The sequence below is a fragment of the Staurois parvus genome, unplaced genomic scaffold (genome assembly GCF_062004578.1).
Source record: "Staurois parvus isolate SC_StPar_1 unplaced genomic scaffold, SC_StPar_1.0 ptg002288l, whole genome shotgun sequence".
Lineage (NCBI taxonomy): Eukaryota > Metazoa > Chordata > Amphibia > Anura > Ranidae > Staurois > Staurois parvus.
Window position 1 is genome coordinate 11,748 of NW_028320084.1, and position 122,609 is coordinate 134,356.

Here is a 122,609-nt window from a genome sequence, read left to right on the forward strand (position 1 = left end):
CAGGAACAGGTCCACCAGGAACTCCGGGATCAGCCGGGCAATAATACTGAGCAGCATGATGGTGGAGAGAACCCCGAATACAGGACTGACCTGGAGCGAGCCACAGGGACTGAGAGAGACCTGATACCCACCAGGAGGGGGGCCAAGGGGGCCGGGGGGGGGGGGCCGAGAGTGACACCCGGCATCCAGGACAGGGGAAGTGGGACTGTGCAGAGTCCATCCAGGACAGGGGAAGTGGGACTGTGCAGAGTCCATCCAGGACAGGGGAAGTGGGACTGTGCAGAGTCCATCCAGGACAGGGGAAGTGGGACTGTGCAGAGTCCATCCAGGACAGGGGAAGTGGGACTGTGCAGAGTCCATCCAGGACAGGGGAAGTGGGACTGTGCAGAGTCCATCCAGGACAGGGGAAGTGGGACTGTGCAGAGTCCATCCAGGACAGGGGAAGTGGGACTGTGCAGTCCATCCAGGACAAGAGAAGTGGGACTGTGCAGAGTCCATCCAGGACAGGGGAAGTGGGACTGTGCAGAGTCTATCCAGGACAGGGGAAGTGGGACGTACAGTCCATCCAGGACAGGAGAAGTGGGACTGTGCAGATTCCATCCAGGACAGGAGAAGTGGGACTGTGCAGAGTCCATCCAGGACAGGAGAAGTGGGACTGTGTAGAGTCCATCCAGGACAGGAGAAGTGGGACTGTGCAGTCCATCCAGGACAGGAGAAGTGGGACTGTGCAGAGTCCATCCAGGACAGGGGAAGTGGGACTGTGCAGAGTCCATCCAGGACAGGAGAAGTGGGACTGTGCAGAGTCCATCCAGGACAGGGGAAGTGGGACTGTGCAGAGTCCATCCAGGACAGGGGAAGTGGGACTGTGCAGAGTCCATCCAGGACAGGGGAAGTGGGACTGTGCAGAGTCCATCCAGGACAGGGGAAGTGGGACTGTGCAGAGTCCATCCAGGACAGGGGAAGTGGGACTGTGCAGAGTCCATCCAGGACAGGGGAAGTGGGACTGTGCAGTCCATCCAGGACAAGAGAAGTGGGACTGTGCAGAGTCCATCCAGGACAGGGGAAGTGGGACTGTGCAGAGTCTATCCAGGACAGGGGAAGTGGGACGTACAGTCCATCCAGGACAGGAGAAGTGGGACTGTGCAGATTCCATCCAGGACAGGAGAAGTGGGACTGTGCAGAGTCCATCCAGGACAGGAGAAGTGGGACTGTGCAGAGTCCATCCAGGACAGGGGAAGTGGGACTGTGCAGAGTCCATCCAGGACAGGGGAAGTGGGACTGTGCAGAGTCCATCCAGGACAGGGGAAGTGGGACTGTGCAGAGTCCATCCAGGACAGGGGAAGTGGGACTGTGCAGAGTCCATCCAGGACAGGAGAAGTGGGACTGTGCAGAGTCCATCCAGGACAGGGGAAGTGGGACTGTGCAGAGTCCATCCAGGACAGGGGAAGTGGGACTGTACAGAGTCCATCCAGGACAGGAGAAGTGGGACTGTGCAGTCCATCCAGGACAAGAGAAGTGGGACTGTGCAGAGTCCATCCAGGACAGGGGAAGTGGGACTGTGCAGAGTCTATCCAGGACAGGGGAAGTGGGACGTACAGTCCATCCAGGACAGGAGAAGTGGGACTGTGCAGAGTCCATCCAGGACAGGAGAAGTGGGACTGTGCAGAGTCCATCCAGGACAGGAGAAGTGGGACTGTGCAGTCCATCCAGGACAGAAGTGGGACTGTGCAGTCCATCCAGGACAGGGGAAGTGGGACTGTGCAGAGTCCATCCAGGACAGGGGAAGTGGGACTGTGCAGAGTCCATCCAGGACAGGAGAAGTGGGACTGTGCAGAGTCCATCCAGGACAGGGGAAGTGGGACTGTGCAGAGTCCATCCAGGACAGGAGAAGTGGGACTGTGCAGAGTCCATCCAGGACAGGAGAAGTGGGACTGTGCAGAGTCCATCCAGGACAGGAGAAGTGGGACTGTGCAGAGTCCATCCAGGACAGGGGAAGTGGGACTGTGCAGAGTCCATCCAGGACAGGGGAAGTGGGACTGTGCAGAGTCCATCCAGGACAGGGGAAGTGGGACTGTGCAGAGTCCATCCAGGACAGGGGAAGTGGGACTGTGCAGAGTCTATCCAGGACAGGGGAAGTGGGACGTACAGTCCATCCAGGACAGGAGAAGTGGGACTGTGCAGAGTCCATCCAGGACAGGAGAAGTGGGACTGTGCAGAGTCCATCCAGGACAGGAGAAGTGGGACTGTGCAGAGTCCATCCAGGACAGGAGAAGTGGGACTGTGCAGAGTCCATCCAGGACAGGAGAAGTGGGACTGTGCAGAGTCCATCCAGGACAGGAGAAGTGGGACTGTGCAGTCCATCCAGGACAGGAGAAGTGGGACTGTGCAGTCCATCCAGGACAGGGGAAGTGGGACTGTGCAGAGTCCATCCAGGACAGGGGAAGTGGGACTGTGCAGAGTCCATCCAGGACAGGGGAAGTGGGACTGTGCAGAGTCCATCCAGGACAGGAGAAGTGGGACTGTGCAGTCCATCCAGGACAAGAGAAGTGGGACTGTGCAGAGTCCATCCAGGACAGGGGAAGTGGGACTGTGCAGAGTCTATCCAGGACAGGGGAAGTGGGACGTACAGTCCATCCAGGACAGGAGAAGTGGGACTGTGCAGAGTCCATCCAGGACAGGAGAAGTGGGACTGTGCAGAGTCCATCCAGGACAGGAGAAGTGGGACTGTGCAGTCCATCCAGGACAGAAGTGGGACTGTGCAGTCCATCCAGGACAGGGGAAGTGGGACTGTGCAGAGTCCATCCAGGACAGGGGAAGTGGGACTGTGCAGAGTCCATCCAGGACAGGAGAAGTGGGACTGTGCAGAGTCCATCCAGGACAGGGGAAGTGGGACTGTGCAGAGTCCATCCAGGACAGGAGAAGTGGGACTGTGCAGAGTCCATCCAGGACAGGGGAAGTGGGACTGTGCAGAGTCCATACATACAGAATAAGGACAGATACCGGAGTGGGGTGGGCGGGGACACATTTGGGTGGAGTTGGCAGGAGAGAAGTCATGGGGCCCCTCTGATTGGTCTGCAGGCTCTCCTGGGCGGAGTCATACATTGGGCAGCGATAATAAATGTATCATGTTTGGTGTCTAATGAATCGTCATTTCTGTCCAATGAGATTGATGGTAATATAAATGTATTGAGAACAGTTGGGTGCACCCTCCCCCGCATTACCCGCCCCCCACCTGATCGCCTGCCCCCCCCCCGATCCAAACTCTGAGCTGCCCCGAGGCCGGTGACTCCGCCCCGATCCAAACGCTGAGCCGCCCTGAGGCCAGTGACTCCGCCCCGATCCAAACTCTGAGCCGCCCCAAGGTCGGGGGAACTCCGCCCCGATCCAAACTCTGAGCCGCCCCGAGGCCGGGGGAACTCCGCCCCGATCCAAACTCTGAGCCGCCCCAAGGTCGGGGGAACTCCACCCCAATCCAAACTCTGAGCCGCCCCAAGGCCAGTGACTCCGCCCCGATCCAGACTCTGAGCCGCCCCGAGGCCGGGGGAACTCCTCCCCGATCCAAACTCTGAGCCGCCCCGAGGCCGGGGGAACTCCACCCCGATCCAAACTCTGAGCCGCCCCGAGGCCGGGGGAACTCCTCCCCGATCCAAACTCTGAGCCGCCCCGAGGCCGGGGGAACTCCGCCCCGATCCAGACTCTGAGCCGCCCCGAGGCCGGGGGAACTCCACCCCAATCCAAACTCTGAGCCGCCCCGAGGCCCGGGGGAACTCCGCCCCGATCCAAACTCTGAGCCGCCCCAAGGTCGGGGGAACTCCACCCCAATCCAAACTCTGAGCCGCCCCGAGGTTGGGGGAACTCCGCCCCGATCCAAACTCTGAGCCGCCCCAAGGTCGGGGGAACTCCACCCCAATCCAAACTCTGAGCCGCCCCGAGGCCGGTGACTCCGCCCCGATCCAGACTCTGAGCCGCCCCGAGGCCGGTGACTCCGCCCCGATCCAGACTCTGAGCCGCCCCGAGGCCGGTGACTCCGCCCCGATCCAAACTCTGAGCCGCCCCGAGGCCGGTGACTCCGCCCCGATCCAGACTCTGAGCCGCCCCGAGGCCGGTGACTCCGCCCCGATCCAAACTCTGAGCCGCCCCGAGGCCCGGGGGAACTCCGCCCCGATCCAAACTCTGAGCCGCCCCAAGGTCGGGGGAACTCCGCCCCGATCCAAACTCTGAGCCGCCCCGAGGCCGGGGGAACTCCGCCCCGATCCAAACTCTGAGCCGCCCCGAGGCCGGGGGAACTCCTCCCCGATCCAGACTCTGAGCCGCCCCGAGGTCGGTGACTCCGCCCCGATCCAAACTCTGAGCCGCCCCAAGGTTGGGGGAACTCCGCCCCGATCCAAACTCTGAGCCGCCCCAAGGCCGGGGGAACTCCGCCCCGATCCAAACTCTGAGCCGCCCCGAGGCCGGGGGAACTCCACTCACAATTTTTCACTTTTATTTTGTTTCTTTTCTATGTTCAGTATAAATCGTTCCCCTCCAAAGGCTGCGACCAGGAGAGACGCAGAGCCGATCGACTTCTAAGAAGCAGAACAATCTCCGCTACAATCACAGCGATTTATTGTACAATCAGACAAAACGAGACGTCATAAAAGAGGAAAGCAGCAAAATTCACATCGGTCAGAAGTCGTGTATGACGCCCGCAAGGGGCGTGTCCTGGCAGAGCCACACCCACATTTCCTAAAGGTGAAGATGACAATAAAGGGTGTAAATGGGGCTTGGTGGGGACGACCCCCCGAGACTTCCACCCTCAGTCCTGCAAGCTGGAAATTCTCTGCCCCGGCTGGGAGTGTAATGCGTCCCCTTCTGAGAGTCATAGTCACCCAGATCAGTACGTGTCAGTATGTACAGTCCCTTGAAGAGGTCCCCCTCCCCCCCTGAAATGCCCCCGTGTTGTCAGGTGACAACCAGAACTGTCAATGTAACTATTGGGATTGGATGTGATGGACCGACACAAAGCGGGTCATAGAGAGAACTCGGTGTAGTCACCCTGAGGTCATCCCAGAGGTCACACAGGATGGATGGATGGAGACATTGAGGGATGGATGGAGACATGGAAGGATGGAGACATGGATGGATGGAGACATGGATGGATGGAGACATGGATGGATGGAGACATGGATGGATGGAGACATGGATGGAGACATGGATGGATGGATGGAGACATGGAGGGATGGATGGAGACATGGATGGATGGAGACATGGATGGATGGATGGAGACATGGATGGATGGAGACATGGATGGATGGAGACATGGATGGATGGAGACATGGATGGATGGAGACATGGATGGAGACATGGATGGAGACATGGAAGGATGGAGACATGGATGGATGGAGACATGGATGGATGGAGACATGGATGGATGGAGACATGGATGGAGACATGGATGGATGGATGGAGACATGGAGGGATGGATGGAGACATGGATGGATGGAGACATGGATGGATGGATGGAGACATGGATGGATGGAGACATGGATGGATGGAGACATGGATGGATGGAGACATGGATGGATGGAGACATGGAAGGATGGATGGAGACATGGATGGATGGAGACATGGATGGATGGATGGAGACATGGATGGATGGAGACATGGATGGATGGAGACATGGATGGATGTAGACATGGAAGGATGGATGGAGACATGGATGGATGGAGACATGGAAGGATGGATGGAGACATGGATGGATGGAGACATGGAAGGATGGATGGAGACATGGATGGATGGAGACATGGATGGATGGATGGATGGATGGAGACATGGAAGGATGGATGGAGACATGGATGGATGGTGACATGGATGGATGGAAATATGGATGGATGGATGGATGGAGACATGGAAGGATGGATGGATGGAGACATGGAAGGATGGAGACATGGATGGATGGAGACATGGAAGGATGGATGGATGGAGACATGGATGGATGGATGGATGGAGACATGGATGGATGGATGGAGACATGGAAGGATGGAGACATGGATGGATGGAGACATGGAAGGATGGATGGATGGAGACATGGATGGATGGATGGAGACATGGAAGGATGGAGACATGGAAGGATGGATGGAGACATGGATGGATGGAGACATGGATGGATGGATGGATGGAGGGATGGAGACATGGAAGGATGGATGGAGACATGGATGGATGGAGACATGGAAGGATGGATGGAGACATGGATGGATGGATGGATGGATGGAGACATGGAAGGATGGATGGAGACATGGATGGATGGAGACATGGATGGATGGATGGAGACATGGAAGGATGGAGATATGGATGGATGGATGGATGGATGGAGACATGGAAGGATGGAGACATGGATGGATGGAGACATGGAAGGATGGATGGATGGAGACATGGATGGATGGAGACATGGAAGGATGGAGATATGGATGGATGGAGACATGGATGGATGGATGGAGACATGGATGGAAGGATGGAGACATGGATGGATGGATGGAGACATGGATGGATGGATGGAGACATGGATGGATGGATGGATGGAGACATGGATGGATGGATGGAGACATGGATGGATGGATGGAGACATGGATGGATGGATGGATGGAGACATGGATGGATGGAGACATGGATGGATGGACACCCTGATGTCATCACAGAGGACAAGGGGGCTCTCTTTATGTCTGGAGGAAAAGAAATGTCATCTCCAAACATGGAAAGGTTTCTTTACAGTAAGAGCTGAGAATGTGGAATAGACTCCCTCCAGAGGTGGGTGTGGCCAATCAGTGGGTTGCTGTAGGAAAGTCCTGGATCCTTTCTTGGATACACAGAATATAACTGGATATAACATTTATAGGGAAAGGTGATCCCGGGAATATCCGATTGCCTCTCGGGGGGTCAGGAAGGAACGTCTCCCCTGCAGGAACCATGTATCACCATGTATCACCATGTATCACCGTCTATCACCATGTATCACCGTCTATCACCATGTATCACCATGTATCACCGTCTATCACCATGTATCACCGTCTATCACCATGTATCACCGTCTATCACCATGTATTACCGTCTATCACCATGTATCACCGTCTATCACCATGTATCACCATGTATCACCATGTATCACCGTCTATCACCATGTATCACCGTCTATCACCATGTATCACCGTCTATCACCATGTATCACCGTCTATCACCATGTATCACCATGTATCACCGTCTATCACCATGTATCACCGTCTATCACCATGTATCACCGTCTATCACCATGTATCACCGTCTATCACCATGTATCACCGTCTATCACCATGTATCACCATGTATCACCGTCTATCACCATGTATCACCATGTATCACCATGTATCACCGTCTATCACCATGTATCACCATGTATCACCGTCTATCACCGTCTATCACCATGTATCACCGTCTATCACCATGTATCACCATGTATCACCATGCATCACCATCTATCACCATGTATCACCGTCTATCACCATCTATCACCATGCATCACCATCTATCACCATGTATCACCGTCTATCACCATCTATCACCATGCATCACCATCTATCACCATGTATCACCGTCTATCACTATGTGTCGATATGTATCCGTGTCTGTCAGTCGATGTCGGTCTGTGTGATTTTGTATCAGTTTGTATTATGAATTGTCAGATTTGGGTGGAGGAATTTCTTTATTGTGGAGTCTGAAGGACAAAGATGATGATCATTCCGGAATATTTGCTGACTGGGGGATTCCTGAGGATCGGGATATCACCGGCACTGGATTTCTTCTTCTTCATCTTAAAACGTCAATGAAAGTCACCCCGCTATGGGAGAGCTCCGCCCCCAATAATCTCCAATCCATATCATGGCCCATCCAGAATCCCCTTCTTCCCGGTTGGGTCTCCCACTGGCCACTCATGAGGTAGGTGAAGTTGTGTGACAGGTTCAGAGTAGGGCGGAGCTTAGTGATAAGTTCAGAGTAGGGCGGAGCTTATAGAATGAGAGGGGCAGAGTTATGTGATAGGTTCATAGAGGGTGGAGCTGTGTGACAGGTTCAGAGTAGGGCGGAGCTTAGTTATAGAATCAAGAGGGGCAGAGTTATTTGATGGCTCCACCCATCTCTGAACCAATCACATAGTTCTGCCCCTCCATGATTCTAAACTGAGCTCCGCCCTACTCTGAACCTGTCACACAGCTCCACCCCTCTATGTGATAAGTTCAGAGTGGGGCGGAGCTGAGTGATAGGTTAAAAGGGGGTGGAGCTATGTGCCAGATTCAGAGTAGGGCAGAGCTTAGTGATAAAATCAGAGAGGGGCGGAGCTATCACATATCACCATACTGCCCCTCTCTGATTCTATAACGAAGCTCCGCCCTACTCTGAAGCTGGCACATAGCTCCACCCCCTTTTAACCTATCACTCAGCTCCGCCCCACTCTGAACCTATCACATAACTCTGCCCCTCTCTGATTCTATAACTAAGCTCCGCCCTACTCTGAACCTGTCACACAGCTCCACCCCTCTCCGAACCTATGTGATAAGGTCAGAGTAGGGCAGAGTTGAGTGATAGGATCCGAGGGGGTGGGGCTAAGTGCTAGGTTCAGTGTGGGGCGGAGATGAGTGATATGCTCCGAGGGGGTGGGGCTAGGTTCAGCGTAGGGCGGAGCGGAGTGATAGGATCCGAGGGGGTGGGGCTAAGTGCTAGGTTCAGTGTGGGGCGGAGCTGAGAGAATTACAGATCAATGAATATATAACAGTAATGATTCCTTGGTCATGTGACCATATTATGGGAGGACTCCGCAGAGGATCCCAGAGCGCCATCACTGCGTCACTGACTCCACCTCCTTCATCAGGCGGAGACATTGTTCTTCCTGCCACGGGAGCGCCACACACTGCACAGCCACCGGGAGCCCCACGCCGTCCGCCACCGCCTGCAGGAGCCAATCACAGCACGTGTTAGAAGATGGAGCACAGAACTGGGTGGAGGCACTCCGGATATAAACTCTGGGGAATACCATCCCCCGCACCTCCACCCTGAATCACAAAACTTTTTCGGTTGAACAGATTAAACTTTTTTACATAAAAAATTGCTGCCACACCCGGAACAAGGCTCCGCCCACATACACAATATTCAGGTGGAAGATTTATTATTCTGTCCAGCCAGTCCTGCGATGTGCACAGCTCTGCCAGGCAGGGAGCTCCCTCAGGGGCCGGCTTATAGAGATGATGCTGCCTCTCTGTCCAGTGAGGGGGGGTGGAGAGGTGACACAGGATGGAGAATTCTTCATTCAGGAGCCGCGGGTGTCACCTCTCCGGCTGAACATCGCAGGACTGGCCGTACCAGACGATGGACATTCACCTTCTTCAGGAGTCGGTCCCAGAAGTCTCTGTGGTGACCCTTGTAGCTCCTCAGCTCCTCCTCATCTTCTCTGGTCACCGTGGTAACTGGAAGGACGCCGACTGGAAAGTCCAGCAGATTATACAAGATGGTGTATGAGGTGGCGGCTGGAAGAGAAAGTCAGGTGATCAGGAATGTGATGTCATCGGTCAGTCACACAAGACAACGGGTGGGAGGAACAGGGGGTCTGTGCGTGGGCGGGACCTTCCTCACCCCATGACCAGGGTATGTGCGTGGGCGGGACCTTCCTCACCCCATGACCAGGGTATGTGCGTGGGCGGGACCTTCCTCACCCCATGACCAGGGTATGTGCGTGGGCGGGACCTTCCTCACCCCATGAGTCTTTGTGCGTGGGCGGGACCTTCCTCACCCCATGACCAGGGTATGTGTGTGGGAGGGACCTTCCTCACCCCATGAGTCTTTGTGCGTGGGCGGGACCTTCCTCACCCCATGACCAGGGTATGTGCGTGGGCGGGACCTTCCTCACCCCATGACCAGGGTATGTGTGTGGGAGGGACCTTCCTCATCTCACAACTTCCATAACAATCCCCAGACACAGACAATCAGCTGTAAAAAATTCTACTCCTCCACTCCTGTGTGCTCTGGCCCCTCCTCTGTGGTACCTCTCTGGCCCCTCCTCTGCAGAGGAGGGACTAAGGTACCACAGTCTACTAACCCCTCCTCTGTGGTACCTCTCTGGCCCCTCCTCTGTGGTACCTCTCTGGCCCCTCCTCTGTGGTACCTCTCTGGCCCCTCCTCTGCAGAGGAGGGACTGAGGTACCACAGTCTACTAACCCCTCCTCTGTGGTACCTCTCTGGCCCCTCCTCTGGGGTACCTCAGTCCCTCCTCTGCAGTTTACTAATCCCTCCTCTGTGGTACCTCTCTGGCCCCTCCTCTGTGGTACCTCTCTGGCCCCTCCTCTGTTGTACCTCTCTGGCCCCTCCTCTCTGGCCCCTCCTCTGTGGTACCTCTCTGGCCCCTCCTCTGTGGTACCTCTCTGGCCCCTCCTCTCTGGCCCCTCCTCTGTGGTACCTCTCTGGCCCCTCCTCTGTGGTGCCCCTGGCCCCTCCTGGCTGTTCCCTTGTTGGGTGTTATGTACAGAGCTGTTCTGGGGGGTGGATCTGTTGGCGGGTGAACATGGCGCTCCCCAGTGATCAGATGGATCCGGAATATAGTGGGGGCACTTCCATTCACAGGTGTCACTGTCTCTTAAATGTGGGGGGTGCAGGGGGAGGAGTCCTGAAAGGGGCGGGGCACAGCACACTATACAGCTGGTGTGGCCGGCGCCTGCACTGTATGAGGAAGGGCAGCTGAGGACAGGCAGTAATACCACATACTTGTCAGCTTTCCAGGAGATCCGATGGACAGAGCCGGACCCAGAATAGGACAGATGAGCGAATCCAACTCCTCCGCCCTCCACAGGGCGACGAATTCCTGGCGGTACGCCTGCAACACACAGCCAGAGGAGCCGCCGTGACACACCCCATAATAGACACCCCGTAATATACACCCCATAATACATCTCCTAATACACCCCATAATATACACCCCATAATATACACCCCATAATACACACCCCATAATATACACCCCATAATATACACCCTGTAATATACATCCCATAATACATCCCATAATATACACCCCGTAATAGACACCCCATAATATACACCCCATAATATACACCCCATAATATACACCCCATAATACACATCCCATAATATACACCCCATAATACATCTCCTAATACACCCCATAATATACACCCCATAGTATACACCCCATAATATACACCCCATAATACACATCCCATAATATACACCCCGTAATATACACCCCGTAATATACACCCCGTAATAGACACCCCATAATACATCTCCTAATACACCCCATAATATACACCCCATAATACACATCCCATAATAGACACCCCATAATAGACACACCGTAATAGACACCCCATAGTATACACCCCATAATATACACCCCATAATATACACCCCATAATACACATCCCATAATATACACCCCGTAATATACACCCCGTAATATACACCCCATAATATACACCCCATAATACACCCCATAATATACACCCCATAATATACACCCCATAATACACATCCCATAATATACACCCCATAATACACCCCATAATATACACCCCATAATATACACCCCATAATATACACCTCATAATACACCCCGTAATATACACCCCATAATATACACCCCATAATATACACCCCATAATATACACCCCATAATACACATCCCATAATATACACCCCATAATACACCCCATAATATACACCCCATAATATACACCCCATAATACACATCCCATAATATACACCCCATAATACACCCCATAATATACACCCCATAATATACACCCCATAATATACACCTCATAATACACCCCGTAATATACACCCCATAATATACACCCCGTAATATACACCCCGTAATAGACACCCCATAATACATCTCCTAATACACCCCATAATATACACCCCATAATACACATCCCATAATAGACACCCCATAATAGACACCCCGTAATAGACACCCCATAGTATACACCCCATAATAGACACCCCATAGTATACACCCCATAATACATCTCCTAATACACCCCATAATATACACCCCATAATATACACCCTGTAATATACATCCCATAATACATCCCATAATATACACCCCGTAATATACACCCCGTAATATACACCCCATAATATACACCCCGTAATACATCCCATAATATACACCCCATAATACACCCCATAATATACACCCCGTAATATACACCCCATAATATACACCCCATAATATACACCCCGTAATATACACCCTGTAATATACATCCCATAATAAATCCCATAATATACACCCCATAATATACACCCCGTAATATACACCCTGTAATATACATCCCATAATACATCCCATAATATACACCCCGTAATATACACCCCGTAATATACACCCCATAATATACACCCCATAATATACACCCCGTAATATACACCCCATAATATACACCCCGTAATATACACCCCATAATATACACCCCGTAATATACACCCCGTAATATACACCCCGTAATATACACCCCATAATATACATCCCATAATATACACCCCGTAATATACACCCCGTAATATACACCACGTAATATACACCCCGTAATATACACCCCGTAATATACACCCCATAATACATCCCATAATATACACCCCGTAATATACACCCCGTAATATACACCCCGTAATATACACCCCATAATACATCTCCTAATACACCCCATAATATACACCCCATAATATACACCCCATAATATACACCCCGTAATATACACCCCATAATACATCTCCTAATACACCCCATAATATACACCCCGTAATATACACCCCGTAATATACACCCCATAATATACACCCCGTAATATACACCCCGTAATATACATCCCATAATATACACCCCGTAATATACACCCCGTAATATACATCCCATAATATACACCCCGTAATATACACCCCATAATATACACCCCGTAATATACACCCCGTAATATACATCCCATAATATACACCCCGTAATATACACCCCGTAATATACATCCCATAATATACACCCCGTAATATACACCCCATAATATACACCCCATAATATACACCCCATAATATACACCTCATAATACACCCCATAATATACACCCCATAATATACACCCCATAATATACACCCCGTAATATACACCCCATAATATACACCCCATAATATACACCCCATAATATACACCTCATAATACACACCCCGTAATATACATCCCATAATATACACCCCGTAATATACACCCCGTAATATACATCCCATAATATACACCCCGTAATATACACCCCATATTATACACCCCATAATATACACCCCATAATATACACCCCGTAATATACACCCCGTAATATACATCCCATAATATACACCCCGTAATATACACCCCATATTATACACCCCATAATATACACCCCGTAATATACACCCCGTAATATACACCCCATAATACATCCCATAATATACACCCCATAATATACACCCCGTAATATACACCCCGTAATATACACCCCATAGTATACACCCCGTAATATACACCCCATAGTATACACCCCGTAATATACACCCCATAGTATACACCCCATAGTATACACCCCACAGTATACACCCCGTAATATACACCCCATAATATACACCCCGTAATATACACCCCGTAATATACACCCCATAGTATACACCCCGTAATATACACCCCATAGTATACACCCCGTAATATACACCCCATAGTATACACCCCATAGTATACACCCCACAGTATACACCCCGTAATATACACCCCGTAATATACACCCCATAATATACACCCCGTAATATACACCCCATAATATACACCCCGTAATATACACCCCGTAATATACACCCCATAATATACACCCCATAATATACACCCCATAATATACACCTCATAATACACCCCATAATATACACCCCGTAATATACACCCCATAATATACACCCCGTAATATACACCCCATAATATACACCCGGTAATATACACCCGGTAATATACACCCTGTAATATACACCCTGTAATATACACCCCGTAATATACACCCCATAATATACACCCCGTAATATACACCCCATAATATACACCCCGTAATATACACCCCATAATATACACCCCCTAATATACACCCCATAATATACACCCCATAATATATCCCATAATATACACCCCATAATATACACCCCATAATACACCCCGTAATATACACCCCGTAATATACACCCCATAATATACACCCCATAATATACACCCCGTAATATACACCCCGTAATATACACCCCATAATATACACCCCATAATATACACCCCGTAATATACACCCCATAATATACACCCCATAATATACACCCCGTAATATATCTCCTAATATACACCCCATAATATACACCCCGTAATATACACCCCGTAATATACACCCCGTAATATACACCCCGTAATATACACCCCATAATATACACCCCATAACATACATCCCATAATATATCTCCTAATATACACCCCATAATATACACCCCATAATATACATCCCATAATATACACCCCATAATATGCACCCCATAATATACATCCCATAATATACACCCCATAATATACACCCCATAATATACATCCCATAATATATCTCCTAATATACACCCCATAATATACATCCCATAATATACACCCCATAATATACACCCCATAATATACACCCCGTAATATACACCCCATAATATACACCCCGTAATATACACCCCATAATATACACCCCATAATATACACCCCATAATATACATCCCATAATATACACCCCATAATATACATCCCATAATATACACCCCATAATATACACCCCATATTATATATCTCCTAATATACACCCCGTAATATACACCCCGTAATATACACCCCTTAGTATACACCCCGTAATATACACCCCATAATATACACCCCATAATATACACCCCATAATACATCTCCTAATATACACCCCATAATATACACCCCATAATATACACCCCATAATATACACCCCATAATATACACCCCATAATACATCTCCTAATATACACCCCATAATATACACCCCATAATATACACCCCATAATACACATCCCATAATATACACCCCATAATATACACCCCGTAATATACACCCCGTAATATACACCCCATAATATACACCCCGTAATATACACCCCATAATATACACCCCATAATATACACCCCGTAATATATCTCCTAATATACACCCCATAATATACACCCCGTAATATACACCCCGTAATATACACCCCGTAATATACACCCCATAATATACACCCCATAACATACATCCCATAATATATCTCCTAATATACACCCCATAATATACACCCCATAATATGCACCCCATAATATACACCCCATAATATACATCCCATAATATATCTCCTAATATACACCCCATAATATACATCCCATAATATACACCCCATAATATACACCCCATAATATACACCCCGTAATATACACCCCATAATATACACCCCGTAATATACACCCCATAATATACACCCCATAATATACACCCCATAATATACACCCCATAATATACATCCCATAATATACACCCCATAATATACACCCCATATTATATATCTCATAATATACACCCCGTAATATACACCCCGTAATATACACCCCTTAGTATACACCCCGTAATATACACCCCATAATATACACCCCATAATATACACCCCATAATATACACCCCATAATACATCTAATATACACCCCATAATATACACCCCATAATATACACCCCATAATATACACCCCATAATATACACCCCATAATACATCTCCTAATATACACCCCATAATATACACCCCATAATATACACCCCATAATACATCTCCTAATATACACCCTGTAATATACACCCCGTAATATACACCCTGTAATATACACCCCATAATATATCCCATAATATACACCCCATAATATATCCCATAATATACACCCCATAATATACACCCCGTAATATACACCCCATAATATACATCCCATAATATACATCCCATAATATACACCCCATAATATACACCCCATAATATATCCCATAATATACACCCCATAATATACACCCCGTAATATACACCCCATAATATACACCCCATAATATACATCCCATAAAATACACCCCATAATATACACCCCATAATATACATCCCATAATATACATCCCATAATATACACCCCATAATATACACCCCGTAATATACACCCCATAATATACACCCCATAATATACATCCCATAATATACACCCCATAATATACACCCCATAATATACATCCCATAATATACACCCCATAATATACACCCCATAATATACACCCCGTAATATACACCCCATAATATACACCCCATAATATACATCCCATAATATACACCCCATAATATACACCCCATAATACATCTCCTAATATACACCCCATAATATACATCCCATAATATACACCCCATAAAATACAGTGAAGGAAATGTGTATTTGCCCCCCCTGATGCTGAATGTTCGCCCCTCACACAGAAATGATCGGTCTAACAATGGAATGTTCGCCCCTCACACAGAAATGATCGGTCTAACAATGGAATGTTCCCCCTCACACAGAAATGATCGGTCTAACAATGGAATGTTCGCCCCTCACACAGAAACGATCGGTCTAACAATGGAATGTTCGCCCCTCACACAGAAATGATCGGTCTAACAATGGAATGTTCGCCCCTCACACAGAAACGATCGGTCTAACAATGGAATGTTCGCTCCTCACACAGAAACGATCGGTCTAACAATGGAATGTTCCCCCTCACACAGAAATGATCGGTCTAACAATGGAATGTTCCCCCCTCACACAGAAATGATCGGTCTAACAATGGAATGTTCGCCCCTCACACAGAAATGATCGGTCTAACAATGGAATGTTCCCCCTCACACAGAAATGATCGGTCTAACAATGGAATGTTCGCCCCTCACACAGAAACGATCGGTCTAACAATGGAATGTTCGCCCCTCACACAGAAATGATCGGTCTAACAATGGAATGTTCGCCCCTCACACAGAAACGATCGGTCTAACAATGGAATGTTCGCCCCTCACACAGAAACGATCGGTCTAACAATGGAATGTTCCCCCTCACACAGAAACGATCAGTCTAACAATGGAATGTTCGCTCCTCACACAGAAACGATCGGTCTAACAATGGAATGTTCGCCCCTCACACAGAAACGATCGGTCTAACAATGGAATGTTCTCCCCTCACACAGAAACGATCGGTCTAACAATGGAATGTTCTCCCCTCACACAGAAATGATCGGTCTAACAATGGAATGTTCGCTCCTCACACAGAAACGATCGGTCTAACAATGGAATGTTCGCCCCTCACACAGAAACGATCGGTCTAACAATGGAATGTTCGCCCCTCACACAGAAACGATCGTCTAACAATGGAATGTTCGCCCCTCACACAGAAACGATCGGTCTAACAATGGAATGTTCGCCCCTCACACAGAAACGATCGGTCTAACAATGGAATGTTCGCCCCTCACACAGAAACGATCGGTCTAACAATGGAATGTTCGCCCCTCACACAGAAACGATCGGTCTAACAATGGAATGTTCGCCCCTCACACAGAAATGATCGGTCTAACAATGGAATGTTCGCCCCTCACACAGAAATGATCGGTCTAACAATGGAATGTTCGCCCCTCACACAGAAATGATCGGTCTAACAATGGAATGTTCGCCCCTCACACAGAAATGATCGGTCTAACAATGGGAATGTTTCCCCCTCACACAGAAATGATCGGTCTAACAATGGAATGTTCGCCCCTCACACAGAAATGATCGGTCTAACAATGGAATGTTCGCCCCTCACACAGAAATGATCGGTCTAACAATGGAATGTTCCCCCTCACACAGAAACGATCGGTCTAACAATGGAATGTTCGCCCCTCACACAGAAATGATCAGTCTAACAATGGAATGTTCGCCCCTCACACAGAAACGATCGGTCTAACAATGGAATGTTCGCCCTCACACAGAAACGATCGGTCTAACAATGGAATGTTCCCCCTCACACAGAAACGATCAGTCTAACAATGGAATGTTCGCTCCTCACACAGAAACGATCGGTCTAACAATGGAATGTTCGCCCCTCACACAGAAACGATCGGTCTAACAATGGAATGTTCGCCCCTCACACAGAAACGATCGGTCTAACAATGGAATGTTCTCCCCTCACACAGAAATGATCGGTCTAACAATGGAATGTTCGCTCCTCACACAGAAACGATCGGTCTAACAATGGAATGTTCGCCCCTCACACAGAAATGATCGGTCTAACAATGGAACGTTCGCCCCTCACACAGAAACGATCGGTCTAACAATGGAATGTTCGCCCCTCACACAGAAATGATCGGTCTAACAATGGAATGTTCGCCCCTCACACAGAAACGATCGGTCTAACAATGGAATGTTCGGTGTAACACTGAGAGACAGAATACAACAACAAATTCAGCAGAAATGCGTCTAACAAATGATGACGGATCTGCATGTTCATGAGGGAAAGAAGGATTTGATCCCCTATCATTCAGCAGGATTTCTGGCTCCCAGGTGTCTCTCATACAGGTAACAAGCTGAGATTAGAAGCAGTCTCTTAAAGGGAGTGCTGCTAATCTCATTGTGTTACCTGTATAAAAGACACCTGTCCACAGGAGCCATCAAACCATCAGATTCCAAACTCTCCACCATGGCAAAGACCAAAGAGCTGTCCAAGGATGTCAGGGACAAGATGGTAGACCTACACAAGGCTGGACTGGGCTACCAAACTATGGCCAAGCAGCTTGGTGAGAAGGTGACAACAGTTGGTGCAATCATTCACAAATGGAAGAAACACAAAACAAGTGTCAGTCTCCCTAGGTCTGGTGCACCATGCAAGATCTCACCTCGTGGAGTGTCAATGATCATGAGAACAGTGAGGAATCATCCCAGAACTACACGTGAGGATCTTGTCAATGATCTCCAGGCAGCTGGGACCACAGTCACCAAGAAAACAATTGGTAACACACTACGCCGACAAGGACTGAAATCCTGCAGTGCCCCCGCACGGTCCCTCTGCTCAAGAAAGCCCATGTCCAGGCCCGTCTGAAGTCTGCCACTGAACATCTGAATGATACAGAGGAGGACTGGTGGGAAGTGTTGTGGTCAGAGGAGACCAAAATCCAGCTCTTTGGCATCAACTCAACTCGGCCGTGTTTGGAGGAGGAGGAATGCTGCCTATGACCCCAAGAACACCATCCCAACTGTGAAACATGGTGGTGGAAACATTCTGCTTTGGGGGGGGTTCTGCTAAGGGGACAGGACAACTGCACCGCATCAAAGGGACGATGGACGGGGCAATGTACCCTCAAATCTTGGGTGAGAACCTTCTTCCCTCAGCCAGGGCATTGGAAATGGGTGGTGGATGGGTGTTCCAGCATGACAATGACCCAAAAACACACGGCCAAGGCAACAAAGGAGCGGCTCAAGAAGAAGCACATTAAGGTCCTGGAGTGGCCTAGCCAGTCTCCGGACCTTCATCCGATGGAAAATCTGTGGAGGAGCTGAAAGTTCGAGTTGCCAAATGTCAGCCACCAAACCTTAATGACTTGGAGAGGATCTGCCAAGAGGAGTGGGCCAAAATCCCTCCTGAGATGTGTGCGAACCTGGGGGCCAACTCCAGGAAACGTCTGACCTCTGTGATTGCCAACAAGGGATTGGCCACCAAGTACTAAGTCATGTTTTGTGAAGGGGATCCAATCCTTCTTTCCCTCATGAACATGCAGATCCGTCATCATTTGTTAGACGCATTTCTGCTGAATTTGTTGTTGTATTCTGTCTCTCAGTGTTACACCGAACATTCCATTGTTAGACCGATCGTTTCTGTGTGAGGAGCGAACATTCCATTGTTAGACCGATCATTTCTGTGTGAGGGGCGAACATTCCATTGTTAGACCGATCGTTTCTGTGTGAGGGGCGAACATTCCATTGTTAGATCGATCATTTCTGTGTGAGGGGCGAACATTCCATTGTTAGACCGATCGTTTCTGTGTGAGGGGCCAACATTCCATTGTTAGACCGATCATTTCTGTGTGAGGGGCGAACATTCCATTGTTAGACCGATCATTTCTGTGTGAGGGGCGAACATTCCATTGTTAGACCGATCATTTCTGTGTGAGGGGCCAACATTCCATTGTTAGACCGATCGTTTCTGTGTGAGGGGGGAACATTCCATTGTTAGACCGATCATTTCTGTGTGAGGGGCCAACATTCCATTGTTAGACCGATCATTTCTGTGTGAGGGGCGAACATTCCATTGTTAGACCGATCATTTCTGTGTGAGGGGCGAACATTCCATTGTTAGACCGATCATTTCTGTGTGAGGGGCGAACATTCCATTGTTAGACCGATCGTTTCTGTGTGAGGGGGGAACATTCCATTGTTAGACCGATCGTTTCTGTGTGAGGGGAGAACATTCCATTGTTAGACCGATCATTTCTGTGTGAGGGGCGAACATTCCATTGTTAGACCGATCATTTCTGTGTGAGGGGCGAACATTCCATTGTTAGACCGATCGTTTCTGTGTGAGGGGGGAACATTCCATTGTTAGACCGATCATTTCTGTGTGAGGGGCCAACATTCCATTGTTAGACCGATCATTTCTGTGTGAGGGGCGAACATTCCATTGTTAGACCGATCATTTCTGTGTGAGGGGCGAACATTCCATTGTTAGACCGATCATTTCTGTGTGAGGGGCGAACATTCCATTGTTAGACCGATCGTTTCTGTGTGAGGGGGGAACATTCCATTGTTAGACCGATCGTTTCTGTGTGAGGGGAGAACATTCCATTGTTAGACCGATCATTTCTGTGTGAGGGGCGAACATTCCATTGTTAGACCGATCATTTCTGTGTGAGGGGCGAACATTCCATTGTTAGACCGATCATTTCTGTGTGAGGGGCGAACATTCCATTGTTAGACCGATCGTTTCTGTGTGAGGGGGGAACATTCCATTGTTAGACCGATCGTTTCTGTGTGAGGGGAGAACATTCCATTGTTAGACCGATCATTTCTGTGTGAGGGGCGAACATTCCATTGTTAGACCGATCATTTCTGTGTGAGGGGAGAACATTCACCATCAGGGGGGAGAGAATACACATTTCCTGCACTGTACATCCCATAATATCCAACACACAGGCAGAGGAGCCGCCATGACACCTCCCATCATACATCAGAAACCCCACCACCACTGTGACCATGTGACCTGTGTGACCCCTCCCCCTCATTGGTATAGCGGAGCTCCTCACAGTGACTGTAGGGGTGTATACTGCTGGGTGGGGGATGGGGTCTGTGGGGTGGCGGCTCTTCTCTGTGGGGGATGGGGTAATATATGATGACTTACCTCCACCGCTCGATGCTGCCTCCAGAGATCCTTCACAGAACTGCAGGGAAAAGAAAGATGAACTGTCAGTGTTCCCCCAGAAACCTCCCCCTCCCCCACATCATTGTACACAATACTATGTGGAAGACGCAGGATCCCCCTTATACTCCCCCTGAATCCTTGACCTTCAGGTTTTACTGCCCCCTACAGGAGGATTGGAAGCTGGAAAACAAATTGTGAGCCAGCCCAGGATAGCCCTTCCTACTCCCAGCATGCCTCAGTACTGGAAGCATGAGGAGGGGACCCGTGGCCCTCAATGGACTCCAAGAACACAAGAACAGAAATCCAATTTTCTTCCTCGTCCACTGAGAGAAACAGGAAGTCGGAGACGGTCAGGGTATCCAATTGTGGGGTGGGGGAAAAACAGCAAACCGGGCGAGAGAGCCGCATGAACACCTATCCTGGCATCAGAAGAGGCCACAATGCCCACCCGGTGGACCCTGCAGGACGTGTGAACAGAGGAGGCCACAATGCTCACCTGGTGGACCCTGCAGGACGTGGGAACAGAAGAGGCCACAATGCCCACCTGGTGGACCCTGCAGGACGTGGGAACAGAAGAGGCCACAATGCCCACCTGGTGGACCCTGCAGGACGTGGGAACAGAAGAGGCCACAATGCCCACCCGGTGGACCCTGCAGGACGTGGGAACAGAAGAGGCCACAATGCCCACCTAATGGACCCTGCAGGACGTGGGAACAGAAGAGACCATGATGCCCACTAGGTGGACCCTGCAGGACGTGGGAACAGAAGAGGCCACAATGCTCACCTGGTGGACCCTGCAGGACGTGGGAACAGAAGAGGCCACAATGCCCACCTAATGGACCCTGCAGGACGTGGGAACAGAAGAGGCCACAATGCCCACCCGGTGGACCCTGCAGGACGTGTGAACAGAAGAGGCCACAATGCCCACCCGGTGGACCCTGCAGGACGTGTGAACAGAAGAGGCCACAATGCCCACCTAATGGACCCTGCAGGACGTGGGAACAGAAGAGGCCACAATGCCCACCTAATGGACCCTGCAGGACGTGGGAACAGAAGAGGCCACAATGCCCACCTAATGGACCCTGCAGGACGTGTGAACAGAAGAGGCCACAATGCCCACCCGGTGGACCCTGCAGGACGTGGGAACAGAAGAGGCCACAATGCTCACCTGGTGGACCCTGCAGGACGTGGGAACAGAAGAGGCCACAATGCCCACCTAATGGACCCTGCAGGACGTGTGAACAGAAGAGGCCACAATGCCCACCTGGTGGACCCTGCAGGACGTGGGAACAGAAGAGGCCACAATGCTCACCTGGTGGACCCTGCAGGACGTGTGAACAGAAGAGGCCACAATGCTCACCTGGTGGACCCTGCAGGACGTGGGAACAGAAGAGGCCACAATGCCCACGTGGTGGACCCTGCAGGACGTGGGAACAGAGGAGGCCACAATGCTCACCCGGTGGACCCTGCAGGACGTGGGAACAGAGGAGGCCACAATGCTCACCTGGTGGACCCTGCAGGACGTGGGAACAGAGGAGGCCACAATGCTCACCCGGTGGACCCTGCAGGACGTGTGAACAGAGGATGCCACAATGCCCACCTGGTGGACCCTGGAGGATGTGTGAACAGAAGAGACCACAATGCTCACCTTGTGGACCCTGGAGGATGTGTGAACAGAAGAGACCACAATGCCCACGTGGTGGACCCTGGAGGACGTGTGAACAGAAGAGACCACAAAGCCCACCTGGTGGACCCTGGAGAACGTGTGAACAGAAGAGGCCACAATGCCCACCTGGTGGACCCTGCAGGACGTGGGAACAGAAGAGGCCACAATGCTCACCTGGTGGACCCTGCAGGACGTGTGAACAGAAGAGGCCACAATGCTCACCTGGTGGACCCTGCAGGACGTGGGAACAGAAGAGGCCACAATGCCCACGTGGTGGACCCTGCAGGACGTGGGAACAGAGGAGGCCACAATGCTCACCCGGTGGACCCTGCAGGACGTGGGAACAGAGGAGGCCACAATGCTCACCTGGTGGACCCTGCAGGACGTGGGAACAGAGGAGGCCACAATGCTCACCCGGTGGACCCTGCAGGACGTGTGAACAGAGGATGCCACAATGCCCACCTGGTGGACCCTGGAGGATGTGTGAACAGAAGAGACCACAATGCTCACCTTGTGGACCCTGGAGGATGTGTGAACAGAAGAGACCACAATGCCCACGTGGTGGACCCTGGAGGACGTGTGAACAGAAGAGACCACAAAGCCCACCTGGTGGACCCTGGAGAACGTGTGAACAGAAGAGGCCACAATGCTCACCTGGTGGACCCTGCAGGATGTGTGAACAGAAGAGGCCACAATGCCCAACTGGTGGACCTTGGAAGATGTGTGAACAAAAGAGGCCACAATGCCCACCTAATGAACCCTGGAGGACATGTGAACAGAAGAGGCCACAATGCCCACCTGGTGGACCTTGGAGGACGTGTGAACAGAAGAGACCACGATGCCCACGTGGTGGACCTTGGAGGATGTGTGAACAGAAGAGGCCACAATGCTCACCTGGTGGACCTTGGAGAACATGTGAACAGAGGAGGCCACAATGCTCACCTGGTGGACCTTGGAGAACATGTAAACAGAGGAGGCCACAATGCCCACCTAATGGACCCTGGAGGACATGTGAACAGAAGAGACCACAATGCCCACCTGGTGGACCTTGGAGGATGCGTGAACAGAAGAGACCATGATGCCCACCTGGTGGACCCTGGAGGACGTGTGAACAGAAGAGACCACAATGCTCACTTAGTGGACCTTAGAGGATGTGTGAACAGAAGAGACCACGATGCCCACGTGGTGGACCTTGGAAACATGTGAACAGAGGAGGCTACAATGTTCACCTGGTGGACTTTGGAGAACATGTGAACAGAGGAGGCCACAATGCTCACCTGGTGGACCTTGGAGAACATGTGAACAGAAGAGGCCACAATGCTCACCTGGTGGACCCTGGAGGATGTGTGAACAAAAGAGGCCACAATGCCCAACTGGTGGACCTTGGAAGATGTGTGAACAAAAGAGGCCACAATGCCCACCTAGTGGACCCTGGAGAACGTGTGAACAGACGCGGCCACAATCCCCACATAATGGACCTTGGAGAACATGTGAACAGAAGAGGCCACAATGCCCACCTAGTGGACCTTGGAGAACGTGTGAACAGAAGAGGCCACAATGCCCAACTGGTGGACCTTGGAAGATGTGTGAACAGAAGAGGCCACAATGTCCAACTGGTGGACCTTGGAAGACGTGTGAACAGAAGAGACCACAATGCCCACCTGGTGGACCTTGGAGAATGTATGAACAGAAGAAGCCACAATGCCACCTAGTAGACCTTGGAAGATGTGTGAACAGAAGAGGCCACAATGCCCACCTAGTGGACCTTGGAGAACGTGTGAACAGAAGAGGCCACAATGCCCACCTAGTAGACCTTGGAGAACGTGTGAACAGAAGAGGCCACAATGCTCACCTGGTGGACCCTGGAGGATGTGTGAACAAAAGAGGCCACAATGCCCAACTGGTGGACCTTGGAAGATGTGTGAACAAAAGAGGCCACAATGCCCACCTAGTGGACCCTGGAGAACGTGTGAACAGACCCGGCCACAATCCCCACCTAATGGACCTTGAAGAACATGTGAACAGAAGAGGCCACAATGCCCACCTAGTGGACCTTGGAGAACGTGTGAACAGAAGAGGCCACAATGCTCACCTTGTGGACCCTGGAGGATGTGTGAACAGAAGAGACCACAATGCCCACGTGGTGGACCCTGGAGGACGTGTGAACAGAAGAGACCACAAAGCCCACCTGGTGGACCCTGGAGAACGTGTGAACAGAAGAGGCCACAATGCTCACCTGGTGGACCCTGCAGGATGTGTGAACAGAAGAGGCCACAATGCCCAACTGGTGGACCTTGGAAGATGTGTGAACAAAAGAGGCCACAATGCCCACCTAATGAACCCTGGAGGACATGTGAACAGAAGAGGCCACAATGCCCACCTGGTGGACCTTGGAGGACGTGTGAACAGAAGAGACCATGATGCCCACCTGGTGGACCCTGGAGGACGTGTGAACAGAAGAGACCACGATGCCCACGTGGTGGACCTTGGAGGATATGTGAACAGAAGAGGCCACAATGCTCACCTGGTGGACCTTGGAGAACATGTGAACAGAGGAGGCCACAATGCTCACCTGGTGGACCTTGGAGAACATGTAAACAGAGGAGGCCACAATGCCCACCTAGTGGACCCTGGAGGACATGTGAACAGAAGAGACCACAATGCCCACCTGGTGGACCTTGGAGGATGCGTGAACAGAAGAGACCATGATGCCCACCTGGTGGACCCTGGAGGACGTGTGAACAGAAGAGACCACAATGCTCACTTAGTGGACCTTAGAGGATGTGTGAACAGAAGAGACCACGATGCCCACGTGGTGGACCTTGGAAACATGTGAACAGAGGAGGCTACAATGCTCACCTGGTGGACCTTGGAGAACATGTGAACAGAGGAGGCCACAATGCTCACCTGGTGGACCTTGGAGAACATGTGAACAGAAGAGGCCACAATGCTCACCTGGTGGACCCTGGAGGATGTGTGAACAAAAGAGGCCACAATGCCCAACTGGTGGACCTTGGAAGATGTGTGAACAAAAGAGGCCACAATGCCCACCTAGTGGACCCTGGAGAACGTGTGAACAGACGCGGCCACAATCCCCACATAATGGACCTTGGAGAACATGTGAACAGAAGAGGCCACAATGCCCACCTAGTGGACCTTGGAGAACGTGTGAACAGAAGAGGCCACAATGCCCAACTGGTGGACCTTGGAAGATGTGTGAACAGAAGAGGCCACAATGTCCAACTGGTGGACCTTGGAAGACGTGTGAACAGAAGAGACCACAATGCCCACCTGGTGGACCTTGGAGAATGTATGAACAGAAGAAGCCACAATGCCACCTAGTAGACCTTGGAAGATGTGTGAACAGAAGAGGCCACAATGCCCACCTAGTGGACCTTGGAGAACGTGTGAACAGAAGAGGCCACAATGCCCACCTAGTAGACCTTGGAGAACGTGTGAACAGAAGAGGCCACAATGCTCACCTGGTGGACCCTGGAGGATGTGTGAACAAAAGAGGCCACAATGCCCAACTGGTGGACCTTGGAAGATGTGTGAACAAAAGAGGCCACAATGCCCACCTAGTGGACCCTGGAGAACGTGTGAACAGACCCGGCCACAATCCCCACCTAATGGACCTTGAAGAACATGTGAACAGAAGAGGCCACAATGCCCACCTAGTGGACCTTGGAGAACGTGTGAACAGAAGAGGCCACAATGCCCACCTAGTGGACCTTGGAGAACGTGTGAACAGAAGAGGCCACAATGCCCAACTGGTGGACCTTGGAAGATGTGTGAACAGAAGAGACCACAATGCCCACCTGGTGGACCTTGGAGAATGTATGAACAGAAGAAGCCACAATGCTCACCTAGTAGACCTTGGAGAACGTGTGAACAGAAGAGGCCACAATGCCCACCTAGTGGACCTTGGAGAACGTGTGAACAGAGGAGGCCACAATGCCCACCTAGTGGACCTTGGAGAATGTGTGAACAGAAGAGACCATAATGGTCAACTAGTAGACCTTGGAAGATGTGTGAACAGAAGAGGCCACAATGCCCAACTGGTGGACCTTGGAAGATGTGTGAACAGAAGAGACCACAATGCCCACCTAGTGGACCCTGCAGGATGTGTGAACAGAAGAGACCACAATGCCCACCTAATGGACCTTGGAGAACGTGTGAACAGAAGAGGCCACAATGCCCACCTAGTGGACCCTGCAGGATGTGTGAACAGAAGAGGCCACAATGCCCACCTAGTGGACCTTGGAGAACGTGTGAACAGAAGAGGCCACAATGCCCACCTAGTGGACCTTGGAGAACGTGTGAACAAAGAACCAGGCAGCAGCATCATCTGGGAAACATAAGCTGGGTCCCATTTACCTCAACTGTCCTCACTAATGGTTAATGTACACCCTGCTATGGCACTGTCTGATGGATCGTGATTGGATGATATTTCAGATGTCCAGCTTTCCAGAACGTTGATTGGAAGACAATGAGTGGGCTGAGAATCGCACTGCGCTGAGTCAGACAGGAAAGTGGTCCCTGTGCGATCCTGACCAGCCCTGACTCCAGAGACGGATTCTTCAGCCACCAAACTATGGACATCCTGGTCTTTACTGCCAGAAGAACTGCACTGACTTGTCCCATGATGGGAGGAAGTTGTGTTGTAAGGGTAGGGGCAAACTGGACCTCCTGAAAGGGGACTTGCTCCTAGGGGACCACCATTAGACCCAAAACTCTCATGCAGAAGCAAAGTCGGCTGATTTCGGAAGAGTCCAGTCTTGGGACTTGGCAGTTTAATGTTCCTCCTGGAGAAGAAAGTCTCTGGTTTGAGCTGTGTCTAGGATCAGATCTTCCAACGCTGACTTCTGAAGGTTCAGGACCCAGCTGGACCTCTGCAAGGTCTGGACAGTCAGGGCTATGTTGTCCACCAGAGCCAGCAGGAGGTCATTGAGATCCCATGTGAGATGCACCTTGAGAAGCACAGGGCCCAGAACCTTGCTGACCACCCGAGGTGCAGAAGACTGGAAGAGCAAAGCGAAGAAATGGCCAATGAGCTTGATGCCCACAGAGGCCAGAGAGTCTCCCTGATGGAAGAATGCTGACACACCGGGTGCATTCATGCAGAATTTCTTGGCCCAGAAGGAAGACATTTAGTTTCTTGAGATCCAAGATGAGGCAGATGCCGTCTGGGGCCTAGGGACCGGTTGGATCAGAACCTCTGAAACCATTCTGCCAGAGGGACTGGAACGATAAGGCTCCGTTCACACTAGCTTTGTAAGCAGGCATTTTGCAGGCGTTTGAGGGGCATTTTTAATGCTCCACATTGCAGCACAGAGAGCTGTTCACACTGAAGCGTTAGCACGGCGTTGCGGCAAAATTGTCGCCTCATGTCGTCAGGAGGAGGTGAAGCCTTTCAACGCCTCGGATTCAAGGCTCTGGTGACGCTCCTCAAATGCCTGGCCGGTATCTGTGGGGCGGTAATACCATTACCTTCATTATGGGTGTCTATGGGGCGGTAATACCATTACCTTCATTATGGGTGTCTGTGGGGCGGTAATACCATTACCTTCATTATGGGCGTCTGGGGGGTGGTAATACCATTACCTTCATTATGGGCATCTGTGGGGCGGTCTAAACGCCTATCAAATGCCCATTATCAGTGATCAGTACACCCCCTGTACCCCATTATCAGTGATCAGTACACCCCCTGTACCCCATTATCAGTGATCAGTACACCCCCTGTACCCCCATTATCAGTGATCAGTACACCCCCCTGTACCCCCATTATCAGTGATCAGTACACCCCCTGTACCCCAATTATCAGTGATCAGTACACCCCCCTGTACCCCCATTATCAGTGATCAGTACACCCCCTGTACCCCCATTATCAGTGATCAGTACACCCCCCTGTACCCCAATTATCAGTAATTAGTACACCCCCTGTACCCCCATTATCAGTGATCAGTACACCCCCTGTACCCCATTATCAGTGATCAGTACACCCCCTGTACTCCATTATCAGTGATCAGTACACCCCCCTGTACCCCAATTATTGGTGATCAGTACACCCCCTGTACCCCAATTATCAGTGATCAGTACACCCCCTGTACCCCATTATCAGTGATCAGTACACCTTCCTGTACCCCCATTATCAGTGATCCATACACCCCCCTGTACCCCATTATCAGTGATCCATACCCCCCTGTACCCCAATTATTGGTGATCCATACATCTCCCCCTGTACCCCATTATCAGTGATCCATACACCCCCCTGTACCCCATTATCAGTGATCCATACACCCCCCTGTACCCCATTATCAGTGATCCATACCCCCCTGTACCCCAATTATCAGTGATCCATACACCCCCCTGTACCCCATTATCAGTGATCCATACCCCCCTGTACCCCAATTATCAGTGATCCATACACCCCCCTGTACCCCAATTATTGGTGATCCATACTCCCCCCTGTACCCCATTATCAGTGATCCATACCCCCCCTGTACCCCATTATCAGTGATCCATACCCCCCCTGTACCCCAATATTCTCCTGCGGAGATCTGACCTGACACCTCGTGTGCTCTTCAGGGCATTTGCCAATCGGGGAAACTAGACAGATGGATATCAGAGAGATGATTGGTCGGAGAATTCCCAGAAACACCCAAACAGTACAAATCCCACCACATACCATAGCGCAGTCCACCCCCCAGACTCACCAATGGCCGCACCACAATAGAGAGTAAGCTCTTCAGCCAAGACGGGATGGCGTAGGTGGTAACCTGAGGCTGCAGATTGGCGTCCACCAGATTTCCTTTACTGAGGATGAGGAGACGATGATGTCACATGTACAGCGATGATGTCACACATACAACGATGATGTCACATGTACAGCGATGATGTCACAAGTACAGGGATGATGTCACACATACAACGATGATGTCACATGTACAGCGATGATGTCACAAGTACAGGGATGATGTTACAAGTACAGGGATGATGTCACATGTACAGCGATGATGTCACAAGTACAGAGATGATGTTACAAGTACAGGGATGATGTCACACATACAACGATGATGTCACATGTACAACGATGATGTCACAAGTACAGGGATGATGTCACAAGTACAGGGATGATGTCACAAGTACAGGGATGATGTCACACATACAACGATGATGTCACATGTACAGCGATGATGTCACAAGTACAGGGATGATGTTACAAGTACAGGGATGATGTCACACATACAACGATGATGTCACATGTACAACGATGATGTCACAAGTACAGGGATGATGTCACAAGTACAGGGATGATGTCACAAGTACAGGGATGATGTCACACATACAACGATGATGTCACATGTACAACGATGATGTCACATGTACAACGATGATGTCACATGTACAGGGATGATGTCACATGTACAACGATGATGTCACACATACAACGATGATGTCACAAGTACAGGGATGATGTCACATGTACTGGGATGATGTCACAAGTACAGGGATGATGTCACATGTACAACGATGATGTCACACATACAACGATGATGTCACACGTACAGGGATGATGTCACACGTACAGGGATGATGTCACACGTACAGGGATGTTGTCACACGTACAACGATGATGTCACATGTACAGCAATGATGTCACACATACAACGATGATGTCACATGTACAGGGATGATGTCACATGTACAGGAATGATGTCACACATACAACGATGATGTCACATATACAATGATGATGTCACATGTACAGGAATGATGTCACAAGTACAGGGATGATGACACACATACAACGATGATGTCACATGTACAGGGATGATGTCACACGTACAACGATGATGTCACATGTACAGGGATGATGTCACAAGTACAACGATGATGTCACATGTACAGGGATGATGTCACAAGTACAACGATGATGTCACATGTACAACAATGATTTCACAAGTACAACGATGATGTTATACACTCCTCTTTCTCTCACACACAGTGATGATGTCACTCCTCTCTCACACAGTGATGATGTCACTCCTCTCTCTCTCACACAGTGATGATGTCACTCCTCTCTCTCACACACAGTGATGATGTCACTCCTCTCTCACACAGTGATGATGTCACTCCTCTCTCTCTCACACAGTGATGATGTCACTCCTCTCTCTCACACACAGTGATGATGTCACTCCTCTCTCTCTCACACAGTGATGATGTCACTCCTCTCTCTCACGCACAGTGATGATGTCACTCCTCTCTCACGCACAGTGATGATGTCACTCCTCTCTCACGCACAGTGATGATGTCACTCCTCTCTCACGCACAGTGATGATGTCACTCCTCTCTCTCACGCACAGTGATGATGTCACTCCTCTCTCTCACACACAGTGATGATGTCACTCCTCTCTCACACACAGTGATGATGTCACTCCTCTCTCACACACAGTGATGATGTCACTCCTCTCTCTCTCACACAGTGATGATGTCACTCCTCTCTCTCTCACACAGTGATGATGTCACTCCTCTCTCTCTCACACAGTGATGATGTCACTCCTCTCTCTCTCACACAGTGATGATGTCACTCCTCTCTCTCTCACACACTGACACTGCACTCCAGGAAGGGTGGGGCCATACATGGGCTATACATACAAGTTCTCCAGGAAGGTGGCTCCTCCGTCTGCCAGTAACCCTTTCATCACCAGATCATACATGGCGCTCTCTATGGAGGGAGGGGAGAACGGAACCAACTGAAAGAAAACCGCAGCAAACATCAGACTCCGCCCCCACATCATACCCCTCCCCCAGAGCACACCCTGCCCCCTCCAGACACTGAGCACAGGACGGACATGACACCACCCCTCCCCCATAGCCCACCCTGCCCCCTTCAAACACTAAGCACAGGATGGACATGACATCACCCCTCCCCCATAGCCCACCCTGCCCCCTTCAAACACTAAGCACAGGATGGACATGACATCACCCCTCCCCCATAGCCCACCCTGCCCCCTTCAAACACTAAGCACAGGATGGACATGACATCACCCCTCCCCCATAGCCCACCCTGCCCTCTCCAGACACTAAGCACAGGATGGACATGACATCACCCCTCCCCCAAAGCACACCCCGCCCCCTCCAGACACTGAGCACAGGACGGACATGACATCACCCCTGTCACCCTTTCTGTATAATGCCGACATCTCTGGACGTGTGAAGTTAGTTTCCATTTTATAACTTCTCTCTCGTTTCCTCAGATTTGTGTCATTTCTGTATAAGGACCTCATATGGAATCCCTCAACTATTCGCAGTTTCTGTTCTTCACGTAACTATATTGATAAGAATGGAACGTTTCATTGGTCATCATGAGATTAAGCCACGCCCACTGAGTTCTGTATAATCGTTCTTGTCATGCATTCGACTTTCAGAGATGACACTTCCGTGTCGGGGATTTACTTCTCCCAGGCCTGAGGGTGAAAATAACGAGGACAAGGGGGGCTACAGACATAGGTGGAATCCTTGCAATCTGGTGTCAGAAGTGGGATTAAAGGCGTGGCCGGTCAGGTAAGCTGAGGCAGTCTTAGTTTTACCTGGATTGTCCCCCTTTAAAGACCCCGGGATAGTAGCCCAAGTTTCCGTTTGAGATTGTTGGATCTCACGGAGGGTCTTTGAGGTGGGTCCCCAAAGGAATTCAGAGGTTTTTGGAACCTCTGGGGAAAACTTTGCCTAGGCAGGTAGAATTGTGAATTCACAGGAGTCCTCCTGCCATTGTAGAAGTAGAAGTGCCTATTTGCTGCGTGTTAAGAAACTGTTAGGTAGTCATTTGTGTTCCGGAGAGAGTACAAAGTCCGCACTGTGAGTGTTAGACTCCTGAAATGTTGAGAAGGATTTGTCTGTGTTAGAGCCTCTGCAGAGTAGGAGCTAGAGAACCTCCATTTTGTACCGACACGTCATATTTATTGCTTTGCCTCACAGAGGATTTCTGCTCTAAGTGGGGATCTCTAAGGTGAGGGATCTCTAAGGTGGGGGATCTCTAAGGTGAGGGATCTCTAAGGTGGGGGATCTCTAAGGTGAGGGATCTCTAAGGTGGGGGATCTCTAAGGTGGGGGATCTCTAAGGTGGGGGATCTCTAAGGTGGGGGATCTCTAAGGTGAGGGATCTCTAAGGTGGGGGATCTCTAAGGTGAGGGATCTCTAAGGTGGGGGATCTCTAAGGTGAGGGATCTCTAAGGTGGGGGATCTCTAAGGCGAGGGATCTCTAAGGCGGGGGATCTCTAAGGTGAGGGATCTCTAAGGTGGGGGATCTCTAAGGTGAGGGATCTCTAAGGTGGGGGATCTCTAAGGTGAGGGATCTCTAAGGTGGGGGATCTCTAAGGTGAGGGATCTCTAAGGTGGGGGATCTCTAAGGTGGGGGATCTCTAAGGTGAGGGATCTCTAAGGTGGGGGATCTCTAAGGTGAGGGATCTCTAAGGTGGGGGATCTCTAAGGTGAGGGATCTCTAAGGTGGGGGATCTCTAAGGTGGGGGATCTCTAAGGCGAGGGATCTCTAAGGCGGGGGATCTCTAAGGTGAGGGATCTCTAAGGTGGGGGATCTCTAAGGTGGGGGATCTCTAAGGTGGGGGATCTCTAAGGTGAGGGATCTCTAAGGTGGGGGATCTCTAAGGTGAGGGATCTCTAAGGTGAGGGATCTCTAAGGTGGGGGATCTCTAAGGTGGGGGATCTCTAAGGTGAGGGATCTCTAAGGTGGGGGATCTCTAAGGTGGGGGATCTCTAAGGTGGGGGGTCTCTAAGGTGGGGTGTCTCTAAGGTGGGGGATCTCTAAGGTGAGGGAACTCTAAGGTGAGGGATCTCTAAGGTGAGGGATCTCTAAGGTGGGGGATCTCTAAGGCGAGGGATCTCTAAGGCGAGGGATCTCTAAGGCGAGGGATCTCTAAGGCGAGGGATCTCTAAGGGGATGGATCTCTAAGGTGAGGGATCTCTAAGGCGAGGGATCTTTAAGGCGGGGGATCTCTAAGGCGAGGGATCTCTAAGGCGAGGGATCTCTAAGGGGATGGATCTCTAAGGTGAGGGATCTCTAAGGGGATGGATCTCTAAGGTGGGGGATCTTTAAGGCGAGGGATCTCTAAGGCGAGGGATCTCTAAGGCGGGGGATCTCTAAGGCGGGGGATCTCTAAGGCGGGGGATCTCTAAGGCGGGGGATCTCTAAGGCGAGGGATCTCTAAGGCGAGGGATCTCTAAGGCCGGGGATCTCTAAGGCGAGGGATCTCTAAGGCGAGGGAACTCTAAGGCGAGGGATCTCTAAGGCGAGGGATCTCTAAGGCGAGGGATCTCTAAGGTGAGGGATCTCTAAGGTGAGGGATCTCTAAGGTGGGGGATCTCTAAGGTGGGGGATCTCTAAGGTGGGGGATCTCTAAGGTGAGGGATCTCTAAGGTGGGGGATCTCTAAGGTGAGGGATCTCTAAGGTGGGGGATCTCTAAGGTGGGGGATCTCTAAGGTGAGGGATCTCTAAGGTGGGGGATCTCTAAGGTGAGGGATCTCTAAGGTGGGGGATCTCTAAGGTGAGGGATCTCTAAGGTGGGGGATCTCTAAGGTGAGGGATCTCTAAGGTGAGGGATCTCTAAGGTGGGGGATCTCTAAGGTGGGGGATCTCTAAGGTGGGGGATCTCTGCCAAACATGAAGCTCCTATGTAACGTGTTCAGTGATATTACTGAAAACAAAGAGACAATATATCCTGAACTGTCCAGGTATTGTCACAGGATGAAGGATCTGGAAGCAGCAGGTCCTCAGCGGCTGAAATATGTGTCTGGTTACATGGCAGAGCACAGTAGCTTAAATCTCCACTTTTACCCCCCCCCCCCCCCCCACAAGTTATACAAAAGTATATCCAGCTTTGCCTAAAAGAGAGGAAGATTTTTGTTTCTCCTCAGACCTTCAAGGACAGACAGACCATCACAATCCCCCTTAGTCCTGATAGTACAGAAGGGAAGAGGGAGGACAGCCATGAGACAGACCGTGTTCACAGCAGAACATGAAATTAATCCTTGACGGGATTGTGGGATATGACATGGACTCCGGGTGTGACTGGACCGAGGTGTCTACAATCAATGTTCTAGTGGATCCTGGAACCCCGGCAGCCACCCATGTATGGCTGAAGGAAGACATTCAGAGAAAGGTGGGAGAGGAGCTGAGCGCCGAGATGGAGAGAATATGGAAGAGGAGGAAATCGGCAGCAACTCCTGTTGTTTGTAAGCGAGGAACAAAAGAGGCCGTGACAGAGCATGTGACAGAACATGTGACAGAACATGTGACAGAACATGTGACAGAGCATGTGACAGAACATGTGACAGAGCATGTGACAGAACATGTGACAGAGCATGTGACAGAACATGTGACGGAGCATGTGACAGAACATGTGACGGAGCATGTGACAGAACATGTGACGGAGCATGTGACAGAACATGTGACGGAGCATGTGACAGAACATGTGACGGAGCATGTGACAGAACATGTGACGGAGCATGTGACAGAACATGTGACGGAGCATGTGACAGAACATGTGACGGAGCATGTGATGGAGCATGTGACGGAGCATGTGACGGAGCATGTGACGGAGCATGTGACAGAACATGTGACGGAGCATGTGACGGATCATGTGACGGAGCATGTGACGGAGCATGTGACAGAACATGTGACAGAACATGTGACAGAGCATGTGACAGAGCATGTGACAGAACATGTGACAGAACATGTGAAAAGATTGAGGAAAGTTTGGAAGGAAGAAGCTGGGATGGATATGGTTGGTGCAGAAATGGGCCCTATATATATATACATCCAAACCTTGATGGCGGGATACAGATTTGAAATGTTGCTGTTGGTAAGGCAGCCTATCTCAGACTGGACAGAGATGGACGCAGGTGAGATGGACGCAGGAGAGATGGACGCAGGTGAGATGGACGCAGGAGAGATGGACGCAGGTGAGATGGACGCAGGAGAGATGGACGCAGGAGAGATGGACGCAGGTGAGATGGACGCAGGTGAGATGGACGCAGGTGAGATGGACGCAGGTGAGATGGACGCAGGTGAGATGGACGCAGGTGAGATGGACGCAGGAGAGATGGACGCAGGTGAGATGGACGCAGGTGAATTGGATGCAGGAGAGATGGATGCAGGTGAATTGGATGCAGGAGAGATGGATGCAGGTGAGATGGATGCAGGTGAGATGGATGCAGGAGAGATGGATGCAGGTGAGATGGACGCAGGTGAGATGGACGCAGGAGAGATGGACGCAGGTGAGATGGACGCAGGAGAGATGGACGCAGGTGAGATGGACGCAGGTGAGATGGACGCAGGTGAGATGGACGCAGGTGAGATGGACGCAGGAGAGATGGACGCAGGTGAGATGGACGCAGGTGAGATGGACGCAGGAGAGATGGACGCAGGTGAGATGGACGCAGGTGAGATGGACGCAGGTGAGATGGACGCAGGTGAGATGGACGCAGGTGAGATGGACGCAGGTGAGATGGACGCAGGTGAGATGGACGCAGGAGAGATGGACGCAGGTGAGATGGACGCAGGTGAGATGGACGCAGGTGAGATGGACGCAGGAGAGATGGACGCAGGTGAGATGGACGCAGGTGAGATGGACGCAGGTGAGATGGACGCAGGTGAGATGGACGCAGGTGAGATGGACGCAGGTGAGATGGACGCAGGAGAGATGGACGCAGGTGAGATGGACGCAGGTGAGATGGACGCAGGTGAGATGGACGCAGTTACGGATGAAAAACAAGTGATGGAGGAAGACACCGCTGGATGTGTTGAGGTCTCCAAATTTACCAAAAAAGCACATTTTCAGGGTTACAACATAGTTATAATTGTACAGAAATCTGATTGTCGCCCGTTCTGTGTGCCGACATCTCTGGACGTGTGAAGTTAGTTTCGGTTTTAGAACTTCTCTCTCGTTTCCTCAGATTTGTGTCATTTCTGTATAAGGACCTCATATGGAATCCCTCAACTATTCCCAGTTTCTGTTCTTCACGTAACTATATTGATAAGAATGGAACGTTTCATTGGTCATCCTGAGATTAAGCCACGCCCACCGAGTTCTGTATAATCGTTCTTGTCATGCATTAGACTGTCAGAGATGTATTGTGCACACTTCGGTGTCGGGGATTTACTTCTCCCAGGCCTGAGGGTGAAAATAACGAGGACAAGGGGGGCTACAAACATAGGTGGAATCCTTGCACCTCCCCCATAGGGAGTTATGACCTCAGTGTTCCACACGGAACTCCGGGATCATGCCCAGTGTGTGCAGTATGTCCGGTGTGTGCAGTATGTCCGGTGTGTGCAGTGTGTCCAGTGTGTCCAGTGTGTCCGGTGTGTCCAGTATGTCCAGTATGTCCGGTGTGTGCAGTATGTCCGGTGTGTGCAGTATGTCCAGTGTGTCCGGTGTGTCCGGTATGTCCGGTGTGTCCGGTGTGTGCAGTGTGTCCAGTGTGTCCAGTGTGTCCGGTGTGTCCGGTGTGTCCGGTGTGTGCAGTGTGTCCGGTGTGTCCGGTGTGTCCGGTGTGTCCGGTATGTCCGGTATGTTCGGTGTGTCCAGTATGTCCGGTATGTTCGGTGTGTCCAGTATGTCCGGTGTGTCCAGTATGTCCGGTGTGTCCGGTGTGTCCGGTGTGTCCGGTGTGTCCGGTGTGTCCGGTGTGTCCAGTGTGTCCGGTATGTCCAGTGTGTCCGGTATGTCCGGTATGTCCAGTGTGTCCGGTATGTCCGGTATGTCCAGTGTGTCCGGTATGTCCAGTGTGTCCGGTATGTTCAGTATGCCTGGTGTGTCCAGTATGTCCAGTGTGTCCAGTGTGTCCAGTGTGTCCAGTGTGTCCGGTGTGTCCAGTGTGTCCGGTGTGTCCGGTATGTCCGGTATGTCCAGTGTGTCCGGTATGTCCAGTGTGTCCGGTATGTTCAGTATGCCTGGTGTGTCCAGTATGTCCAGTGTGTCCGGTGTGTCCAGTGTGTCCAGTGTGTCCGGTATGTTCAGTATGCCTGGTGTGTCCAGTATGTCCAGTGTGTCCGGTGTGTCCGGTGTGTCCAGTGTGTCCGGTGTGTCCGGTGTGTCCGGTGTGTCCGGTATGTCCGGTATGTCCAGTGTGTCCGGTATGTTCAGTATGCCTGGTGTGTCCAGTATGTCCGGTGTGTCCAGTGTGTCCGGTGTGTCCAGTGTGTCCAGTGTGTCCGGTGTGTCCGGTGTGTCCGATATGTCCAGTGTGTCCGGTGTGTCCGGTATGTCCGGTGTGTCCAGTGTGTCCGGTGTGTCCGGTATGTCCGGCATGTCCGGCATGTTCAGTATGCCTGGTGTGTCCGGTGTTCCCGGTATATCCGGTGTGTGCAGTGTGTCCGGTATGCCCGGTATGTTCAGTATGCCTGGTGTGTCCGGTATGTCCGGTGTGTCCAGTGTGTCCGGTGTGTCCGGTGTGTCCGATATGTCCAGTGTGTCCGGTGTGTCCAGTGTGTCCGGTGTGTCCGGTGTGTCCGATATGTCCAGTGTGTCCGGTGTGTCCGGTATGTCCGGTGTGTCCAGTGTGTCCGGTGTGTCCGGTATGTCCGGCATGTTCAGTATGCCTGGTGTGTCCGGTGTTCCCGGTATATCCGGTGTGTGCAGTATGCCTGGTGTGTCCGGTATGCCCGGTATGTTCAGTATGCCTGGTGTGTCCGGTATGTCCGGTGTGTCCAGTGTGTGCAGTGTGTCCGGTATGCCCGGTGTGTGCAGTATGTCCGGTGTGTCCGGTATGTTCAGTATGCCTGGTGTGTCCGGTATGTCCGGTGTGTCCGGTATGTCCGGTGTGTCCGGTGTGTGCAGTATGTCCAGTGTGTCCGGTGTGTCCGGTGTGTCCAGTGTGTCCGGTGTGTCCGGTGTGTGCAGTATGTCCGGTGTGTCCGGTGTGTGCAGTATGTCCAGTGTGTCCGGTGTGTCCGGTGTGTCCGGTGTGTCCGGTGTGTCCAGTGTGTCCGGTGTGTCCGGTGTGTGCAGTATGTCCGGTGTGTCCGGTGTGTGCAGTATGTCCAGTGTGTCCGGTGTGTCCGGTGTGTCCGGTGTGTCCAGTGTGTCCGGTGTGTCCGGTGTGTCCGGTGTTCCCGGTATATCCGGTGTGTGCAGTGTGCCCGGTATGCCCGGTACGAGGTACGGGACGAGGAGAATTGTTCCTATTACTGATTTCATCACTTCCTGTCACTGGAGACAGAACAACGCAAAGTGCTCCGCCCATCTCCACCCTCATTGACCTCATAATCAGCCGCCAGCTCCGCCTCCTCATGTGGACCCACCTGATGTCCGGCCTCCTCCAGGAGCTCCTTCGTCTGCAGAATGGCCCGTCTCATCGATGGAGTCGCCATGGTGGTGCCGTCATCCTCGTAGTATCCGATACGAAGGGGCCGCGTGCCGGAGTACACCTGAAAAATGACACCAGAGTGACCCCTTAGCAGAGATGGCGGCAACAAACACACCGCATCGTCCTGACACCGTGTCGTCCTGACACCGCATCGTCCTGACACCGCATCGTCCTGACACCGCATCGTCCTGACACCGCATCGTCCTGACACCTGGCAGTGCTATGCTCTATCACAGCCTGAAGGTGGCGCCTCATCAGAGACTCCCATCCCCCCCCCGTGGCTGAAGTATTCCCCAGAATATTACCCATAATGCTCAGTGGTTGCTGTCTGCATTACCTTCTCATTGAAGGGGATGGGGGGGATGGTGGGATCCAGCTGAAACATGTCGTCACACAGCAGGGCCCTCATGGCGATCACCAGACTCTCCACATCTCGGGCGATCGGACCCACCATCCCTGTAACTGTAAAGTGAGAGAACAGAAACAACAAACAGTCATCAGATGATACAAAGGGGTTCCGGTACTTACAGTCAACTCCATTCTTGGGGTTCACTGAGGGACACAGGAACTCTGAGACTTTGGGGTTACACTGCCCCCCCCCCCCCCCCCCCCACAGGAAGATTGGACACTATGAAAACTATAGGCCCACCCAGGATAACCCCAAAGTTCCCAGCAAAGAGAACCAAAAGCATGATCATTAACACAGAGGAGGGGGCCCGTGTCCCCCAATGTTCCTCGATGTCCCCCAATAGACTCCAAAGTCCCCCAATGTCCCTCCATATCCCCCAATAGACTCCAAAGTCCCCCAATATCCACCAATGTCCCTCAATGTCCCCCAATGTCCTCCAATATCCCCCAATGTCCCTCAATGTCCCTCAATGTCCCTCAATATCCCCCAATATTCCCCAACAGACTCCAATGTCCCTCAATGTCCCTAAATATCCCCCAATGTCCCTCAATGTCCCTCAATGTCCCTCAATATCCCCCAATATTCCCCAACAGACTCCAATGTCCCTCAATGTCCCTAAATATCCCCCAATGTCCCTCAATGTCTCCCAATGTCCCTCAATGTCCCTCAATGTCCCTCAATGTCCCCCAATATCCCCCAATATCCCCCAATGTCCCTTAATATCCCCCAATGTCCCTCAATGTCCCCCAATGTCCCCCAATGTCCCTCAATGTCCCCCAATGTCCCTCAATGTCCCCCAATGTCCCTCAATGTCCCCCAATATCCCCCAATAGACTCCAAAGTCCCCCAATATCCCCCAATGTCCCTCAATGTCCCCCAATGTCCCCCAATGTCCCTCAATGTCCCCCAATGTCCCCCAATATCCCCCAATAGACTCCAAGGAATGGTTTTAATGATTATAATATTGTTTTTCTCGTCTATTGGGGGGGTCACAGGAGTTCAGAGACTGTTGGGGTGTCCAAAACCAATCCAACTGAGGGGGGAGGGGGTCACCAGCACCAACAGAATCCAGAATGGCCTAAAGTATAAAGAGACACATGAAGGACCTTATACCTGAACCATAAGATGAGGTCTGAACACCCACCTGGTCTCCTCCCACACTGCAGCAGAGAGGACAGAACTCCTCCACCTCTCCATGCAGTCGCAGCACCTCCTCATGTCCACTTCCCCTGGTGTCAACATTCAGCAGACTCCAGTCCTCTTCTGGTCCTCCTCCAGACCCTGCACTTTCTGCATCCCAGCTCTGCCTCCAGCGTCTTCCCAGCAGCAGTACAAGCTAAGGGGGTGCACTGGGATGTAGGGGGGGCGTCTGGACTTGTGATGGTAGGGGTGCTCTTTGACATCTGATGTAAGGGGGGTGGGGTGCTCTGGGCATCTAGTCTAACAGATACAACTGGCCCTGTGAGGGCAACCATAATGCTGATGTGGCCTGCAATGGAAGGTGACCTGTGTGAGCCATTGGGAAATGGTGGGACCAGAAACCAGCACCATCAGGGATGACAAAGAGCCCTCCTGACAGACGCCACAGCTGCAAGGTGGACACACAACACGAGCTCCATCCAGGCAATGGATCTCCTGCTGCTGGACTGGAGCTGGAGGGACAGAAGAACAAAGTCCTGCTGGGGTGAAAGGCACAACCTGTCCCGGGTAGGAAGGAAACACCAACGTGTTCATGTGAGGACCAGAAAGGGCAAGCAGATCCGGCACTCACCTCACAGGGGTGGTGACAACAAGATACAAAGACAGTGGAATGGGGAATATCCTTCAAAGGTTCAAAATCCTTCAAAGGTTCAAAACTTGGTTTCTGAGTTGCCAAGAGAACAAAATTCCGATCTCACGGAGACACCCAGTACAAGGATCTTCATCAAGACTAGGAAGCCAATGGTCCTGGAGGAAGACCACCAACACTGAGGCCTTCATGGGACTATCGGCCAAATGTTGGTCCAGGTCCATCTGCACAAAGGCCCGGATCCACCACACAGACAATTTCCTGGGATGGAAGTTTCTTTCCCTACAAGTGAAGAGTTCCATGGGTGATGATAGTCCTTGCAGGACACGGCCTGCCTTTCAGTTTCCTGGAGATCACCGATTCAGGACCATGAAGAGGCAGGATGGTGAACTGGTCTTCACAGGGGGACTAAACCCATCGATTTAACAAAACATGGAATGCCGGGATTGCTGGCACATTTGCCTTCAACTGACTGTCAAACCATCCAATGGCTGAAGTCATCGCTGATCACATGTGCAGGACCTTGGCAACTGCAGATCATACAGAAGCCAAGATGGCGGCTTCCTTGGTTGGAAAGGACAGGAGGGTCCACCTTAGGACAGGAGATCCGGACGATTGGGTGCAGATGAATCGGATGGGTTTAGGGGTCAGGAATAGAATTGGGAGCGGAGAGTCTGACATTTCCTCTGAGGAGTATCTAGGCCCAGATGTCCCAGGTGATGAGTCGGCTCCACTGCTGACCCAACCGGACCTGTGCATGATCTGGACAGTCAGGGCCATGCTGTTCTCCAGAACCTGACCCAGCTGTCCATGAAGCAGAAGGGCCTCTAGGTATCCCACAATGACGATGGCCTGGGAGCCCAACATGGCTACCACAGGGGCCACCACCATGGCGACCACCCGAGGTGCAGAAGACAAGACACAGACGGGAAGTGCAGAGAAGCCCGGTCATGGCCGGTGTGCTGGAACAACAGGGACAGGGATGAAGGACAGACCCGGGGTGGTCCATGGGAAATCCTCGGCCTGAACTGAGACATGGATGGCCGGATGTCTCCTTCTAGTTTGGGAACTGGGAACACCCTACTGCCAACTCCGGGGCCAGGCTGAGGTCACATGGAGATCTGCTAATGTGGGCGGGGCTGGGAGCAGCTTGTGGCCGCTGGGGACCCTCTCCTGTACCAGACGTCTGAAATGTTGGTTCCAGAAAATGGGGGCACCCCCTAATGGAAATCTGATGGAAGGCGCCCAACAGTCCTAATCATGAGGAACTCTTAGTGCTCAGCCTGCAAAATGAGCCTTCAGAGACAAAGTCAGGCCTGGGACTGCGTGACAGTGAATATTCCACTAAGACCATGCTGTAACTGCAGAGAATCTCCCGGGAACAAGCTGTAACTGCAGAGAATGTCCCAGGAACGAGCTGTAACTGCAGAGAATCTCCCAGGAACATGCTGTAACTGCAGAGAATCTCCCAGGAACATGCTGTAACTGCAGAGAGTCTCCCAGGAACATGCTGTAACTGCAGAGAATCTCCCAGGAACATGCTGTAACTGCAGAGAATCTCCCAGGAACATGCTGTAACTGCAGAGAATCTCCCAGGAACGAGCTGTAACTGCAGAGAATCTCCCGGGAACAAGCTGTAACTGCAGAGAGTCTCCCAGGAACATGCTGTAACTGCAGAGAATCTCCCAGGAACATGCTGTAACTGCAGAGAATCTCCCAGGAACGAGCTGTAACTGCAGGGAATCTCCCAGGAACATGCTGTAACTGCAGAGAATCTCCCGGGAACATGCTGTAACTGCAGAGAATCTCCCAGGAACATGCTGTAACTGCAGAGAATCTCCCAGGAACATGCTGTAACTGCAGAGAATCTCCCGGGAACAAGCTGTAACTGCAGAGAGTCTCCCAGGAACATGCTGTAACTGCAGAGAATCTCCCAGGAACATGCTGTAACTGCAGAGAATCTCCCAGGAACGAGCTGTAACTGCAGGGAATCTCCCAGGAACGAGCTGTAACTGCAGAGAATGTCCCAAGAACATGCTGTACCTGCAGAGAATCTCCCAGGAACGAGCTGTAACTGCAGAGAATGTCCCAGGAACGAACTGTAACTGCAGAGAATGTCCCAGGAACATGCTGTAACTGCAGAGAATCTCCCGGGAACATGCTGTAACTGCAGAGAATCTCCCGGGAACGAGCTGTAACTGCAGAGAATGTCCCAAGAACATGCTGTAACTGCAGAGAATGTCCCAAGAACATGCTGTAACTGCAGAGAATCTCCCAAGAACATGCTGTAACTGCAGAGAATCTCCCAGGAACATGCTGTAACTGCAGAGAATCTCCCGGGAATGAGCTGTAACTGCAGAGAATCTCCCAGGAACATGCTGTAACTGCAGAGAATCTCCCGGGAATGAGCTGTAACTGCAGAGAATCTCCCAGGAACAAGCTGTAACTGCAGAGAATCTCCCAGGAACATGCTGTAACTGCAGAGAATCTCCCGGGAATGAGCTGTAACTGCAGAGAATCTCCCAGGAACATGCTGTAACTGCAGAGAATCTCCCGGGAACGAGCTGTAACTGCAGAGAATCTCCCGGGAACAAGCTGTAACTGCAGAGAATCTCCCGGGAACGAGCTGTAACTGCAGGGAATGTACCAGGAACATGCTAAACAGACATCAAAGACTCCGCCCTGAACAGACATCGGAGGCTCCAGCCTGAACAGACATGGGAGGCTCCACCCTGAACAGACATGGGAGGCTCCACCCTGAACAGACATGGGAGGCTCCGCCCTGAACAGACATGAGAGGCTCCGCCCTGAACAGACATGGGAGGCTCTGCCCTGAACAGGCATGGGAGGCTCCGCCCTGAACAGGCATGGGAGGCTCCGCCCTGAACAGGCATGGGAGGCTCCGCCCTGAACAGACATGGGAGGCTCCACCCTGAACAGACATGGGAGGCTCCACCCTGAACAGACATGGGAGGCTCCACCCTGAACAGACATGGGAGGCTCCACCCTGAACAGACATGGGAGGCTCCGCCCTGAACAGACATGGGAGGCTCCGCCCTGAACAGACATGGGAGGCTCCGCCCTGAACAGACATGGGAGGCTCCGCCCTGAACAGACATGGGAGGCTCTGCCCTGAACAGACATGAGAGGCTCCGCCCTGAACAGACATGAGAGGCTCCGCCCCGCACATACATGGGATGACACAGAGGACTCACCTGACTTCTGCCCGGGGGAGCTGGACTGAACCCCGACTTTACTGCAAAACAAAGAGACCTCATCAGTGTGGAGACCCGCCCCCCGCCCCGCCCTACGTCTCATTGGCTGAGCGCGGTGTCACCCTCATATGTATCTGTGTCCGGGGTCACTGCTATTGGCTAAGGTGATATCTTCATGTCTCCCCCCACCCTTCCCCGGTGTCCCTTCCCCCAGAGTCCCCCTCCCCCTATGTCCCCTCCCCCAGTGTATATGGTGATCTGTATACAGAGGGTATGTAATGTACAGCGCAGTGTATATGATCTGTATACAGAGGGTATGTAATGTACAGGGCAGTGTATATGATCTGTATACAGAGGGTATGTAATGTACAGCGCAGTGTATATGATCTGTATACAGAGGGTATGTAATGTACAGCGCAGTGTATATGGTGATCTGTATACAGAGGGTATGTAATGTACAGCACAGTGTATATGATCTGTATACAGAGGGTATGTAATGTACAGCGCAGTGTATATGGTGATCTGTATACAGAGGGTATGTAATGTACAGCACAGTGTATATGATCTGTATACAGAGGGTATGTAATGTACAGCGCAGTATATATGGAGATCTGTATACAGAGGGTATGTAACGTACAGTGCAGTGTATATGGAGATCTGTATACAGAGGGTATGTAACGTACAGCGCAGTGTATATGATCTGTATACAGAGGGTATGTAATGTACAGTGCAGTGTATATGATCTGTATACAGAGGGTATGTAATGTACAGCACAGTGTATATGGTGATCTGTATACAGAGGGTATGTAATGTACAGCGCAGTGTATATGGTGATCTGTATACAGAGGGTATGTAACGTACAGCGCAGTGTATATGGTGATCTGTATACAGAGGGTATGTAATGTACAGCACAGTGTATATGATCTGTATACAGAGGGTATGTAATGTACAGCACAGTGTATATGGTGATCTGTATACAGAGGGTATGTAATGTACAGCGCAGTGTATATGGTGATCTGTATACAGAGGGTATGTAATGTACAGCGCAGTGTATATGGAGATCTGTATACAGAGGGTATGTAATGTACAGCGCAGTGTATATGGAGATCTGTATACAGAGGGTATGTAATGTACAGCGCAGTGTATATGGTGATCTGTATACAGAGGGTATGTAATGTACAGCGCAGTGTATATGGTGATCTGTATACAGAGGGTATGTAATGTACAGCACAGTGTATATGGTGATCTGTATACAGAGGGTATGTAATGTACAGCGCAGTGTATATGGTGATCTGTATACAGAGGGTATGTAATGTACAGCACAGTGTATATGGTGATCTGTGTACAGAGGGTATGTAATGTACAGCACAGTGTATATGGTGATCTGTATACAGAGGGTATGTAATGTACAGCGCAGTGTATATGGTGATCTGTATACAGAGGGTATGTAATGTACAGCACAGTGTATATGATCTGTATACAGAGGGTATGTAATGTACAGCGCAGTATATATGGAGATCTGTATACAGAGGGTATGTAACGTACAGTGCAGTGTATATGGAGATCTGTATACAGAGGGTATGTAACGTACAGCGCAGTGTATATGATCTGTATACAGAGGGTATGTAACGTACAGTGCAGTGTATATGGAGATCTGTATACAGAGGGTATGTAATGTACAGCGCAGTGTATAGATCTGTATACAGAGGGTATGTAATGTACAGCGCAGTATATATGATCTGTATACAGAGGGTATGTAATGTACAGCGCAGTGTATATGGAGATCTGTATACAGAGGGTATGTAACGTACAGCGCAGTGTATATGATCTGTATACAGAGGGTATGTAATGTACAGTGCAGTGTATATGATCTGTATACAGAGGGTATGTAATGTACAGCACAGTGTATATGGTGATCTGTATACAGAGGGTATGTAACGTACAGCGCAGTGTATATGGTGATCTGTATACAGAGGGTATGTAACGTACAGCGCAGTGTATATGGAGATCTGTATACAGAGGGTATGTAATGTACAGCGCAGTGTATATGGTGATCTGTATACAGAGGGTATGTAACGTACAGCACAGTGTATATGGTGATCTGTATACAGAGGGTATGTAATGTACAGCACAGTGTATATGGTGATCTGTATACAGAGGGTATGTAATGTACAGCACAGTGTATATGGTGATCTGTATACAGAGGGTATGTAACGTGCAGCACAGTGTATATGGTGATCTGTATACAGAGGGTATGTAACGTACAGCACAGTGTATATGGTGATCTGTATACAGAGGGTATGTAACGTACAGCACAGTGTATATGGTGATCTGTATACAGAGGGTATGTAATGTACAGCGCAGTGTATATGATCTGTATACAGAGGGTATGTAATGTACAGCGCAGTGTATATGGTGATCTGTATACAGAGGGTATGTAATGTACAGCACAGTGTATATGGTGATCTGTATACAGAGGGTATGTAACGTACAGCACAGTGTATATGGTGATCTGTATACAGAGGGTATATAATGTACAGCACAGTGTATATGGAGATCTGTATACAGAGGGTATGTAACGTACAGCGCAGTGTATATGATCTGTATACAGAGGGTATGTAATGTACAGCGCAGTGTATATGATCTGTATACAGAGGGTATGTAACGTACAGCGCAGTGTATATGGTGATCTGTATACAGAGGGTATGTAACGTACAGCACAGTGTATATGGAGATCTGTATACAGAGGGTATGTAATGTACAGCACAGTGTATATGGTGATCTGTATACAGAGGGTATGTAATGTACAGCGCAGTGTATATGATCTGTATACAGAGGGTATGTAATGTACAGCGCAGTGTATATGATCTGTATACAGAGGGTATGTAATGTACAGCACAGTGTATATGATCTGTATACAGAGGGTATGTAATGTACAGCGCAGTGTATATGGTGATCTGTATACAGAGGGTATGTAATGTACAGGGCAGTGTATATGGTGATCTGTATACAGAGAGTATGTAATGTAAAGCGCAGTGTATATGGAGATCTGTATACAGAGGGTATGTAATGTACAGCGCAGTGTATATGGTGATCTGTATACAGAGGGTATGTAATGTACAGCACAGTGTATATGGTGATCTGTATACAGAGGGTATGTAATGTACAGCACAGTGTATATGGTGATCTGTATACAGAGGGTATGTAATGTACAGCACAGTGTATATGGTGATCTGTATACAGAGGGTATGTAATGTACAGCGCAGTGTATATGATCTGTATACAGAGGGTATGTAATGTACAGCGCAGTGTATATGATCTGTATACAGAGGGTATGTAATGTACAGCACAGTGTATATGATCTGTATACAGAGGGTATGTAATGTACAGCGCAGTGTATATGGTGATCTGTATACAGAGGGTATGTAACGTACAGCGCAGTGTATATGGAGATCTGTATACAGAGGGTATGTAATGTACAGCACAGTGTATATGGTGATCTGTATACAGAGGGTATGTAATGTACAGCACAGTGTATATGATCTGTATACAGAGGGTATGTAACGTACAGCGCAGTGTATATGGTGATCTGTATACAGAGGGTATGTAATGTACAGCGCAGTGTATATGGAGATCTGTATACAGAGGGTATGTAATGTACAGCGCAGTGTATATGGTGATCTGTATACAGAGGGTATGTAATGTACAGCACAGTGTATATGGTGATCTGTATACAGAGGGTATGTAATGTACAGCACAGTGTATATGGTGATCTGTATACAGAGGGTATGTAATGTACAGCGCAGTGTATATGATCTGTATACAGAGGGTATGTAATGTACAGCGCAGTGTATATGATCTGTATACAGAGGGTATGTAATGTACAGCACAGTGTATATGGTGATCTGTATACAGAGGGTATGTAATGTACAGCACAGTGTATATGATCTGTATACAGAGGGTATGTAACGTACAGCGCAGTGTATATGGAGATCTGTATACAGAGGGTATGTAATGTACAGTACAGTGTATTTGGTGATCTGTATACAGAGGGTATGTAATGTACAGCACAGTGTATATGGTGATCTGTATACAGAGGGTATGTAATGTACAGCACAGTGTATACGGTGATCTGTATACAGAGGGTATGTAATGTACAGCACAGTATATATGGTGATCTGTATACAGAGGGTATGTAATGTACAGCACAGTGTATATGATCTGTATACAGAGGGTATGTAATGTACAGCACAGTGTATATGATCTGTATACAGAGGGTATGTAATGTACAGCACAGTGTATATGATCTGTATACAGAGGGTATGTAATGTACAGCGCAGTGTATATGGTGATCTGTACACAAAGGGTATGTAATGTACAGCGCAGTGTATATGGTGATCTGTATACAGAGGTTATGTAATGTACAGCGCAGTGTATATGGTGATCTGTATACAGAGGGTATGTAATGTACAGCACAGTGTATATGGAGATCTGTAAACAGAGGGTATGTAATGTACAGCGCAGTGTATATGATCTGTATACAGAGGGTATGTAATGTACAGCACAGTGTATATGGTGATCTGTATACAGAGGGTATGTAACGTGCAGCACAGTGTATATGGTGATCTGTATACAGAGGGTATGTAACGTACAGCACAGTGTATATGGTGATCTGTATACAGAGGGTATGTAACGTACAGTGCAGTGTATATGGTGATCTGTATACAGAGGGTATGTAACGTACAGCACAGTGTATATGGTGATCTGTATACAGAGGGTATGTAATGTACAGCACAGTGTATATGGAGATCTGTATACAGAGGGTATGTAACGTACAGCGCAGTGTATATGATCTGTATACAGAGGGTATGTAATGTACAGCGCAGTGTATATGATCTGTATACAGAGGGTATGTAACGTACAGCGCAGTGTATATGGTGATCTGTATACAGAGGGTATGTAACGTACAGCACAGTGTATATGGTGATCTGTGTACAGAGGGTATGTAATGTACAGCACAGTGTATATGGTGATCTGTATACAGAGGGTATGTAATGTACAGCGCAGTGTATATGATCTGTATACAGAGGGTATGTAATGTACAGCGCAGTGTATATGGAGATCTGTATACAGAGGGTATGTAATGTACAGCGCAGTGTATATGGAGATCTGTATACAGAGGGTATGTAATGTACAGCGCAGTGTATATGGAGATCTGTATACAGAGGGTATGTAATGTACAGCGCAGTGTATATGATCTGTATACAGAGGGTATGTAATGTACAGCACAGTGTATATGATCTGTATACAGAGGGTATGTAATGTACAGCGCAGTGTATATGGTGATCTGTATACAGAGGGTATGTAATGTACAGGGCAGTGTATATGGTGATCTGTATACAGAGAGTATGTAACGTACAGCGCAGTGTATATGGTGATCTGTATACAGAGGGTATGTAATGTACAGCGCAGTGTATATGGAGATCTGTATACAGAGGGTATGTAATGTACAGCACAGTGTATATGGTGATCTGTATACAGAGGGTATGTAATGTACAGCGCAGTGTATATGGAGATCTGTATACAGAGGGTATGTAATGTACAGTGCAGTGTATATGGTGATCTGTATACAGAGGGTATGTAACGTACAGCGCAGTGTATATGATCTGTATACAGAGGGTATGTAATGTACAGCACAGTGTATATGATCTGTATACAGAGGGTATGTAATGTACAGCGCAGTGTATATGATCTGTATACAGAGGGTATGTAATGTACAGCGCAGTGTATATGGAGATCTGTATACAGAGGGTATGTAATGTACAGCGCAGTGTATATGGAGATCTGTATACAGAGGGTATGTAATGTACAGCGCAGTGTATATGGTGATCTGTATACAGAGGGTATGTAACGTACAGCGCAGTGTATATGATCTGTATACAGAGGGTATGTAATGTACAGCGCAGTGTATATGGTGATCTGTATACAGAGGGTATGTAATGTACAGCGCAGTGTATATGATCTGTATACAGAGGGTATGTAATGTACAGCGCAGTGTATATGATCTGTATACAGAGGGTATGTAACGTACAGCGCAGTGTATATGGTGATCTGTATACAGAGGGTATGTAACGTACAGCACAGTGTATATGGAGATCTGTATACAGAGGGTATGTAATGTACAGCACAGTGTATATGGTGATCTGTATACAGAGGGTATGTAATGTACAGCGCAGTGTATATGATCTGTATACAGAGGGTATGTAATGTACAGCGCAGTGTATATGGTGATCTGTATACAGAGGGTATGTAACGTACAGCGCAGTGTATAGGGAGATCTGTATACAGAGGGTATGTAATGTACAGCGCAGTGTATATGGTGATCTGTATACAGAGGGTATGTAATGTACAGCACAGTGTATATGGTGATCTGTATACAGAGGGTATGTAATGTACAGCGCAGTGTATATGGTGATCTGTATACAGAGGGTATGTAATGTACAGCACAGTGTATATGGTGATCTGTGTACAGAGGGTATGTAATGTACAGCACAGTGTATATGGTGATCTGTATACAAAGGGTATGTAATGTACAGCGCAGTGTATATGATCTGTATACAGAGGGTATGTAATGTACAGCACAGTGTATATGGAGATCTGTATACAGAGGGTATGTAATGTACAGCGCAGTGTATATGGAGATCTGTATACAGAGGGTATGTAACGTACAGCGCAGTGTATATGGAGATCTGTATACAGAGGGTATGTAACGTACAGCGCAGTGTATATGATCTGTATACAGAGGGTATGTAATGTACAGCGCAGTGTATATGGTGATCTGTATACAGAGGGTATGTAACGTACAGCACAGTGTATATGGTGATCTGTATACAGAGGGTATGTAATGTACAGCACAGTGTATATGGTGATCTGTATACAGAGGGTATGTAATGTACAGCACAGTGTATATGGTGATCTGTATACAGAGGGTATGTAACGTGCAGCACAGTGTATATGGTGATCTGTATACAGAGGGTATGTAACGTACAGCACAGTGTATATGGTGATCTGTATACAGAGGGTATGTAACGTACAGTGCAGTGTATATGGTGATCTGTATACAGAGGGTATGTAACGTACAGCACAGTGTATATGGTGATCTGTATACAGAGGGTATGTAATGTACAGCGCAGTGTATATGGTGATCTGTATACAGAGGGTATGTAATGTACAGCACAGTGTATATGGAGATCTGTATACAGAGGGTATGTAACGTACAGCGCAGTGTATATGATCTGTATACAGAGGGTATGTAATGTACAGCGCAGTGTATATGATCTGTATACAGAGGGTATGTAACGTACAGCGCAGTGTATATGGTGATCTGTATACAGAGGGTATGTAACGTACAGCACAGTGTATATGGAGATCTGTATACAGAGGGTATGTAATGTACAGCACAGTGTATATGGTGATCTGTATACAGAGGGTATGTAATGTACAGCGCAGTGTATATGATCTGTATACAGAGGGTATGTAATGTACAGCGCAGTGTATATGATCTGTATACAGAGGGTATGTAATGTACAGCACAGTGTATATGATCTGTATACAGAGGGTATGTAATGTACAGCGCAGTGTATATGGTGATCTGTATACAGAGGGTATGTAATGTACAGGGCAGTGTATATGGTGATCTGTATACAGAGAGTATGTAATGTAAAGCGCAGTGTATATGGAGATCTGTATACAGAGGGTATGTAATGTACAGCGCAGTGTATATGGTGATCTGTATACAGAGGGTATGTAATGTACAGCACAGTGTATATGGTGATCTGTATACAGAGGGTATGTAATGTACAGCACAGTGTATATGGTGATCTGTATACAGAGGGTATGTAATGTACAGCACAGTGTATATGGTGATCTGTATACAGAGGGTATGTAATGTACAGCGCAGTGTATATGATCTGTATACAGAGGGTATGTAATGTACAGCGCAGTGTATATGATCTGTATACAGAGGGTATGTAATGTACAGCACAGTGTATATGATCTGTATACAGAGGGTATGTAACGTACAGCGCAGTGTATATGGTGATCTGTATACAGAGGGTATGTAATGTACAGCGCAGTGTATATGGAGATCTGTATACAGAGGGTATGTAATGTACAGCGCAGTGTATATGGTGATCTGTATACAGAGGGTATGTAATGTACAGCACAGTGTATATGGTGATCTGTATACAGAGGGTATGTAATGTACAGCACAGTGTATATGGTGATCTGTATACAGAGGGTATGTAATGTACAGCGCAGTGTATATGATCTGTATACAGAGGGTATGTAATGTACAGCACAGTGTATATGATCTGTATACAGAGGGTATGTAATGTACAGCGCAGTGTATATGGTGATCTGTATACAGAGGGTATGTAACGTACAGCGCAGTGTATATGGAGATCTGTATACAGAGGGTATGTAATGTACAGCACAGTGTATATGGTGATCTGTATACAGAGGGTATGTAATGTACAGCACAGTGTATATGGTGATCTGTATACAGAGGGTATGTAATGTACAGCACAGTGTATATGGTGATCTGTATACAGAGGGTATGTAATGTACAGCACAGTATATATGGTGATCTGTATACAGAGGGTATGTAATGTACAGCACAGTGTATATGATCTGTATACAGAGGGTATGTAATGTACAGCACAGTGTATATGATCTGTATACAGAGGGTATGTAATGTACAGCACAGTGTATATGATCTGTATACAGAGGGTATGTAATGTACAGCGCAGTGTATATGATCTGTATACAGAGGGTATGTAATGTACAGCGCAGTGTATATGGTGATCTGTACACAAAGGGTATGTAATGTACAGCGCAGTGTATATGGTGATCTGTATACAGAGGTTATGTAATGTACAGCGCAGTGTATATGGTGATCTGTATACAGAGGGTATGTAATGTACAGCACAGTGTATATGGAGATCTGTAAACAGAGGGTATGTGATGTACAGCGCAGTGTATATGATCTGTATACAGAGGGTATGTAATGTACAGCACAGTGTATATGGTGATCTGTATACAGAGGGTATGTAACGTGCAGCACAGTGTATATGGTGATCTGTATACAGAGGGTATGTAACGTACAGCACAGTGTATATGGTGATCTGTATACAGAGGGTATGTAACGTACAGTGCAGTGTATATGGTGATCTGTATACAGAGGGTATGTAACGTACAGCACAGTGTATATGGTGATCTGTATACAGAGGGTATGTAATGTACAGCGCAGTGTATATGGTGATCTGTATACAGAGGGTATGTAATGTACAGCACAGTGTATATGGAGATCTGTATACAGAGGGTATGTAACGTACAGCGCAGTGTATATGATCTGTATACAGAGGGTATGTAATGTACAGCGCAGTGTATATGATCTGTATACAGAGGGTATGTAACGTACAGCGCAGTGTATATGGTGATCTGTATACAGAGGGTATGTAACGTACAGCACAGTGTATATGGTGATCTGTGTACAGAGGGTATGTAATGTACAGCACAGTGTATATGGTGATCTGTATACAGAGGGTATGTAATGTACAGCGCAGTGTATATGATCTGTATACAGAGGGTATGTAATGTACAGCGCAGTGTATATGGAGATCTGTATACAGAGGGTATGTAATGTACAGCGCAGTGTATATGATCTGTATACAGAGGGTATGTAATGTACAGCGCAGTGTATATGGAGATCTGTATACAGAGGGTATGTAATGTACAGCGCAGTGTATATGGAGATCTGTATACAGAGGGTATGTAATGTACAGCGCAGTGTATATGGAGATCTGTATACAGAGGGTATGTAATGTACAGCACAGTGTATATGGTGATCTGTATACAGAGGGTATGTAATGTACAGCGCAGTGTATATGGAGATCTGTATACAGAGGGTATGTAATGTACAGTGCAGTGTATATGGTGATCTGTATACAGAGGGTATGTAACGTACAGCGCAGTGTATATGATCTGTATACAGAGGGTATGTAATGTACAGCACAGTGTATATGATCTGTATACAGAGGGTATGTAATGTACAGCGCAGTGTATATGATCTGTATACAGAGGGTATGTAATGTACAGCGCAGTGTATATGGAGATCTGTATACAGAGGGTATGTAATGTACAGCGCAGTGTATATGGAGATCTGTATACAGAGGGTATGTAATGTACAGCGCAGTGTATATGGTGATCTGTATACAGAGGGTATGTAACGTACAGCGCAGTGTATATGATCTGTATACAGAGGGTATGTAATGTACAGCGCAGTGTATATGGTGATCTGTATACAGAGGGTATGTAATGTACAGCGCAGTGTATATGATCTGTATACAGAGGGTATGTAATGTACAGCGCAGTGTATATGATCTGTATACAGAGGGTATGTAACGTACAGCGCAGTGTATATGGTGATCTGTATACAGAGGGTATGTAACGTACAGCACAGTGTATATGGAGATCTGTATACAGAGGGTATGTAATGTACAGCACAGTGTATATGGTGATCTGTATACAGAGGGTATGTAATGTACAGCGCAGTGTATATGATCTGTATACAGAGGGTATGTAATGTACAGCGCAGTGTATATGATCTGTATACAGAGGGTATGTAATGTACAGCGCAGTGTATATGGTGATCTGTATACAGAGGGTATGTAACGTACAGCGCAGTGTATAGGGAGATCTGTATACAGAGGGTATGTAATGTACAGCGCAGTGTATATGGTGATCTGTATACAGAGGGTATGTAATGTACAGCACAGTATATATGGTGATCTGTATACAGAGGGTATGTAATGTACAGCACAGTGTATATGGTGATCTGTATACAGAGGGTATGTAATGTACAGCACAGTGTATATGGTGATCTGTATACAGAGGGTATGTAATGTACAGCGCTGTGTATATGATCTGTATACAGAGGGTATGTAATGTACAGCAGTGTATATGATCTGTATACAGAGGGTATGTAATGTACAGCACAGTGTATATGATCTGTATACAGAGGGTATGTAATGTACAGCGCAGTGTATTAGGTGATCTGTATACAGAGGGTATGTAACGTACAGCGCAGTGTATATGGAGATCTGTATACAGAGGGTATGTAATGTACAGGGCAGTGTATATGATCTGTATACAGAGGGTATGTAATGTACAGCACAGTGTATATGATCTGTATACAGAGGGTATGTAATGTACAGCACAGTGTATATGATCTGTATACAGAGGGTATGTAATGTACAGCACAGTGTATATGATCTGTATACAGAGGGTATGTAACGTACAGCGCAGTGTATATGATCTGTATACAGAGGGTATGTAATGTACAGCGCAGTGTATATGATCTGTATACAGAGGGTATGTAACGTACAGCGCAGTGTATATGGTGATCTGTATACAGAGGGTATGTAACGTACAGCACAGTGTATATGGAGATCTGTATACAGAGGGTATGTAATGTACAGCACAGTGTATATGGTGATCTGTATACAGAGGGTATGTAATGTACAGCGCAGTGTATATGATCTGTATACAGAGGGTATGTAATGTACAGCGCAGTGTATATGGTGATCTGTATACAGAGGGTATGTAACGTACAGCGCAGTGTATAGGGAGATCTGTATACAGAGGGTATGTAATGTACAGCACAGTGTATATGGTGATCTGTATACAGAGGGTATGTAATGTACAGCGCAGTGTATATGGTGATCTGTATACAGAGGGTATGTAATGTACAGCACAGTGTATATGGTGATCTGTGTACAGAGGGTATGTAATGTACAGCACAGTGTATATGGTGATCTGTATACAAAGGGTATGTAATGTACAGCGCAGTGTATATGATCTGTATACAGAGGGTATGTAATGTACAGCACAGTGTATATGGAGATCTGTATACAGAGGGTATGTAATGTACAGCGCAGTGTATATGGAGATCTGTATACAGAGGGTATGTAACGTACAGCGCAGTGTATATGGAGATCTGTATACAGAGGGTATGTAACGTACAGCGCAGTGTATATGATCTGTATACAGAGGGTATGTAATGTACAGCGCAGTGTATATGGTGATCTGTATACAGAGGGTATGTAACGTACAGCACAGTGTATATGGTGATCTGTATACAGAGGGTATGTAATGTACAGCACAGTGTATATGGTGATCTGTATACAGAGGGTATGTAATGTACAGCACAGTGTATATGGTGATCTGTATACAGAGGGTATGTAACGTGCAGCACAGTGTATATGGTGATCTGTATACAGAGGGTATGTAACGTACAGCACAGTGTATATGGTGATCTGTATACAGAGGGTATGTAACGTACAGTGCAGTGTATATGGTGATCTGTATACAGAGGGTATGTAACGTACAGCACAGTGTATATGGTGATCTGTATACAGAGGGTATGTAATGTACAGCGCAGTGTATATGGTGATCTGTATACAGAGGGTATGTAATGTACAGCACAGTGTATATGGAGATCTGTATACAGAGGGTATGTAACGTACAGCGCAGTGTATATGATCTGTATACAGAGGGTATGTAATGTACAGCGCAGTGTATATGATCTGTATACAGAGGGTATGTAACGTACAGCGCAGTGTATATGGTGATCTGTATACAGAGGGTATGTAACGTACAGCACAGTGTATATGGAGATCTGTATACAGAGGGTATGTAATGTACAGCACAGTGTATATGGTGATCTGTATACAGAGGGTATGTAATGTACAGCGCAGTGTATATGATCTGTATACAGAGGGTATGTAATGTACAGCGCAGTGTATATGATCTGTATACAGAGGGTATGTAATGTACAGCACAGTGTATATGATCTGTATACAGAGGGTATGTAATGTACAGCGCAGTGTATATGGTGATCTGTATACAGAGGGTATGTAATGTACAGGGCAGTGTATATGGTGATCTGTATACAGAGAGTATGTAATGTAAAGCGCAGTGTATATGGAGATCTGTATACAGAGGGTATGTAATGTACAGCGCAGTGTATATGGTGATCTGTATACAGAGGGTATGTAATGTACAGCACAGTGTATATGGTGATCTGTATACAGAGGGTATGTAATGTACAGCACAGTGTATATGGTGATCTGTATACAGAGGGTATGTAATGTACAGCACAGTGTATATGGTGATCTGTATACAGAGGGTATGTAATGTACAGCGCAGTGTATATGATCTGTATACAGAGGGTATGTAATGTACAGCGCAGTGTATATGATCTGTATACAGAGGGTATGTAATGTACAGCACAGTGTATATGATCTGTATACAGAGGGTATGTAATGTACAGCGCAGTGTATATGGTGATCTGTATACAGAGGGTATGTAACGTACAGCGCAGTGTATATGGAGATCTGTATACAGAGGGTATGTAATGTACAGCACAGTGTATATGGTGATCTGTATACAGAGGGTATGTAATGTACAGCACAGTGTATATGATCTGTATACAGAGGGTATGTAACGTACAGCGCAGTGTATATGGTGATCTGTATACAGAGGGTATGTAATGTACAGCGCAGTGTATATGGAGATCTGTATACAGAGGGTATGTAATGTACAGCGCAGTGTATATGGTGATCTGTATACAGAGGGTATGTAATGTACAGCACAGTGTATATGGTGATCTGTATACAGAGGGTATGTAATGTACAGCACAGTGTATATGGTGATCTGTATACAGAGGGTATGTAATGTACAGCGCAGTGTATATGATCTGTATACAGAGGGTATGTAATGTACAGCACAGTGTATATGATCTGTATACAGAGGGTATGTAATGTACAGCGCAGTGTATATGGTGATCTGTATACAGAGGGTATGTAACGTACAGCGCAGTGTATATGGAGATCTGTATACAGAGGGTATGTAATGTACAGTACAGTGTATATGGTGATCTGTATACAGAGGGTATGTAATGTACAGCACAGTGTATATGGTGATCTGTATACAGAGGGTATGTAATGTACAGCACAGTGTATATGGTGATCTGTATACAGAGGGTATGTAATGTACAGCACAGTATATATGGTGATCTGTATACAGAGGGTATGTAATGTACAGCACAGTGTATATGATCTGTATACAGAGGGTATGTAATGTACAGCACAGTGTATATGATCTGTATACAGAGGGTATGTAATGTACAGCACAGTGTATATGATCTGTATACAGAGGGTATGTAATGTACAGCGCAGTGTATATGATCTGTATACAGAGGGTATGTAATGTACAGCGCAGTGTATATGGTGATCTGTACACAAAGGGTATGTAATGTACAGCGCAGTGTATATGGTGATCTGTATACAGAGGTTATGTAATGTACAGCGCAGTGTATATGGTGATCTGTATACAGAGGGTATGTAATGTACAGCACAGTGTATATGGAGATCTGTAAACAGAGGGTATGTAATGTACAGCGCAGTGTATATGATCTGTATACAGAGGGTATGTAATGTACAGCACAGTGTATATGGTGATCTGTATACAGAGGGTATGTAACGTGCAGCACAGTGTATATGGTGATCTGTATACAGAGGGTATGTAACGTACAGCACAGTGTATATGGTGATCTGTATACAGAGGGTATGTAACGTACAGTGCAGTGTATATGGTGATCTGTATACAGAGGGTATGTAACGTACAGCACAGTGTATATGGTGATCTGTATACAGAGGGTATGTAATGTACAGCGCAGTGTATATGGTGATCTGTATACAGAGGGTATGTAATGTACAGCACAGTGTATATGGAGATCTGTATACAGAGGGTATGTAACGTACAGCGCAGTGTATATGATCTGTATACAGAGGGTATGTAATGTACAGCGCAGTGTATATGATCTGTATACAGAGGGTATGTAACGTACAGCGCAGTGTATATGGTGATCTGTATACAGAGGGTATGTAACGTACAGCACAGTGTATATGGTGATCTGTGTACAGAGGGTATGTAATGTACAGCACAGTGTATATGGTGATCTGTATACAGAGGGTATGTAATGTACAGCGCAGTGTATATGATCTGTATACAGAGGGTATGTAATGTACAGCGCAGTGTATATGGAGATCTGTATACAGAGGGTATGTAATGTACAGCGCAGTGTATATGATCTGTATACAGAGGGTATGTAATGTACAGCGCAGTGTATATGGAGATCTGTATACAGAGGGTATGTAATGTACAGCGCAGTGTATATGGAGATCTGTATACAGAGGGTATGTAATGTACAGCGCAGTGTATATGGAGATCTGTATACAGAGGGTATGTAATGTACAGCACAGTGTATATGGTGATCTGTATACAGAGGGTATGTAATGTACAGCGCAGTGTATATGGAGATCTGTATACAGAGGGTATGTAATGTACAGTGCAGTGTATATGGTGATCTGTATACAGAGGGTATGTAACGTACAGCGCAGTGTATATGATCTGTATACAGAGGGTATGTAATGTACAGCACAGTGTATATGATCTGTATACAGAGGGTATGTAATGTACAGCGCAGTGTATATGATCTGTATACAGAGGGTATGTAATGTACAGCGCAGTGTATATGGAGATCTGTATACAGAGGGTATGTAATGTACAGCGCAGTGTATATGGAGATCTGTATACAGAGGGTATGTAATGTACAGCGCAGTGTATATGGTGATCTGTATACAGAGGGTATGTAACGTACAGCGCAGTGTATATGATCTGTATACAGAGGGTATGTAATGTACAGCGCAGTGTATATGGTGATCTGTATACAGAGGGTATGTAATGTACAGCGCAGTGTATATGATCTGTATACAGAGGGTATGTAATGTACAGCGCAGTGTATATGATCTGTATACAGAGGGTATGTAACGTACAGCGCAATGTATATGGTGATCTGTATACAGAGGGTATGTAATGTACAGCACAGTGTATATGGTGATCTGTATACAGAGGGTATGTAACGTACAGCACAGTGTATATGGAGATCTGTATACAGAGGGTATGTAATGTACAGCACAGTGTATATGGTGATCTGTATACAGAGGGTATGTAATGTACAGCGCAGTGTATATGATCTGTATACAGAGGGTATGTAATGTACAGCGCAGTGTATATGATCTGTATACAGAGGATATGTAATGTACAGCGCAGTGTATATGGTGATCTGTATACAGAGGGTATGTAACGTACAGCGCAGTGTATAGGGAGATCTGTATACAGAGGGTATGTAATGTACAGCGCAGTGTATATGATGATCTGTATACAGAGGGTATGTAATGTACAGCACAGTATATATGGTGATCTGTATACAGAGGGTATGTAATGTACAGCACAGTGTATATGGTGATCTGTATACAGAGGGTATGTAATGTACAGCACAGTGTATATGGTGATCTGTATACAGAGGGTATGTAATGTACAGCGCTGTGTATATGATCTGTATACAGAGGGTATGTAATGTACAGCACAGTGTATATGATCTGTATACAGAGGGTATGTAATGTACAGCACAGTGTATATGATCTGTATACAGAGGGTATGTAATGTACAGCGCAGTGTATTAGGTGATCTGTATACAGAGGGTATGTAACGTACAGCGCAGTGTATATGGAGATCTGTATACAGAGGGTATGTAATGTACAGGGCAGTGTATATGATCTGTATACAGAGGGTATGTAATGTACAGCACAGTGTATATGATCTGTATACAGAGGGTATGTAATGTACAGCACAGTGTATATGATCTGTATACAGAGGGTATGTAATGTACAGCACAGTGTATATGATCTGTATACAGAGGGTATGTAACGTACAGCGCAGTGTATATGATCTGTATACAGAGGGTATGTAATGTACAGCGCAGTGTATATGATCTGTATACAGAGGGTATGTAACGTACAGCGCAGTGTATATGGTGATCTGTATACAGAGGGTATGTAACGTACAGCACAGTGTATATGGAGATCTGTATACAGAGGGTATGTAATGTACAGCACAGTGTATATGGTGATCTGTATACAGAGGGTATGTAATGTACAGCGCAGTGTATATGATCTGTATACAGAGGGTATGTAATGTACAGCGCAGTGTATATGATCTGTATACAGAGGGTATGTAATGTACAGCACAGTGTATATGATCTGTATACAGAGGGTATGTAATGTACAGCGCAGTGTATATGGTGATCTGTATACAGAGGTTATGTAATGTACAGGGCAGTGTATATGGTGATCTGTATACAGAGAGTATGTAACGTACAGCGCAGTGTATATGGAGATCTGTATACAGAGGGTATGTAATGTACAGCGCAGTGTATATGGTGATCTGTATACAGAGGGTATGTAATGTACAGCACAGTGTATATGGTGATCTGTATACAGAGGGTATGTAATGTACAGCACAGTGTATATGGTGATCTGTATACAGAGGGTATGTAATGTACAGCACAGTGTATATGGTGATCTGTATACAGAGGGTATGTAATGTACAGCGCAGTGTATATGATCTGTATACAGAGGGTATGTAATGTACAGCACAGTGTATATGATCTGTATACAGAGGGTATGTAATGTACAGCGCAGTGTATATGGTGATCTGTATACAGAGGGTATGTAACGTACAGCGCAGTGTATATGGAGATCTGTATACAGAGGGTATGTAATGTACAGCACAGTGTATATGGTGATCTGTATACAGAGGGTATGTAATGTACAGCACAGTGTATATGATCTGTATACAGAGGGTATGTAACGTACAGCGCAGTGTATATGGTGATCTGTATACAGAGGGTATGTAATGTACAGCGCAGTGTATATGGAGATCTGTATACAGAGGGTATGTAATGTACAGCGCAGTGTATATGGAGATCTGTATACAGAGGGTATGTAATGTACAGCGCAGTGTATATGGTGATCTGTATACAGAGGGTATGTAATGTACAGCACAGTGTATATGGTGATCTGTATACAGAGGGTATGTAATGTACAGCACAGTGTATATGGTGATCTGTATACAGAGGGTATGTAATGTACAGCACAGTGTATATGGTGATTTGTATACAGAGGGTATGTAATGTACAGCGCAGTGTATATGATCTGTATACAGAGGGTATGTAATGTACAGCGCAGTGTATATGATCTGTATACAGAGGGTATGTAATGTACAGCACAGTGTATATGATCTGTATACAGAGGGTATGTAATGTACAGCGCAGTGTATATGGTGATCTGTATACAGAGGGTATGTAACGTACAGCGCAGTGTATATGGAGATCTGTATACAGAGGGTATGTAATGTACAGCACAGTGTATATGGTGATCTGTATACAGAGGGTATGTAATGTACAGCACAGTGTATATGGTGATCTGTATACAGAGGGTATGTAATGTACAGCACAGTGTATATGGTGATCTGTATACAGAGGGTATGTAATGTACAGCACAGTATATATGGTGATCTGTATACAGAGGGTATGTAATGTACAGCACAGTGTATATGGTGATCTGTATACAGAGGGTATGTAATGTACAGCACAGTGTATATGGTGATCTGTATACAGAGGGTATGTAATGTACAGCACAGTGTATATGGTGATCTGTATACAGAGGGTATGTAATGTACAGCGCAGTGTATATGGAGATCTGTATACAGAGAGTATGTAACGTACAGTACAGTGTATATGGAGATCTGTATACAGAGAGTATGTAATGTACAGCGCAGTGTATATGGTGATCTGTATAGAGAGGGTATGTAACGTACAGCGCAGTGTATATGGTGATCTGTATACAGAGGGTATGTAATGTACAGCGCAGTGTATATGATCTGTATACAGAGGGTATGTAATGTACAGCACAGTGTATATGATCTGTATACAGAGGGTATGTAATGTACAGCGCAGTGTATATGGTGATCTGTATACAGAGGGTATGTAACGTACAGCGCAGTGTATATGGAGATCTGTATACAGAGGGTATGTAATGTACAGCGCAGTGTATATGATCAGTATACAGAGGGTATGTAATGTACAGCACAGTGTATATGATCTGTATACAGAGGGTATGTAATGTACAGCACAGTGTATATGATCTGTATACAGAGGGTATGTAATGTACAGCACAGTGTATATGATCTGTATACAGAGGGTATGTAATGTACAGCGCAGTGTATATGATCTGTATACAGAGGGTATGTAATGTACAGCGCAGTGTATATGGTGATCTGTACACAAAGGGTATGTAATGTACAGCGCAGTGTATATGGTGATCTGTATACAGAGGTTATGTAATGTACAGCGCAGTGTATATGGTGATCTGTATACAGAGGGTATGTAATGTACAGCACAGTGTATATGGTGATCTGTATACAGAGGGTATGTAATGTACAGCACAGTGTATATGGTGATCTGTATACAGAGGGTATGTAATGTACAGCACAGTGTATATGGAGATCTGTAAACAGAGGGTATGTAATGTACAGCGCAGTGTATATGATCTGTATACAGAGGGTATGTAATGTACAGCGCAGTGTATATGGAGATCTGTATACAGAGGGTATGTAATGTACAGCACAGTGTATATGATCTGTATACAGAGGGTATGTAATGTACAGCACAGTGTATATGGTGATCTGTATACAGAGGGTATGTAACGTGCAGCACAGTGTATATGGTGATCTGTATACAGAGGGTATGTAACGTACAGCACAGTGTATATGGTGATCTGTATACAGAGGGTATTTAACGTACAGTGCAGTGTATATGGTGATCTGTATACAGAGGGTATGTAACGTACAGCACAGTGTATATGGTGATCTGTATACAGAGGGTATGTAATGTACAGCGCAGTGTATATGGTGATCTGTATACAGAGGGTATGTAATGTACAGCACAGTGTATATGGAGATCTGTATACAGAGGGTATGTAACGTACAGCGCAGTGTATATGATCTGTATACAGAGGGTATGTAATGTACAGCGCAGTGTATATGATCTGTATACAGAGGGTATGTAACGTACAGCGCAGTGTATATGGTGATCTGTATACAGAGGGTATGTAACGTACAGCACAGTGTATATGGAGATCTGTATACAGAGGGTATGTAATGTACAGCACAGTGTATATGGTGATCTGTATACAGAGGGTATGTAATGTACAGCGCAGTGTATATGATCTGTATACAGAGGGTATGTAATGTACAGCGCAGTGTATATGATCTGTATACAGAGGGTATGTAATGTACAGCACAGTGTATATGATCTGTATACAGAGGGTATGTAATGTACAGCGCAGTGTATATGGTGATCTGTATACAGAGGGTATGTAACGTACAGCGCAGTGTATATGGAGATCTGTATACAGAGGGTATGTAATGTACAGCGCAGTGTATATGGTGATCTGTATACAGAGGGTATGTAATGTACAGCACAGTGTATATGGTGATCTGTATACAGAGGGTATGTAATGTACAGCGCAGTGTATATGGAGATCTGTATACAGAGGGTATGTAATGTACAGCGCAGTGTATATGGTGATCTGTATACAGAGGGTATGTAACGTACAGCGCAGTGTATATGGAGATCTGTATACAGAGGGTATGTAATGTACAGCACAGTGTATATGGTGATCTGTATACAGAGGGTATGTAATGTACAGCACAGTGTATATGGTGATCTGTATACAGAGGGTATGTAATGTACAGCGCAGTGTATATGATCTGTATACAGAGGGTATGTAATGTACAGCACAGTGTATATGATCTGTATACAGAGGGTATGTAATGTACAGCACAGTGTATATGATCTGTATACAGAGGGTATGTAATGTACAGCACAGTGTATATGGTGATCTGCATACAGAGGGTATGTAATGTACAGCGCAGTGTATATGGAGATCTGTATACAGAGGGTATGTAATGTACAGCGCAGTGTATATGGTGATCTGTATACAGAGGGTATGTAACGTACAGCGCAGTGTATATGGAGATCTGTATACAGAGGGTATGTAATGTACAGCACAGTGTATATGGTGATCTGTATACAGAGGGTATGTAATGTACAGCACAGTGTATATGGTGATCTGTATACAGAGGGTATGTAACGTACAGCGCAGTGTATATGGTGATCTGTATACAGAGGGTATGTAATGTACAGCGCAGTGTATATGGTGATCTGTATACAGAGGGTATGTAATGTACAGCGCAGTGTATATGGTGATCTGTATACAGAGGGTATGTAACGTACAGCGCAGTGTATATGGTGATCTGTATACAGAGGGTATGTAATGTACAGCGCAGTGTATATGATCTGTATACAGAGGGTATGTAATGTACAGTGCAGTGTATATGATCTGTATACAGAAGGTATGTAATGTACAGTGCAGTGTTTATGATCTGTATACAGAGGGTATGTAACGTACAGCGCAGTGTATATGGTGATCTGTATACAGAGGGTATGTAACGTACAGCGCAGTATATATGGTGATCTGTATACAGAGGGTATGTAATGTACAGCGCAGTGTATATGGTGATCTGTATACAGAGGGTATGTAATGTACAGCGCAGTGTATATGGAGATCTGTATACAGAGGGTATGTAAAGTACAGCGCAGTGTATATGGTGATCTGTATACAGAGGGTATGTAACGTACAGCGCAGTGTATATGGTGATCTGTATACAGAGGGTATGTAATGTACAGCGCAGTGTATATGGTGATCTGTATACAGAGGGTATGTAATGTACAGCGCAGTGTATATGGAGATCTGTATACAGAGGGTATGTAATGTACAGCGCAGTGTATATGGTGATCTGTATACAGAGGGTATGTAATGTACAGCGCAGTGTATATGGAGATCTGCATACAGAGGGTATGTAATGTACAGCGCAGTGTATATGGTGATCTGTATACAGAGGGTATGTAATGTACAGCGCAGTGTATATGGAGATCTGTATACAGAGGGTATGTAATGTACAGCACAGTATATATGGTGATCTGTATACAGAGGGTATGTAATGTACAGCACAGTGTATATGGTGATCTGTATACAGAGGGTATGTAACGTACAGCGCAGTATATATGGTGATCTGTATACAGAGGGTATGTAACGTACAGCGCAGTGTATATGGTGATCTGTATACAGAGGGTATGTAACGTACAGCACAGTGTATATGGTGATCTGTATACAGAGGGTATGTAATGTACAGCACAGTGTATATGGTGATCTGCATACAGAGGGTATGTAATGTACAGCGCAGTGTATATGGTGATCTGTATACAGAGGGTATGTAATGTACAGCGCAGTGTATATGATCTGTATACAGAGGGTATGTAATGTACAGCGCAGTGTATATGATCTGTATACAGAGGGTATGTAATGTACAGCACAGTGTATATGATCTGTATACAGAGGGTATGTAATGTACAGCGCAGTGTATATGATCTGTATACAGAGGGTATGTAATGTACAGCGCAGTGTATATGGTGATCTGTATACAGAGGGTATGTAATGTACAGCACAGTGTATATGGTGATCTGTATACAGAGGGTATGTAATGTACAGCACAGTGTATATGGAGATCTGTAAACAGAGGGTATGTAATGTACAGCGCAGTGTATATGATCTGTATACAGAGGGTATGTAATGTACAGCACAGTGTATATGGTGATCTGTATACAGAGGGTATGTAACGTGCAGCACAGTGTATATGGTGATCTGTATACAGAGGGTATGTAACGTACAGCACAGTGTATATGGTGATCTGTATACAGAGGGTATGTAACGTACAGTGCAGTGTATATGGTGATCTGTATACAGAGGGTATGTAACGTACAGCACAGTGTATATGGTGATCTGTATACAGAGGGTATGTAATGTACAGCGCAGTGTATATGGTGATCTGTATACAGAGGGTATGTAATGTACAGCACAGTGTATATGGAGATCTGTATACAGAGGGTATGTAACGTACAGCGCAGTGTATATGGAGATCTGTATACAGAGGGTATGTAATGTACAGCGCAGTGTATATGATCTGTATACAGAGGGTATGTAACGTACAGCGCAGTGTATATGGTGATCTGTATACAGAGGGTATGTAACGTACAGCACAGTGTATATGGTGATCTGTGTACAGAGGGTATGTAATGTACAGCGCAGTGTATATGGAGATCTGTATACAGAGGGTATGTAATGTACAGCGCAGTGTATATGGAGATCTGTATACAGAGGGTATGTAATGTACAGCACAGTGTATATGGTGATCTGTATACAGAGGGTATGTAATGTACAGCGCAGTGTATATGGAGATCTGTATACAGAGGGTATGTAATGTACAGCACAGTGTATATGGTGATCTGTATACAGAGGGTATGTAACGTACAGCGCAGTGTATATGATCTGTATACAGAGGGTATGTAATGTACAGCACAGTGTATATGATCTGTATACAGAGGGTATGTAATGTACAGCGCAGTGTATATGATCTGTATACAGAGGGTATGTAATGTACAGCGCAGTGTATATGGAGATCTGTATACAGAGGGTATGTAATGTACAGCGCAGTGTATATGGAGATCTGTATACAGAGGGTATGTAATGTACAGCGCAGTGTATATGGAGATCTGTATACAGAGGGTATGTAACGTACAGCGCAGTGTATATGATCTGTATACAGAGGGTATGTAATGTACAGCGCAGTGTATATGGTGATCTGTATACAGAGGGTATGTAATGTACAGCGCAGTGTATATGATCTGTATACAGAGGGTATGTAATGTACAGCGCAGTGTATATGATCTGTATACAGAGGGTATGTAACGTACAGCGCAGTGTATATGGTGATCTGTATACAGAGGGTATGTAACGTACAGCACAGTGTATATGGAGATCTGTATACAGAGGGTATGTAATGTACAGCACAGTGTATATGGTGATCTGTATACAGAGGGTATGTAATGTACAGCGCAGTGTATATGATCTGTATACAGAGGGTATGTAATGTACAGCGCAGTGTATATGATCTGTATACAGAGGGTATGTAATGTACAGCGCAGTGTATATGGTGATCTGTATACAGAGGGTATGTAACGTACAGCGCAGTGTATATGGAGATCTGTATACAGAGGGTATGTAATGTACAGCGCAGTGTATATGGTGATCTGTATACAGAGGGTATGTAATGTACAGCACAGTGTATATGGTGATCTGTATACAGAGGGTATGTAACGTACAGCGCAGTGTATATGGAGATCTGTATACAGAGGGTATGTAATGTACAGGGCAGTGTATATGATCTGTATACAGAGGGTATGTAATGTACAGCACAGTGTATATGATCTGTATACAGAGGGTATGTAATGTACAGCACAGTGTATATGATCTGTATACAGAGGGTATGTAATGTACAGCACAGTGTATATGATCTGTATACAGAGGGTATGTAACGTACAGCGCAGTGTATATGATCTGTATACAGAGGGTATGTAATGTACAGCGCAGTGTATATGATCTGTATACAGAGGGTATGTAACGTACAGCGCAGTGTATATGGTGATCTGTATACAGAGGGTATGTAACGTACAGCACAGTGTATATGGAGATCTGTATACAGAGGGTATGTAATGTACAGCGCAGTGTATATGGTGATCTGTATACAGAGGGTATGTAATGTACAGCGCAGTGTATATGATCTGTATACAGAGGGTATGTAATGTACAGCGCAGTGTATATGGTGATCTGTATACAGAGGGTATGTAATGTACAGCGCAGTGTATATGATCTGTATACAGAGGGTATGTAATGTACAGCGCAGTGTATATGATCTGTATACAGAGGGTATGTAATGTACAGCGCAGTGTATATGGTGATCTGTATACAGAGGGTATGTAATGTACAGCGCAGTGTATATGATCTGTATACAGAGGGTATGTAACGTACAGCGCAGTGTATATGATCTGTATACAGAGGGTATGTAATGTACAGCACAGTGTATATGATCTGTATACAGAGGGTATGTAATGTACAGCGCAGTGTATATGGTGATCTGTATACAGAGGGTATGTAATGTACAGGGCAGTGTATATGGTGATCTGTATACAGAGGGTATGTAATGTACAGCGCAGTGTATATGATCTGTATACAGAGGGTATGTAATGTACAGCACAGTGTATATGATCTGTATACAGAGGGTATGTAATGTACAGCGCAGTGTATATGGAGATCTGTATACAGAGGGTATGTAATGTACAGCACAGTGTATATGGTGATCTGTATACAGAGGGTATGTAATGTACAGCACAGTGTATATGATCTGTATACAGAGGGTATGTAACGTACAGCGCAGTGTATATGGTGATCTGTATACAGAGGGTATGTAATGTACAGCGCAGTGTATATGGTGATCTGTATACAGAGGGTATGTAATGTACAGCACAGTGTATATGGTGATCTGTATACAGAGGGTATGTAATGTACAGCACAGTGTATATGGTGATCTGTATACAGAGGGTATGTAATGTACAGCACAGTGTATATGGTGATCTGTATACAGAGGGTATGTAATGTACAGCGCAGTGTATATGATCTGTATACAGAGGGTATGTAATGTACAGCGCAGTGTATATGATCTGTATACAGAGGGTATGTAATGTACAGCACAGTGTATATGATCTGTATACAGAGGGTATGTAATGTACAGCGCAGTGTATATGGTGATCTGTATACAGAGGGTATGTAACGTACAGCGCAGTGTATATGGAGATCTGTATACAGAGGGTATGTAATGTACAGCACAGTGTATATGGTGATCTGTATACAGAGGGTATGTAATGTACAGCACAGTGTATATGGTGATCTGTATACAGAGGGTATGTAATGTACAGCACAGTGTATATGGTGATCTGTATACAGAGGGTATGTAATGTACAGCACAGTATATATGGTGATCTGTATACAGAGGGTATGTAATGTACAGCGCAGTGTATATGGTGATCTGTATACAGAGGGTATGTAACGTACAGCGCAGTGTATATGGAGATCTGTATACAGAGGGTATGTAATGTACAGCGCAGTGTATATGATCTGTATACAGAGGGTATGTAATGTACAGCACAGTGTATATGATCTGTATACAGAGGGTATGTAATGTACAGCACAATGTATATGATCTGTATACAGAGGGTATGTAATGTACAGCGCAGTGTATATGATCTGTATACAGAGGGTATGTAATGTACAGCGCAGTGTATATGGTGATCTGTACACAAAGGGTATGTAATGTACAGCGCAGTGTATATGGTGATCTGTATACAGAGGTTATGTAATGTACAGCGCAGTGTATATGGTGATCTGTATACAGAGGGTATGTAATGTACAGCACAGTGTATATGGTGATCTGTATACAGAGGGTATGTAATGTACAGCACAGTGTATATGGTGATCTGTATACAGAGGGTATGTAATGTACAGCACAGTGTATATGGAGATCTGTAAACAGAGGGTATGTAATGTACAGCGCAGTGTATATGATCTGTATACAGAGGGTATGTAATGTACAGCGCAGTGTATATGGTGATCTGTATACAGAGGGTATGTAACGTACAGCGCAGTGTATATGGAGATCTGTATACAGAGGGTATGTAACGTACAGCACAGTGTATATGGTGATCTGTATACAGAGGGTATGTAATGTACAGCGCAGTGTATATGGTGATCTGTATACAGAGGGTATGTAATGTACAGCACAGTGTATATGGAGATCTGTATACAGAGGGTATGTAACGTACAGCGCAGTGTATATGATCTGTATACAGAGGGTATGTAATGTACAGCGCAGTGTATATGGAGATCTGTATACAGAGGGTATGTAATGTACAGCACAGTATATATGGTGATCTGTATACAGAGGGTATGTAACGTACAGCGCAGTGTATATGGTGATCTGTATACAGAGGGTATGTAACGTACAGCACAGTGTATATGGAGATCTGTATACAGAGGGTATGTAACGTACAGCGCAGTGTATATGGTGATCTGTATACAGAGGGTATGTAACGTACAGCGCAGTGTATATGGTGATCTGTATACAGAGGGTATGTAATGTACAGCACAGTGTATATGGTGATCTGTATACAGAGGGTATGTAATGTACAGCGCAGTGTATATGATCTGTATACAGAGGGTATGTAATGTACAGCGCAGTGTATATGATCTGTATACAGAGGGTATGTAATGTACAGCACAGTGTATATGATCTGTATACAGAGGGTATGTAATGTACAGCGCAGTGTATATGGAGATCTGTATACAGAGGGTATGTAACGTACAGCGCAGTGTATATGGAGATCTGTATACAGAGGGTATGTAACGTACAGCGCAGTGTATATGGTGATCTGTATACAGAGGGTATGTAATGTACAGCACAGTGTATATGGTGATCTGTATACAGAGGGTATGTAATGTACAGCACAGTGTATATGGTGATCTGTATACAGAGGGTATGTAATGTACAGCGCAGTGTATATGGAGATCTGTATACAGAGGGTATGTAATGTACAGCGCAGTGTATATGATCTGTATACAGAGGGTATGTAATGTACAGCACAGTGTATATGATCTGTATACAGAGGGTATGTAATGTACAGCGCAGTGTATATGGTGATCTGTATACAGAGGGTATGTAATGTACAGCGCAGTGTATATGGTGATCTGTATACAGAGGGTATGTAATGTACAGCACAGTGTATATGATCTGTATACAGAGGGTATGTAATGTACAGCGCAGTGTATATGGTGATCTGTATACAGAGGGTATGTAACGTACAGCGCAGTGTATATGGAGATCTGTATACAGAGGGTATGTAATGTACAGCACAGTGTATATGGTGATCTGTATACAGAGGGTATGTAATGTACAGCACAGTGTATATGGTGATCTGTATACAGAGGGTATGTAATGTACAGCGCAGTGTATATGATCTGTATACAGAGGGTATGTAATGTACAGCACAGTGTATATGATCTGTATACAGAGGGTATGTAATGTACAGCACAGTGTATATGATCTGTATACAGAGGGTATGTAATGTACAGCACAGTGTATATGATCTGTATACAGAGGGTATGTAATGTACAGCGCAGTGTATATGATCTGTATACAGAGGGTATGTAATGTACAGCGCAGTGTATATGGTGATCTGTATACAGAGGGTATGTAATGTACAGCGCAGTGTATATGGTGATCTGTATACAGAGGGTATGTAACGTACAGCGCAGTGTATATGGTGATCTGTATACAGAGGGTATGTAATGTACAGCGCAGTGTATATGATCTGTATACAGAGGGTATGTAATGTACAGTGCAGTGTATATGATCTGTATACAGAAGGTATGTAATGTACAGTGCAGTGTATATGATCTGTATACAGAGGGTATGTAACGTACAGTGCAGTGTATATGGAGATCTGTATACAGAGGGTATGTAATGTACAGCGCAGTGTATAGATCTGTATACAGAGGGTATGTAATGTACAGCGCAGTATATATGATCTGTATACAGAGGGTATGTAATGTACAGCGCAGTGTATATGGAGATCTGTATACAGAGGGTATGTAACGTACAGCGCAGTGTATATGATCTGTATACAGAGGGTATGTAATGTACAGTGCAGTGTATATGATCTGTATACAGAGGGTATGTAACGTACAGCGCAGTGTATATGGTGATCTGTATACAGAGGGTATGTAACGTACAGCGCAGTATATATGGTGATCTGTATACAGAGGGTATGTAATGTACAGCGCAGTGTATATGGTGATCTGTATACAGAGGGTATGTAATGTACAGCGCAGTGTATATGGTGATCTGTATACAGAGGGTATGTAACGTACAGCGCAGTGTATATGGTGATCTGTATACAGAGGGTATGTAATGTACAGCGCAGTGTATATGATCTGTATACAGAGGGTATGTAATGTACAGCGCAGTGTATATGGTGATCTGTATACAGAGGGTATGTAATGTACAGCGCAGTGTATATGGTGATCTGTATACAGAGGGTATGTAATGTACAGCGCAGTGTATATGGTGATCTGTATACAGAGGGTATGTAATGTACAGCGCAGTGTATATGGTGATCTGTATACAGAGGGTATGTAACGTACAGCGCAGTGTATATGGTGATCTGTATACAGAGGGTATGTAATGTACAGCGCAGTGTATATGGTGATCTGTATACAGAGGGTATGTAATGTACAGCGCAGTGTATATGGAGATCTGTATACAGAGGGTATGTAATGTACAGCGCAGTGTATATGGTGATCTGTATACAGAGGGTATGTAATGTACAGCGCAGTGTATATGGAGATCTGTATACAGAGGGTATGTAATGTACAGCACAGTGTATATGATCTGTATACAGAGGGTATGTAATGTACAGTGCAGTGTATATGATCTGTATACAGAGGGTATGTAATGTACAGCACAGTGTATATGGTGATCTGTATACAGAGGGTATGTAACGTACAGCGCAGTGTATATGGAGATCTGTATACAGAGGGTATGTAATGTACAGCACAGTGTATATGATCTGTATACAGAGGGTATGTAATGTACAGTGCAGTGTATATGATCTGTATACAGAGGGTATGTAATGTACAGCGCAGTGTATATGGAGATCTGTATACAGAGGGTATGTAATGTACAGCACAGTGTATATGGAGATCTGTATACAGAGGGTATGTAATGTACAGCGCAGTGTATATGGTGATCTGTATACAGAGGGTATGTAATGTACAGCGCAGTGTATATGGTGATCTGTATACAGAGGGTATGTAATGTACAGCGCAGTGTATATGGTGATCTGTATACAGAGGGTATGTAATGTACAGCACAGTGTATATGGTGATCTGTATACAGAGGGTATGTAATGTACAGCGCAGTGTATATGGAGATCTGTATACAGAGGGTATGTAATGTACAGCACAGTGTATATGGTGATCTGTATACAGAGGGTATGTAACGTACAGCACAGTGTATATGGTGATCTGTATACAGAGGGTATGTAATGTACAGCGCAGTGTATATGGTGATCTGTATACAGAGGGTATGTAATGTACAGCGCAGTGTATATGGAGATCTGTATACAGAGGGTATGTAATGTACAGCGCAGTGTATATGGTGATCTGTATACAGAGGGTATGTAATGTACAGCGCAGTGTATATGGAGATCTGTATACAGAGGGTATGTAATGTACAGCACAGTGTATATGATCTGTATACAGAGGGTATGTAATGTACAGTGCAGTGTATATGATCTGTATACAGAGGGTATGTAATGTACAGCACAGTGTATATGGTGATCTGTATACAGAGGGTATGTAACGTACAGCGCAGTGTATATGGAGATCTGTATACAGAAGGTATGTAATGTACAGCACAGTGTATATGATCTGTATACAGAGGGTATGTAATGTACAGTGCAGTGTATATGATCTGTATACAGAGGGTATGTAATGTACAGCGCAGTGTATATGGAGATCTGTATACAGAGGGTATGTAATGTACAGCGCAGTGTATATGGAGATCTGTATACAGAGGGTATGTAATGTACAGCGCAGTGTATATGGTGATCTGTATACAGAGGGTATGTAATGTACAGCGCAGTGTATATGGTGATCTGTATACAGAGGGTATGTAATGTACAGCGCAGTGTATATGGTGATCTGTATACAGAGGGTATGTAATGTACAGCGCAGTGTATATGGTGATCTGTATACAGAGGGTATGTAATGTACAGCGCAGTGTATATGGTGATCTGTATACAGAGGGTATGTAATGTACAGCGCAGTGTATATGGTGATCTGTATACAGAGGGTATGTAATGTACAGCGCAGTGTATATGGAGATCTGTATACAGAGGGTATGTAATGTACAGCACAGTGTATATGGTGATCTGTATACAGAAGGTATGTAATGTACAGCACAGTGTATATGGTGATCTGTATACAGAGGGTATGTAATGTACAGTGCAGTGTATATGATCTGTATACAGAGGGTATGTAATGTACAGTGCAGTGTATATGATCTGTATACAGAAGGTATGTAATGTACAGCGCAGTGTATATGGTGATCTGTATACAGAGGGTATGTAACGTACAGCACAGTGTATATGGTGATCTGTGTACAGAGGGTATGTAATGTACAGCGCAGTGTATATGGAGATCTGTATACAGAGGGTATGTAATGTACAGCGCAGTGTATATGGAGATCTGTATACAGAGGGTATGTAATGTACAGCACAGTGTATATGGTGATCTGTATACAGAGGGTATGTAATGTACAGCACAGTGTATATGGTGATCTGTATACAGAGGGTATGTAATGTACAGCGCAGTGTATATGGAGATCTGTATACAGAGAGTATGTAACGTACAGTACAGTGTATATGGAGATCTGTATACAGAGAGTATGTAATGTACAGCGCAGTGTATATGGTGATCTGTATAGAGAGGGTATGTAACGTACAGCGCAGTGTATATGGTGATCTGTATACAGAGGGTATGTAATGTACAGCGCAGTGTATATGATCTGTATACAGAGGGTATGTAATGTACAGCACAGTGTATATGATCTGTATACAGAGGGTATGTAATGTACAGCGCAGTGTATATGGTGATCTGTATACAGAGGGTATGTAACGTACAGCGCAGTGTATATGGAGATCTGTATACAGAGGGTATGTAATGTACAGCGCAGTGTATATGATCAGTATACAGAGGGTATGTAATGTACAGCACAGTGTATATGATCTGTATACAGAGGGTATGTAATGTACAGCACAGTGTATATGATCTGTATACAGAGGGTATGTAATGTACAGCACAGTGTATATGATCTGTATACAGAGGGTATGTAATGTACAGCGCAGTGTATATGATCTGTATACAGAGGGTATGTAATGTACAGCGCAGTGTATATGGTGATCTGTACACAAAGGGTATGTAATGTACAGCGCAGTGTATATGGTGATCTGTATACAGAGGTTATGTAATGTACAGCGCAGTGTATATGGTGATCTGTATACAGAGGGTATGTAATGTACAGCACAGTGTATATGGTGATCTGTATACAGAGGGTATGTAATGTACAGCACAGTGTATATGGTGATCTGTATACAGAGGGTATGTAATGTACAGCACAGTGTATATGGAGATCTGTAAACAGAGGGTATGTAATGTACAGCGCAGTGTATATGATCTGTATACAGAGGGTATGTAATGTACAGCGCAGTGTATATGGAGATCTGTATACAGAGGGTATGTAATGTACAGCACAGTGTATATGATCTGTATACAGAGGGTATGTAATGTACAGCACAGTGTATATGGTGATCTGTATACAGAGGGTATGTAACGTGCAGCACAGTGTATATGGTGATCTGTATAGAGGGTATGTAACGTACAGCACAGTGTATATGGTGATCTGTATACAGAGGGTATTTAACGTACAGTGCAGTGTATATGGTGATCTGTATACAGAGGGTATGTAACGTACAGCACAGTGTATATGGTGATCTGTATACAGAGGGTATGTAATGTACAGCGCAGTGTATATGGTGATCTGTATACAGAGGGTATGTAATGTACAGCACAGTGTATATGGAGATCTGTATACAGAGGGTATGTAACGTACAGCGCAGTGTATATGATCTGTATACAGAGGGTATGTAATGTACAGCGCAGTGTATATGATCTGTATACAGAGGGTATGTAACGTACAGCGCAGTGTATATGGTGATCTGTATACAGAGGGTATGTAACGTACAGCACAGTGTATATGGAGATCTGTATACAGAGGGTATGTAATGTACAGCACAGTGTATATGGTGATCTGTATACAGAGGGTATGTAATGTACAGCGCAGTGTATATGATCTGTATACAGAGGGTATGTAATGTACAGCGCAGTGTATATGATCTGTATACAGAGGGTATGTAATGTACAGCACAGTGTATATGATCTGTATACAGAGGGTATGTAATGTACAGCGCAGTGTATATGGTGATCTGTATACAGAGGGTATGTAACGTACAGCGCAGTGTATATGGAGATCTGTATACAGAGGGTATGTAATGTACAGCGCAGTGTATATGGTGATCTGTATACAGAGGGTATGTAATGTACAGCACAGTGTATATGGTGATCTGTATACAGAGGGTATGTAATGTACAGCGCAGTGTATATGGAGATCTGTATACAGAGGGTATGTAATGTACAGCGCAGTGTATATGGTGATCTGTATACAGAGGGTATGTAACGTACAGCGCAGTGTATATGGAGATCTGTATACAGAGGGTATGTAATGTACAGCACAGTGTATATGGTGATCTGTATACAGAGGGTATGTAATGTACAGCACAGTGTATATGGTGATCTGTATACAGAGGGTATGTAATGTACAGCGCAGTGTATATGATCTGTATACAGAGGGTATGTAATGTACAGCACAGTGTATATGATCTGTATACAGAGGGTATGTAATGTACAGCACAGTGTATATGATCTGTATACAGAGGGTATGTAATGTACAGCACAGTGTATATGATCTGTATACAGAGGGTATGTAATGTACAGCGCAGTGTATATGGTGATCTGTATACAGAGGGTATGTAATGTACAGCGCAGTGTATATGGTGATCTGTATACAGAGGGTATGTAACGTACAGCGCAGTGTATATGGTGATCTGTATACAGAGGGTATGTAATGTACAGCGCAGTGTATATGATCTGTATACAGAGGGTATGTAATGTACAGTGCAGTGTATATGATCTGTATACAGAAGGTATGTAATGTACAGTGCAGTGTTTATGATCTGTATACAGAGGGTATGTAACGTACAGCGCAGTGTATATGGTGATCTGTATACAGAGGGTATGTAACGTACAGCGCAGTATATATGGTGATCTGTATACAGAGGGTATGTAATGTACAGCGCAGTGTATATGGTGATCTGTATACAGAGGGTATGTAATGTACAGCGCAGTGTATATGGAGATCTGTATACAGAGGGTATGTAAAGTACAGCGCAGTGTATATGGTGATCTGTATACAGAGGGTATGTAACGTACAGCGCAGTGTATATGGTGATCTGTATACAGAGGGTATGTAATGTACAGCGCAGTGTATATGGTGATCTGTATACAGAGGGTATGTAATGTACAGCGCAGTGTATATGGAGATCTGTATACAGAGGGTATGTAATGTACAGCGCAGTGTATATGGTGATCTGTATACAGAGGGTATGTAATGTACAGCGCAGTGTATATGGAGATCTGTATACAGAGGGTATGTAATGTACAGCGCAGTGTATATGGTGATCTGTATACAGAGGGTATGTAATGTACAGCGCAGTGTATATGATCTGTATACAGAGGGTATGTAATGTACAGCGCAGTGTATATGGTGATCTGTATACAGAGGGTATGTAATGTACAGCGCAGTGTATATGGTGATCTGTATACAGAGGGTATGTAACGTACAGCGCAGTGTATATGGTGATCTGTATACAGAGGGTATGTAATGTACAGCGCAGTGTATATGATCTGTATACAGAGGGTATGTAATGTACAGTGCAGTGTATATGATCTGTATACAGAAGGTATGTAATGTACAGTGCAGTGTATATGATCTGTATACAGAGGGTATGTAACGTACAGTGCAGTGTATATGGAGATCTGTATACAGAGGGTATGTAATGTACAGCGCAGTGTATAGATCTGTATACAGAGGGTATGTAATGTACAGCGCAGTATATATGATCTGTATACAGAGGGTATGTAATGTACAGCGCAGTGTATATGGAGATCTGTATACAGAGGGTATGTAACGTACAGCGCAGTGTATATGATCTGTATACAGAGGGTATGTAATGTACAGTGCAGTGTATATGATCTGTATACAGAGGGTATGTAACGTACAGCGCAGTGTATATGGTGATCTGTATACAGAGGGTATGTAACGTACAGCGCAGTATATATGGTGATCTGTATACAGAGGGTATGTAATGTACAGCGCAGTGTATATGGTGATCTGTATACAGAGGGTATGTAATGTACAGCGCAGTGTATATGGTGATCTGTATACAGAGGGTATGTAACGTACAGCGCAGTGTATATGGTGATCTGTATACAGAGGGTATGTAATGTACAGCGCAGTGTATATGATCTGTATACAGAGGGTATGTAATGTACAGCGCAGTGTATATGGTGATCTGTATACAGAGGGTATGTAATGTACAGCGCAGTGTATATGGTGATCTGTATACAGAGGGTATGTAATGTACAGCGCAGTGTATATGGTGATCTGTATACAGAGGGTATGTAATGTACAGCGCAGTGTATATGGTGATCTGTATACAGAGGGTATGTAACGTACAGCGCAGTGTATATGGTGATCTGTATACAGAGGGTATGTAATGTACAGCGCAGTGTATATGGTGATCTGTATACAGAGGGTATGTAATGTACAGCGCAGTGTATATGGAGATCTGTATACAGAGGGTATGTAATGTACAGCGCAGTGTATATGGTGATCTGTATACAGAGGGTATGTAATGTACAGCGCAGTGTATATGGAGATCTGTATACAGAGGGTATGTAATGTACAGCACAGTGTATATGATCTGTATACAGAGGGTATGTAATGTACAGTGCAGTGTATATGATCTGTATACAGAGGGTATGTAATGTACAGCACAGTGTATATGGTGATCTGTATACAGAGGGTATGTAACGTACAGCGCAGTGTATATGGAGATCTGTATACAGAGGGTATGTAATGTACAGCACAGTGTATATGATCTGTATACAGAGGGTATGTAATGTACAGTGCAGTGTATATGATCTGTATACAGAGGGTATGTAATGTACAGCGCAGTGTATATGGAGATCTGTATACAGAGGGTATGTAATGTACAGCACAGTGTATATGGAGATCTGTATACAGAGGGTATGTAATGTACAGCGCAGTGTATATGGTGATCTGTATACAGAGGGTATGTAATGTACAGCGCAGTGTATATGGTGATCTGTATACAGAGGGTATGTAATGTACAGCGCAGTGTATATGGTGATCTGTATACAGAGGGTATGTAATGTACAGCACAGTGTATATGGTGATCTGTATACAGAGGGTATGTAATGTACAGCGCAGTGTATATGGAGATCTGTATACAGAGGGTATGTAATGTACAGCACAGTGTATATGGTGATCTGTATACAGAGGGTATGTAACGTACAGCACAGTGTATATGGTGATCTGTATACAGAGGGTATGTAATGTACAGCGCAGTGTATATGGTGATCTGTATACAGAGGGTATGTAATGTACAGCGCAGTGTATATGGAGATCTGTATACAGAGGGTATGTAATGTACAGCGCAGTGTATATGGTGATCTGTATACAGAGGGTATGTAATGTACAGCGCAGTGTATATGGAGATCTGTATACAGAGGGTATGTAATGTACAGCACAGTGTATATGATCTGTATACAGAGGGTATGTAATGTACAGTGCAGTGTATATGATCTGTATACAGAGGGTATGTAATGTACAGCACAGTGTATATGGTGATCTGTATACAGAGGGTATGTAACGTACAGCGCAGTGTATATGGAGATCTGTATACAGAAGGTATGTAATGTACAGCACAGTGTATATGATCTGTATACAGAGGGTATGTAATGTACAGTGCAGTGTATATGATCTGTATACAGAGGGTATGTAATGTACAGCGCAGTGTATATGGAGATCTGTATACAGAGGGTATGTAATGTACAGCGCAGTGTATATGGAGATCTGTATACAGAGGGTATGTAATGTACAGCGCAGTGTATATGGTGATCTGTATACAGAGGGTATGTAATGTACAGCGCAGTGTATATGGTGATCTGTATACAGAGGGTATGTAATGTACAGCGCAGTGTATATGGTGATCTGTATACAGAGGGTATGTAATGTACAGCGCAGTGTATATGGTGATCTGTATACAGAGGGTATGTAATGTACAGCGCAGTGTATATGGTGATCTGTATACAGAGGGTATGTAATGTACAGCGCAGTGTATATGGTGATCTGTATACAGAGGGTATGTAATGTACAGCGCAGTGTATATGGAGATCTGTATACAGAGGGTATGTAATGTACAGCACAGTGTATATGGTGATCTGTATACAGAAGGTATGTAATGTACAGCACAGTGTATATGGTGATCTGTATACAGAGGGTATGTAATGTACAGTGCAGTGTATATGATCTGTATACAGAGGGTATGTAATGTACAGTGCAGTGTATATGATCTGTATACAGAAGGTATGTAATGTACAGCGCAGTGTATATGGTGATCTGTATACAGAGGGTATGTAACGTACAGCACAGTGTATATGGTGATCTGTGTACAGAGGGTATGTAATGTACAGCGCAGTGTATATGGAGATCTGTATACAGAGGGTATGTAATGTACAGCGCAGTGTATATGGTGATCTGTATACAGAGAGTATGTAACGTACAGTACAGTGTATATGGAGATCTGTATACAGAGAGTATGTAATGTACAGCGCAGTGTATATGGTGATCTGTATAGAGAGGGTATGTAACGTACAGCGCAGTGTATATGGTGATCTGTATACAGAGGGTATGTAATGTACAGCGCAGTGTATATGATCTGTATACAGAGGGTATGTAATGTACAGCACAGTGTATATGATCTGTATACAGAGGGTATGTAATGTACAGCGCAGTGTATATGGTGATCTGTATACAGAGGGTATGTAACGTACAGCGCAGTGTATATGGAGATCTGTATACAGAGGGTATGTAATGTACAGCGCAGTGTATATGATCAGTATACAGAGGGTATGTAATGTACAGCACAGTGTATATGATCTGTATACAGAGGGTATGTAATGTACAGCACAGTGTATATGATCTGTATACAGAGGGTATGTAATGTACAGCACAGTGTATATGATCTGTATACAGAGGGTATGTAATGTACAGCGCAGTGTATATGATCTGTATACAGAGGGTATGTAATGTACAGCGCAGTGTATATGGTGATCTGTACACAAAGGGTATGTAATGTACAGCGCAGTGTATATGGTGATCTGTATACAGAGGTTATGTAATGTACAGCGCAGTGTATATGGTGATCTGTATACAGAGGGTATGTAATGTACAGCACAGTGTATATGGTGATCTGTATACAGAGGGTATGTAATGTACAGCACAGTGTATATGGTGATCTGTATACAGAGGGTATGTAATGTACAGCACAGTGTATATGGAGATCTGTAAACAGAGGGTATGTAATGTACAGCGCAGTGTATATGATCTGTATACAGAGGGTATGTAATGTACAGCGCAGTGTATATGGAGATCTGTATACAGAGGGTATGTAATGTACAGCACAGTGTATATGATCTGTATACAGAGGGTATGTAATGTACAGCACAGTGTATATGGTGATCTGTATACAGAGGGTATGTAACGTGCAGCACAGTGTATATGGTGATCTGTATAGAGGGTATGTAACGTACAGCACAGTGTATATGGTGATCTGTATACAGAGGGTATTTAACGTACAGTGCAGTGTATATGGTGATCTGTATACAGAGGGTATGTAACGTACAGCACAGTGTATATGGTGATCTGTATACAGAGGGTATGTAATGTACAGCGCAGTGTATATGGTGATCTGTATACAGAGGGTATGTAATGTACAGCACAGTGTATATGGAGATCTGTATACAGAGGGTATGTAACGTACAGCGCAGTGTATATGATCTGTATACAGAGGGTATGTAATGTACAGCGCAGTGTATATGATCTGTATACAGAGGGTATGTAACGTACAGCGCAGTGTATATGGTGATCTGTATACAGAGGGTATGTAACGTACAGCACAGTGTATATGGAGATCTGTATACAGAGGGTATGTAATGTACAGCACAGTGTATATGGTGATCTGTATACAGAGGGTATGTAATGTACAGCGCAGTGTATATGATCTGTATACAGAGGGTATGTAATGTACAGCGCAGTGTATATGATCTGTATACAGAGGGTATGTAATGTACAGCACAGTGTATATGATCTGTATACAGAGGGTATGTAATGTACAGCGCAGTGTATATGGTGATCTGTATACAGAGGGTATGTAACGTACAGCGCAGTGTATATGGAGATCTGTATACAGAGGGTATGTAATGTACAGCGCAGTGTATATGGTGATCTGTATACAGAGGGTATGTAATGTACAGCACAGTGTATATGGTGATCTGTATACAGAGGGTATGTAATGTACAGCGCAGTGTATATGGAGATCTGTATACAGAGGGTATGTAATGTACAGCGCAGTGTATATGGTGATCTGTATACAGAGGGTATGTAACGTACAGCGCAGTGTATATGGAGATCTGTATACAGAGGGTATGTAATGTACAGCACAGTGTATATGGTGATCTGTATACAGAGGGTATGTAATGTACAGCACAGTGTATATGGTGATCTGTATACAGAGGGTATGTAATGTACAGCGCAGTGTATATGATCTGTATACAGAGGGTATGTAATGTACAGCACAGTGTATATGATCTGTATACAGAGGGTATGTAATGTACAGCACAGTGTATATGATCTGTATACAGAGGGTATGTAATGTACAGCACAGTGTATATGATCTGTATACAGAGGGTATGTAATGTACAGCGCAGTGTATATGGTGATCTGTATACAGAGGGTATGTAATGTACAGCGCAGTGTATATGGTGATCTGTATACAGAGGGTATGTAACGTACAGCGCAGTGTATATGGTGATCTGTATACAGAGGGTATGTAATGTACAGCGCAGTGTATATGATCTGTATACAGAGGGTATGTAATGTACAGTGCAGTGTATATGATCTGTATACAGAAGGTATGTAATGTACAGTGCAGTGTTTATGATCTGTATACAGAGGGTATGTAACGTACAGCGCAGTGTATATGGTGATCTGTATACAGAGGGTATGTAACGTACAGCGCAGTATATATGGTGATCTGTATACAGAGGGTATGTAATGTACAGCGCAGTGTATATGGTGATCTGTATACAGAGGGTATGTAATGTACAGCGCAGTGTATATGGAGATCTGTATACAGAGGGTATGTAAAGTACAGCGCAGTGTATATGGTGATCTGTATACAGAGGGTATGTAACGTACAGCGCAGTGTATATGGTGATCTGTATACAGAGGGTATGTAATGTACAGCGCAGTGTATATGGTGATCTGTATACAGAGGGTATGTAATGTACAGCGCAGTGTATATGGAGATCTGTATACAGAGGGTATGTAATGTACAGCGCAGTGTATATGGTGATCTGTATACAGAGGGTATGTAATGTACAGCGCAGTGTATATGGAGATCTGTATACAGAGGGTATGTAATGTACAGCGCAGTGTATATGGTGATCTGTATACAGAGGGTATGTAATGTACAGCGCAGTGTATATGGAGATCTGTATACAGAGGGTATGTAATGTACAGCACAGTATATATGGTGATCTGTATACAGAGGGTATGTAATGTACAGCACAGTGTATATGGTGATCTGTATACAGAGGGTATGTAACGTACAGCGCAGTATATATGGTGATCTGTATACAGAGGGTATGTAACGTACAGCGCAGTGTATATGGTGATCTGTATACAGAGGGTATGTAACGTACAGCACAGTGTATATGGTGATCTGTATACAGAGGGTATGTAATGTACAGCACAGTGTATATGGTGATCTGCATACAGAGGGTATGTAATGTACAGCGCAGTGTATATGGTGATCTGTATACAGAGGGTATGTAATGTACAGCGCAGTGTATATGATCTGTATACAGAGGGTATGTAATGTACAGCGCAGTGTATATGATCTGTATACAGAGGGTATGTAATGTACAGCACAGTGTATATGATCTGTATACAGAGGGTATGTAATGTACAGCGCAGTGTATATGGTGATCTGTATACAGAGGGTATGTAATGTACAGCACAGTGTATATGGTGATCTGTATACAGAGGGTATGTAATGTACAGCACAGTGTATATGGAGATCTGTAAACAGAGGGTATGTAATGTACAGCGCAGTGTATATGATCTGTATACAGAGGGTATGTAATGTACAGCACAGTGTATATGGTGATCTGTATACAGAGGGTATGTAACGTGCAGCACAGTGTATATGGTGATCTGTATACAGAGGGTATGTAACGTACAGCACAGTGTATATGGTGATCTGTATACAGAGGGTATGTAACGTACAGTGCAGTGTATATGGTGATCTGTATACAGAGGGTATGTAACGTACAGCACAGTGTATATGGTGATCTGTATACAGAGGGTATGTAATGTACAGCGCAGTGTATATGGTGATCTGTATACAGAGGGTATGTAATGTACAGCACAGTGTATATGGAGATCTGTATACAGAGGGTATGTAACGTACAGCGCAGTGTATATGGAGATCTGTATACAGAGGGTATGTAATGTACAGCGCAGTGTATATGATCTGTATACAGAGGGTATGTAACGTACAGCGCAGTGTATATGGTGATCTGTATACAGAGGGTATGTAACGTACAGCACAGTGTATATGGTGATCTGTGTACAGAGGGTATGTAATGTACAGCGCAGTGTATATGGAGATCTGTATACAGAGGGTATGTAATGTACAGCGCAGTGTATATGGAGATCTGTATACAGAGGGTATGTAATGTACAGCACAGTGTATATGGTGATCTGTATACAGAGGGTATGTAATGTACAGCGCAGTGTATATGGAGATCTGTATACAGAGGGTATGTAATGTACAGCACAGTGTATATGGTGATCTGTATACAGAGGGTATGTAACGTACAGCGCAGTGTATATGATCTGTATACAGAGGGTATGTAATGTACAGCACAGTGTATATGATCTGTATACAGAGGGTATGTAATGTACAGCGCAGTGTATATGATCTGTATACAGAGGGTATGTAATGTACAGCGCAGTGTATATGGTGATCTGTATACAGAGGGTATGTAATGTACAGCGCAGTGTATATGGTGATCTGTATACAGAGGGTATGTAATGTACAGCGCAGTGTATATGGAGATCTGTATACAGAGGGTATGTAATGTACAGCGCAGTGTATATGGTGATCTGTATACAGAGGGTATGTAATGTACAGCGCAGTGTATATGGAGATCTGTATACAGAGGGTATGTAATGTACAGCGCAGTGTATATGGTGATCTGTATACAGAGGGTATGTAATGTACAGCGCAGTGTATATGGAGATCTGTATACAGAGGGTATGTAATGTACAGCACAGTATATATGGTGATCTGTATACAGAGGGTATGTAATGTACAGCACAGTGTATATGGTGATCTGTATACAGAGGGTATGTAACGTACAGCGCAGTATATATGGTGATCTGTATACAGAGGGTATGTAACGTACAGCGCAGTGTATATGGTGATCTGTATACAGAGGGTATGTAACGTACAGCACAGTGTATATGGTGATCTGTATACAGAGGGTATGTAATGTACAGCACAGTGTATATGGTGATCTGCATACAGAGGGTATGTAATGTACAGCGCAGTGTATATGGTGATCTGTATACAGAGGGTATGTAATGTACAGCGCAGTGTATATGATCTGTATACAGAGGGTATGTAATGTACAGCGCAGTGTATATGATCTGTATACAGAGGGTATGTAATGTACAGCACAGTGTATATGATCTGTATACAGAGGGTATGTAATGTACAGCGCAGTGTATATGGTGATCTGTATACAGAGGGTATGTAATGTACAGCACAGTGTATATGGTGATCTGTATACAGAGGGTATGTAATGTACAGCACAGTGTATATGGAGATCTGTAAACAGAGGGTATGTAATGTACAGCGCAGTGTATATGATCTGTATACAGAGGGTATGTAATGTACAGCACAGTGTATATGGTGATCTGTATACAGAGGGTATGTAACGTGCAGCACAGTGTATATGGTGATCTGTATACAGAGGGTATGTAACGTACAGCACAGTGTATATGGTGATCTGTATACAGAGGGTATGTAACGTACAGTGCAGTGTATATGGTGATCTGTATACAGAGGGTATGTAACGTACAGCACAGTGTATATGGTGATCTGTATACAGAGGGTATGTAATGTACAGCGCAGTGTATATGGTGATCTGTATACAGAGGGTATGTAATGTACAGCACAGTGTATATGGAGATCTGTATACAGAGGGTATGTAACGTACAGCGCAGTGTATATGGAGATCTGTATACAGAGGGTATGTAATGTACAGCGCAGTGTATATGATCTGTATACAGAGGGTATGTAACGTACAGCGCAGTGTATATGGTGATCTGTATACAGAGGGTATGTAACGTACAGCACAGTGTATATGGTGATCTGTGTACAGAGGGTATGTAATGTACAGCGCAGTGTATATGGAGATCTGTATACAGAGGGTATGTAATGTACAGCGCAGTGTATATGGAGATCTGTATACAGAGGGTATGTAATGTACAGCACAGTGTATATGGTGATCTGTATACAGAGGGTATGTAATGTACAGCGCAGTGTATATGGAGATCTGTATACAGAGGGTATGTAATGTACAGCACAGTGTATATGGTGATCTGTATACAGAGGGTATGTAACGTACAGCGCAGTGTATATGATCTGTATACAGAGGGTATGTAATGTACAGCACAGTGTATATGATCTGTATACAGAGGGTATGTAATGTACAGCGCAGTGTATATGATCTGTATACAGAGGGTATGTAATGTACAGCGCAGTGTATATGGAGATCTGTATACAGAGGGTATGTAATGTACAGCGCAGTGTATATGGAGATCTGTATACAGAGGGTATGTAATGTACAGCGCAGTGTATATGGAGATCTGTATACAGAGGGTATGTAACGTACAGCGCAGTGTATATGATCTGTATACAGAGGGTATGTAATGTACAGCGCAGTGTATATGGTGATCTGTATACAGAGGGTATGTAATGTACAGCACAGTGTATATGATCTGTATACAGAGGGTATGTAATGTACAGCGCAGTGTATATGATCTGTATACAGAGGGTATGTAACGTACAGCGCAGTGTATATGGTGATCTGTATACAGAGGGTATGTAACGTACAGCACAGTGTATATGGAGATCTGTATACAGAGGGTATGTAATGTACAGCACAGTGTATATGGTGATCTGTATACAGAGGGTATGTAATGTACAGCGCAGTGTATATGATCTGTATACAGAGGGTATGTAATGTACAGCGCAGTGTATATGATCTGTATACAGAGGGTATGTAATGTACAGCGCAGTGTATATGGTGATCTGTATACAGAGGGTATGTAACGTACAGCGCAGTGTATATGGAGATCTGTATACAGAGGGTATGTAATGTACAGCGCAGTGTATATGGTGATCTGTATACAGAGGGTATGTAATGTACAGCACAGTGTATATGGTGATCTGTATACAGAGGGTATGTAACGTACAGCGCAGTGTATATGGAGATCTGTATACAGAGGGTATGTAATGTACAGGGCAGTGTATATGATCTGTATACAGAGGGTATGTAATGTACAGCACAGTGTATATGATCTGTATACAGAGGGTATGTAATGTACAGCACAGTGTATATGATCTGTATACAGAGGGTATGTAATGTACAGCACAGTGTATATGATCTGTATACAGAGGGTATGTAACGTACAGCGCAGTGTATATGATCTGTATACAGAGGGTATGTAATGTACAGCGCAGTGTATATGATCTGTATACAGAGGGTATGTAACGTACAGCGCAGTGTATATGGTGATCTGTATACAGAGGGTATGTAACGTACAGCACAGTGTATATGGAGATCTGTATACAGAGGGTATGTAATGTACAGCGCAGTGTATATGGTGATCTGTATACAGAGGGTATGTAATGTACAGCGCAGTGTATATGATCTGTATACAGAGGGTATGTAATGTACAGCGCAGTGTATATGGTGATCTGTATACAGAGGGTATGTAATGTACAGCGCAGTGTATATGATCTGTATACAGAGGGTATGTAATGTACAGCGCAGTGTATATGATCTGTATACAGAGGGTATGTAATGTACAGCGCAGTGTATATGGTGATCTGTATACAGAGGGTATGTAATGTACAGCGCAGTGTATATGATCTGTATACAGAGGGTATGTAACGTACAGCGCAGTGTATATGATCTGTATACAGAGGGTATGTAATGTACAGCACAGTGTATATGATCTGTATACAGAGGGTATGTAATGTACAGCGCAGTGTATATGGTGATCTGTATACAGAGGGTATGTAATGTACAGGGCAGTGTATATGGTGATCTGTATACAGAGGGTATGTAATGTACAGCGCAGTGTATATGATCTGTATACAGAGGGTATGTAATGTACAGCACAGTGTATATGATCTGTATACAGAGGGTATGTAATGTACAGCGCAGTGTATATGGAGATCTGTATACAGAGGGTATGTAATGTACAACACAGTGTATATGGTGATCTGTATACAGAGGGTATGTAATGTACAGCACAGTGTATATGATCTGTATACAGAGGGTATGTAACGTACAGCGCAGTGTATATGGTGATCTGTATACAGAGGGTATGTAATGTACAGCGCAGTGTATATGGTGATCTGTATACAGAGGGTATGTAATGTACAGCACAGTGTATATGGTGATCTGTATACAGAGGGTATGTAATGTACAGCACAGTGTATATGGTGATCTGTATACAGAGGGTATGTAATGTACAGCACAGTGTATATGGTGATCTGTATACAGAGGGTATGTAATGTACAGCGCAGTGTATATGATCTGTATACAGAGGGTATGTAATGTACAGCGCAGTGTATATGATCTGTATACAGAGGGTATGTAATGTACAGCACAGTGTATATGATCTGTATACAGAGGGTATGTAATGTACAGCGCAGTGTATATGGTGATCTGTATACAGAGGGTATGTAACGTACAGCGCAGTGTATATGGAGATCTGTATACAGAGGGTATGTAATGTACAGCACAGTGTATATGGTGATCTGTATACAGAGGGTATGTAATGTACAGCACAGTGTATATGGTGATCTGTATACAGAGGGTATGTAATGTACAGCACAGTGTATATGGTGATCTGTATACAGAGGGTATGTAATGTACAGCACAGTATATATGGTGATCTGTATACAGAGGGTATGTAATGTACAGCGCAGTGTATATGGTGATCTGTATACAGAGGGTATGTAACGTACAGCGCAGTGTATATGGAGATCTGTATACAGAGGGTATGTAATGTACAGCGCAGTGTATATGATCTGTATACAGAGGGTATGTAATGTACAGCACAGTGTATATGATCTGTATACAGAGGGTATGTAATGTACAGCACAATGTATATGATCTGTATACAGAGGGTATGTAATGTACAGCGCAGTGTATATGATCTGTATACAGAGGGTATGTAATGTACAGCGCAGTGTATATGGTGATCTGTACACAAAGGGTATGTAATGTACAGCGCAGTGTATATGGTGATCTGTATACAGAGGTTATGTAATGTACAGCGCAGTGTATATGGTGATCTGTATACAGAGGGTATGTAATGTACAGCACAGTGTATATGGTGATCTGTATACAGAGGGTATGTAATGTACAGCACAGTGTATATGGTGATCTGTATACAGAGGGTATGTAATGTACAGCACAGTGTATATGGAGATCTGTAAACAGAGGGTATGTAATGTACAGCGCAGTGTATATGATCTGTATACAGAGGGTATGTAATGTACAGCGCAGTGTATATGGTGATCTGTATACAGAGGGTATGTAACGTACAGCGCAGTGTATATGGAGATCTGTATACAGAGGGTATGTAACGTACAGCACAGTGTATATGGTGATCTGTATACAGAGGGTATGTAATGTACAGCGCAGTGTATATGGTGATCTGTATACAGAGGGTATGTAATGTACAGCACAGTGTATATGGAGATCTGTATACAGAGGGTATGTAACGTACAGCGCAGTGTATATGATCTGTATACAGAGGGTATGTAATGTACAGCGCAGTGTATATGGAGATCTGTATACAGAGGGTATGTAATGTACAGCACAGTATATATGGTGATCTGTATACAGAGGGTATGTAACGTACAGCGCAGTGTATATGGTGATCTGTATACAGAGGGTATGTAACGTACAGCACAGTGTATATGGAGATCTGTATACAGAGGGTATGTAACGTACAGCGCAGTGTATATGGTGATCTGTATACAGAGGGTATGTAACGTACAGCGCAGTGTATATGGTGATCTGTATACAGAGGGTATGTAATGTACAGCACAGTGTATATGGAGATCTGTATACAGAGGGTATGTAATGTACAGCACAGTGTATATGGTGATCTGTATACAGAGGGTATGTAATGTACAGCGCAGTGTATATGATCTGTATACAGAGGGTATGTAATGTACAGCGCAGTGTATATGATCTGTATACAGAGGGTATGTAATGTACAGCACAGTGTATATGATCTGTATACAGAGGGTATGTAATGTACAGCGCAGTGTATATGGAGATCTGTATACAGAGGGTATGTAACGTACAGCGCAGTGTATATGGAGATCTGTATACAGAGGGTATGTAACGTACAGCGCAGTGTATATGGTGATCTGTATACAGAGGGTATGTAATGTACAGCACAGTGTATATGGTGATCTGTATACAGAGGGTATGTAATGTACAGCACAGTGTATATGGTGATCTGTATACAGAGGGTATGTAATGTACAGCGCAGTGTATATGGAGATCTGTATACAGAGGGTATGTAATGTACAGCGCAGTGTATATGATCTGTATACAGAGGGTATGTAATGTACAGCACAGTGTATATGATCTGTATACAGAGGGTATGTAATGTACAGCGCAGTGTATATGGTGATCTGTATACAGAGGGTATGTAATGTACAGCGCAGTGTATATGGTGATCTGTATACAGAGGGTATGTAATGTACAGCACAGTGTATATGATCTGTATACAGAGGGTATGTAATGTACAGCGCAGTGTATATGGTGATCTGTATACAGAGGGTATGTAACGTACAGCGCAGTGTATATGGAGACCTGTATACAGAGGGTATGTAATGTACAGCACAGTGTATATGGTGATCTGTATACAGAGGGTATGTAATGTACAGCACAGTGTATATGGTGATCTGTATACAGAGGGTATGTAATGTACAGCGCAGTGTATATGATCTGTATACAGAGGGTATGTAATGTACAGCACAGTGTATATGATCTGTATACAGAGGGTATGTAATGTACAGCACAGTGTATATGATCTGTATACAGAGGGTATGTAATGTACAGCACAGTGTATATGATCTGTATACAGAGGGTATGTAATGTACAGCGCAGTGTATATGATCTGTATACAGAGGGTATGTAATGTACAGCGCAGTGTATATGGTGATCTGTATACAGAGGGTATGTAATGTACAGCGCAGTGTATATGGTGATCTGTATACAGAGGGTATGTAACGTACAGCGCAGTGTATATGGTGATCTGTATACAGAGGGTATGTAATGTACAGCGCAGTGTATATGATCTGTATACAGAGGGTATGTAATGTACAGTGCAGTGTATATGATCTGTATACAGAAGGTATGTAATGTACAGTGCAGTGTATATGGAGATCTGTATACAGAGGGTATGTAATGTACAGCGCAGTGTATAGATCTGTATACAGAGGGTATGTAATGTACAGCGCAGTATATATGATCTGTATACAGAGGGTATGTAATGTACAGCGCAGTGTATATGGAGATCTGTATACAGAGGGTATGTAACGTACAGCGCAGTGTATATGATCTGTATACAGAGGGTATGTAATGTACAGTGCAGTGTATATGATCTGTATACAGAGGGTATGTAACGTACAGCGCAGTGTATATGGTGATCTGTATACAGAGGGTATGTAACGTACAGCGCAGTGTATATGGTGATCTGTATACAGAGGGTATGTAATGTACAGCGCAGTGTATATGGTGATCTGTATACAGAGGGTATGTAATGTACAGCGCAGTGTATATGGTGATCTGTATACAGAGGGTATGTAACGTACAGCGCAGTGTATATGGTGATCTGTATACAGAGGGTATGTAATGTACAGCGCAGTGTATATGATCTGTATACAGAGGGTATGTAATGTACAGCGCAGTGTATATGGTGATCTGTATACAGAGGGTATGTAATGTACAGCGCAGTGTATATGGTGATCTGTATACAGAGGGTATGTAATGTACAGCGCAGTGTATATGGTGATCTGTATACAGAGGGTATGTAATGTACAGCGCAGTGTATATGGTGATCTGTATACAGAGGGTATGTAACGTACAGCGCAGTGTATATGGTGATCTGTATACAGAGGGTATGTAATGTACAGCGCAGTGTATATGGTGATCTGTATACAGAGGGTATGTAATGTACAGCGCAGTGTATATGGAGATCTGTATACAGAGGGTATGTAATGTACAGCGCAGTGTATATGGTGATCTGTATACAGAGGGTATGTAATGTACAGCGCAGTGTATATGGAGATCTGTATACAGAGGGTATGTAATGTACAGCACAGTGTATATGATCTGTATACAGAGGGTATGTAATGTACAGTGCAGTGTATATGATCTGTATACAGAGGGTATGTAATGTACAGCACAGTGTATATGGTGATCTGTATACAGAGGGTATGTAACGTACAGCGCAGTGTATATGGAGATCTGTATACAGAGGGTATGTAATGTACAGCACAGTGTATATGATCTGTATACAGAGGGTATGTAATGTACAGTGCAGTGTATATGATCTGTATACAGAGGGTATGTAATGTACAGCGCAGTGTATATGGAGATCTGTATACAGAGGGTATGTAATGTACAGCGCAGTGTATATGGAGATCTGTATACAGAGGGTATGTAATGTACAGCGCAGTGTATATGGTGATCTGTATACAGAGGGTATGTAATGTACAGCGCAGTGTATATGGTGATCTGTATACAGAGGGTATGTAATGTACAGCGCAGTGTATATGGTGATCTGTATACAGAGGGTATGTAATGTACAGCACAGTGTATATGGTGATCTGTATACAGAGGGTATGTAATGTACAGCGCAGTGTATATGGAGATCTGTATACAGAGGGTATGTAATGTACAGCACAGTGTATATGGTGATCTGTATACAGAGGGTATGTAACGTACAGCACAGTGTATATGGTGATCTGTATACAGAGGGTATGTAATGTACAGCGCAGTGTATATGGTGATCTGTATACAGAGGGTATGTAATGTACAGCGCAGTGTATATGGAGATCTGTATACAGAGGGTATGTAATGTACAGCGCAGTGTATATGGTGATCTGTATACAGAGGGTATGTAATGTACAGCGCAGTGTATATGGAGATCTGTATACAGAGGGTATGTAATGTACAGCACAGTGTATATGATCTGTATACAGAGGGTATGTAATGTACAGTGCAGTGTATATGATCTGTATACAGAGGGTATGTAATGTACAGCACAGTGTATATGGTGATCTGTATACAGAGGGTATGTAACGTACAGCGCAGTGTATATGGAGATCTGTATACAGAAGGTATGTATTTTACAGCACAGTGTATATGATCTGTATACAGAGGGTATGTAATGTACAGTGCAGTGTATATGATCTGTATACAGAGGGTATGTAATGTACAGCGCAGTGTATATGGAGATCTGTATACAGAGGGTATGTAATGTACAGCGCAGTGTATATGGAGATCTGTATACAGAGGGTATGTAATGTACAGCGCAGTGTATATGGTGATCTGTATACAGAGGGTATGTAATGTACAGCGCAGTGTATATGGTGATCTGTATACAGAGGGTATGTAATGTACAGCGCAGTGTATATGGTGATCTGTATACAGAGGGTATGTAATGTACAGCGCAGTGTATATGGTGATCTGTATACAGAGGGTATGTAATGTACAGCGCAGTGTATATGGTGATCTGTATACAGAGGGTATGTAATGTACAGCGCAGTGTATATGGTGATCTGTATACAGAGGGTATGTAATGTACAGCGCAGTGTATATGGAGATCTGTATACAGAGGGTATGTAATGTACAGCACAGTGTATATGGTGATCTGTATACAGAAGGTATGTAATGTACAGCACAGTGTATATGGTGATCTGTATACAGAGGGTATGTAATGTACAGTGCAGTGTATATGATCTGTATACAGAGGGTATGTAATGTACAGTGCAGTGTATATGATCTGTATACAGAAGGTATGTAACGTACAGCGCAGTGTACAGGACGCTATGACTCACCTGAGTCGGTTTCCGGTCGGTTTTAGCGCACAGATTCCGCAGAACGCGGCGGGGAAGCGGAGACTCCCTCCAATGTCAGAGCCAAAGCCGAGGATTGAACCTCTTCCTGCGATGAGGGCCCCCTCCCCCCCTGAGGAGCCCCCGGGGGTCTTCTTGTGGTTGAGGGGGTTCAGGGTCTGCCCGAAGATGGGGTTGCTGCAGTCGTAGCTGTGAAGAGAGAGAGGCACCCCGTTATCTGCACCCCGAGATCTGAGACACGGTACTACCCCCCCCCAATGGCACCCCCCCATTGTACCACCGATACATCCCGACCAAGATGTCCACTGACTGGGACTAAGGGAACACTTGGGGGTGGGGCAAACTAGAATACTGGGGGGGGGGGGTAGGGGCAAACTAGAACATGGGGGGGGGGCAAACTAGAACACTGGGGGGGGGGGTAGGGGCAAACTAGAACATGGGGGGGGAAACTAGAACATGGGGGGGGAAACTAGAACACTGAGGAGGAAGAGGGGGCAAACTAGAACACGGGGGGGGGGACTAGAACACGGGGGGGGGGACTAGGACACGGGGGGGGTTGGGGGGGGCAGATTCTATTATCAAAATGTGCAAAAATATTGTCTTAATTGCTCAGCCAGTCTGCCCTCTGCTGGCCATGGGGGGGAGCCAATCCTATCATTCCATGGGGGGGAGCCAATCCTATCATTCCATGGGGGGAACCAATCCTATCATTCCATGGGGGGAGCCAATCCTATCATTCCATGGGGGGAACCAATCCTATCATTCCATGGGGGGGAACCAATCCTATCATTCCATGGGGGGAGCCAATCCTATCATTCCATGGGGGAGCCAATCCCATCATTCCCTGGAGGAACCAATCCCATCATTCATTGGGGGAGCTAATCCCGTCATTCCCTGGTGGGACCAATCCCGTCATTCATTGGAGGGACCAATCCCATCATTCCATGGGGGTACCAATCCCGTCATTCATTGGGGGGGGCCAATCCCATCATTTACTGGGGGGACCAAACAAATCATTCACTGGGGGGACCAATCCCATCATTCCCTGGGGGGACCAATCCCATCATTCCCTGGGGGGACCAATCCCATCATTCCCTGGGGGGACCAATCCCATCATTCATTGGAGGGACCAATCCCATCATTCCATGGGGGGACCAATCCCATCATTCCCTGGGGGGACCAATCCCATCATTTACTGGGGGGACCAAACAAATCATTCACTGGGGGGACCAATCCCATCATTCCCTGGGGGGACCAATCCCATCATTCATTGGAGGGACCAATCCAATCATTCCATGGGGGGACCAATCCCATCATTCCCTGGGGGGGACCAATCCCATCATTCATTGGAGGGACCAATCCCATCATTCCCTGGGGGGACCAATCCCATCATTCATTGGAGGGACCAATCCTGTTATTCCCTGGAGGAACCAATCCCGTCATTCATTGGAGGGACCAATCCTGTTATTCCCTGGGGGAACCAATCCCGTCATTCATTGGAGGGACCAATCCAGTCATTCCCTGGGGGGACCAATCCCGTCATTCCCTGGGGGGACCAATCCCATCATTCCCTGGGGGGGACCAATCCCATCATTCATCGGAGGGACCAATCCCGTTATTCCCTGGAGGGACCAATTCCGTCATTCATTGCAGGGACCAATCCCGTCATTCATTGGAGGGACCAATCCCGTCATTCATTGGAGGGACCAATCCCGTCATTCATTGGAGGGACCAATCCCGTCATTCATTGGAGGGACCAATCCCGTCATTCATTGGAGGGACCAATCCCGTCATTCATTGGGGGGACCAATCCCGTCATTCATTGGGGGGACCAATCCCGTCATTCATTGGGGGGACCAATCCCGTCATTCATTGGAGGGACCAATCCCGTCATTCATTGGGGGGACCAATCCCGTCATTCATTGGAGGGACCAATCCCGTCATTCATTGGAGGGACCAATCCCGTCATTCATTGGAGGGACCAATCCCGTCATTCATTGGAGGGACCAATCCCGTCATTCATTGGAGGGACCAATCCCGTCATTCATTGGAGGGACCAATCCCGTCATTCATTGGAGGGACCAATCCCGTCATTCATTGGGGGGACCAATCCCGTCATTCATTGGGGGGACCAATCCCGTCATTCCCTGGGGGGACCAATCCCGTCATTCATTGGAGGGACCAATCCCGTTATTCCCTGGAGGGACCAATCCCATCATTCATTGGAGGGACCAATCCCGTCATTCCCTGGGGGGACCAATCCCGTCATTCCCTGGGGGGACCAATCCCGTCATTCATTGGAGGGACCAATCCCGTCATTCACTGGGGGGACCAATCCCGTCATTCCCTGGGGGGACCAATCCCGTCATTCATTGGAGGGACCAATCCCGTTATTCCCTGGAGGGACCAATCCCGTCATTCCCTGGGGGGACCAATCCCGTCATTCCCTGGGGGGACCAATCCCGTCATTCCCTGGGGGGACCAATCCCGTCATTCATTGGAGGGACCAATCCCGTCATTCCCTGGGGGGACCAATCCCGTCATTCATTGGAGGGACCAATCCCGTCATTCCCTGGGGGGACCAATCCCGTCATTCCCTGGGGGGACCAATCCCGTCATTCCCTGGGGGGACCAAACCCGTCATTCCCTGGGGGGACCAATCCCGTCATTCCCTGGGGGGATTAATCCCGTCATTCCCTGGGCGGACCAATCCCGTCATTCCCTGGGGGGACCAATCCCGTCATTCCCTGGGGGGACCAATCCCGTCATTCCCTGGGGGGACCAATCCCGTCATTCCCTGGGGGGATTAATCCCGTCATTCCCTAGGGGGACCAATCCCGTCATTCCCTGGGGGGACCAATCCCGTCATTCATTGGAGGGACCAATCCCGTCATTCCCTGGGGGGACCAATCCCGTCATTCACTGGAGGGACCAATCCCGTCATTCCCTGGGGGGACCAATCCCGTCATTCCCTGGGGGGACCAATCCCGTCATTCCCTGGGGGGACCAAACCCGTCATTCCCTGGGGGGACCAATCCCGTCATTCCCTGGGGGGAACAATCCCGTCATTCCCTGGGGGGACCAATCCCGTCATTCCCTGGGGGGATTAATCCTGTCATTCCCTGGGGGGACCAATCCCATCATTCCCTGGGGGGATTAATCCCGTCATTCCCTGGGGGGACCAATCCCGTCATTCCCTGGGGGGACCGATGCAAAACCTGTTCACATCTAGCGCTTATTATTGACTTTCACTTTGACTTTGGATCGTCATCTCCAATGTGATTGGATGAGAGATTGTTTTGGATTTGAGGGTGTGTCTGTGTGGAGCCATCCGCCCAATTCTGGTACTTTCTATTCGCTCCAATAATCATCTGACACAGAAAGTGATGGGAGGGGCTCCGGAGAACGGGCAGGCTGGGATATTTAACACAATGACTTCCAATGGCCAATCAGATGGGGGGTGGGGTTCTGGGCACATCAGGTCTCAATGATGGGGTGTCCCTGGATGTCCCTGACTGGTCAGCTAGAAAGTTCCTCCTGCCTTTAGAACAGAAGTATGTGAACCCCCTGCGATTCTGCAAGTTCTCCCACTTCTTCATCATGGAGGGTCTGACATTCACATTGCAGGGGATTCCCACTCTGAGGACAGAATTCAGGAGATCACATTGCAGGGGATTCCCACTCTGAGGACAGAATTCAGGAAATCACATTGTAGCGGATTCCCACTCTGAGGACAGAATTCAGGAGATCACATTGCAGGGGATTCCCACTCTGAGGACAGAATTCAGGAGATCACATTGCAGGGGATTCCCACTCTGAGGACAGAATTCAGGAGATCACATTGCAGGGGATTCCCACTCCGAGGACAGAATTCAGGAGATCACATTGCAGGGGATTCCCACTCCGAGGACAGAATTCAGGAGATCACATTGCAGGGGATTCCCACTCCGAGGACAGAATTCAGGAGATCACATTGCAGGGGATTCCCACTCCGAGGACAGAATTCAGGAGATCACATTGCAGGGGATTCCCACTCCGAGGACAGAATTCAGGAGATCACATTGCAGGGGATTCCCACTCCGAGGACAGAATTCAGGAGATCACATTGCAGGGGATTCCCACTTCGAGGACAGAATTCAGGAGATCACATTGCAGGGGATTCCCACTCCGAGGACAGAATTCAGGAGATCACATTGCAGGGGATTCCCACTCCGAGGACAGAATTCAGGAGATCACATTGCAGGGGATTCCCACTCCGAGGACAGAATTCAGGAGATCACATTGCAGGGGATTCCCACTCCGAGGACAGAATTCAGGAGATCACATTGCAGGGGATTCCCACTCCGAGGACAGAATTCAGGAGATCACATTGCAGGGGATTCCCACTCCGAGGACAGAATTCAGGAGATCACATTGCAGGGGATTCCCACTCCGAGGACAGAATTCAGGAGATCACATTGCAGGGGATTCCCACTCCGAGGACAGAATTCAGGAGATCACATTGCAGGGGATTCCCACTCTGAGGACAGAATTCAGGAGATCCCATCGTATGATTTGTATGTATTTGTCTCGCACGGCTGAACAGAAGGATTTGAACCCCTGAGAAGATCCGTGTTAATATTTGGTACAGAAGCCTTTGTCTGCAATTACAGAGGTCAGACGTTTCCTGTAGTCCTTGGCCAGGTTTGCACTGCAACAGGGATTTTGGCCGACTCCTCCACACCGATCTCCTCTAGATCTGTCAGGTTTCGGGGCTGTCGCTGAGCAACACGGAGTTTCAGCTCCCTCCAAAGATGTTCTATTGGATTTAGGTGTGGAGACTGGCTAGGCCACTCCAGAACCTCGATATGCTTCTTACGGAGCCACTCCTTGGTTCTCCTGGCTGTGTGCTTCGGGTCGTTGTCATGTTGGAGGACCCGGCCACGACCCATCTTCAATGCTCTGACTGAGGGAAGGAGGTTGTTGCTGAAGATCTCACCATAAATGGCCCCATTCATCCTCTCCTTAATACAGTGCAGTCGTCCTGTCCCCTTCGCAGAAAAGCACCCCCAAAGCATGATGTTACCACCCCCATGCTTCACAGTAGGGATGGTGTTCTTGGGATGCAACTCATCCTTCTTTTTCCTCCAAACACGACGAGTGAAGTTTAGACCAAAAAGTTCTACTTTGATCTCATCTGACCACATGACTTCCTCCCATGCCTCCTCTGACCACATGACTTCCTCCCATGCCTCCTCTGACCACATGACTTCCTCCCATGCCTCCTCTGACCACATGACTTCCTCCCATGCCTCCTCTGACCACATGACTTCCTCCCATGCCTCCTCTGACCACATGACTTCCTCCCATGCCTCCTCTGACCACATGACTTCCTCCCATGCCTCATCTGACCACATGACTTTCCCCCATGCCTCCTCTGACCACATGACTTTCCCCCATGCCTCCTCTGACCACATGACTTTCCCCCATGCCTCCTCTGACCACATGACTTTCTCCCATGCCTCCTCTGGATCATCCAGATGGTCATTGACAACCTTCAGACGGGCCTGGACATGTGATGACTGGAGCAGGGGAACCTTCAGACGGGCCTGGACATGTGATGACTTGAGCAGGGGAACCTTCAGACAGGCCTGGACATGTGATGACTGGAGCAGGGGAACCTTCAGACGGGCCTGGACATGTGATGACTGGAGCAGGGGAACCTTCAGACGGGCCTGGACATGTGATGACTTGAGCAGGGGAACCTTCAGACGGGCCTGGACATGTGATGACTGGAGCAGGGGAACCTTCAGACGGGCCTGGACATGTGATGACTGGAGCAGGGGAACCTTCAGACGGGCCTGGACATGTGATGACTGGAGCCGGGGAACCTTCAGATGGGCCTGGACATGTGATGACTGGAGCAGGGGAACCTTCAGACGGGCCTGGACATGTGATGACTGGAGCAGGGGAACCTTCCATGCAATGCATGATTGGAAACCATGACGGCGTAGTGTTCTACTGACAGTGACCTGTGAAACTGTGGTCCCAGCTCTCTTCATGTCATTGACCAGCTCCTCCCTTGTAGTTCTGGGCTGATTCCTCACCTTCTTCTCATCAGTGATCCCCCACGAGGGGACATCTTGCATGGGGCCCCAGTCCGAGGGAGACTGACAGTCGTCTTTAGCCTCTTCCATTCTCTAACAATTGCTCCAACAGTTGATCTATTTTCACCAAGCTGCTTGGCAATTGCCCCGTAGCCCTTTCCAGCCTTGTGGAGGTCCACCGTTTTGTCTCTGGTGTCTTTTGACAGCTCTTTGGTCTTGCCCATGGTAGTAGTTGGCGTCTGACTGACTGTGGGGTGGACAGGTGTCTATAGAGCTCAGACAGGGGCTACTAAGTGAGATGAATGAGTGGAGTAGAGGGGGGCTTTATAAAGGGGCAGTAACAGGTCTGTGAGAGACAGGATTCTTGCTGCTTCTCAGGGGTTCAAATACTTCTGTTCAGCCGTGCGAGACAAATACATTCTTTACAAATCATACAATGTGATCTCCTGAATTCTGTCCTCAGAGTGGGAATCCCCTGCAATGTGATCTCCTGAATTCTGTCCTCAGAGTGGGAATCCCCTGCAATGTGATCTCCTGAATTCTGTCCTCAGAGTGGGAATCCCCTGCAATGTGATCTCCTGAATTCTGTCCTCAGAGTGGGAATCCCCTGCAATGTGATCTCCTGAATTCTGTCCTCAGAGTGGGAATCCCCTGCAATGTGATCTCCTGAATTCTGTCCTCAGAGGGGGAATCCCCAGCAATCTGATCTCCTGAATTCTGTCCTCAGAGTGGGAATCCCCTGCAATGTGAATGTCAGACCCTCCATGATGGAGAAGTGGGAGAACTTGCAGAATCGCAGGGGGTTCACATACTTCTGTTCCTCACTGTATCTATATATATATTAAATCGTCCAACACTCTACACTGTGTGATATAATCATAGAAAATAGTGCAGCTAAAAACATCATAAATCCAAAAATTGTACAAAACACAGCAATCAGATCAATATAGTGCCAGACAGTGCGCACTGAGCTCCTCTCCAAGGCCTCTCTAACCCCTCACATACCAGACACTTCTACCCCCTTCCTGCCTACAGGACACTTCTACCCCCTTCCTGCCTACAGGGCACTTCTACCCCCTTCCTGCCTACAGGGCACTTCTACCCCCTTCCCGCCCACCGGGCACTTCTACCCCCTTCCCGCCTACAGGACACTTCTACCCCCTTCCCGCCTACAGGACACTTCTACCCCCTTCCCGCCTACAGGACACTTCTACCCCCTTCCCGCCTACAGGGCACTTCTACCCCCTTCCCGCCTACAGGGCACTTCTACCCCCTTCCTGCCTACAGGACACTTCTACCCCCTTCCTGCCCACCGGGCACTTCTACCCCCTTCTTGCCCACCGGGCACTTCTACCCCCTTCCTGCCTACAGGGCACTTCTACCCCCTTCCTGCCTACCGGACACTTCTACCCCCTTCCCGCCTACCGGACACTTCTACCCCCTTCCCGCCTACAGGGCACTTTTACCCCCTTCCCGCCTACAGGGCACTTTTACCCCCTTCCCGCCTACAGGGCACTTTTACCCCCTTCCCGCCTACAGGGCACTTTTACCCCCTTCCCGCCTACAGGGCACTTTTACCCCCTTCCCGCCTACAGGGCACTTTTACCCCCTTCCCGCCTACAGGGCACTTCTACCCCCTTCCCGCCTACAGGACACTTCTACCCCCTTCCCGCCTACCGGGCACTTCTACCCCCTTCCCGCCTACAGGGCACTTCTACCCCCTTCCCGCCTACAGGGCACTTTTACCCCCTTCCCGCCTACAGGGCACTTTTACCCCCTTCCCGCCTACAGGGCACTTTTACCCCCTTCCCGCCTACAGGGCACTTCTACCCCCTTCCCGCCTACAGGACACTTCTACCCCCTTCCCGCCTACCGGGCACTTCTACCCCCTTCCCGCCTACAGGGCACTTCTACCCCCTTCCCGCCTACAGGGCACTTTTACCCCCTTCCCGCCTACAGGACACTTTTACCCCCTTCCCGCCTACAGGACACTTCTATCCCCTTCCCGCCTACAGGACACTTCTACCCCCTTCCTGCCCACCGGGCACTTCTACCCCCTTCCTGCCCACCGGGCACTTCTACCCTCTTCCTGCCCACCGGGCACTTCTACCCCCTTCCTGCCTACAGGACACTTCTACCCCCTTCTTGCCCACCGGGCACTTCTACCCCCTTCCTGCCTACCGGGCACTTCTACCCCCTTCCTGCCTACAGGGCACGTCTACCCCCTTCCTGCCCCCCGAGCACTTCTACCTCCTTCCTGCCTACAGGACACTTCTACCCCCTTCCTGCCTACCGGGCACTTCTACCCCCTTCCTGCCTACAGGACACTTCTACCCCCTTCCTGCCTACAGGGCACTTCTACCCCCTTCCTGCCTACAGGGCACTTCTACCCCCTTCCTGCCTACAGGGCACTTCTACCCCCTTCCTGCCTACAGGGCACTTCTACCCCCTTCCTGCCTACAGGACACTTCTACCCCCCTTCCTGCCTACAGGGCACTTCTACCCCCTTCCCGCCTACAGGGCACTTCTACCGCCTTCCCGCCTACAGGGCACTTCTACCGCCTTCCTGCCTACAGGACACTTCTACCCCCTTCCTGCCTACCGGGCACTTCTACCCCCTTCCTGCCTACCGGACACTTCTACCCCTTTCCTGCCTATAGGAAGGAGGGCATTGAGCGCTCCGCCTTTATTACCCCGTTCGGCCTGTATGAATTCCTCGTCTTGCCCTTCGGCATGAAAATCGCCCCCGCCACCTTTCAAGGGGTCGTGGACCAGCTACTAGAGGGATGCCAAGAGTTCACGTGCGCCTACCTAGATGACATAGCCATCTTCAGCGACACGTGGGAGGAGCACCTGGGCCACGTGGGGGCCATCCTAGACCACATCTACAGGGCCGGGCTGACAGTGAGACCAGACAAATGCCAGTTGGGGATGGCTGAGGTACAGTACCTCGGGCACAGAGTAGGGGGGGGGGGGACGCTGAAACCTGAGCCAGCCAAGGTCCAAGCCATTTATGACTGGCCCACCCCCCAGACCAAGAAGCAAGTGATGGCCTTCCTCGGCACCACCGGCTATTACCGTAAATTTGTACCTAATTTCAGCTCCACGGCCCAGCCCCCGACCGACCTGACCCGGAAGAACAGTCCCCGGATGGTGACTTGGACCTCGGCCTGTGAATCCGCCTTCCGTGACGTCAAATCCGCCCTGGCAAGCAACCCCGTCCTGGCCACCCCTGACCACAACAGACGCCTCCACCTACGGCCTAGGGGCCGTCCTCAGCCAAGTCAATGAGGCTGGGGAGGAACATCCCATCGCCTTCCTCAGCCGCAAACTACTGGACCGGGAAGGTGCCTACGCTACGGTGGAGAAGGAGTGTCTGGCCATACTCTGGGCCCTAAAGAAACTACAGCCCTACCTGTACGGCCGGGAGTTCACCATCGTCACCGACCACACCCCCTCACATGGCTGAACCGGGGGTCCGGGGACAACGGGCGCCTCCTTAGGTGGAGCCTCGCCCTCCAGCCCTACAATTTCACCATCCGATATAGACGGGGAAGCCAACACCAAAATGCAGAAGGCCTTTCCCGCCAACAAGACCCACAGTAGCTAAGTCAGGGCCCACAAGGTTGGGACCCCCCTTGTAGGCACTTGTGAAATGGAAGGGGGAGGAGTGTCACAGCTGCTTCCCCTGCTTCCCCTTGAGGATGACCTTCCCCCCACAGCTCTTTGAAGCCGAGCCACGCAGGACGAGAGCCGTGGCCCCTCGCACCTCTGCCACTATCTTGTCCCCATCCAGCGAGGCCAGAGGAGACGGAATAGCGAGGTTCACACTTCTCTACGGAGATCTCTTGCAGAGATGAGAGGGATCACGGCAACAAGCTGACACCGCACGATCCCTGTCATCCGCAGCGCGGGCACGAGATCTTCCTGCGCATGCGGATGTCCCTGGACAAAAGTTGTGCTCACGAGAAGCACGGCCCGTGTCCAGGGAATGTGCCTCGTTGCCGAGTGACGAGGCACGCCACCCCGACCCGCCCCCAGTTGCCAGGACGACCGGAGAGCGTCCTGCATCAGCTTAAGAGGCTGATGCCGGGCTCTCCGGTTGTTCATTCCACTGTGCAGTCACGGAGGGAGCCCCAGCTGCGGCGGGACCCTCGTAACTAGATTCTGCCTGAAATTCTGAAGGACCCTCTGCACACTGGTATATACCCTTTCAAGCAGACTCTGCAATAAATGGGGACATTTGGGTCACACATATTGCAATACATGCTTAAGCTGCCAACTGCGTCAAAGTAATCCCTCTCTGGCCAGTCCCTACTCTGCTCTGCCTCTCTGGCCAGTCCCTACTCTGCTCTGCCTCTCTGGCCAGTCCCTACTCTGCTCTGCCTACGCAAATGCTACTGTGGACACAATGCTAACATAGGGGAAAAGACAGAATGGGGAGAGCTACAAGGTTCAGGTCTGGCTACTGACCCAACAATACAACAAACAAGAGATCCCTGTGCTCAAATCCCAACAGCTAGTGCATGCATTTATCCATCAGGTGCTAAAGGGGTGTAACCACATATTAACACCAGAAATTCTGAAGGACCCTCTGCACACTGGTATATACTTGCACTTGCGTAGGCAGAGCAGAGTAGGGACTGGCCAGAGAGGGATGAATTTGACGCAGCTGGCAGCTTAAGCATGTATTGCCATATGTGTGAACTAAATATCCCCATTTATTGCAGAGTCTGCTGGGAAGGGTATATAGCCGTGTGCAGGGGGTCCTTCAGAATTTCTAGAGTTAATATGTAGTTACACCCCTTTAGCACCTGATGGATAAATGCATGCACTAGCTGTTGGGATTTGGGCACAGGGATCTCTTGTTTGTTAGATTCTGCCTGAGACCCCCAAGGCTAGGGGGGAGATCGCCCACACCTGCCCGAGACCCCAGCGGAGGGGAGATTACCTGCCAGCTGCTTGAGACCCCCAAGCCTAGGAGGAGATTGCCTGCCAGCCTGTCGGAGACCCCCAAGCCTAGGGGGAGATTGCCTGCCAGCCTGCCGGACACCCCCAAGCCTAGGGGGAGATTGCCTGCTGCCTGAGCCCCCCAAGCCTAGGGGGAGATTGCCTGCCAGACCGCCGAAGACCCCCAGCCTAGGGGTAGATTGCCTGCTGCCTGAGCCCCCCAAGCCTAGGGGGAGATTGCCTGCCAGCCTGCCGGAGACCCCCAAGCCTAGGGGGAGATTGCCTGCCAGCCCGCCGAAGACCCCCAGCCTAGGGGTAGATTGCCTGCTGCCTGAGCCCCCCAAGCCTAGGGGGAGATTGCCTGCTGCCTGAGCCCCCCAAGCCTAGGGGGAGATTGCCTGCCAGCCCGCCAGAGACCCCCAAGCCTAGGGGGAGATTGCCTGCCAGCCCGCCAGAGACCCCCAAGCTTAGGGGTAGATTGCCTGTCAGCCTGCCGGAGACCCCCTGCCTAGGGGGAGATTGCCTGCCAGCCTGCCGGAGACCCCCAAGCCTAGGGGGAGATTGCCTGCTGCCTGAGACCCCAGTCCAAAGGGGGGAGACCGCACAAGCCAGCCTGCCTGAGGCCGCAGTCCAAAGGGGGGAGACCGCACAAGCCAGCCCGCTGGAGACCCCCTGCCTAGGGGTAGATTGCCTGCTGCCTGAGACCCAAGTCCAAAGGGGGGAGACCGTACAAGCCAGCCTGCCTGAGGCCCCAGCGAAGGGGGGGAGATTGCCTGCCTGCTGTCTGAGACCCCCAGCCCCAAAGGGAGAGACTCCTCGCCTGTCTCGGACCTCCAACAGGTACCTGTGTCTTACTTTCTTATCCCTGGGAGATCGGACACCCTGCGGATCTGGGGGCACATGCTTTCCTCTGTGTTACCTGAACTGTCCCTGTGATGACCCCCACCCCCCCGGATTACAATCTGCTACAGAGACTGGACTACGAGTGTTATAGCCCCTCCTTGCTGCCCCCCTACTGGCGAGATCACCCTCCCTGCCATTTTCCCATTGAGTGACTGTCGTTTTTTTGTCTCAATAAAGCTTTGTGCATTTGCCATCTACTCTGTGTGTTCTGTCCTGCCGACCTCCATCACAGTCCATTGTTCGTCCAATAAATCGTGCTTCAAAAAACGTCCATTCAGAGAGAAAACGTGAGAATTGTGATGGTGTCTACACACTTGTCCTCAGTGGCTAGATTGCCCCTCATCTCCTTTTAGCGGCCCTCTGAGCCCCCTCATCTCCTTTTAGCGGCCCTCTGGGCCCCCTCACCTCCTTTTAGCGGCCCTCTGAGCCCCCTCATCTCCTTTTAGCGGCCCTCTGGGCCCCCACACCTCCTTTTAGCGGCCCTCTGGGCCCCCTCACCTCCTTTTAGCGGCCCTCTGGGCCTCCTCACCTCCTTTTAGCGGCCCTCTGGGCCCCCTCACCTCCTTTTAGCGGCCCTCTGGGCCCCCTCACCTCCTTTTAGTGGCCCTCTGGGCCCCCTCACCTCCTTTTAGCGGCCCTCTGGGCCCCCTCACCTCCTTTTAGCGGCCCTCTGGGTCCCCTCACCTCCTTTTAAGCGGCCCTCTGGGCCCCCTCACTTTCAGGATCACTCCAGGATCCTTTACAGGCAATAGCTGGTAGTAGATGTTACCCCCCTGTGATCCCCCCTCTCTGGTGGCTCTCACGGTTCTCCAGTCCTCTCCCGATATATAACAGACTCCCCCATACAGGCCGCGGTGAGAGACAGAAGATCCTCCATATTGTAGTCATTTACAATTAATAGCCGCTCACTTGTACAGCATTGGAACCTCATGCTAGAGTGTACTGCATGGGTTAGGAAAATGGGTGTCCTAAGATGGCGTCCACGCTGGATGTGGCGTCACCGCGTACCAACGCATTGCGTCACTAGAATCGCGTGACTTCCTCAGGGTAATCATGACAGGTCAGACCACCAGAGCCCGGCCTCAGGGCACTATGGGGCCTCCAGCCAATGAATGGTCGTGTCAGAGATCGCTATGGGGCCTCCAGCCAATGAATGGTCGTGTCAGAGATCGCTATGGGGCCTCCAGCCAATGAATGGTCGTGTCAGAGATCACTATGGGGCCTCCAGCCAATGAATGGTCGTGTCAGAGATCGCTATGGGGCCTCCAGCCAATGAATGGTCGTGTCAGAGATCACTATGGGGCCTCCAGCCAATGAATGGTTGTGTCAGAGATCACTATGGGGCCTCCAGCCAATGAATGGTCGTGTCAGAGATCGCTATGGGGCCTCCAGCCAATGAATGGTCGTGTCAGAGATCGCTATGGGGCCTCCAGCCAATGAATGGTCGTGTCAGAGATCGCTATGGGGCCTCCAGCCAATGAATGGTCATGTCAGAGATCGCTATGGGGCCTCCAGCCAATGAATGGTCATGTCAGAGATCACTATGGGGCCTCCAGCCAATGAATGGTTGTGTCAGAGATCACTATGGGGCCTCCAGCCAATGAATGGTCGTGTCAGAGATCGCTATGGGGCCTCCAGCCAATGAATGGTCATGTCAGAGATCGCTATGGGGCCTCCAGCCAATGAATGGTCGTGTCAGAGATCACTATGGGGCCTCCAACCAATGAATGGTTGTGTCAGAGATCGCTATGGGGCCTCCAACCAATGAATGGGTGTGTCAGAGATCGCTATGGGGCCTCCAACCAATGAATGGGTGTGTCAGAGATCACTATGGGGCCTCCAACTAATGAATGGGTGTGTCAGAGATCACTATGGGGCCTCCAGCCAATGAATGGTTCTATGTCAGATATGATTGGTGGACAATCTCCGCCCGGGCAGCTCTTACTTCAGCATGGACTGAGGCACGTTGGTCTTCACGAAGGGGACGGCTCCATGTTTCTTCAGCACCTGAACAATGATGGCGTCCTCTGCAACCGGCTGATCCAGATTCTTCATCAGCCCCAGCGTGGTGTCATGTCCCTGAGGAACCAGAACAGAATCAGGGGGAGGGGAACCACTCATACCGCAGAGAATCCTTCCCATCACCTAATGACAGCCAATGCTGACCCTGCAGTGTGCCCCCTGGTGGATTCCTATCTTTATACCCCATCCTCCTGCCCCCCAATAAATGCCCCCCATGTCGGGTCCCGTGTCATGCGCCTGTCCTCTCTGAGCTCCCACTTCATCATAGACTGGAGGGAAGACGGTTCATCTTGGACCCGATCCTGGAGCTCCAGAGAAGAACCAAAGGAACCCAACATTGAATCTTCCATCACAGAGATCCATCAGATATACAACCCCTCCCCCCGACCATGTCCCATATACAACCCTCCCCCCCCCCCCGACATGTCCCATATACAACCCTCCCCCCCCCCCCCGACATGTCCCATATACAACCCTCCCCCCCCCCCCGACATGTCCCATATACAACCCCTCCCCCCGACATGTCCCATATACAACCCCCCCCGACATGTCCCATATACAGACCCCCCCAACACTTACCATATACAGACCCCCCACCCCTCCCCCCGACATGTCCCATATACAACCCTCCCCCCCCCGGACATGTCCCATATACAACCCTCCCCCCCCCCCCCGACATGTCCCATATACAGACCCCCCCCAACACTTACCATATACAGACCCCCCACCCCTCCCCTGACATGTCCCATATACAACCCCCCCCCCGGACATGTCCCAAATACAACCCTCCCCCCCAAACACTTCCCATAAACAGACCCCCCACCCCATATACAGACAACCCCCCGACATGTCCCATATACAGACCCCTCCCCCCCGACATGTCCCATATACAACCCTCCCCCCCCCGACATGTCCCATATACAACCCTCCCCCCCCCCGACATGTCCCATATACAACCCCTCCCCCCGACATGTCCCATATACAACCCTCCCCCCCCCCCCCGGACATGTCCCATATACAACCCCTCCCCCCAAACACTTCCCATAAACAGACCCCCCACCCCATATACAGACAACCCCCCCGACATGTCCCATATACAGACCCCTCCCCCCCGACATGTCCCATATACAACCCTCCCCCCCCCGACATGTCCCATATACAACCCTCCCCCCCCCGACATGTCCCATATACAGACCCCCCCAACACTTACCATATACAGACCCCCCACCCCTCCCCCTGACATGTCCCATATACAACCCTCCCCCCCCCCCCCCGGACATGTCCCATATACAGACCCCCCCAACACTTACCATATACAGACCCCCACCCCATATACAGACAACCCCCCCGACATGTCCCATATACAGACCCCTCCCCCCGGACATGTCCCATATACAACCCCTGCCCCCCAAACACTTCCCATAAACAGACCCCCCACCCCATATACAGACAACCCCCCCGACATGTCCCATATACAGACAACCCCCCCGACATGTCCCATATACAGACAACCCCCCCGACATGTCCCATATACAGACCCCTCCCCCCCGACATGTCCCATATACAACCCTCCCCCCCGGACATGTCCCATATACAACCCCTGCCTCCCAAACACTTCCCATAAACAGACCCCCCACCCCATATACAGACAACCCCCCCGACATGTCCCATATACAGACCCCCCACCCCCCCCCCCCCCGACATGTCCCATATACAGCCCCTGCCCCCCAAACACTTGCCATATACAGACACCCCACCCTCCCCCCGACACTGACACCAATTTAAAAAAAAATCCTGACCTTTGACCCCGACCCCAACACGAACCCCGGCACTGAACTCCATCAAAACTTCATCTTTATTTTTTAACATTTATTTATCTTTTTTTTTCTTCTATACCCAGAATTACAGAGATACAACATATAATATGATGTATATAATGATACAATGTATAATGGAATGTATATAATGATACAATGTATAATAGAATGTATATAATGATACAATGTATAATGGAATGTATATAATGATACAATGTATAATGGAATGTATATAATGATACAATGTATAATGGGATGTATATAATGATACAATGTATAATAGAATGTATATAATGATACAATGTATAATGGGATGTATATAATGATACAATGTATAATGGGATGTATATAATGATACAATGTATAATGGGATGTATATAATGATACAATGTATAATGGGATGTATATAATGATACAATGTATAATGGAATGTATATAATGATACAATGTATAATGGAATGTATATAATGATACAATGTATAATGGGATGTATATAATGATACAATGTATAATAGGATGTATATAATGATACAATGTATAATATGATGTATATAATGATACAATGTATAATAGAATGTATATAATGATACAATGTATAATAGAATGTATATAATGATACAATGTATAATAGAATGTATATAATGATACAATGTATAATGGAATGTATATAATGATACAATGTATAATGGGATGTATATAATGATACAATGTATAATGGGATGTATATAATGATACAATGTATAATGGGATGTATATAATGATACAATGTATAATAGGATGTATATAATGATACAATGTATAATATGATGTATATAATGATACAATGTATAATAGAATGTATATAATGATACAATGTATAATGGGATGTATATAATGATACAATGTATAATGGAATGTATATAATGATACAATGTATAATGGGATGTATATAATGATACAATGTATAATGGGATGTATATAACGATACAATGTATAATAGGATGTATATAATGATACAATGTATAATGGAATGTATATAATGATACAATGTATAATAGGATGTATATAATGATACAATGTATAATGGAATGTACATAATGATACAATGTATAATGGGATGTATATAATGATACAATGTATAATAGGATGTATATAATGATACAATGTATAATGGAATGTACATAATGATACAATGTATAATAGGATGTATATAATGATACAATGTATAATGGAATGTACATAATGATACAATGTATAATGGGATGTATATAACGATACAATGTATAATAGGATGTATATAATGATACAATGTATAATGGAATGTATATAATGATACAATGTATAATAGGATGTATATAATGATACAATGTATAATGGAATGTACATAATGATATAATGTATAATGGGATGTATATAATGATATAATGTATAATAGAATGTATATAATGATACAATGTATAATAGGATGTATATAATGATACAATGTATAATGGGATGTATATAATGATACAATGTATAATGGAATGTATATAATGATACAAAGTATAATAGGATGACATCGGGCAGCCACTACCCAGGTAGGATGGACCGGATCCCCCCAGTCCGGCCAGTAAGAGCTCCATGGGTTATCTGGTACCAGGAGGAGATGGCCATTCTGGAGGAGGACGCCATAACAAAGAAAACTTGCCGCCATTGAAAAGACACAAAGAGACATAAAGAGAGTGAGACTGAAGAGGACCGTCCAGCCACCACCCCTCTGCCAGTCCCTGTAGTAAGGGAGACCCCAAGAGTCTCCAGGAAGGACTTTAAACCTCCCCAGGAGCAGGCAGGAGACGTGGAAGGTTTTTTTTGCTTCTTCCAGGACTGGCAAGCTGCTGGATGTTCCCACCACTGACTGGACCCGCAATGTGGTGGAGGTGCTGGACCCTCAATGTGGTGGAGCTGCTGGATAGAGGGGCCGCTGAGGTCTTTTGAATGATGGATCCCCTAAAGGAGCAGAACTACGAGGATATAAAACGGGTGGTGGTGGACTACTATGTGGTGTCACCAGAGTCCTATCAGACCCAATTCCACACTATCCCCCGCCACCTGGAGACATTCCTCAAAATGTTCACACAAACTGTCGCTGGCGTGTTGCCGATGGCTGGAAGGAGTAAAAGCCACCTCCCCCGAGGAGATTATCCAGGCAGTTTTTTTTCAAACATGCTTTTGAGATCCAACCATGGGTGCAAGAACAGAAACCCACCACCCTAGAAGATGGGTGCCAGTAGCTCTAGCCCCACCTCTGTGCCATATATATACCCCCCCACCAATGGATGGGTTCTTTAGACTGGAGTACCCCTCCCACTGACCAACATACACATCCTGAGGTCTTCAGCCTACAATCTGTCAAGGTCTCTACCTTGGTCTCTCATAGGATGCCCCTGCAAAAGGTTAGTATGGATGGACAGAAGGCCATTGGATTTCAGGAATCTGGGGCGTTCCTCACTATTGAGGACCCCTGAATTGTGCCTGGACACAGAGTGCTTCATCTCTCTGACTACTGTTGATCTTGAATAAAGGCAGAGACCAACGTACAGCAATGTGGGAGTGATAGGAGGACTACCAGCAGATGTACTCCTTGGGAGCTACTTGGGTGACCACAGTTGTCTCTTTGTTGGTGTGGCCACATGGAGTCAAGCCCAACTAAGTAGCTACCAGGAGAAATAGGAACCCCCTGCCAGCAAATGAAACTCTGCTGCCAGTGGTGTTAGCAGGGTAACCTGGGATCAGGATCAGTTAAAGAAGGACCTCTAGAAGAGTAGGGATTGCCGGTCAAGAAGTCAATGAAAGGACAGTGCAGGAAATTAGTTGTTGTACCAAGCAGTAGAGGTGGTTTCAAAGGGCGGACCCCAGGAAGTGTCCAAACAGCTGATCGCCCATCAGAGGTTTAGGGCCCAACTTTTGCACCTTGTCCATGATGGGGGATCAAGGGAATACCCGGAAGGAGAACATGCTTGCCGTTGCCTTTAATTTTCTTAAAACTTTTACAATTGGTGGCTCACTACTATTGACACCTATCAGCCCCACAGGAGGGCTGGAGGCCACCCTTGAGCCCTACTACTCTTGCCTACGATTGAGGAGCCGTTCCAATGGGTAGCTATCGACATCCTTGAGCCCTAGCAGACCCCAGCAAAACTGGAAGGTATTGCATTCTGACTATTGTAGACTATGCTACTCATTACCCTGAAGCTGTGGCCCTGTCCAGCATCAACGTCCAAAGGCCATAGTTTCTGTCTTCATGAGTAGGCTTTCCAGTTGAAACCTTGTCAGATGAAGGGACCCAGTTTTTGTCTGATCTTGTTCAGTCCCTGTGGTGCACTTTTGGGGTGCGGGTCATCTGGACAACCCCCTATCACCCCCAAACAGACCTGCCCCACCTTCTCTTCACGTCTTGTTAGGTACTCCAGGAATCTACCGGTTTCTCTCCATCTGAACTGCTGTATGGGAGTAAGGTTTGAGACCCCCTGACCCTGCTGAAAGAGTCCTGGGAAGGCCAGTTACCAGACATTGGGGTCTCTCTGGTAGCCTATGTCCAAGAACTGTGTGAAATAAAGGGCCAACTGGCTGGCCTCACTACTGACCCTCCTAAAGCTGACCCCAAGGCTCTCACTCTGAGGTTCTTCGAGAACCAGCAAGTCCTTATAAAGGTCCCAAACCCCCAGGACTAGCTGCAATCTACCTGAGAAGGGCGCTTTTCAATCCTTCAGAAATTGAATGAGACCAACTACATTGTGATGGATGACCAGGACAAGCAGTAGACACATGGTCAGCGACCTATCTCATGGCCCATATCGACTGCCTGCTGGATTGTCCAGCTGGGGTCCCCTTTGTCACAACACTGGATCTGAGCAAAGGCTACTGACAAATCACCTTAACTGCAGAGGGTAGGGAGCGGTCAGCCTCCATCACCCCCATCGGACTGTTTGAATTCCTCAACATGTCTACATTCCTTCCACTACACCATGAATCAGATGGCCAAGAAGGCCGTGACAAGGATATAGTGACTCCACCAAGAACACCATAGGATGTTGACCTCACCGAAAAGGCCAGCACCAGGATGGTGACCTCACCAAGAACGCTAGGACCAGGATGGTAAGGTCACCAAGAAGACCATGACCAGTATGGTGACCTCACCAAGAAGGCCATGACCAGGATGGTGACGTCACCAAGAAGGCCATGATCAGGATGGTGACCTCACCGAGAAGACCTTGACCAAGCTGGTGACCTCACCGAGAACGCAGGACCAGGATGGTGACCCCACCAAGAAGATCATGACCAGTATGGTGTCCTCACCAAGAAGGCCATGACCAGGATGGTGACCTCACCAAGAAGGCCGTGACCAGGATGGTGACCTCACCAAGAAGGCCGTGACCAGGATGGTGACCTCACCAAGAAGGCTGTGACCAGGATGGTGACCTCACCAAGAAGGCTATGACCAGGATGGTGACCTCACCAAGAAGGCCATAACCAGGATGGTGACCCCACCAAGAAGGCCGTGACCAGGATGGTGACCCCACCAAGAAGACTGTGACCATGATAGTGACCCCACCAGGATGGTGACTTGAACACAGGCCTACACAGACCCTCACCTGGCGGAATCAGGTCTGGGGGAGGGGGGGGGATAATGGTCACCGCTCAAGGTGGAGTCTGGCCTTGCAACCGTAAACCTGACCACACCAAAATGTAGGTGGGCCTTTCCCCCAACAGGATCTCCTAGAAGGAAGAAGAGCCCACAAGGACCTCTATAGGAGGACCTGTCAAGGTTCCCTTGTAGGCATTTGTAAAATGGAGGAGGGGTTGCCACAGGCACCTAGCACCCCCTGGTTCTCCCCTCTTAACCACGGAGGAGTGGAGGGGGGAGGGGGAGGGTTGGGAGACATGGGGGAGAGGAGTGGAGGGGGGAAGGGTTGGGAGACATGGGGGAGAGGAGTGGAGGGGGGAAGGGTTGGGAGACATGGGGGAGAGGAGGGGAGGGTTGGGAGACATGGGGGGGGGGGGCGAGGGTTGGGAGACATGGGGGAGAGGAGTGGAGGGGGGAGGGTTGGGAGACATGGGGGGGAGGGCGATGGTTGGGAGACATGGGGGAGAGGAGTGGAGGGGGGAGGGGGAGGCTGGGTGAGTTCAGCTGGAGATCTTCTGATCTGGGAAATGAAGGATAATTATAGGCGGAGACCTTCTTTATCATTCCTCAGATCAGACGATTCCGGCTCCTGACTCCGAACAAAGTCCGAGGAGACAGATAACCGGAGACGTCCCCCCTCCCCCCACCAGACAGATAACCGGAGACGTCCCCCCCTCCCCCCACCAGACAGATAACCGGAGACGTCCCCCCCTCCCCCCACCAGACAGATAACCGGAGACGTCCCCCCTCCCCCCACCAGACAGATAACCGGAGACGTCCCCCCCTCCCCCCACCAGACAGATAACCGGAGACGTCCCCCCTCCCCCCCACCAGATTGTCTGAGGATCACACGGCGCTCTCCGCCTCCATCCACAATCCTCCAATCACAGCGCAGAGACAGACAGAAACACTCAGAAATATTTGTGTTAAGTCTGGATAGATGGGGGAGGGGAAGTTGCTGGGGGGGGGGGGGGTTGTAGGTGTCTGGGGGTCACTGGGGCAGGAAGTGAAGGAAATCTTTTCTGCTGCTCCGCCCAGAACTGAAACATTTTTCATTGTAGAGTTACTTCAAAGACACCCCACCCCCGCCCTGATAACTCCCCACCCCCGCCTACCCTGATCACTCCCCGCCCCCACCCTGATCACTCCCCACCCTAACTCCCCCCTCTGCCCCCCCTGATCACTCCCTGCCCCCACCCTAACTCCCCCCTCCGCCCACCCTGATCACTCCCCGCCCCCACCCTGATCACTCCCCCCTCTGCCCAACCTGGTCACTCCCCCCTCTGCCCACCCTGATCACTCCCCGCCCCCACCCTGATCACTCCCCCCTCTGCCCAACCTGGTCACTCCCCCCTCTGCCCACCCTGATCACTCCCCACTCTGCCCACCCTGATCACTCCCCACCCTAACTCCCCCCTCTGCCCCCCTGATCACTCCCTGCCCCCACCCTAACTCCCCCCTCTGCCCACCCTGATCACTCCCCGCCCCCACCCTCCCTCGGTAACATGAATGCCAAGCATGAGAAACATTTAAAGGAGGACTCCGGCTCCAGCCAGGAAATATACGAGTCTGCTGAGAGCGGAGTGCCTCCACCACCTGACAATGTGTACACAGTGCCCTCTGCAGGGTGGGAGCCCTCTTGTAGGTGGAAAGGGGGGGGGCTTAGTAGAGTTCAGGGTAACCTTTTTGGGAGGATGGTGGAGTTCTGTGATGGTGGTGGATGGGCGGAGTCCTGTGGTGAGGGGGATGGGAGGAGTACCTGTGGGGGATGGGTGGGGCCCTCTGATGGGGGGATGGGAGGAGTCCTGTGGTGGGGGGATGGGCAGAGCCCTGTGGAGGAGGTGCGCAGAGTCCTGTGGTGAAGGTGGTCGAAGGCTTGTGGTGGAGGTGGGCGGAGTCTTGTGCTGGAGGTGGGTGGAGTCTTGTGGTGGAGGTGGGCGGAGTCTTGTGGTGGAGGTGGGCAGAGTCTTGTGGTGGAGGTGGGCAGGAGTCTTGTGGTGGAGGTGGGCAGAGTCTTGTGGTGGAGGTGGGCAGAGTCTTGTGGTGGAAGTGGGCAGAGTCTTGTGGTGGAGTCCTGTGATGGAGGTGGGCGGAGTCCTGTGATGGAGGTGGGTGGAGCTATGTGTCAGATGTGGGATGTCGGTGACTCCTCCAATCAGACATCAGGGTGGGATTATCACCATGGTGATGGCGGTGGCCCTGCGTAGGGTGGAGCCCGTGTTGCGCACTCACCTTGCAGTCATAGTTGTCCTTCAGACTGATGGGGACGCCGTAGAGCGCACCTCGGACAGCCTCGCCTTGCAGTCGGCTCAGCTGCTCCTCACACTCAGGTAGGTAGTCGGTGATGCAGTTCACCTGATTGGTCACTTCCAGAGCCTGCGCATAGAGAACATCAATCATTGGCTGCCATCCAATCCCCGCCCTTCACCCCTGACCCCACCTACCAAGTTGGGTCACCTGTCCAATCCCAAAGCTGGAGGCAGGGGAACTGGGACCGCCCATACAGGGAGGAGTCTGGGGACCCCGGAACGCCTCCATCACTTACCTGCTTTATGTAGGTAGACAGAACCATCTCTGGAGTCAACCGCCCCCGACCGCAACTTCTCCAAGAGATCCACCAATGGGAGGTCCAAGATGGCGGCCGGGTCATCTCCAGGGTGCTGGAAGGAGAGAAACCATGAGGGGGAGGGCATTACTGGGGCACCTCCCACTTCCTGTACAGACATGGGGGAGGGTCTGAACACAACTATAAGAGGAGCCAGGAACCCTGGGGGAGGGCATTACTGGGGCACCGCCCACTTCCTGTACAGACATGGGGAGGGTCTGAACACAACTATAAGAGGAGGAGCCAGGAACCTTGGGGGAGGGCATTACTGGGGCACCGCCCACTTCCTGTACAGCTAAGGGGGAGGGGCCTGAACACAACTACAGGAGGAGGAGGAATCCCCCCACTGACAGCGAAGTGGGGGAGGGGAGACCACCGACTTACCAACTAGTGGGATCAGCGGGAGATCTCCGGATATTACAGGGGACCTCCGGAGAACACAACCACCTGACTCCACCCACAGCTCCTCCCACATATACAGTCCCTCCCACAATACACACCAAGCCCATCCTCCAAATAGAGCTCCTTCCAAATACACACCAACCCCTCCCTCATAAAAAGTCCCTCCCCATATACACAGAGCCCCTCCCACATATATTCCACATGGAGGCAGGGCTCTTGTTGGGGAGGGGCTGTATACGGAGGTGGAGCTCGCTATGAAGGAGGGCCTGTATATGGAGGCGGGGCTCTCTATGAGGGCGGGGCTGTATATGGAAGCGGGGCTCTCTATGAGGGAGGGGCTGTATACAGAGGCGGGGCTCTCTATGAGGGAGGGGCTGTATATGGAGGTGGGGCTCTCTCTCTCTGGGGCGGGGCTGTATACGGGGGCAGAGCTCTATGAAGGAGCTGTATACGGGGCGGGGCTCTCTATGAGGGAGCTGTACACGGAGGCGGAGCTCTCTCTCTGGGGCGGCGCTGTATACGGGATTGGGGGGGCAAGGCTCTCTATGAAGGATAAGATGTATACAGCGGCAGGGCTCTCTGTGGGGGCGGGGCTCTCTCTGGGGCGGGGCTCTCTATGAAGGAGCTGTACGCGGAGCCGGGGCTCTCTATGAAGGAGCTGTACGCGGGGCTCTCTCTCTGGGGCGGGGCTCTCTATGAAGGAGCTGTATGTGGAGGCAGGGCTCTCTCTCTGGGGGCGGGGCTCTCTCTCTGGGGGCGGGGCTCTCTCTCTGGGGTGGGGATCTCTATGAAGGAGCTGTACGCGGAGGCGGGGCTCTCTCTCTGGGGGCGGGGCTCTCTCTCTGGGGCGGGGCTCTCTATGAAGGAGCTGTACGCGGAGGCGGGGCTCTCTCTCTGGGGCGGGGCTCTCTATGAAGGAGCTGTACGCGGAGGCGGGGCTCTCTCTATGGGGCGGGGCTCTCTATGAAGGAGCTGTACGCGGAGGCGGGGCTCTCTATGAAGGAGCTGTACGCGGAGGCGGGGCTCTCTATGAAGGAGCTGTACGCGGAGGGCGGGGCTCTCTATGAAGGAGCTGTACGCGGACGCGGGGCTCTCTCTCTGGGCGGGGCTCTCTATGAAGGAGCTGTACACGGGGGCGGGGCTCTCTATGAAGGAGCTGTACGCGGAGGCGGGGCGCTCTCTCTGGGGCGGGCTCTCTATTTAGGAGCTGTACACGGGGGCGGGGCTCTCTCTCTGGGGGCGGGGTCCGGGTACCAGTCTATAGATGCGCTCAGCCGTCAGCTCCGTCCTCAGTCGGTGTTTCTCCAGCCTCTGGCGGCTCATCTCTATCCTCTCCCGGATCTTCCTCCTCCTCATCCATCGGGCCGCCAGGAGCACCGCCCCGGCACCTCCGACCACAGCCGGGAACACCCACCGCACATCGTCCGAGCGACACTCCATCACCGACTGCGGGAGACTGACCTCTGGACGGGGAGGAGCCTGGAGACATCTGCCGAGCTCGCCCCGCCCCTACACACACATGGCCCGCCCTCTGCATGCAGACCCCGCCCCCTCCACACATCGCGGTGGGCGGTTCCCGGGAGATATTTGACTCTCAGTGAGGAGGGGGCGGGGCCGGGGCCCCGTGGGAGGAGTTGTCATGCCAGTACTCCCCGCCCCCAGCAGTGTCCCTGATCGTCATACAGATCCTCTGGATTCACAATACGAACCGGAGTTCGGGGCCACCTCCTCCATAACACATAGAGTGACCCGGGGTCTGAGGCGGATTCATTGCGGGTAAGGTTTTCAGTGAGTTTAATGCCCTCCCTCATCAGCCCCGGAACCCGTAATGTGTGATCGGAAATAAAGGGATGAGGGGGCCACCCGACACCGGAGTACAGGCGGACACCGAGGAGAGAACCGGCTGAAAGCTTATCTCCATCCCGCCTGTGACCGGTGTGGGCGGTCTCCGGGAAGATGGTGGGTGAGTGCCCTAGTGTAAGGGAAAATGGCGGAGCGGTCTCCGGGAAAATGGCGGTCTCCGGGAAAATGGCAGGTGGAAGGGGCGGTCTCCGGGAAGATGGCGGGCGAGGCGTTCTCTGGGAAGATGGTGGGCGGGTCGATCTCCGGAAAGATGGTGGGCGGGGCGGTCTCCGGGAAGATGGCGGGGGCTGTCTACGGGTAGTGGGCGGTCCCAGCGCGCTGACGTCACTTCCGCGCGGTGTCCTCTCGCTCGTCCTTCGTCACACAGCGGCGGTGAAGATGGTTCTGGAAATGGAGAAAGTTCTGGCCGGAGAGCCCGAGGAGCAGGTGAGGGGGGAGGGGAGCCCAATACAGAGAGATGGGGGAGGGGAGCACCCCAATGTCAGCTCACTGACCCCCAATGTGACGGGGGAGGAGGGGGGGGGTCACATGTCCTTCATCCCGGGGATGGGGATGCAATGTGTATTCGAAGCGACGTGCAGAGCTCCGCCCCATTTTCTGCCTGGAGGACATCCAGCATCATCCAACACTTTCCTCCCCAGCCCCGCCGCTTTCATTCATTGGACGTCACATCTTTCAGTCATGGAGGCTTGGCGGCACATGTGGGCGTTACCT

General features: G+C 47.4%; 1 protein-coding gene across 1 annotated transcript; it reads right to left on the bottom strand.

The window, feature by feature from the left end:
* Positions 1-4,588: 4,588 nt before the first annotated feature.
* On the bottom strand, positions 4,589-121,545 carry LOC149431340 (vitamin D3 hydroxylase-associated protein-like). The gene is given in 16 exon segments (XM_089665648.1): positions 4,589-8,950; positions 9,379-9,524; positions 10,756-10,864; positions 21,507-21,546; positions 29,759-29,802; positions 29,910-30,009; positions 31,852-31,949; positions 39,512-39,637; positions 39,914-40,038; positions 44,990-45,030; positions 96,588-96,794; positions 110,490-110,623; positions 119,258-119,401; positions 119,571-119,609; positions 119,611-119,685; positions 121,287-121,545. Coding segments are annotated over 16 exon segments (1,725 nt in total). The 5' UTR covers positions 121,473-121,545; the 3' UTR covers positions 4,589-8,839.
* Positions 121,546-122,609: the final 1,064 nt, after the last annotated feature.